This window comes from Bactrocera dorsalis, chromosome 4 (assembly GCF_023373825.1).
Source record: "Bactrocera dorsalis isolate Fly_Bdor chromosome 4, ASM2337382v1, whole genome shotgun sequence".
Lineage (NCBI taxonomy): Eukaryota > Metazoa > Arthropoda > Insecta > Diptera > Tephritidae > Bactrocera > Bactrocera dorsalis.
Genome location: NC_064306.1, coordinates 40,306,756 through 40,410,310, shown reverse-complemented (window position 1 = coordinate 40,410,310; position 103,555 = coordinate 40,306,756). Strand labels below are relative to the sequence as shown.

The following is a 103,555-nucleotide window of genomic DNA, read 5'->3' as shown; positions in this document are numbered from 1 at the left end:
CGAGAACTTTTTTCCTTACTGCTGCGATAAATATCAAGGAGATAAGTGTAAACACTGTAAGTGGTACTTAAAATGTGCAACATGCTAGAACATTCTTTGCCATAGTGCAGTGCTTGCATGCTTGCGTTGTATGGTGTAGTAATGAATACTTATTGCCCACGAAGGGGGGTATTATGAAGTTGCCGTCTAGATGGAAACAGATTATCGCACGAAACGGCGCACGTTTGAACGAAATCTGATCACTGTAACACTTTTTATAAAGCATTGAATAAAGCATTGCGTTGTATGGTGTAGTAATATATAGTCATTGCCCACGAAGCAATCAAAGTTGCTCTAAGGGTATCTTGGAGTGTTTTACTTACATATGAAATGCTAGAGGCTTTAGCATACAGGAACTTTGACTACGGTACTCTAACCCAGTCTAGAACGACCAACATTTTATGGCCTAAGATTAATACAATTTTCGAAATTGGGGCAGAGCTAAGTTCTGGTGAAATAAAACATTTTATACTTTCATTTTTTAATTTCGCTCAACACTTTAAATCAATACAGTTAAAACAAAAATTATTTTCTCTGAATTTTATAGAGATATCTCGCAGATTAACCTATTTTTTTCAATGAAAATCCCACTACAATGACACACAATGTATTGGGCTGTGTGGAAAGGTGTCTTCCGTTTTCAAACTTTTTAGGCAAGAAATTAGAGTTTCATTTGATATATGTATAACTATACTTCAAAGAGAAGGAACTTTTCCGTGATATCTCTACTGTGAAATTTAATGGATGTTTCTGTGGCAAGTTCCAACATAATGAGTTTAACGAAATAGAATGTTATTGTAATCCCATTTCAGCCATTTTCGCACAACAGGAAGAGGTGCTAAAAAGATTTGTTGCCAGCTAGTTTAGCTACCTACCTACCTAACTGTACTGGTTGGTTAGATGTCCATAATTGTATAATTTTAGAAGCACAAACGTTCTTCTTTACTACGATTCCCTGTAATAAATAAGAGTTTAGTATATTAATTTGTTGCTTAGTTCCAACACTGTACTGGTTTTCTATCAACACCATTTTTTGAGTATAGCAATGATCCAATTCCGCCCATCTGCTATACCAACCTCCTCAGAGCACGTTTATCTCTATTAGTTTAACGAGTTCTAAAAACCCGTTAGATGAGACTATTTTACTCTGTTATGAATGAATAAACGACATCTAATTGTACATTCATACATGAATTTGTATTTGATACCATTGAACACTGCTGAGTTTAAACCTACTGACATAGCTTTACTCTCAGAGTGACGAAAATTCTTATTTGTGTTGCACATAGCATACTATGTGAACGAATGGAATTCCTGTAGAAATAAATATTCAAGAGGTATTCGATAAATGACTGCGTATACAAGTATGAATGCATTTTTATTTTCGGTACAGCATTCTTTACAAATATTTTTGTTGGAAAAATATGGGAGTTTTTGCAATATTATTGTTTGAAAGTTCGTGGAATCTATGTTGACTTAAATAACTTAAAAATTTTACGTAAAAATACTTTTTAAATATTTTAGTTAACAGATATCTTGCATTTACGTATAGACTTTATTTTTACACTCATTCATCAAAGTGACTTATTGTATATATTTATATAGCCATCGGATCAAAAAATTCGCAGAAATGATAAGGAATTCCGGTACGAAACTTTTTAATTTTAGCTCTGACTTTGGGGAGTATTCTCGCTAATAGAACGACTTTATATTCATACTTAAGCAAATTAAGTATATATACTGTTATATGCAATAGTAATGAGTTCAAAGTTTATTTCTTTAATTTTTTGATTAACCAATAATTAAGTAATTTAAAAGTAGTTGGGCATAGGAATTGTCACGCAGAAACAGTCTCACGCTCATGCGACCCTTGGATTGCAGAAGTCACGACAAATTTATACTTGTATGCTTAATGCGTGACACAGATAAAGTGTGTATGTATTTATTTACCAATTAAAGAAAGTCTGTATGTTGAAAAATTATGTAGTACCACTTAAACTAATTAGTTCAATTCGGTTTTACGAACTTCATTTGTTTTATTTAGTGCTTTAATACATTTGGGCGTAAGTTAAGGTTGGTTGAAGAACTTGAGCTGCGCTCAGCAAATTTACGCAACAAAAGAAACATAGTTATGGAAGACGCAGACAATTTCCATTACAATAAAAAATAATAAATAAAACTAAAATAAAAACTCTTCTGTTGTATTTAGATGTATATTTTTACTTATTTGGTTTAATATTCGCCAATGAGAAGATCGAACTCCTGTAAGAGTAATTTATTCAAATCACATATCAATCTTGTAGAATTATTTGTTTATTTTCTACTTAGTTTATTGATTTACGACATACTAATATGTGTGTATATTTGTATACATCGAAATGACTTATATGGCAGACTAGTGCAGAAAATTATAAAAAAGAGAAAGAAAACAGAAAGAGAGAAATATTAAAATAATTTACGGACGATCTGAAGTTGTGAAAAGAGAATAAAGGGCGTGGTTGAAGGGTTAAAACGGTTTAAATCGATTTCAGTTATGAAAAGAGTGGAGAGACTGTTTTCAAATATGAATCGAGGAGGAGAGGAGATCATTTTATCGCAATCGCAGGGGCTATTTCCAATTCCATTCATGCGAAAGGGCTAAAAGTCATCCAACATTTTTCCTTCAACTTGTCCGACCTTTGTAAGGCTCAGATTTAAACATCTCGGCAGTCTATAGTCGAGTTTTAGGCACCCTTCTATAATATCAGTATTAGGATAGACAACTTAAACTAACCTAAGTAATATTATACAAATATGTAATCAATATACTTTTAGCAAAAACTTTTATCGTCTGTTAAGATTTTAACCTATAGTCCCAAATGTTATAGTATAATCAGAGCACACATAAGTTTCAATGAGTAGTTTAAATGAACATAAAAAAATCAGAACATAATATGTACACGAACTTGTAATCATCACTATATGGTACTATTGTCCAACATCTTTTAACGGTGGCGGCAAGCGAGTGAAGAATTTGTGAAATTAAAGAAAATGCAATGAAATTCTGAATGCCTGCAAATTCATTGAATACATGCATAAACGTAAATATGTAAATACTCTTGGACATTTTCAACGACTACCAGTATATCTGCGATCCACGTACTTTTAGTATACCTTTTATTATCTCTCGCTTGCATTATTATCCAGCAGTTGATGGCAATTTTTATTATGCAAATTTATAGCATTCCCATTTTAACCAATATTTATTCATCGCCGTTAAATGAAAGAATTGTATATGCTGAAGAGTTATGAATATCAGATGCATTCACATCTTGAATTAAAATTAATTTACTCACATGGAACTTTATCAATCGTTATGCTTCAGCTTTTGCGAAGGTATGACTCATGGTTTATTACAAATTGAGTAATTTTTAGTATTGTTTACACCTTTTTTTAATTTTTTGCACGCATAATGTTCTTACTCTGTACGAATGCGAGAAGCTAATATAATATTCCTCCGAACTATTTTCAGAATCAAGGGACTAATTTATTTACTTAGCTATTGTAACTGATCATATGATACATCACATTTCAAAGAGTTAAAGTAGTATAGTATATGAAATTTATAAATATTTGGTATGTAGAAAATATTTGAAAAGGAATATAGCATTAGAATGAAACAACTACAATATGACACCACTCAGTTATTCAATTACTACTGCTTTTAAAAAACAAAATAAACGGTTTCAGAAAAAAGTTTCCTGCATTATTTTTTAAAGTTTGTATGTTGTCTGTGCAATGAGCCATAACTTCCAAAATAATTGGAACAATATTTTTGGCACAACACCATGAAGATGGAAATAATATTAGGTTCAAAAAACTTTTTTAGTTGGATAGTGATATAAAACAATTTTTTTTTTAAAGATCTGTGGAGCAATTTTGCGCCATTTGCATTAAGGAAATTTTTAAAAAAATCGAAAAAAATCATAAATATTCCAAAATATTTGCAAAAAGGTGTTTTGAAAATTCCAGTAATTCTTTTAATTTTACAAAAAAATGTTTAAATTTATTTTTGAGTGGCAGCCAGTTTTTTTTTTCTTTTTTTGTTTTGCAGCTTCTTGCGATAGCGACATTCGTACTAATTAATAATCTATCATTGTTTTATTTTTCAATTGACCACAAGGGTTGAAATCATGGCTACGAGGATATGGTATATTTTATCAATTGCCAAACACGGTCGAAATTTGGGTTTCTATCCCCTTAAATGACGACTTAAACAATGGTTCCATTTTAGTAATACACATTGCATGTTCCAGCTAACATACCCAAATCACTACGCTGCTTTAAATGTTATTAAGTCCATAGGATTTTGAGATGGATTCAAGTCTTACAGGTATCTACGAAACATTTTTTTAGCCTTGGACTCATTACCGAGCTGCACTGCATCTTCCTTCCTTTGAGACCGGTTGTGAAAAATATTACCCAAGAGAAGTCTTTAGCCCTCCAATTAACATTAAAAACCGCAAATGTTTGGAAAAACTCGGCCAAACTACGACCAAACGTTTACAGACATACATATGTATGTACGCATGTGTGTTTTTCTTTTTTTCTCCTAAAAAGTGTGAATTAAAGAAAAAGCAGCAAATATTTTTAAGGCAATAAAAAAATAAAACCACGTACATACACATATTGTCGTACCCAATGTTTCTTATGATGACCTTGAACAGACACCTGTTGCTATCAGTGTGGGATAATGCGCAACCGTCAACATTTACATATGTATGTTTGTATATATGTATGCATACAATAGCCAAATTATATATATAGTTTGGAGAGGAAAAGTAAATAAAACTGTTTACTGGCTACCATTCAAATATGTAACAACAAAAATTAGTTGCATAACATAAAATAAAATGCAATGAAAAAAATCATAATTTCCTATATATAACAACCATACATATAACATGGTGAAAATCTTGAGGATTCTACTCAATGTTGATGCAATTTCCACCCCCTTAATTATTTAAAACTCAAAATAAAATTTATCTTGACTCAACTTTGAGCGACAACCATTATCTCTCTCCCAAACAATGAGTATATCTCGTTTTCCCCTCAATACACAGTGGTGAGTTTCATAGTTGAGTTATTGAGCAGTGAATGTAGCGCTCGCTGGAGTTCTTGTCTTCTTCGTTGCGCTGGTGGTGAATAGAATTCGTTGTGCTGTGCTGTGCGAAACACATGTGCTGTCGGAAGTCACGCTCGCCGACGGTTTAATTGTGGACTTTTTTCAATTTTTCGTTCGGTGTGTTGTGAAAATGCAAGATGTTAAGAGTGCACAAATGGAAATATAAATATTAAATAAGTGGAAGGTGTTTTAAATCGAAGAGTATCAACGAAAACCCAAAAATTAAAACCTCTCGACAATTGGTATCTAATAAAAATGTTTTGATGAGTGTTCCCAAATGCTTGGATTATAAGCAGCAGCAATTAAATTGTAAACGAAATGTGTGTTTAAGTGTGTGTGTGTGACTTCTTATAAAAAGTCGACGTTTTTATAACAAATGTGAAATGAAAATAAAATATAAAGCTGTGAAAATTTTATACATATGCATATAAATCAAGTTCTGGTGCATACATTCCATAATTAAAGGCCGTAAATGAGGAAAAGGGCTTGAGAATTCCAAATTAAATAAAAAGTGTACTACTGCCCATTCCAGTATTGGTTTGTGTTTGTATCTGTGTGAATACGATGCAGCTGTGTGAATAATTCAGTGGTTATTGTTGTTGCCGTTCTTGTGAATTTGGTGAGTCGCGCGCGCACACACACAGCCAACACAAAGCCGACGCGCCGCACTTACATATGCGCTTGCTTGCTTACCTGAGCGCAGTCGCTGCCAAGTGTGTGTGTGCCTGTGAGTAATATTCGTTTACGTGCGGGGAAATGCCGTTCCAGCGCAAGCAGGCAGGTGTGCCATGCGCGATGTTGTTGTTGTGAGTGTCGACGAAAACCAGTTGTTAGTTGCACCGTCGGCAACTCTCAACATTGCGCCGTGTGTTTGTGCAACGAGTTTTCGATCACCGATCTCTAAAAATTGCGAAAACGCTCACTCGCGCTCTCTAAACGACTAACAGCATTGCCAGTTTTAATACAAATTAAAGCAACGAAGTGGTGTGTGTGAAAAAAAAATACAAAAAATAAAGTAAACAAGTATTGGCTGCCGTTTGTGAAAATAAGAAATTTGAAATAATCAAAAATACACAAGTTAAATGCCTTTCCAGCCTAACATATTTGTTTTGTGATCTGAATCCAAAATGTAAAAGAATTGCAATAATCCCTTTCCCAAGTTCACTACACCTTCACCTCTGCCATACTGCTAAGTGCAGCAACAACAACAACAATACTAATAGCAATCAACGTTTGCAGTTCGATAAATTCAAACAAACGCGAAACCAAGAAGTAAACAGCCATGGAGGAATGCGAGCGACGTTTAGAAAAATCCAATCCAGTGCTTTTCCACAACAACAAAAACTACACGACATATAGTCGCTGTAAAGTGCCATCTAAATTGAATTTATGTATTATAAGCGGTGTCTGGCTGTTGCTCAGCCTCATTGGCAGCTGCTATTGTTCAGGTATGTGTGTGTGTGTGTTTTGTTAGTGAAGTCGCAAGTGTTTGTTGGATATTAAACTGGTATATTTTTGTCAAATGCCGGTCTAACAATGCACAATGTCTGCTTTTGGTTACGACGACGGCATTACTCTAATGACAAGCAATTTATAAGGCATGCACTGACCTATGACAAAACTATTTTTGTTTTGGGTGGAAGCGTGTCCATAAAATAATTCAAGTTTTGTTACACATGTAAAGATGACGGTAATAATATCGCCAAATGCTTAAATCCAATAATTATGGAAAAATTCACGTTTCGTGTGAAGTTAAAAGTGTCTATATTTAGTCATGAGTGCGTGCCTAAAAGCAAATTGAACATTAATGAATAATTGAGCTGTGGGTATGGTTACAAATGTGAATGATGCATACTTACCATAAGATATCCCATTCCCCTTCTTCGTCCAGTAATATAACGTTCAAACTCTTCCCTTTATTAAGCTTAATTAGTGTTCGGACAACGAAACTTGACAGAAAATTAGTTCGGATGTTTCAGTAAAACCTTCGAACTAATAGAACTATATGACAGCAGATTCTATAGCGTTTAACTCGAATGATCATTTTGAAAAGCTTCGACGATATCAAATAAAAAAGAATTGATGATGTTCACATAAATCTTTTTGATATTTGCTTTTCCTACAAAACTGTTCCTAGAAAGTTCGGTAAAACCCCCTAACCAGACCAACAAGTTAATGAGGAAAAGACTTTCAGCTCAGATTAGAGTATAGTAATATATAGCAGCACCGCATACATAATTTATAACATAGCTGAGCTCTTTAATTCATGCTCAGTTCTTTCGATTTCTTGTAGTGACAAGTAATCCAGAACAGTAAAAGTATATGAGTAAATTGAAAGAGAAAATTGTTTTGTCGTTTTCTGTTCAATCGCAGTTCGCAAAGAAAATTTTTACAACTGCCATACAAACTAACTTATCAAACTGAAATCCTTGGATAGAAAACTTTTTTTATTTAACAAGTTGTATTCAAGAAATTTAACATATATTAGTACTCAAGTCATCGCTACAATCTTAGTACATATTTTTCAAATCGAACCACTATACGACAATAAGCTAAATGTCATTTTTATTGAACTGCGGTCGCCGCGAATCAGACAAAAGTGTTTCCAATTATGTATTTATATATGCATACACGCCATTACATTTATTAAAGATTCGCACATATACATAAATTATATCAACTGCACTTATCGAAAGTAATTTCTTTTCCATCACTGAAGCAAAAAAAAAATTAATCGATATTTGTTTCTGTAATATATGTACTTTCATATAAATATGAAACTCACATAACAACAATAAGCAAGTAATATAGTAAGGGGAAGGCAGAGAAAACCATAGTTGATATTGCATAATAATAATAATATTGATAACTATCATAATGTCCGCGAGAGCTCAATTAGTATTGAAAGCAAAATGCGTGTGGAATATCTACTCCCGTTAACGTAGCATTAAATAAACATTCAATAGATATTTTCGATTCGCCATTTCCCTGCTCGTTTCTGCTCTCTAATAAAAAAATACATGTAAAGCAACAAAAAAGTTAAAGTTTAAGTAAGACGTTGGCGCAGGGTTACATCACAAGCGTTGGTCACTTGAGCATTTGACATAGGTTGTTCTGTTCGCGTCTCTCCATAACGATCACACGCGGTTTAGCTCACAATACGAATAAAATACATGGAATTCAGAACGATTAACATCATTTTTCATAAGTCTGCAGGAGAACGAAAAAACTACTCATATTGAAACAATATTGCAATATCGGTTATAACTTTGTGATATCAGACTCCTTAATCATAATCAACTATATTTCGATAATTTTTGTGATACGTTGTACAAATTTAGAAGAATAGTAAATAAAAAAAAAGTAAAAAAAAAATTTCGCTTTTAATACCAGTTTTTGCTTCACAGTGCAAGGCCATAGCTATTGAATAATTGATCGAGATTATATCAAAACTATGTTTTATTGGTTTCGTTTTCCAAATAAGGCTACCGCTTTAGAACTAATTTTCAAGTTGACTAGTAATAAAGGAAACTAAACAAAACTGCTGCCACTTCCGACAGTTTTCACTCCAGTAATTATACTAAGCACACTAATATTAAGCAATTAACTAGTTCGGTTCCTGCGAGACAGGATAATTTTTCTCTACCGAACTACTCTTATATAATATTTGAAAAATGACAATATATTGATACATACATACATTCCTTTAACTCCGGTTGGGCATAATTTTTATACCCTGAACAGGGTATATTAAGTTTGTCACGAAGTTTGTAACACCCAGAAGGAAGCGTCGGAGACCCTATAAAGTATATATATAAATGATCAGTATGTTGAGCTGAGTCGATTTAGCCATGTCCGTCTGTCTGTATATATACGAACTAGTCCCTCAGTTTTTAAGATATCGTTTTGAAATTTTGCAAACGTCATTTTCTCTTCAAGAAGCTGCTCATTTGTCGGAACTGCCGATATCGGACCACTATAACATATAGCTGCCATACAAACTGAACGATCGGAATCAAGTTCTTGTATGGAAAACTTTTGCATTTGACAAGATATATTCACGAAATTTGGTATAGATTATTTTCTAAGGCAATAATGTAATCTCCGAAGAAATTGTTCAGATCGGCTTACTATAGCATATAGCTGCCATACAAACTGAACGATCGGAAAAAAGTTCTTGTATGGAAAACTTTTGCATTTGACAATGTATCTTCACAAAAGTTGGCATAGATTATTTTCTAGGGCAAAAAAGTAATCTCCGAAAAAATTTTTCAGATCGGATTACTATAGCATATAGCTTCCACGTAAACTGAACACATAGTTACTAAAAGATGTGCACCTGTGAAGGGTATATTAGCTTCGGTGCAGCCGAAGTTAACGTTTTTTCTTGTTTTTTTTTTGTTTTCGCGTATCAAATTCCTTAATAATTACAAAATACATATTTTTAATGATTATAAATTCGATTAAATTTGTCATAAATTTGGCATTCTCTCATATTTTTATCTGTATACGTATGAATACTACCTATTTTTGGTAAAATTGCAACATAGATATGTCTGCTATGTTAAGCATCTTAACATGTACTTTCTTCAAAAGAAAGTTAAAAAGGATAATTGATCCAACCTGAAAATGCCCCCCATCCACAAATTACAATCGGCGAAATTCGGTGTGGCACACGGTGTTGCATTCGGTTTGCAGTTGATGTTGATGTTTACCAACAGTACGCCTTTGACTCATTTATTCGACCACCTCCGGCAAATTAGCTGATTTTCCCACCTCAATGCACTTAACGCCGCCACTAGCAACATTGCTAGTACTACAAGTATAAATACACACATGTATTAACAAATCTAACATTATACAGCTGTTTGTTCCCTTCAGCCAAATTAGCAAACACCAAACTCGCATACCACTAATCCTCAAATGAAATGCATTTTGTAGGTTAAAAATAATTTAATAAAACTAGAATATTCTGAAATCCATTGAAGGCTTATACCGAACTCAATTGTATTTGTATGTATTTCTGAAAATTTGGTTAAATTTGTAAAAGTAGATAATGCGCTTGCGTGGAAAAATATTGTTCATAAATGCCAAAATCTGCGCATTAGCACAATAATTTTCATTTTAGCATTAGTAAAACTACAATGCAAATATTCTATCCAGCACCGAAATTCGTGCTTTTGTTGTCATTTGCTAATTTTAGAGCAATCCTGCTTAAAATTTTGCGGATTACTTATTGTTGAAACGGGTTAAATTGTAATAATATGCATTTATTAATATAAATAAATATGTTTGTACACTTTCGAAATCTATATCTATATTTCTATAAATATTGCACAGAAATTAGTTGCTTTAGGAGCAGTGAAATATAAATATTATATTGAAAGTTTAATGTTCTGGGTTGAAATATTTTTGATAATCTTTTATAATCAAAGGATATTTTGAATGCAAAAATTTTTCAAACCCACAAAAATTTCGTAAGCGTTTTAAATACTGTTAGCGGCTGATAATCACAAAAAGTTAGGTTCATACTTCTTTAACACCTTGACATAACTTTTATATTTTATTAATTGCAATTAAAAAGAGAAATGTATTTCAAAATTTAACTGGCAATACTTAATAAACATTCAAAATTTTAAGAATGATATATTTATACAAATTTTCTCCTATTAATAATAATAAATAATGATTCACTGTATTCTACACAGTTTAAGTGATATCCAGACATGAGTATATTGAAAAACTTATTCATAATTGATTTAGAAGAACTTATGAATGTCTTTGATGCTAAGACAATAGAAAAGGTTTAATTTGATTTCTAATATGCTTTATTCGAAAGTTTTTGAGTATTCAAGAGATTTTGTATATTGTATTTTGAAATTGTATACCAAAATTCCGAAATATCTGAAGTTTTACTTAAAGCAACCCGCAACAGTGCACAGTCAGGTTTTATCGAAAAAAAGTACTCTATTATGTTGAATCATTTATTGCAAAAAAATATATATATATTTGATGAAATAATTAAACTAGTCATTGGAGATGATTTTTTTTAATTTAACAAAAAAATTTATTGGTAAGTAATGACTCCCTTTTTTCTTTCTTTCAAAAAGTCACGAAATAATGATAAGAAATTTTATTTTTCATTGCACGTAGGAAGGGAAAATTTAGTATTTTAAAGCAAGTCATTGCAACAATTTATTTTTTACGGAAACAGACATGTATTGTTTCCTTCTTGGGGATTATACGAAGTATTTATACCCTGAACAGGGTATACTAAGTTTGGCACGTAGTTTGTAAAACCCAGAAGAAACGTCGATCAACTTATAAATTTATACATACAATATATAATTATTAACAGTTTCTTTGTATGGAAAGCTTATTTGACGAGAAATTGACATGAGCTTTTGCCTATTACATATGTGCAATCTCAGAAGAAATTGTTCAGATCGGATAACTATAGCATAGAGCTGCTATACAAACTGAACGGCCGGTATAAAGTGATTGTATGGCAAACCTTTTCATTTAACTACATATTTTCAACAAATGTTACATGGGCTTTTTCTCTGATAATGGTTCAATCTCCGGAAAAATTGTTCAGATCGGATCACTATAGCATACAATAGCACTATAGCACAATATAGCATCTGCCATACAAGTTTATCGATCAAAATCACATTGATCATCGATGAATCACCTTGTATGGAAAACTATTCTATTTGAAAAATTATCTTATCGAATTCTAGAATGGATTAATTAACCCAGACAATCTTCTATTGTAGTATTTAAATTTGACCGCTATAACATATACTAGCTCTTATTCAAACTGACCGACCAAAATAGAGATAAATATGAAAAATCTTTTTTCCCTTGTTAAGGCGCTATACCAGTGTGACGCATGTGTGACGATTTTCGTAATTTTTTTTTAAGAAAAAGTACGCAAGTGAACTTCTTTGAAAAAATGTTGAAAAATAACGGAGTTATGGGCTGTCTTCGGAGGGGCTAAAAAAAAAAGAGAATCAATTGCTGGCATGATTCCGGTCGAATGAGTAGCTGAAACAAAAAATTCAAAATGTTTATTAAACTTAAATATATTTTCTATACAATGAACTACGATCTTGGAAAAATATCAAAAATTAAGCAAATGGCGTAATTTTGAAAAAAAAAGTTTTTTACGAAAAAAATTGTCGTTTTTTACGAAAAAATTGTCGTTCTTTAATGCCAAATTGACAATTTTCAACCAATCAAAAAGATCGTAGTTCACTTTATGGCAAATATATTCAAAAATACTCAGTTTTAATTTGAAGTCGAGCGGTCGATTTCTCGTTTAGTTATGATGTCAGCAATTTTGAAAAAATGTCGTTTCGAGAAAAAGGCGTTTAAAGTTTCACTTATATATGTTTGCACCTCCGAGCGGTCGCTCTTTAGAACGCTGCCATCCAAAAACTATTCAAGATCCTCACAGGATATTTATGGAAATATAAGTTATCGAAAAAGCAAATTAACACTGGTATAGCCCCTTAAGTAACCTCAATTTGACTTGAATATTGTTTATGTCAAATTAGTCGCGAACTATAAGACTATTTCTGTTAGAAGGAAACTGTTGGCTATTTAGTTATGCATATAGTTGCTAAAAAATCACCTGTAAAGGGTATTATAGTTTCGGCACAACCGAAGTTAGCGTTTCTTCTTGTTTTGTATGGATTTGTGCAATGGCTGCTTTGCACATTTCACTTCCATCAGGAAAAATTTAACAAACTTTTACCACATATTAACAAAGCAACAATTTTGAAATTGTCACGCAAACTTGCCTCACACTACTTCACTCCAGCAGAGTTTGCGCACGAAAATTAATTGAAGGCTCTAACTACTTAACAGACAACGCTTTGGCGTATCTTCAAATGGTAGTTCCTGGTGTGAATGATGGCTCCGGTTGCTTTGTACTCTGTTGTATTGTTATGTCGCAGAGACGGTTTTGTCATCTAAGTAAGCATACATGCCTTCAAAACACTTTTCCACTTGTTTATTTTCTTACAAGCACTATTATTCAAAATCGCGCTAACAAACTATTTTTTGGTTACATATTTTTACCAATGAGAAGTAAAAATAACAGATATGTAACAAAGTACATACAAATTCGTAAGCATACATATGTACATATATTCCTAGTTCTTCACGAACTTCGTACCTAAACCTTCTTCACTTTAATATGTACCTGAAACCAAACCTTAACCAAACATAGCATAACTCCAATTGCTGACTGTGCGAAGCAGTAACGACTACTGACAACCGGCGCCCATTTGCATTTGAATTTCATGCGGTCAGCAACCATTTCTCGCAGCTACTCAACATGGCCAGGTGCACGATTGGCACATCTGTTTCTTACTACGAATATTACACGCTCAAACGTCAAGTAAACGTTATCGTAGTACACAAAGAAACTACAAGCATGCACTGTGAAAGACATATGTATCTAGGTGTATGTGTATGTGTTAAAGACTCGTAGAATTGACGAAGGACAGTGCAACCAATTGCGCCTTCAGGTATTTCCGGTAGTTTTTTGTCTGGTGAATAACTTATGAAGGTATGATATTTTCCATTTTTTGAGCACACAGGGAATAGTGACATAAATACGAAATTCGGGTAGATCTGAAGAAATTTTGAAGTGGAGATTTTCGACGCACCGATCAAGTTACCAAGTTCTTCAAAAATTTAGCAAGAAATTATACTTTTTTTATTATTTCTGGAGAAATTTCACCTGCCCTTTTATCACAAATGAATAAATTTCATTTTTCATTTCTAACAGTATAATTTGTCATTATAATATTATCAAATAAAGTCCCAGTATTAAAAATATCAACTTTTTAATTAATTTTATATAAATATTTGTATCTAAGTAACGGGTGATTTTTTTGAGGTTAGGATTTTCATGCATTAGTATTTGACAGATCACGTGGGATTTCAGACATGGTGTCAAAGAGAAAGATGCTCAGTATGCTTTGACATTTCATCATGAATAGACTTACTAACGAGCAACGCTTGCAAATCATTGAATTTTATTACCAAAATCAGTGTTCGGTTCGAAATGTGTTTATCGACAAATTTTGTTCAGCGATGAGGCTCATTTCTGGTTGAATGGCTACGTAAATAAGCAAAATTGCCGCATTTGGGGTGAAGAGCAACCAGAAGCCGTTCAAGAACTGCCCATGCATCCCGAAAAATGCACTGTTTGGTGTGGTTTGTACGCTGGTGGAATCATTGGACCGTATTTTTTCAAAGATGCTGTTGGACGCAACGTTACGGTGAATGGCGATCGCTATCGTTCGATGCTAACAAACTTTTTGTTGCCAAAAATGGAAGAACTGAACTTGGTTGACATGTGGTTTCAACAAGATGGCGCTACATGCCCCACACAGCTCGCGATTCTATGGCCATTTTGAGGGAAAACTTCGGACAACAATTCATCTCAAGAAATGGACCCGTAAGTTGGCCACCAAGATCATGCGATTTAACGCCTTTAGACTATTTTTTGTGGGGCTACGTCAAGTCTAAAGTCTACAGAAATAAGCCAGCAACTATTCCAGCTTTGGAAGACAACATTTCCGAAGAAATTCGGGCTATTCCGGCCGAAATGCTCGAAAAAGTTGCCCAAAATTGGACTTTCCGAATGGACCACCTAAGACGCAGCCGCGGTCAACATTTAAATGAAATTATCTTCAAAAAGTAAATGTCATGAACCAATCTAACGTTTCAAATAAAGAACCGAGAAGGCGGAGATGTGTGCCGATACCTTGTTATGCTTTACTTCTTAAAGACTACCATTTTTATTGTCTGGATATTGCATATGGTTTACATGAACGCATAGTTGCTTTCCTTTTGCGGTATTTTACTATACCTGGTATTACCGTACTGGCATAACCGCGTACTTCAGCTTTATGTTTCGTCACATTTTCATATGCCATTTGTAGTCGGATATACGAAAGAGAAGAAAAGGCAAAAGATTAAAACAACTTTCAACGACGTGACCTACCAGTGGGCATATTTGCACTGCTATAATAAAACTGGAGGGCAGTCAGAATTTCAGCCATAATACTCTCGCACCTTAACAGGTTTTATGCTGCGCATCTGACTTTTGTTGCCTAATAAACTACTACCACTACAAGCTAGCAATTTTAAAGAACACATAACAGTTCATACGAGTAACGCACCATTGCAATGGTTACAAATGATACGAGTATTGTCGTGAAGCTAATTTGACTTTGTTTTGCATCTTAACTGAGCCCGTGCAGTTCATATATGTATGTATTTGCTCAACTCAACATGCTCATGCCATTATCCTGCTCTGCACTGTAAAATTGCTAGCTGTCACACTAATTCGCCCGTATAATGACTTTTTGCTTCTACTTTCGGCCTTCTTCATTAAGTTACCGTTAATGCTAAATGTCGTGACAGCTGAAAATTATTTGCAAAGCTTTATTCGACAGTTAGCCTTTGCTCTGTTGTTGCTTTTTTATTTAATAATTAATTTATCACTTTATATTCAATAAAGCTAAATATATTTCAAAATGGATTCAATGTTACTTGTCACAGTGTTACCTGTTGAATTAAGCAAAAGCACGTCACCGTTACATATTTGTAATATTGAAAAGAGTACCCGTATAGGATAGATTATATCCGTTTTAAGTCACATGGAGTGAGTCTGTTGAAATTTTAGCTTTTATTGTTGTGATTAGAATAAATGAGCAGAATTTACCAATATATAAAGGCAAAGCCTGAAGATTATTTAAACTGCTTTATATTCACTACCTGCATCGTATAACGTTTCAAGGAAAAATGTTAATCATTAAGTAATATGTTATTTTAACAGATGCATATTCTAATAGTTTTTATTATCAGGCAAGATAATTTACACTTTCTTATAATTGTTGTCTAACAACGTTTTTAATATCAAATAATTATTTTAATAAGTAAAATGACCTAATTACACAGCAGATGTTCTCAGCACCTTACTATCCCGCCTATTCCACGTATATACGTTCCCTCAACTTCGTAAATAAAGACCGTCTGCTCAATCCTCCGGCACAAATAAATTCAAAGTTTAATATAAATAATAGATAAGAATTGAATACTGTTCCAGTCATGAATATACATATCGTCACCTGAAATGCAAAATAACGTAACAACATTTTCGGAAAATTACAGTGGCATGAATGAAACACGAATTAAATGGAACATGAGTGAAAAAAATTTTAATATTGGTTAAAACTGGTTTATATCTGGGCGCAGAACCTAAAAATGTTGAACATATGTAATATTATGTAATTTGAAAGGGAAGCATTATCAATATAATACATATAATGTTGACTTCTAAAGGTATATACGTATGGTATATATGATATTTAAGCAGCGCAAACAACTATCTATTTGGCCCTCCATTTTATCAGAAACATAGAAATCTACTTAAACTCATATATGGTCTAACCGTTATCAATAGAAATTGAGCAATAGACAAAATAGTTGTTCCATATACTCATATATATTTCTACATAGGCACATACTTTTTGTATGCTCATTCCAGTATATATATGGTATTTATGCGCGATTATGTCAGACACAAATAATATAAATTATTAACCGATGTTGCAAGCAAAATATTTCGCACTTGTTAAGTTAAAGTTGTAACAACTCAAAATTTCCAGATTTTAGTTTTTTGCAAGAAAATAATGTGCAGTGGTCATCTCTACCCACTGTAAAAATCGTTCAGTGATTGCCTAGTTTTTTCGTTAAAAAAAACCGTTATGACTCTCTCTTGTTTTCAGAATGACTCCTTTCGACTCAACTAGAGAGTGACATTTTTAGTTGTCTCCAAGTGTTTTATCAAATTGGTTCGTTAGTGTATCACATAAAGTGTAACATTTTGAATTGTGCCTATTTACAATATATAACGGTTTGTTTAATAAAACACGTTGTTATTTCGGTTTATCACTGTTTAGTTTCATTAGGTAGTTTATTCTACTGTGTTATATCGTATTGTTTCCATTATGATGATAAATTCGTTACTGTGGTTCATATTGATAAAATAAAGTTTAAATAAATAATGTTTACTTAGTGTGTGCTACATTGGGTAGTTATAAATGCCACAATGTAAAAGATGAGTTAGAAAACAAACATGATTGTTGTTTGATTCATTGCACAAAATTACTATCATGAAATCAAAACTATATAAATTTAATCCTCGCAGGTTATTTTATGAAATACTTAATATTGTTGTTGCTGTTTCAATGACATGACGTGCCTAAACTTAGAACACTATGCCACTTTAATGGCTTCAAATGAAACAACAAATATAAGCGATGATAGTACTTCAGATCCATTTAGCGGCAGTTCAGAGTACAATTTTTATCCGTCTGAAGTTACTGGCGAGTAGTTCTTCCGAAATTGAGTCACAGGAAACAGTTGTTAAAAAAGATGTTTTAGATACAAATCCCAAAACAAAAAGCAGAACCTGCAAAAACGTTTAAGAAACACTGGACTCTCGTACACATCACAATCTTCTTCCAAAAAAATAATAAAAAAAAGAAAATTACAACCGCTGCCGTGTGAGGAAAAGTGTCGCTTCCATTGCAAGGAGAAAATATCAGAATCCTCACGTACTGAAATCTTCAATAAATATTGGTCAACTGGTGACTTACAGAGGCAAAGGGAGTTTTATAGCTAAAATCTTCGCAGATTAAATAACGCCTTTTTCTTGGAAATAGACTCAACGCAAATTAGAGTATGCAAGACCTTTTTCAAAGCAAACTCTTGATATTAATAACAGAGTTATAGATACAGTCATAAAAAAAAAAGGCGAACAAGGATTTGTAGAGATTGACCTTCGTGGGAAGCATAAGAACCACCGACTGTAAGCACTGAAATTAAGAACAGTATAAGGGGAATTTATTAATAATATACCAAAAGTCGAATCGCATTACTTACGCGCTCAAACAACACGCCAGTTCATTGAAAGCGGTAAAAGTATTGGAGATCTATACATGGACTATAAAGAATTGCGAGAATCTGATTAATTTAACTCCTGGAAGTAGAACTATGTTTTACATGATATTCAACAAGATTTTAATATTTCATTTTTTAAGCCAAAAAAAGATCAATGTGATCTTTGCCAATCGTTTTTAAATTCAGACGAAAATGAAAGAAATGATCTGAACGAAATTTACACTTTACATCTAGAAGAAAAGGAATTATGCAGAAAAGAAAAAGATCTGGACAAACAAAAATGCAATGTAGCTGTATACGATCTACAGGCAGTTCTTTCATTACCAAAAGGATTTTCCTCAAGCTTCTATTATAAAGTAAAATAAATTGCTACAATTTTACAATCAGTGACTTAAAGCGAAAGTTGTAGATTGCTTTTTTTTGGGCCGAAACCGAAGGAAAGCGTGGTTCAAATGAAATAGGAACATGCGTACTTTTATATATTAAAATCTTGTACAAAATTCAGTTAATGTTCAAGATTTAGACTTAATATTTCTACTCTGACAACTGCTGTGGACAACAAAAAAATAAATATATAGTTTCAATGTATTATTATGCGGTTCAGAAATACAATTTACGAAGCATTACACATAAATATTTAATTCAGGGCCACTCTCAAAAAATGAAGGAGATAATGTACATAGTGTAATAGAAAGACAAATAAAAGACATTTAGGTAGCAAAACCGATATATACACCAGATCAATATACTACGTTAATAGCAACCGCCAAAAAGACTGGTCAACCATACACAGTTCACGAATTATCGCATAATGAATTTACGACTTGAAGTTTACTACTAAGAAGAATGGGGTCAAAATTTTTTTCGAAATGAGGCCAACCACAAAGTTAATTGGCATAACATTAAAGTTCTACGCGTGGATAAGGACAATATTGACTCTTTTTTATATATAAACGTCGTATAAGGACACAGAGTTTCTAAAAGTCAATGTACAAAAAAACAACTTAAAGTCTACTGAATATTGGAATAGCTACAAGTAAGTTGTATTTCATTACAATAATAGACAAATATTATTGTTTAGCTTTATGCATGTCTTTTCTTTTATACCCTGGTAATTGTTATAATTTTTCATTTGATGATTAACCCTTTTTCGTTCTGAATACATAACTAATTTTTGTCAATTTTTAATTATTTCAGCCTACGCTCTATTTATTTGGAAAATTTGCCTTTATCAGAAGTTAAAAAACGAGATATAGGAGACCCTGGTCAAAAAAAACATTATTCCAAAGAGTTTTTATGAGGACATACTATAAAAACTTAATAGACACTTAATTTAAGTTTAATTCATTGATAATTTTTTTTAATAAGCAATAAGTTTTGTTTCGAAATTACTGACTATGAATAAATATTAATTATTTTTATTTAACATTAATAAATTGGCATTCCTGTTATTTTATAAATCATATTTATCAATTCCAGTGAGAATTTTCAGTTAAACAGAGACAACTCAAAATAAATACCACTATGTATATAAAAAAATTTCAGGAAAAGAGTAACAACTCAAAAATTCGTTATTTTCGTGCAAATACTAAACAAATAAAAATGAAAACAAACGGTTATATTATTTTTAATGATATTTCGTGCAATTACATTGTTTTTTCTATCTATTCTATTATTAATATTTACGGAAACAGTTTTTCGTCTCTACTGAAAATGTTCAAATTTTGAGTTGTTACACTTTAACTTAACAAGTGCGATTTGTCAACTTAGTCATATTTGACGCACTATATTGTGACTTAAGTAGAAGATAGTAGTTCGTAGTAAAAACAAAATGTAGATGATTACATATTTTAAATAATATAAAAGTAACTGGGATTCTAGATAGATTTTATTAAAAAAATTATTCGTACTCGTACATGTTGCTTTATTATTTCAAACAATTTGAGGATAAGGTGTTCTTTTAGAAATCTTCCAATTAAAGCACGATAGACTGCAATACATATTATGGTCGCTTTCATTTATATAGATCAATAATTCTATCTGCCCATAAAGCTCACAAAGTCACTGTATGACTTTTGAGTAGAAATCGGAATCAGTGGTAATCTCGTTTCGATCTATTCACCGATTCATTATGAAATGGCAAACCAAACTGAGTATAAACAGTAACAGCTGCCCAACTTCGAAAAAGTATTACCGCTGCCAAAACTACACGTCTTAAAAAACACATGTTAGTAATCCAAGCTCTGCTGATTTTTTAGACGTAGTAAAATGGACGTCTTTGATGTACTTTTATACAATGTAAAAAGTCAGGCAACCTGTTGGAACATTAGTAGACAAGATTTTCTAGAAATCAACGGAAGTATACATGACTTCAAGGATCAGCATTATTTTTGACATTTTAAACCAATTATATCACTCTCAAAATGAAATATTCAGCTGGACCAAATGCTCAATCAAACGGGCAGTACGTATGCGCAATAATGTTATGATTCCTTCATAGTGAGGAAACTAGATTTGTTGCGATAAAAAAGTTGCTGTAACCCATTATTTTAGTGTTCTATAAATTGCTAGAATTTATTTTGTGTTTGACGCGTCTTTTAAAGATAATTTTTTTGACAAGAGAGCAGATTAGAGCAGAGAAATGGTGAATCGAAGACAGCTATCATTATTATGACACGCTAAATATATTTATATACCATTTATATCTTAAGAATTGTTCAATACCACCAAACAAATATTATTGAATGTATTTAAATATAAGAACTCAATTAATGACGTTACACTAAGCATTTAATTGTACATATACGTATACATATGATGTATATCATTAATTCTTTGGAATATGTTGATAACTCTAATCGCCAGTAACAGCTGTGATATTTACTCATAACTGACATGAAAACAAAATAAGCATATGGAGCAGTATAATTACAGCAACTGGTTCAATTGGTGTAAAGATAATATTTTTTTTTTTTTTATAGCTATATACACAATTGTATTATAATAATTATTTATGTATTTTGTGACCCTCTCACGCCTAGTTATTGCATAATTGTCAAAGGATTTGATAAACAACAGTGATGTATGTAGACAATTAATTTGTCGCAAATCCCATTTGCTTAAAACCTTAACTGCGGTTTCGATTTGCCACATTTAACAAATTTTCTTTCACTTCATTACAAATGTTCGAGCAAATATTTACATTAATAATTTAATTCCACAAATGCAAATACAATATATTATATTTTACATATTATACATATATGTTTGTTTATATTCCCGCATGTAAAATCGTATATTTTATATGTTTTCTCTACAAAGTATTGCTAGGCAATAAAATATTTTGTGGTTTCTATTGTTCATTTCGTATGTTATTTAGCTTATGAATTAATTAGTTCGCAAGCGTTTTCAGGCAATTTATGCTCTGTGGCACTAATGGTTTTTATTCTCACGAAGAGGACAGTATTCTATGCTGCATTGCCCACTAGGAATGACAGCGAAATTTCACTAATTAGTAGATACTTTGAAATATGATATCACTTTTATCGTCGAGTAACCTTCAACCCTCGTTGTTATGATTCGAAAATCAGTTAATTAGGTCTATGAATGATTGCTGAAATAAGGTATTATTTACTTAAAGATTACGACATACTATATAGTAAAAGTATTTATACCATATGTACGTAGAATTTTCTAAATATAGCATTAAAATATGAAGAGGGTACGACTTTGACAGTTTTTTGAAAGATTATCACACAACGAGCTACCACCTCACCACCTCTATGATTTATTGGCTCGTATTAGTTGCTAATTGCTAATTAATGGGGCCTCTAAAGATATCATAATAGTGATAGTTAAATTCATACCATCACTAAAGAAATCAGAGTTCGGGATAAATTATATTTTTTGTTTGCGTGAATGCGAATCCGAAAATAATATGTAAGTAATGCCGTTTTTTTGTAATTATAATTTCAGTCATACTATATACTTGAAAGTGAGTTTGCTCTGACCTATGCCATATCGGGTTTAATATTTTGTACGAATTTCTCCTTTTACTGCAATTATTACGAACGCTTATAAGTTGATTTTAGTTTGGGCAACCACCATTATCATAATTGGAGTGTTTTATTCAAGAGTATCTGCGGTTGTTGAAAAGCGCATTGCATAATTTGCTCATTGCTTTGTAGTTTTGCACATAATTAGTTTGCCCCTTGCTTTCTCCTCCTTTTTAACATTTATTATGTACAAATCACTTATTACTTCTTTTAAGCTTTTGTGCTCTTCTCAATTGTAGCGCAATTATGAAGGAAATTCCATAGTTCCAATTGTAAACATAAAATTATTTTGACTGAAAATAAGTCGAGGCAATTAATGTTAATATTTCATCGCTTCCACAAAGTCAATGTACATATATTTCAAGATACACATACATACATATGTACATACATGAGTAAAAAACGAGCATTATTGATATTTCCAAACGTTAAATCTCCTCTGACACTTGCGCAATCGAATGTTGAGATTCTACGAGGATTGCATTATTGCCGTGGAAAATAACCCATACGCTAAGCACTTACTATTAACCACTTTTGCCTAAATTTATTTTTCTCTCAATTCGTAGTTTAAAGAAATACGTTTAAAAAAAAATCCAAATAAATTTAAAATGGTCTATCATAATGGCTTACAAATTTTTTATGGTGCCATATCAACTGACATTGCTTTAGTTTTCTTATCTATTTTATAACGAATATATCATTCCATTCATATTCTTCCTTTATAGTCGAATTATGGCACATGTCGAGAAATGCGATTGAATTGCAGTATTTTTTATTTGTCACACTTTTTTTATTAGATAGTCAAGTCAAATTAAAGATTATACAATACCTCAACAGCCGCTTTCATTGCAATTGAAATCAACAATGAACCGCGTTTGTTATTTGACGGTGATCATAGTTCTTTATGAATATCATTATTTCCGTAGGAGACACATTTTATTATTTATGCCGTTTGGGTAAAGGCCCGTGACTACATCGTTTCAGAACGAAATGGATACGTTGTTAATAATTGAACAAAGTTAAAGTATACAAGTGAAGGAAAAATGATATAATAGAAACCACTCGTATTGAAACAAAATGTGTGTTTTGGTTATAAATAACATTTTAATATTTTAGCGGAAGCTTAAAAGTTTATGATACATATATGCAATTTGGCTTAAAGGATTCGCTAATGAGTTCGACCATAATATACATTCAATTGGAAACGCTATAGAGCCATAATTAATTACTTTGAATTAGAGTATGTTGATTTGGACGACTTTCGGTTCCAATACATCTCACGAGACATTATATTTATTGAAGAAAACTTCCGGAGAGTGCATTATCCCGCGTCATGGGACATTGGCATGGCCTCCAAGATGATGCGACTCAACTCCGCTGGACTCTTTTTTGTGGGGTTGTGAAGTCTATCCAGATTAGCCTGAGGCAATTAGATGCTTGGAAGAGAATATTCGGCGAGTTATTGCTCGCATACGGCTCCAATTGCTGCAAAAATTGGTCCTCTCGGCAAAATGTATTCCAGCGATCAGTACCAAATCCTTATCTTTATAATAAATCGAAATTCTTTGCCATAACATTAAATTTTATTCGTTTTATTTCTTCTTGAACACATGTCTAAAACGACACCCTTTGCATATAGATACGTACAATCAACAGCCTAGAGAAAATACCATAACAAAACCCAGACACAACACTAAAATTCATTGAATATCATTGAAATCAATTTATTTAAATGAAACTTTAAAGAAAAGTTGAACAAACTACAAAATTAAAACTATACATTTCTACAAATCTACAATTCCCTTTGTGAAACGTAAAATAGCAACGCAGCAATTCCAAAGCTATTGAAGATCAATGAATGGGAATAACTATTCAATAACAACATACAAGTATAATAGTATACATACTTGTATAACAAAAGTTTTGTGAATATGTATCTGCATCTGCGTTCAATCAGTTATTCAGCACTGCTTTCCACCGATTAGCTATCACGATAGCTTTGATTTCCTCACACAAACTTAAACAATAAGCAGAAAAAAGAAGCACAAAGCATTGAAGTAAGCTCCCATGTGCAGCTTAGTAACGTCGCTAACTATTAGATAACCAGTGCTTGGCCATCACCTAAAAGAATGACGACATGGCCAATAAATGAGTCCGCATCGCATACATATATACATGGGAAGGAAAGAGTGGAAACAGAAATAACAGAAAAAGTGCGTTCGTACCTATGTTTGTGAAAATGTCTGAAAGATCATGATGACGCTCCCGCCACTCGTTGTTTATTCGATTTTAACAAGGCAGAAGAAAAAGCACGGAAAATGAGGAAAATTGTAGAAAAGAACTGGAAAATAAAAAAGAGTTTGAACTGCGTTTAGCAGACATTTTGCTTTGACCGCTAATGCTTTGGACAGTGGCCGTAGTAAACACTAACAGAGATGAAAATAAAAAGAAGCGTTTTAGAATTTTAGAAAATTAATACTTCAAGTCAATGTATTTAAAGAATATTTATGTTTAGTATTCAGGATATTTAATATATAGCATTACAATTAAAAAAATCATTTTATGACTGATGTATGTATGTCATGTGTGTTAAGTCGTTTTCTGACTATTATAAATTATCAGTCCAGAAATTCATATAAGAATCCAGTTGCTATTTCGATCAGAGTACTTTCTTATACCAGTAATAAAACAGACACAATGCTCACTATACACCATAATTTCGTGTCTTGTAATTATAAAATGTTTTTATTTTTATTTGCCGCTCCTTTTTCTGCATTGTTTCATGTTTAATCGTATTTCTTTTCTATTTTATTTCACATTTGTTATTGTTTACCATTTAAGGGCGCTTCTCTTTAGTTACATTCTTCGCTTGCTACTTGTTTCTCTGTTACCATTTAAATTGTCTCCATACTTGTTTCCACCTAGTTCATGGGTTGTTGTTAGTTTGCTTTTCTCAAAAATACACCGTGTTATCGTCGTCGACTATGAGAATCCCAGAATTGCTTGAAGACAAGTTGCATACACAGAGCGTTCGCTGCTGTTGTTTAAGCTGTCATCAACATAAGAAAACGTATTTATATTTTACATACATATAGTAAATATAAATGTTTAGGTCTAAGTCGCGCCGTCTGAATCGGCTGTGTAATAAAAAGCTAAAAAGTTCCGGCATTATTTTTGCCAAGTTTATTTTAGCCCATTTTTGTTGCGATCGTTTGCCCTTTTCTGATTTACAACTTGTTTCTACTTTTATATTTAAAATTACTGTGAACATTTCATTTTCTCATAGTAAAAATTGTATTCCCACGCTAGAGAAGAAAATGCTAAATAGTCATAAGTAAAATACCTATTTAATTTTTAATTGGGTTGTAATTATATAGCAAGTTATTTCTACGTTTAAGATTTTTATAGTGAAAATTAACAAACCTTTTCACATCATACGTATTTATAATTCTTAGTTATTACAATTTTAATTGAATTAAATTTTTGTTATCTTTAAATATTTCCACTTTTGATGTTTATATTTTCGCAACTTGCTGCACAAAGTACAAAAGTTTTTTCAACTAACGAAAATATATAATTTAGATTATCGGTATGCAGAGACATGTTAACTTCCGGATAGCTTTGTTCGTCTGTTAGCAGCACTGGAGATATGTTTCACAGGTGTATTTTTATAAAATAAAAGAATATAAAAAGGTCTGTATCTTGATTTTGATCGGAGAGTTTGTAAAGCTGCATGCTATAGTGATCCAATCTTATTTCAATGATTGTAGCGTTGACTTTGTCTATGCCGAGTTTCGAAAAGATAACTCGTTACTTAAAAAAGTTGTACATAAAAAATGGCTGGTATATCCTAAAGTTGTCCGATATTCCCGGTTCCGACAACTAATTAGCTTTTTTGGAAGAAAAAGATGTGTACAATTTCTGATTGATGTCTCAAAACCAGAGCGAGTGTACTTTATCGGATCATTTATACTTTATGGAGTCCCCGACGTTTCATTCTGAGTATTAGTTCTGGTATACAAATTGATGTATCTGGAGCGGAATCCATAAAGTTCAATAACAAATAATATAAAAGAAATTCGGCACAGGTTTTCTATGTAGAAAGATATAAATGTTTTAAAAAGTAGACGTGATTCCACCACTTTTAAATTTGAGAGTAGGTGAAATTAGGGCACAACCACGTCTATCTAAAAATAAACCCGTGGCTTTGAACTTGTAACGAGCGATCATTGTGAGAGTATAAAGTGTTAAGTTACACCCAAACTCAGCATTATCTAACTTGGCTGTTTAGATATTGATATGGTAAAACCCTCTGAGATTTCATTGGTTTACCAACCTAATATTTCAAAACTAACTTCCTATTAAGTTTATTATGAAGAAAATTCTGATAATAAACTTGTAATTTTTGTCAGCGATTTGATATTATTTAAAATATATGTTTGGCTGTTTTTACTGATTCCTGAACCTTTTGTATATTTTTCTTTTAAGTACTGTTCAGATGATTTACTCCAGAAAACCGTCGCCAAACTCAAATTTAGCAGAGGAGATCACAAGTGTGTTTTTTTTCTTTTTCATAAGTACATATATATTAGTCGATTGTACCCGACATATCACTTTTTGTTTAAATTTAAATACAAATCCATAAATATGTATATATGCATGTAAATATTTAATTTCAGAAATGTGTGTGTCTTTTTGCTTAGTTAAATAAATCACAGTGCCTATTCATATCAGCTCGTATTAGATTACACTTTCAAGTGGATTATGCAAACTCTAGAAAGACGGTCTGCAGTCCCGTACTACGATTACACGCATACACATTTTTAAATGTGAGAATTATATGCACATATGTATGTATTAGTATCCCAAACACTTGAATTAGGTAAGTGGAGCCGTTACAAGTGCCTTGTATTTTGTTTAAGTCAAAATAAATCAAAATACGTACTTGTATCTAGGCAAATTCACCAGAGAAAATATCAAAATTCACGCAAAGTGATTCCTGTTAAATAGATGTCTTGGCGGTAGTATTTCATTGTATTCGATATCCGTGCATTATTGTATAAATTAAAAATAAAATTTGGCAATTTTAGTAAAAAAGTACTGCTTATACCTACTACATATAATAGAATATAATTGGAGACATTATTATGTTGAAAATTGGCATTAGGCTGGACCGACAATCAACAATCATGGTGCTCTAACTAACCAAAACTCTAATATATTTAGAGTGAGTTGGCTTGGTTAAAAGTTTACCCTTCCATATAAAAAGTCTTTCATTAAAATATATTTTTTTTTACTTCCTCGGTACAAATAGATTAATGATTTGAGCATTTTTGGCAATTAATTTCATATTGTTCAATTTGAGTACCAATAATGAGATCAAAAGGAGACATTTTTGCGTCTCAATTTTAACTATTTCAGTATTTTTTTCATTTTTGCTCTTTCATAAGTTTAAAATATTATCCTTTCCTCATATACTATATCACTTATCAAAAATAACAATAAACATTGACTAATATATTATCATTTTTTCTTTCTTTGCAGGTTTGTTTAACTATATCTATGTACGTTTATACACAAAAGATATGTACTCTCATATGGGAATCAAGAGCAATTGTTCCAGCCACTTTATGGTCTTCCGGGATGACTTCCACGCTTTTAATTTCACATTCATAAACAAAAGAGCAGACTCTTCAAACAGTAGACATACATAAAAAATTCAAGGGAGTGGAGAAGTATGTTTAAAGAAAGTAAACTCTGCACTCTGGGTTGTGGGAAATTGCTTTTGTATAGCAAAGCGATGTCTCGACGTTGACAGGTGAACTGAAATAAGCTTCATATGAGCACATCCGATATGCACTGGGTTAGCGTGGAGGCACTTACTTTTTGTAATTAGTGCATTTTATTCAACTCAAGCTCTGTTATACTCTGTGAGAATTTTTTATAAAAAGAAAATCTTGGTGGAGTTGTTAGCTAAAAAACAGAAAAGCATTCTGTACTAGTATGTGCTGAGATTTTTCAAATTCTAAAAAAGGTATGTGAGAGCACTAGAGGTTAACTAGAATATGTGCTGGTGCGTTAATATAAGTGCTCAAAGGCACAAAAAATAGCTTTAAATGCAACGACATAACATTGCATTTCATTACTTCTTATGACAAAAGCCGCAAAGTAAGAATACAGTTGGTGTTTTTATTTATCTTATAGCAGACATAGTGGAAGCATTGAATAAAAGCGACTACATAAGTCATTGTCATTACCATCGCCTAGGGCAACTGAATGTGCTATCCAGCAAGAGATTTTGCAGTCGGTTATACACATAAGCCGCAGTAACTGGCTACAATGTGGTGATTGCTCTTACCTGCTAAGCTTCTGCCAGTTTTGAATAACTTGTACGATATTCTAACATTTTCGGATCGCAATTTTGCATATTCATATACAAGTAATATAATGCATTTCATTAATAACCTAAGGAGAACTTCTTAAGATTTGTCAACGATTATCTAAAATCTTGCGGAAATTCAGATTTTGCAAAATCTTATCGATTTCTAATTTCATTGAGAAGACAAACGAACTTGCAGAGCATTATTTAGATCGGTAGTACGTATATTTAAAACTAGTGAGAGGCAATATCCGTTGATTATTCCTCTAAATTAAAGAGGACACCTGTTTTGAAGTTCAGAAAAAATCAAAGCGGAATCGATTTAGCCATATCCGTCTGTATATGAACTAGTCGCTTAATTTTCGAGATTTCGCTATGAAATTTTGGATATGCTTTCTCTCCTAAAAGCCGCATATTTGATGGAACCCCATACAACTGAACGAGCAAAATAAAGACCTTGGATCGAAAACTTCTTTATTTGACAAGAAATTTTGATGAATTTTGACATGGATTAAATCAATCATAGCATTCCTTTTTTAATTTCCAAAAATATTCTTTTCTTGGGCTGTCGCACAAAGTGTGGCTTCCTCATCTTCACATTCAACCATTATTTGCAAAGAATTTTATTTATTGTTTTAGATGACTTACGAATTATTTTATTATTTTTGGTATTTAAAATAAGAACAGACAATAAATATTACAAATAGACCACTTTGTTCTTTTTCATTAATTCCAACTGTCTCATCAACGTCGCTGTCATTTCCGTCTTCATGCTCAATTAAGTGCGCAAACGTCGATGACTCCAAAAGGGACGATCAAACTACTTTTTATCTCGATGTCTCGTCTTGAGTGCATCCTCTTTCGCGTTTGCATGTATCGCACAAAAACGACAAATTAGTTCAACAGGTCTAGTTACAATTTTTTAAACATTTATCAACGCTGCATGGTGGTTCAAGTTGTCTTCTGGCTCACTGGCTTACTGGTTAAACCCCACATTCGCAGATATTCGAATATATCTGCGTTTGTGGCCATTATTTTGCATAATATGTTGCGTGCTTGCACATTCATCACTCTTGCTTGATAGCAAGTAGCATTGACGGCAAACGAGGTTGACTAATTGTGAAATTTCCGAAAGTCAAGTGCAAACAGCAATGAAACTTCAGCCAAGTCACAAATTACGAAGACAGTTGCTTCTACGAAAGAGTTGAGGTATGCTGTGAATTCGAAAATTAATGAGAGGCGTTAAGAGTTGGAAAGTACAGGTACAATGATTAAATGTTGAAAGCTTAGCGTTTCTATGTTCCATCATCATCCTGCTATTTTTGAATGCAATGCACTCCACATCAGTGGTTTTATATATAAAAAAATTGCTGGAGCTCATTTCCAAAGCTAAAACAAAAACAAAAACAACAGAAAATGTTAACTTCAGTTTCGAAGCTATAACACCCTTCACATCTGCATTTTTATAGTACAAATGGGTATGCAAGTTGTCTTTATATCTAATTCAAAACTCACACTGATAGGGTTACAAAAAATTGTTTACTATTTGAAGTTTTTCACTTGTCTCCCAACTTAAACCATAGAACTTCTAATGAACCAAAGATGTACTGTCGGTTTGTTGACCGTAAAATCTACTAAATACTTAAAAGCTCATAACCAAAAGAATGCGGAAATATTTGCTGCGTCAGCAACAAGTCGTGTTGCAACGCCTAAGCAGAATGCTAAGCGACGCACCAGTCCCAGGAACAACTGCCGCTGCAGTCAACAAAATAAAAATTCTTAAACATCGATTAAATCATAGGCACATACATAGTTGCAACCACAAATGTATAAATGCAATGAGCAGCAATCGTCCATTTAATTTCTGGCCACCAGCACAATTACAATAGCTGCAGCCGGAAAGCATAGAATTTCATTAAACAACGACGCTATTCCTTCTTTCTTTAATTTTCCATTCGCTTTTGCGTTGCGCTTCGTGTAGACTTGCTAGACAAGTTTCTGCCTACCTCTAATTGCTGAAGCCAACCAGCGGTTTCGTTGCATTTGATGGCGATTTAAAATGCCGCAGAACACATAACTCATGTTGTGTTTTCCCCTATTCTCCTGTTTTCTTTATCTGAGTTTACACACGGAAATTTTTGTTGACAGTGCCGGGAAATTCTCTTTGAATGTTGTCCGGTGACTTCAGTCCGACAACTTGAGTTCTCTGCATTCCGTTTTATATCACATTCTCAAATTCTTTTTATTTTTAGATATTTCTATTATATAATATATATTTTATATTGTATGCTTACAGAAAGTATATGATAAAATTCAAAATTTCTTGTCGCTCCATTACCAACGAACTACTAGTTTGAGCAACAAAGGTTTTCGCGTGTGAACGCAGTCTTTCTTTCACAATATTCTTGGTCTTTCCTTTTCAAACGAATTCATATTCTTACCACAAACTCGTATCATGCAGATTGTGTGTTGGGTCGTGACTGCTAATATGTAGTTCAAGAGTTGAAGTCGTGGTAGAGTCAATATTTGAAATTGCATGAAATCGTGTTTTAGAGACGAATTTTCACTATTCAAGAAATACCATACTAAGGTGTATATTTTTGAAATATTTACTATGAATATAATTATTGGACTGCAATTTGTACTAAAATTAAACTCTTGTGGCGAACTTCGCAGATTAAAAATAATTCTCACAACGCAATAATATATTGATCGGTTGCACTTGCTATTACATGTCGCGAGGCCATAAATTGCAGTCCATAAAACCATAAATATTAATGAACAGCCAACGAAGTAAACAAATTAAATTCTTGGGAGATTTGGGGAGTCCACCTTTTAACCACAACACACAGAAACAATTGTTTATCAAACCTCTAGGGTGCGCTGATTGCTTTGAGGCAACAGCTGAATCTGCAGAAACAAAAGAAAGAAGGTTGTAATTAAAAACAATAAAATGAGTAAATGTGTATAGATAGTGAAGGCACGCGAGATAATCACCATTGGACACCTGATGTGACCTCAGTGCTTGCTTGCTGCTCAAACAATGGCTAAAAAGTGCAACAGGCAACGTGCAACGACGGTCATAAGAAACTAACAATCCAATGTATCAGTGTGTTTGCCAGATTTTTAAGGAAAAACCAGCTTGAAAGTCCGTTTACAGACATGTGCTCACATATATAAAAATATTTATGTGTGTTCACCTCAAAGGGCTGTCCGTCACTGAGCGCAGTAACTGGCCAACGAGTTAAACCTGTTTTTTAGAAGTATATTTCGGAATGTGCAGCATTTTCTGTTTCCACCATTCGCATTTCCTCTGCTCCATACGTTTTCCCCAATTACATTTTTCATTAATTTTGCTGCGACTCTCCGTACTGTTAAATTTCTTAGCTTCTTGCGCATTCGTTAAGCTCTTTTTCAGTACCACTCAGTGCTGTTGACTCATTGCGATTGGTGGTTTGTCGTTAGCGTGTCCCTTCATGGAAGTATTTTGTGTGTAGTTTACAGCATTGGCATGCAGTGGCGTTAAACCGATTATTTTTATATGCTTGCAACATGTTGCTACTGAGTGGAATCCACTCTCCATATAACGGTACTGTTAAAAACTACTAAAAGCGCAATGAATCAATAACTAAATACAACAAAGGTATAAAATTTTACCTTCGAGATAGTATATAAGAACTTTAAAAGAGCCGGGGTAAAAACTGGGCTATGGGCGTGGTACCGCCCCCTGTTAGGTTGAACCACATATCTCGAGACCTTCCCAACCTATTTCAACTAAATTCGGAAGTATTATTCTTATCTCACAGGGCAAAAACACATTTTTTAGTGTGTGGTATTGGCAGAAATAGATAAAATCGGGTCACAACGAGAGATTTGTAATTTTAAGAACAAATCCGATAAAATTCATGTCGTACTCGTTTGCTCCGCAAAAAGTCGATGATACCGTTGTTAACAGGCAACATAAATGAAGTATTTCTTAAAAACATAAAGAACATTTTCGGTTATACATCTACAGACACAGATGTTATTTGGCTTTGCTGACCCAAAACAATGTCTGGAGTCTTACATCCATATATTTTATTTACGTTTAAACAAATATGTACATACATTGTTCCAAAGAAATACTGACTTTACTTTTATTGTTGCTGTTCTCACTAACACTTATAACGGGTGATTTTTTTGAGGTTAGGATTTTCATGCATTAGTATTTGACAGATCACGTGGGATTTCAGACATGGTGTCAAAGAGAAAGATGCTCAGTATGCTTTGACATTTCATCATGAATAGACTTACTAACGAGCAACGCTTGCAAATCATTGAATTTTATTACCAAAATCAGTGTTCGGTTCGAAATGTGTTTATCGACAAATTTTGTTCAGCGATGAGGCTCATTTCTGGTTGAATGGCTACGTAAATAAGCAAAATTGCCGCATTTGGGGTGAAGAGCAACCAGAAGCCGTTCAAGAACTGCCCATGCATCCCGAAAAATGCACTGTTTGGTGTGGTTTGTACGCTGGTGGAATCATTGGACCGTATTTTTTCAAAGATGCTGTTGGACGCAACGTTACGGTGAATGGCGATCGCTATCGTTCGATGCTAACAAACTTTTTGTTGCCAAAAATGGAAGAACTGAACTTGGTTGACATGTGGTTTCAACAAGATGGCGCTACATGCCACACAGCTCGCGATTCTATGGCCATTTTGAGGGAAAACTTCGGACAACAATTCATCTCAAGAAATGGACCCGTAAGTTGGCCACCAAGATCATGCGATTTAACGCCTTTAGACTATTTTTTGTGGGGCTACGTCAAGTCTAAAGTCTACAGAAATAAGCCAGCAACTATTCCAGCTTTGGAAGACAACATTTCCGAAGAAATTCGGGCTATTCCGGCCGAAATGCTCGAAAAAGTTGCCCAAAATTGGACTTTCCGAATGGACCACCTAAGACGCAGCCGCGGTCAACATTTAAATGAAATTATCTTCAAAAAGTAAATGTCATGAACCAATCTAACGTTTCAAATAAAGAACCGATGAGATTTTGCAAATTTTATGCGTTTTTTTTAAAAAAAAAGTTATCAAGCTCTTAAAAAATCACCCTTTACAAGAAGATCGAAACAAATCGCTTTTGTTTACTGACCAAACTACCGACAAGAAAAAGTGTGCCAAAAGCAATACAGAAAACACACAAACATTCTCATGGATTCTGACACACACAGCAAAAAAGCTTTTAAAACATCGTAAGTGTATTCGTATGTTTGCAATCAACGACCTGCAATCGCCGCATTGGAACTACTGCAGCATCCAGTTGTTGCGCTTTTCACTGCACTCTGGCGCTCGCTGCTGTGTAACCCGCATCTCTGCCTCTTCGGTTGCTATTGTTATACATACATACATATGTATGTTCTTTTAGAGCTGCCTAGGCTGCGGAACAAATTTGCCCGCACATTTGTTTGAGGTCATTCAAAGTGCTTTGGCATTTTTTAAGCATAAAAAGTCAGTCAGTTGATTTGTGTTGTGCAGTGTTTCCGATATGTTGCTCATTCGATTTAGGCATTGTTGTGGTTTTGTGTACTATACATATATGGATATATATTAATGTATATACCAAAGAAGAGTTTATTTTCGTTAAAATGTGGGTGAGTGCACTTAAAACCCTTTTTTATATTTGGTAAATAGTAAAAAAGCAAATGTACGAGTACAAAACAATTTTTTAAGTCAAAATTATTAGAAAATATATTTGGTATACCGAATAACACTTACTTGTTTTTAAATGTGGCTTAAAGAAATATTCCATAAATCTTTCCAGAACAGGAAATAATAAGTTCGCCAGGAAACGTTGAAGCCCCTATAAAGTATGTAAATAAATGATCAGTGTGGCAAGCAGAATCGACTTAGACATGTCTTTTGCAGTGGTTCAACGTCCAGCACCATCCAGCTATTCTTCACTTCTGTGAAAAAGGGATTAAAACCCAGATTTTAACCTTACTGCTCTGGACTACAGTTTGTGGTCAGAGGTGGAGAACATGACCTGTAAAATACCCTACAGAAATTTAAAGACTTTCAAAAACCTTTAATTCGAGCATTTTTGGAGGACTTGTGTGAAAGCAAAAGGTGACCGTTTCGAATAAAATTTTTTAGAACAAGTTTTAAAAAATTCATTATTAAATAAAATTAACCTTATTAAAGAATACATATCGTCACATGAAATGCAAAATAACGTAACAACATTTTCAGAAATTTACAGTGGCATGAATGAAACACGAAATAAAATCGAACCTGAGTGAAACAAAATATTAACATTGGTTTAGACTGGTTTATATATGACCGCAGAACCACAAAATGTTGAACATATGTAATATTATGTATATAATTTGAAGTAGTGAAGCGTAATCAATAAGATACTCAATTTCGATTTTTTTGATGATACGTTATTTTGCATTTCAGGTGACGATATATTTTTAAGTAAACCTAAAATTGTAACAGAACTTATGGCAGGATGAGAACTAGTTCCTCAGTTTTTTAGATCTTGATCTGAAGGTTTTTAAACGTTTGTTTGTTAGAATCGACGTTTGTTTTATCGAACGACTATAGCATATAGTGACAGCACAATAGATCTAAGATCGCGGTATATTCCTCATTTATCAATCTAATAGCACGTTGTCGTTTCTTCATCGAGTAGAACTGTCTACTGCGGCGTAGCTTCCTTCTCCTTTTATGAATTCGAAAAAATAGTGCAGCACTTGCGTTATCAGAAAGTGTTCATCTTAATTGAAAGGCTTTGTTCATTTGGGTTGTGGTGATCTTTTTTTTTTTTTGAGAATGCACATACTTACGAACATCATACGTACAGGCACGTATCTAAAATATGCATATTCCAAGAAGACAAAGCTAGTCTGTGTAATTGTAGTAATTGTTTCTTCCATTTTAATTAACTGAACGCATGTAACACTCGTTTAGTAGCACAATTACCGCTATGTCTGCTTTTAGCTAGGAAAATGTGTGACAAATGCTACGAACTGCACACCGTTCATGACAGTTAACAGTACCATACGAGTAGTGGGAGTGCTGCAGCATGTGAGATAAGAATTCAACTATGATAATAATTACACCAACATAACTAAGAAAAGCACGAATACAAATAATATGTGCCAGGCTTGTGAATAATTACAAATTATGTGAACGAATTTACAATATGATAATCCATGCGGAATTTTGTGAAGATATCTTGTCAAAGTTTTTCGTGGATTAACTTCTGAAAATACTAACTTTTTAACATTCAACTTGTATACATATATATGCTATTATAATCCGATAATGGCGGTTCTAACAAATTAACAGCTTCTTGGGGAGAAAAAGAAGCGTACTATTTTTAAAGCGATATCTCAAAAATTTAAAGACTGGTTCACGTATATACAGACAGATAGATGAACATCGTGATGAAACTAGTTGCACATGGTCCTTGGCAAAAAAATTAGGCGGAGTTCGTAGATGTCGTAATCGAATTACTGCCACGCCCATAACACGTCATTAACCGAAAACTTATAAAGTTTTTAAAGGTGGTTTGAATCGAGTCAATACTACCATGAGCCCCATAGACCTAATATTTTCGACTTTATATGGTATATATTGGCCAATACGTATATGTAAGTTATCTCAATGAAAATGAAAGAGCGTGTTTTTCGACAGTAGACCATTGTGCCAAGAATAAATAAAATTGATCGAAAACTTAACCTATCCACCATATAACTAGTATCAGTATTTTTCGAACATCCGGCTGACTTTACTCCATATGATTGGTGATTACATGTAAGGTGCCTTAATGAAACCCAGGAAACATTTTTAAATATGTGTGATATGTTAATTGTGTTTGTTCCTGCAAAAATACAAACAGTCGGATCAATACAGAAGGAGTTTCTCGGACAGTTATTCTTGTAACAGTATAAAATGTTCGCTTCCACCCGAACTTAGCCCTTCCTTACTTGTTATAAATTATGAACATTTATTTGCATAAGTCATGGCGAAAGTCGGAAGGCAAATTTTACAAAATGTGAGTAATCGCAGCTAATCTTACCATTGCGCATCCATTTTGCTTTGACTGAAGACAAAAGTATACGCGCGCTTGTAATCACAAACAGGTTTGTCATCCGATGCTCAGATGCTTATGTATACAAGCCGTTAAAATGACATCACACCAAAGATGTGACAACGCATTCCGTTGGAATGTATAAAACAATATCAAATTGTGTCACTAGCTGACAAAGAGGCCGCAACGACGATTAACGAAAGTGTTATAAAGGTGAAGGTGGGGAGGATGGTCTACAATCTAATTTACAAAAGTCAGAAGCAAAACTGAGCAGTGTGCTCCAAACAGTCGGCTGATGGGCATTTCATTCTGAGGGCAACCTCAGTGACCGCGATTAAAGTTCAAGCTGACTCAACAGCTACGGTCACTCCAGAGGCAAGAGGTTTGCTGAAATGCGTGTGGCAAGTTCGTAATGTTGCTAATATTTCAACTTGCAACAACTAGAAGAACAATAGAATAACTGTGGTCAACTAATTATATATGCACAAAAGATACGTGTGTTTATAAGTATGTGCTCTTCACATGAAGTCATATATTATACCAGAATTTCAGATGAACCATGTAAGGCAGAGAATGGTCATGTATCACTTGAGCAATTCTTATCGCTTTGCCTGAACTTTCTCTTGAACTAAGAAGACTTGAGTAGAAATGTATATAGTAACATAGTTGCAGTAGATGTATATATTCCTTAATATTTTATATTTTTCCATAAACATTTCAACAAACATACATGGACAGCAAATTGTCTTTAATTGCTGACTCTTTCATTTCTGACTGTATTCTTTCTGTAACTCCAAGTTTTTATAGCGATAAATTAGTTGATGCAGCAGTTGCAGGCACATCACTGCCCTCATCAATTGATCCCAACAAATATATTTTTCATCAAGTAAAGTACTAAATTATGATGACTGCAACCAGCATTGCGCGCTGCATTATGATTGGATAGAATTGCAACAGTCTGTATATGTATTATTATTATACCCTGAACAGAGATATACAGTTTGCCACGAAGTGTGGAACACCCAGAAGGAAACGTTGGAAACACTCTATATGTAAAATGTACATGTATATAAATAATCAGTGTGATGATCCAGGTTTAATCATGCCTGTCTGTCTCTATATGGTATGCGCGAACTTGCGTTTTCTTCTCAAGAAGCTACTGACTTGTTAGAACCGCCGTTAAAATAATACACACTACACCATACAAGGAATTTTTGCAGATCAAAGTACTGAACGTTCAGACTCGTGTTCCTGTATGGAAAATTCTTTATTTGTGAAGGGTATTCTAACTTAGGTACAATCAAAGTTAAAGTTTTTTTCTTGTTTCTACCATTTTGAAGTATGGGTTCAAAATTAATTGATGTATTAAAAAATTAAATTCCAAAATAATCGTTAGCCATCTAAAATGCAAAATAATGATACATCACGAATCATAAGTATATAGAAGAAGGAAAAATAAAATGCATATAAAAGGAAACTACGCATTCATTACTTGAATTTTTTATGACTTGATTATTCCTGACGGAAAAAGCTTAAAAGTTTATATATTAATGTAATGATGTACGCAATCATAATCAGTAAAAAACTCAATTGTGACAGTTAGTTGACGATATATTTCTTGTGACTTCCTTATAACCTTCCTTTCAAACTCTTCGGCGGCTTCATCAATATTGAATCCCTTTTCGACACTTCTGAGTTTAATTAGAGAAGCAATTAAGTGGTAATTAATACGTTGAAAATACAGTGTATGTTTCTAGCGAGACCATAAATTAGAGCAATTAAACATTTCTAATAATTTGTGCTTCTAAACTTAAAGTGAGGGGACTCAAACAATCAAATAGACTATGGTAACGAAATAAAATGACAGAAAGTGTCGGAAAGAGGTTAAATATTATATGATTTGATAGAATTAACACATTCTCTCTCTTATATTTAATTTACTATATAAATTTTTATGTTTCTCTTTCGTTCTAAAAGTCAGACATATGTAATTAATAGAGGGTTAATAAAGAGGAGGCAACTATTGTCAGATTTCAAATTCTATCATCGACTATTATTCTAACTTACAACAGGTTTTCTACATCAATCAATGTTTTGTTAAAAATAATTTACGGTGTAAACAACCATACCTGAGACGTACTACTATCCAAACAATAAGTGTGAATGAACTGGCAAGCAATGTAAACAAACAAATTTATCTCGTTTTCATCCTTTTGTATTCTCGCTAGTTCTGTCTGCTTTATTTATGTTCATGTCTACAACTTTAACTTTGAAGAGAAGCGCTTAAAAGTCCAAAATGTCTGCCACATTTTTGGTATTTTCCATGAGCTTGTACACCAGCGTAGATCGGAGTAAACTTTGCACTGGTAGGTATGGTTGTTTAGAACAGTGTGCGTTGAAAAACGTAAACAAACAAGTTTTCTTGTTGATTTCTATTTCTCTCATTTTCATTTTACGAAATCAATGACAAAGTATATAGGGAGTACATATGTACGTTTATTTGTTTTCAAAAAAATTTTGTAACTTCAAATTTCTTTATTGATAACTTTTTGTGTAATAACCACAAACGGTAGAGAAATATTGCTTTTATTGTTGTAAAAACTTGTTCAATTATAAATGTTCTGATGTAAGCTTTTAATGTTGAAGAATTTCGTGGAAATAGAAGAGTCCTCACTTCAAAACAATCATGGATTTGAGGTACTTCAGCTAGAACTTCAAAAACATCCTTTTATAAAATAAATATTTTCAACTGAATTACATATGTATTTAAGGATTCCGATCTTTTTCAAGATATTGGACCGACTTAAGAAAAATAATATACGCCCTTACTACGAAAAATGTGATGTTTTCAGCAAGGTCCATTTGGAAGTTCGAAGGAAAACATTTCATGTTTTGAATTTAACTTTTTCTAAGCGTTTTTTATGACTCAATTTATCAATTAACAGTAACAACATGGATAATTCGTATTAAAACTATTGAAACTTTTTCACATTATTTATTTCCTTTTGTAATTATTTAGACATTGCAGCTCATTTGCAAATTTGTTTTAATTAAGTGGTTGCAATAAAACGAACTTTTCATATACAAAAAAATAAACTGTGTCAATATACGGTAGATCGTCACAATTTTGTAATAAAATCACTGGTATATCGTAGTATTAAAATCCATTAGAGAAATTAGCGATACTCAGAAAATATCAACATTACATCAACGACTACTTGTTAACAGCCAATTACGGACATCTATGACTGCAATGAGGGCCATCGTTAGCGTTGTAAATTTTATGACCAAACATCAGTAATTAGGCTCATCGTTAAAATGAAAATCGATATGACAGCTTTGAATTTTATTGGAAAATTCTAACACTTGAATTTTAATTGTTTTTAATGTATGTAGGGACAGAATTTCAGGATTATATGGTTGGACAATACTATGTAGTATAACCTTAATTAGTTGATAATATACATAGTACCTTTTGTACATTTGTATTTTTGTGTAATCTCCACAGCTGGTAACAATCAGCACTTTGATTAATTGACTGTGAAAATAGAAAATCAATAGCACATACCCACATTTTTTATTTAATTTCGAAATGTTGAACATCCACATATACTACATTATGCTTGAAGTTATAAATATATATGTATGTAAAGTACACATAGACATGTAACACATGTTGTTCACATAAAGGCAATGAACGCACGCTAATAAGATTGCTATAGAAGGAAGCCAAAAAACTATTTGGGCATACTATAAATATATGTAAGAATAAGCCTGTGTAATATAAATGCAGCACTTGAACTTTGTTCTTCAGTTTTCCGAATTTAACTTTCTTTCAATTTGTTGCTTGTACAGTCTTAACTGTTTTAATCTATAAAAGAAAATGTTTAATAAAATGTCTTTAAGCGAAATAGTAAAACCAAAAAAATAACAAAAATTTTGAAAAATAACTACGTTCGATTGAACTTCTTTTGGGAAAGTCTATTCATTTACATAAATAACAAATTATTTATCTGTTTTTTTTTTTCTTATTTTATTTAATATAATAAATTTGAAAAAGAGCTGTTCGGAAAATATTCAACAAAATAGAAATACCAAACAGTTTAAATCCTCGAAACTCCGTAAATGAACGCATTATATACATATGTACTTGTATATAAATATAATAAAGAAAAAAACTACTTGGTTAGTTTTAGTACATCCACCCTTCATACTACATATGCCATATATCTATCTAAAATATATAACTCAAGTCTAAATAATTATTAAATCTGCTGACATAATTAAAGCCTCACGATAAGCTCATCAAAATACTGGCAGATCATTCTCTGAAGACGTGTTCGTCTAGCTGAGCCTTTTTTTTCAAATATTCATAACTTCTATATTTCAAGTTCTTTATGAATATTCTCGTTTCTCATGTGCCACGGCACACCTATTAGGTCCGGAAGCGTTTTTGATTGAAATCGCTGTATTTTATGGATACTAGTTGCACAGACAGAGCCTCATACATACATATTTATATTCCACACATCCATATTGGCTTTATGACTGGATTGTACAGAAGTATTTAATGGTCCCAGTATAGGTGTGGTCCCAATAACCAATTTAGGTTGGCGGTATTAAGTTTAAACTCGTTGGAATGTCTGCGGTAAGTAAGACATTTAGTGGTTTCATAGTGCTGCCATGAGGAACTGTAGCTATACTCCTCTGAGATGAATTCCTTCACTGTAAAATGCCTGTTAGTAACGTATGATGTGAACAACTAATAAAAGTTTGCCAAATACCCAATGTGTGCACTTTAATACCCTTGACTGACTTTTTACCGCAAATATCAGTAAATATGTAAAATAGGCATAGATTCGAGATATCTGTATTAAGACTGAGGGAAATTTTAGTTTTACTTTGGCACAATCAGTTAGCGAACCACATGAGAACCATACCATTTAAAAATATTTTTCTAACATTAATTTCTCTAACATTAAATTCTTAAAACGTTCCGTTATGAAAAAGATATGTAAAAATAATGGCCCAATTCTCTTAAAAACTTTTAACAAAGCAACAACAACTTTTTCTGAGTTCAGCGAAGAGTAGGTGAAAATGTTCGGCAGCTCATCTTAAGCATTTTTAGACATGTTCTTACAAAGAACAAATGAATGTTCCTTATTCAGAAATCAATCTGCTGTATTGCCATTAAAGTAGTGAATAATTTGGTCTGCAGCCTAGTTCTCCCCTTGAATTTTGTAGTACACCTCAAAGAAGTAATATAATTTATTACTTAGGTATGTTTAGGCAGTACATCAAAGATATGTTGCAAAATGTGCTGTGGTTGCATATAAAAAATCAAAGATTTTATAATGTAAACTACTGCAGTAAAGAAATAAAAGCGGAAAAGAACAACAAACAGAAGTGTATATGAGAAAAAAGGAGTACGCAGCATAAACCACATATGGAAATATGCCACTACATACCCGGTAGGGAAATGCATTGGTATGAAAATGGTTTATTTGTTGCATATTTAAGATCGTTAGCTGTTTGTTCGTGCTTTTTTTTCCAAAATAAGAATTTATCATTGCGATTGGCGCTTTTAGAATTTATTATGTTCAAAATAGTTTTGTTTTTGTTTCAAATTCTGTAATGTTTCCTTGGAACGCCGTCCATCTTCAGACTAGCATAAATTGATTTCAATTTAGTGAAGTTCGCCAGTCCCTGAATCCCCCTACCAGTTTTGTTTCCCTACAAGTACTTCTCTGAACATTGGGGGCATGCCTTTGCTGCACTAATATGGTATACGTAGTCTCCGTATAACCTAGCTTGAAACACAGAATTTTATTTATAGACTATTTTTGAAAGGCATTAACATCTGGTACTAGTGACCGCCACTAGTAACGAGACGGAAGAAAGAATTGCTTTTACAAGACAACTAAACAAACTAAGAAACATAACAAATGCAGATAAGCGCACGAGAACATAATTACGAGTAAATGGCGCAAAGTGAACAACATGTGTGTGTACATACTCGTATTAATGTAGACACCGCACCGAACACGGAGGAAGCCAAAAATAATATTTTTAGTGGAGCAAAACTGGAACCAATGTTTGGGTGAATCGCCGTATCTGCTTCAAAAGGCGACAGAAAGTGAAACATGTGAGCCAGAATCACAATGCTAATGCCTTCATAAGTGCACGTTTTCGAGTGGTAGGACCGTAGCTCATCAACAACCCCAGCGGGTGTTGTTTCCAACAACTGCTGCTGTTACCCAGCTTCCGCCTTGAGTAGCTAATGCATTACGGCACATTTTTTAGATTTCATTCACCATCTGTTTATTTATCATATTTTTATGGTTAATGAATTTTTCGGATATTACACATGCTGTGAGTGGAGTTGCCGAGATTTACAAAGCAAGATGTCTATTGCTATTAGTATCGTATTACTACTACTACTACTTAACGGAGTACTTCCTTAAGTAAATAAGTTGTACCTCAAAGTAATCAGATTTTTCATCGGAACTAATTTCGATTTCCTTAAACTGTACGCTTTAATACAAATTATATGAAACTATACTCGTATGTACCTATGAATATAAATTCTCGGAACCACGTCTTATAACGAGTTAACGATCAATTATTTGATAGCAACAAATGGTTGAAAAAGATGGTAATCTTTACCTTAAACATATAAAAGTATGACTAAACCAACAGGTGGCCCTACCCACATATTACAAGTTCATTCATACGTATTTAATAATTCGCTGCATGTTTTTTTCCATATAAGCAAATATTTAAAGTAGCCGCAAAAGATTTGTCATCGGAATGCAAAGTACCACCTCGTAAGTGTGTTCGAAAAATAACGGAAATTTTCGTTTTTTTTTTGTTAAGGGGGTATTCTACTCAAGAAATCAAATTTTTTGAATTTCATTTAAAAAAAAACAGTGATGGAGTGACAGGTGTAAAAAAAATGTCGCATCCTGGTGACAAAAAAAAAATCAAAAGAAATTCTTAATCAGTAATGCTATGCTAATGCTGTTATAGTCCCTACCTTAGGGAACACGAAAAATTTTTTTTTGAAAATGGCGACTGCCTGAAAATGAAAATCATTTTTTACTTTTCTTTTTGAAATTCCTGAATTTTTTTAAATATTAAAAACAAAGCATTAAGGATTATATAAAGATAAAGGATTATATAAAGAAGGTTCACACAAAATTTCAAGTAACTCGGTTGTATAGAACTTGAGATAATCCCGATACCGTGTGGAAAAAAGTAGTTTCGAGAAAAACGCGTTTAAAAAAGTGAGTCTACCTACCTACCGGGCTAGGTACTGCGTCACTAAAGTAACTGTAGCTCTTAAAATAATTTTAATTTTTAAAAATTCTTTGGAGGATATGTTCTTAAGGGTCTAAACTTTAAATATACGAAGAAAAAAAATCGAATTTTTCAAAATTCTAGAGTAGAATACCCCCTTAATGAAAATATTTATTCATTTATGTACATTAATGTTGTCGCCTTTAAATTGACCGCTTTCGATATAATGCACTTATTCCAGAACACTTCTCCAACTCCAACTCTAGTTTTGTTTAGTTTTTAGCTCGTTCAGAAAGTGTCATTTTTCTTGTAAAACGACGTCTTTTAAAGTTCTCTTTACTTTTGGAAATAGGAAAAGGTCTCACGGAGCCATGCCTGACTATTATGGAGACTGGATCATCCTTACAGTATGGTTTCTGGCCAAAAATCACGAACAATGTTTTTAACAAACGAAAGTCGTAAGACTCATAAAAACAAGTCTCACCTTAGCGGCTGCTAAAACAAAATAAGCGATGAATACAGTTGAAACTGTTGTCGTACTTTAGGTGCAGCATTTTCTGAACACACCTTGTATTAGTAGGAAGAATAAAATACAATGAAAACCTGATTATGAACTGTGTTAAGTCTTTCAAATACATTTTAATGAAACTGCCGAATTGTAGAAGATTCAAAGCAGGTTTGTGGGATATATGTAGCATTTCGAGCGACGCACGTTTTAGGATTTAAAATCTATTCCGAAGAGGGTATATGGGCACCGAGTACGATGAACCCAGAAAGCTCAAAAAGAAAGGTTGTTACAGATAAAACTATAAAAATCTCACTAAATCCTTTTTAATGCAGGTTTTGCAGGTGACACCCCATAGATATACAACTATATTGGTGCTTTTCATTTATGTATTCGATTTTAGTTGTTCAAGTTATGAAGTTCTTTCTACGACCTTATTTAATCCATACATTTGAATTGAGATTAAGTCAAATACCCGTCACCACAAAAGATACTTTCATTTGTATAGTATATGATAAACAAATGAGCTGACTGCCAGATGCCTACCAATGGCGCTACTTTAGTCCAAGGTTGTGTTTGCGGCAGTGTCTCCTTTTTTAACTACATGGTATAACATATAGCGAAGCCAATTAAAATAAAAGTAGCCGACAGAGGATTTCGTGTCGACGAAAGAGACACGGGCTAATACTGCAACTATTATATGGGAAACTTACTTATGCATATACTTATTCGACGTCTCAGAATAAAGTGAAATAAAAACGAATTTAAATTCTTGGCACGAAAAGTAAGAAGCATACATGGTTGGAAATGCAGTCAAAGAGACATGGAGGAGCATACAAAGTGGCCATCAGCAACAATGAGGGGCATAGGGAACATAGCAGACTGTCTGCAGATTGAAGGCGACAAGAAATGCAAAGGTCAAAAATCTTCGTCGTTAAGTATTATTGATTTTCGAGAAATACTTGGTTGTTTATACTATACATATGTATGTATGACTAGAGTATCTTCATTAAAAGTTAATTTCCAGCAGATACATGTTTGAGTTCTGTGTACATATATGTATTCTTTATAATAAATAACTGTGTAATATCTTCTATAATAACTGCTAAATTGCATTTAAATACTTTAAACACCATTTTACTATATCCACATTTTGCTTACTTCTTACCATGGCGTCGTGTAACTATCTGTCCGCATTGCGCATATGAAATTATTCTTTTGCTGCGTGTTGCATTTTGATTGTAAAGGTTTAAGGTAAATGATGGCGTGAACACCTTTCATAAATCATGTGTGGTGGGGCCTTCGTTTTGTTTATGAATGTAAATGTGGGCATTTGTAGTTGATTTTTGAATGCTAAAGATCCTGTTTGTCAGGCACAAAACAAGTGTGTGGTTTCCATACAAGTGATTTCTTAAATGATAGTGTATATGTGTAAAAAGGCTTTTTGTAGTCTTTGCGCAATTAAGTACTCAGTCAAGGACAAATTTTTGATGATGACAGCGTTGATTTTAATCTTTTAGTTAAATATATGCACTTTGCATGAGAGAAGCATACATAGTTTCATCTTTCAAAATGAATATCCTACAATTCATATACATTTATTTAAGATCTAGTAAAAATAAATGCATTCATTTTTGAATAAAGTGGAAAATGGTGAAATATGTATGCACTTTTCAGAGTGGGGCCGTAGAGAAGCAGCTCGCTACCAATCTAACCAAACATATAGATCGTCAATCCTGGTTTGGTCACCGTTTGCGCTGCCTCACCGTATTTCAACCACAACCTTTCATCACCAGTAACTCAGAAACAGATCAATTGTATAGGGATTTAGCAACGATTTTCAGATGAAAATTCTTTTCACTCCTTGACTCGTGTGGTACACATCACGTTCGCTTTTCGCAGAAAAACTAAAAATATGTCTTTTTGCTGGTGTCTATCTTTGATGCATACTCAACACTAAAGGAAATACTGAGTCAAGTGGATACAAAAATGGTTAAGACGTATTCTTTAAAGCCTTAAGAAGGTATATTAAGACTTCCAAAAACTCTAAAAATTTTCACACGTCCTATTCTCTCTGAGAAGCTATTCATTTGTCGATATTGTTGATACCAGACCACTGTAGTATATTGCTACTAAACAAGCTGGCCGATCAAAATCACTCTTTTATGGACATTTTTTTACTTAAGTAATTATCTTCACGAAATTCGGCATATTTTCTTCTGTCTTGGTAACGCTTCAATCTTCAGATCAGGCAACAAATTCACCCATCAAAATCAACATATGGATTTTTTGTGAACTCTCTAATGTTATAAAAAAAATGCACCTTTGACGGGTATTATAAAACTAGTGGATTTTTAGAACCTTTATGATTTATGGTAATTTTGTGCATCTATTATTTTTCCATTCCGCAAATATTAAAAATTTTTGCATTGTGGCACTCAAAAAGTTTGATGTGTCAAATATTCAAAAACTTTCCTACAACTTTGTCGTAACTGACAACTGCATACATACTATATGCATACCGTCAAATGAAACGTGGGCACGTTAAAAAGCCAGTTATCAACCAACAGCTGCAAAAATACGTTGCGGTATTTCATCGCACTTCTGGAGATGAGCTGGAAGTGACTAATTCACTCACAGCAATGAAAGTCTAAAAGCTAAACTGTAACTTTAGAATATTTATGCCAGCATTCCTAGAAGCGATTTTATTTCATAATTTGAACTAAATGCCTACACAGCATTAAACTTAAATATATCAGTTCCTTCGAATTATACAAAACAGTTTTCAAAATATTTCTCTCTTTTGAATATATCGAAAAAAATGTTAGTTCTTGGCTTGTGGCTGAAAAGTGTTGAGGAACCACAAAACTAACCATAGCAATCATCAACCCCCAGACAACCAAAAAACTAATAGGTGGTGGTTACACATCAATTATTTTTATTATTCCTTGATTGTTTCCGTTGTTTAATAATTTTTTATTGAGTTTCTTATTTCCTTACTAACGAGAAGGTTCGGTAAAAGCCATTAGCCAATCAAGGAAAATATTTCGGTATATTGTGTATTTACTGGAGTAGATAAATCCTGAGTTAACATGGTGGAGCCGGGGTGGAAAATTCTTTATGTACATATGCGGTAAATTAATTTCAGGATACTGTAAAGCACCCTAAAAAAACTATAACAACTGTTACCATAGCAAATGGAGCACTGTCGTTGTTGATAGAATTGCGTTTCGTATTTGATTAAACTTGCTTGTAGAGGATAATACGAGTACAAATTATTCTATAATTTTTATGTCACTCACAGCTATGGTATATCAATAATCATATCAAAAAATATGTTTGTCAATTGGACCCATCGATCCTCTTATTTTACTGCATTAAACAACTTTTTATATCAGTGAGTTAAATTAGTGGTAGATGCTCTCGAGGATCTTGAGATCTAAGAACTCGCTGAAAATATATGTATATGTATATACTTTTATATACTATATATATATACTTTTCACTCTTCAAACCTCTCAAAAAAACTTGAAAAACTCTGCTAATTATATATTGATGTTTTTTTATACACTTATGTACAAATATATTATAGTCCACTATTAATGAGTAAGAGACAATAAATAATTCTATATATTTACATTAATGAGTTTGTTAAAACCACAAAATAATGTTAAATGTTTCCCTAAAGGCGCAAGAATACGAGTATTATGTGGTTTTCAATTGTGACACATTTTGTGGTATCCAGACGAACAGGGTGTGCCTATAATCCTCTTAAGTTGGCATTTAATGCTCACATATTCCTCGCCGCAGTGAAAGTCTCCCCAATTTCATTACATTTAAGAAAAATATGCCGTCTGTTGCAATAATGATAAAGCGTGCTCGCACGTTATTTAATGTCCAAAACACTGCATTTGCCTTTTACTTGCATACCTGCAATAGGTTCAAACAAATAACCCTGTAAGAAAAGAAAAATTGTTTAATAAATTTGTTTTTCATAATATTCGACTTTTCCTAAAAACCCTAATAATAGAGCTTTTGTTTTACCTTATGTTCCTTCACCGTTTTTATAAATATAAATTTATGAATTTTAAAGTAGCTGTGAATTATGCTAGTTTCCTATGATACATACATTACATACATATATGTCAATACTAATATACATATATTGGCATTTTATTATCTATTTTTGCCCCTCTAAAGGTCTCTAATGTACCAAAATACCGCAGTATAGAATTTAAAGCAGGATATACTATGTATTTCTTAAAGGGATCCCGTGTGTGCCACGTGTGTGAATTTATAGCTAAATAAATTCACTTGTCAAATCTTGAGTTTAAATTGCAGTTAATGATGTTCTCCATCCCAAAAGTATTAGTGAACATATTTTATATAAATCTCATAAAATTAAGCGTGCTCACGTTTTATATGCGTATTCGCATAATCTCATCTTATTATGGACCGACGTTTGCAACAGTACTTTAAAACCACATATTGTGATCTTGCAACTGGTGGAAAGCATTTCACAATCTACTATGACTATCTTCTTATTTGAGAGATATTCTTAAAATTGAGGGTGCTTCTTAAGCGTATCTAGTATATTAAGAAAGGGAATAATAAGGGACTGTGAGACAATCTATAGAGTGGAATCTCCATCTATTTTTATGGTAAGACTATGCTGTTTATCTTCGCTATCCTTACATTAGTGTTAATTCAGTCTGGATTATGTTGAAAAATAAATTAAATATATATACCTACATATATATGGACTTTGGGGTGGGTCACGAAACACGTATGTTTTTCTCGCTTGGTGCTCACAAAAAGGTTTGTAGACACTTCTGTGAAAGACTCGCCATGTTTACAAGAAAACAGAAGGAAATCATTTTTAGGGCTTTAAATTTTCTAAAACCTATGAAACGAAATTTTTTTCAAGAACTTGTAAGCGAGATCAAATTCTTTTATCTGATAATAAGAAAAATAGAAACTTGTTAAGCGGAAAATCTTTCCGTTACAACTACTCATACTTCGGGAGCCTTTCTTAGAGGTGTCTATCAACCAATTTTTCAGAGAACCTAATGAAAAAAGCTTACGTTTTTTGACCCAACCTAATGTATATTTGTAAAAGCATGAAATACTTTGGCTTAGTTCATCCTAGAACCGCTATGTTTCTGAGAGCTATCACAGTTAACGTGGATAAAGAAAATACATGTTCTATGACGATATACTATATACATATAAGCGCTCAATATGCGTGGTGCACTTAAATCTTAACGACGTTGTTAACTGCTTCGAGTCTGCAAAACTTACAAGAAAGGACTCTTCAGCCCCGCCTGCTTGACCAGAGCTAAGCTACCATTACTAGTGCTGTCGCAAAAGCCTTTTAGCCCAAACTGCATAGTTTTAGGCATCCGAACTGCCGAATCGACTCTCCACGGAATTCGTGTACACTCTCAGCTTCGGCTGCAATATTTTTTTTCACTCGCGCTGGACTGGTCTATTTGGTCGAATTTGGTATAATGAATGCTGGGCCTCAAGATGGATGATGGTGGTGCCATTAGTACGATCGGATCACTCGTTAAGTGTAAAAAAATCTCACAAAAAATGTTCATCGTTTGTTAGAAAAAATAACGGATGTAATACCATGTATGTATATATTTTAAAAGTATATGTACATACCTTATCTGTGCCACTTCCATTACGATAAGTTACTCTCAGCTTAAGCGATTGGTGTATTTGAAACAGGCTATGCATATAAATATACATACTTTTTTCGAACATCTCAGAGGAATCTTACTCATTAAAGCAAAATGAAGTAAAGAGATTGCAACAAATAGAGCAGTACGAAAGGGGCCGATACTGCTCCATTTGTTACAAACTCGTAATCTTAATTCCCATCTTAGGGGAACAAACATAATGTAAGATAATACAAGCATTAAATGGGAAACGTGTGCAGCTGATGCTTTTGTCTTAAGAACATTTTTTTTTGCTGCACTAGAATTTAGTTTTTTCCTCCACTTCTTACGATACTCTTGCGTGTTCTGCAAGAATGGTGTCACTGTGCGTGACACTTCACAGTTGATTGCACGTTGTTTACCTCAGTTGCATTATTTAAAACTACCAAGCACCTAAGCCTTTTATAATATGTATAAATTACAAGGTGCTCCAATCGGTAGTGGCGGATGTGTGTATATAGTCTTTACTACATTCTTGTTTTGAGGCGCTGACGACTGTTTAGACAATTTATATATAATATTTGTAGTTATAAAAAGCGTAACCACTATAGTTGCTGTTTTGGTTCTACTTATCGATATACCCTTTCTCATATACATATATGCATACATATGTATATGTATGTTATCTCTGGTAGCTTGTGCGATGTTTAAACGCTGCCAGCTTTTTGCTCTGTGGTTACAAACGAGAAACAACTTTTTGTAACGTGCGGCGGCACGCATGCGTCACTTTCAACTTCGGTCGTCTCGTTTCTCACAGCAGCAGCCCTTGTGGTTTTGGATTAAGTTGCATACGAAGTTTTTAGCAATATTTTTTATACAATTATTTATAAATAATTTTATATATATTAAGAATTTGATTTATATTTTATATTTATTAATCATTTCATTTGATATCTGCAGCTTATTTCTTTTAATTCATAACGACAAACCGAAAAGTGCAACATTTCATATTATAAAATCAATTTAAAAAATCTAAATTTCATTACAGCTGGTTTCCAACAATGTCTTCAAAAATTACTAGTACCTTTTTCGACACCAAAAGTATTTCAAAAATTCTTTAATTAATTTTTACTTTTTTTTCTATGCTTACAGATGGCCCACAACTGCAGGCGCCACGCTTTACCACACAACCTTCGTCATCAGGTTCGATAGTGAGTGAAGGTCGCACAAAAATTCTACAGTGTCATGCCTTAGGTAAGTACAGCAAATTCTATTAACAAATGCTACGTTAAACCTTGTAAAACTTTTGGAAATGCTCTCAAACATAATGCTATTTACTTCAATATATCTCATGTCTCACCAACACTGAAAAAATGTGTTTTTGGGGTTTGAAAATAACTTCGTTCTATTTCTCATGGACAACGAAAGCTTACATTAAGTCATTAATGGCTGGTCGAATGAGCAGCCATTTAAGTGACCGAAATCCTCTCGACTGAACCAACACTTAATGAAAATTTGGCACCGAAATGGTCCGTTAAAAGAGCTACTAGTCTACTTATTGTCACACAATGTAAAGTGATAGTCACTGTAGCTTATTCATCTTATTGCTTTACTGTTGCTTTGCAACTGAGTGCTTAAGAATGAACCCCCTAACCATATTCGCAAGCAGCATTATTTTTTTTGCTCTTTGGATAATGTGAAAAAATAATAACCTTTTATGAGGCTTCCTGTAACTGCTCAATACATGTTACCTTTTCTTCTCCATTTAATGCTTCCCTTCTTCACGGAATGCTGAGTTCGCAGTGGCCACCCACATTTCTTTGTGAAAGCTTCTTAGTCATTTACCGTCTTATTCTTTATGGTTATACGTTGCACCCTTTTTGTCATTCGATATCCATTTTTGATTACTTTCGTTGCTTGCATTGCACACAGTATTGAGCAAAACAATAGAACGTATTTTGATGTTATTATATATAATATGTAGATCTCCTTTAGTCATTAAACATTTAATGTAATATGTAATTATACATGTATGGAAAATAAATATCCCAACAAAAACTTTATAGAAAAATTAAAACTGTGCAAATAGAAATGAGAAAAATTAAAAATTATTTTTCAAAAGTAAAATATGCAAAAAGCTTCTGTACATATTTTATAAACAACTTCCTACGAAAATTTTTGTAATCGGTTAAAACCACGTCCAACATACTCTAATGCAAATAAAATGATAAAAAATATAATTTTCGAACTAAAATAGTTTTCACTGATCTTTCCGATATTCCAATGTTACCAGTAAGATCTTTGACTGTTAATCGTCGATTCTCAAGTACCAATTCCTTTATTTCATTGACGTACTAATTATTAGTTGATGTTGATAACCGTCCTGGACGTCGTTCGTCGTTTGTTATCGCACTTCTTCAAGTCGCAGCTTAATCGTTATAGGAAGCAGCTGAATCGTTCTTGGAATTGAAATATCGGAAAGATCAGTGAAAACTATTTTGGCTTGAAAAATATATTTTTATTATTTTATTTGCATTATTTTTTATTTAATTTTTTTTCTAAAAATGATGTTGCATTAGCGTCTGTAAAACAATGCTTTCCGACTACTAGGATGTCATGAAACATATTACTGCTGGCGCTGAGTCTTGAGTCTATACAAACGACCCGGAAACTGACGACCAGTCGTTCGAATATCGTGGCAAGGTTGAGCCGAAGCCGAAAAAACTCGTCAAAGCAAGTGAAAAATCAAGGATATGTTGACAGTTTTCTTCGATTATGGTGCACTCCGAATTCCTTCCGACCTGCCAAACTGTCACCTATTTGAGTGTCATGCGTCGTTTGCGCGTAACTATTCGTAAAAAAAGGCCGGAATTACGGCCCAATAGCTCTTGGGTTTTGCATCACAATAATACACCGTCGCATACTGCATTGATTCTTTCTGAGTTTTTTGACAAACTTTCAACCAGTATCGTGACGCAACCACCGTATTAACCTGATTTAATTCCGTGTTGCTTCTGGCTAGTCCGCAAACTCAAACGACCGTTCCGGGGAAGCCGGTTTGAGTCAATTGAAGAGATTTAACGTAAATTGCTACGCGCATTGAAGACTATTCTGGAAATTTTCTTTAACAACTGTTTCGAGGATTGGAAAAAACGTTGGCATAATTATATTGGGGCCTAAGAGGACTACTTTAAGGGGACAATATAGATTTCGAAGAAGAAATTTAATATTGGGGACACCTCTTCACAACCGGAAATATTTCACCGCCTTTGAAACGTTGCGGAAGTATACAATTTTTGGTTACACACAAATTCAGCCTTTCCTTACTTATTTAAAGTACAATATGATACTATTTCATAAATACCATTTTGAGTAAGCAGATGTCATATATGAACATTTCGGTATTTTTTAATCTTCTTCTTTTGCGTCATAATTCTAAGAGGATTACGAAATTGCTACTTAACTAAAACCTTTGCACTGTTTTTACAATAATAACCCACGGCTAGCAAAGATTAGTCTGGTAGGCTAATGAGCCACACATAATCCAGTTTAAGTCCTTTTCGATTTCAAATAGAGTGCTGTTATATAGTACATAAAGAGAGTAGTCTTCCTTTAGCATGCCGGCCCTTGACGCTAATTTCAACAGACTATGTGGCCTTACTAATGATACCTGTTTTAGTGTCTCACACCAAATGCTTGATGCGTTGCCTGGCCAGTACAGGACAAGTGCATAAGAAAGGCTCAATTGTTTTCCTGTAGCCTTATCCTTGACATTTTCTGCAGCCTTCTCCGATCTGTCAGCTATATTCTTCAGACGTGTGCCGCTACCAGACCGTGGCCGGTGCGAATTCCAAAAACCAGTGGAAAGTTTGTCGTTAAAAAGCCGAACAATTATTCCAGCATTACAAAAGAATGAACTGCACCTTCACTTACAACAAAATATTTCCCAATATATTAAAAGATACCCAAACCTAAGCATTTATACGTTGTATAAGTAGTATTCACCATAACATGCTGCTGCTGCTTTATGCAATACGGGGATGTTATGTTCCATAAATTCTTTGTTCGGTTTGACAATACAAGCCGAAACTAAAACAAAAGTAAACGGGCAATATTTTTTACTTATCTCAAATTTATCCCAAATTTTCAATAAAAGCAAGCAGTAATAAAGCGGAAGTGATGCATCCTCACCAAAAATAGATACAATAACAATATTTGTCAGTACAGTAGTACTGTTCGTAATACTTGCTTCTTACGATACATCAATGTCAGAAGACAAAACAAGTGAGAAGTTTTACAAAAACAATCGCTTTTATTTATATCCAAATTGTAGTTTTGACAATTTTAAAGGAATGATTATCTTTGATATATTCTTACTTTGCACAACGTCAATCGTAAAACCCATCGCATAATAAAATTTGCAAAATTAAAATCCTCATGTGATGTATTGAAGATAAAACGCTTTTTCAACCACCGAAAAAGGAACTGTAATCTTGCCATTTTTCTGCTTGTTATATTTGAAGCAGTTGTAAACTACACACAAACTTTTACTGAAGTTGAAGAACTTGAAAAACTCTGCAAATTGTATAGATAATGTCTAGTGCGAACTATTGGCGGCAGTTCAAAACTTTTTCTGTAGTTTGCAGAGAGTTCTACTTTTGTGGCACAATGCTCAAATTTATACGACATTAAAATAGATAACGTTGCTACATTTGTCTTATATAAATGTTAAATAAAAATCATTTACGATATTTAGAAACAAATTAGAATATTCGCCAAACCAAACCAAATATCACAGCCGCCTAGTGATGCGAATGGTATGAGTGATAAGAAGTATAGAGAAAAAGTCACAACGATTACATCATTACATATGTATAACTACATACATATATTTTTTAGATATTATGTTATTTTTATTCTCACCCCACGTCAAAGCGTAGTTAAATATTTGCAATGCACTCGAACACATTTGTCACATCGCAGACCTTTTTACCGCCAGTTACCACAACCCAACAAAGTCAAGTGCTTTGATCATACCTATGTTGACATTTGGTAAAGAAAGAATGTTTGCACAGGAACACACACATGCCCTTTCATAAGTGTTGTATATACATATATACATAGTAGTATATATTTATATATGTATATCGCATATGTGGATATAGAGATGTATACTCGTTTATGTAACTTCTGTTCCAAGACCAGCCGTTGTAATAGTTAAAAGTCCCAGCGCTGCTTTGAAATGTGACACATTCTATTATACCATATATGTACATATAATTAAAAGTAATAACCTGTAAACTCGAGTTATGGACTCTGAACTCGAATTGTATACGGTCATAGTACATATAACATTTCCATTCAACAACTTAATTCCGATCGTCCAGTTTGGTTGGCAGCTACATGCTATAGTAGTTCGATATCGGCGGCTCCGACATATGAGCAGTTTCTTTGGGAGAAAAGAACATATACAAAATGGCATATCGATATCTCAATGTTTGAGAGAGTTCGCGTATATACAAATTGAGGGACGGACGGACATGGCTAAATCAATCTCCGACGCTACCTTCTGGGTATTACAAACTTAGATATTCATGCATTCACTGATTGGAAAATCTACAGCGTACATATAAAATATGCAGAAAAGTTGATATCAGTCCTAGCTTTGTTGGCAAAATTAAATTCTAGTATACATTGGTTCCATCTGTGGTCATACGACGAAGTCTTCCATCTCTCGGACAGCAATTTTTTTTAATTTTTGTCCTTCAAAACTTGACGTTTACCTCTACTTTGTCCAAAAATGTGTTTCCATCGAGCATTTCCTTGAACTCAGGGTACAGGAAAAAGCCCCTGTAGTCCAATTCCAGGTAATACTATGGATACGATATATATTCGAAGTTCAATTCGAACAATTTTGGCATCGTTTTCATTAATTTTTGGTACGATTCATTGTCTCTACAGTGTCTATCAATGGGTATGACGTAATTTGACAGGCCGTGGCGACCATGTTTATAAGTGTATTCGTTCAGGTTTGCCATTTCAAACAAAATTGTCGCCATTGGGGTGAATAATATTCTCGTGTGGTTCAGGAAATGTAATTCGAACCCAAAAATTGACATTTCGGTGCGGATTATTGTATGGTGGCATCATGGGGCCCTATTTCATTCGAAATACACCAAGAAATGTCGTTACCATCAATAGTGAGCGTTGATACACGATGTTGACCGAATGACTGAACCTTTTGAAGATTAAAATATTGGAAGAAGACTATTCCAAGCACATTTCGAAATATAGACCCAATAAATTTGCAATCAACTCGGTCTACTATTAATTTAACTCCAAGAATGAAATGATCGAGCCTTACGAAATACGTTCTTGGTAAAATCAGAAAGTTCTCTTGTGTGTTTTTTTTTTCTGCAGTGAACACTTTCCCAATTGTAGCCTGTCCTAAAAACTATAACAAGCCGAAACGTCCAGCGCGAGAATGAGGAGGAAAAGCAAAAATAACAAAAACCAGTTTCTTAATAAGATATTTATTATAGTCACTTTATCACATTTGCTCTTCAGCCTGTGCTGGGCGTACAAGCTGCATTCCACAAACTAAAGTTGCCACAAACTCTTACAGCATGACACTAACCAAGTATTCTTCACTATCCAAAGAAAGGGTTGTGCTCGTCGCACATTTATATAAGGTAGACAAAGAGTGAACTACACGCAAACGCTGTTATTTTTATGGCAAACATAGTCTGCTGTTGCATGTTGCACGTATCAAGTATCATTTAAAGCATTTGTCAGTAACTCAATGAAAATTGCCGCAGCAGCAGTGACGTCAACTACTTTCGCAATGGAGATGGCATAACGTTGGACAAGCGAAACGTTTAGCAGCTGAAGCAGGCAAGTGCTGCGCATAACACGAACATGAAAAGGTAACAGCAGCAGTCATATACCTACAAGTGCCTTATCCTTAGTCGTAGCTGCAACAGCTATGCATTGAGGTGAAATTAAGGCGAAGTGCAAACTTTTTCAGCTTATTTGGGATTAATGCGGTCATAGATGGAAGTATGTTGGGAATTTAGCAGGAAGACTGCGACGGAAACTTATGCAACAGCTGAGCGCCTAATGCACTGACTTTTAAGAATCCCATTGAAAATTGTATTCGCCTGGAATGAAAAGGAATGGAAAATAGTTGGAAAAAGGAATGTGAAAAATAACGTTATGCACAAAAGCTAAACGAACGCTTAAGTAAAAAAGTTGTGAAAATCACCAGGATGATAGCGCACATAAAAGCAATCAAGTGGTGAGCAGCAACTGGCACGATGCAGCAGCAGCGAATGGTTGCATACCGTAGCTGATATTTTATTCATGTCTTCATTAGGCAACTACAATGTGCGACGAGTTTAGTATAGAAGGAAATTCGTCTACGCGCCAAATACCCTCTACCTTTCTCACCTGATCTTACATATGCACAGCTATTCAGGTGATACATAGTTGCAACTGGCCACAGTTGCCGCCGCCATCTACAATGCAATCTGTAGTAGTGAATAGTAGTAGAGTCTTTTGTGTTAAAAGCCGGAAAGTATATCGCAAAATATGCAGTAATTTGTATTTAAACTGAATACAAAGAATATATTCACTCGTGTGATGAAGAAGAAAGTAGAACGGCTGAAGAGAATGTTAACGAACTACGACGTCAATACTTCGTAAGATGCGTTAATGATAGAGAATTTTCAAAAACTTTATTTAATATATTTATTCTGAGTATTTGATTTGAACTTAATGCATAATAAAATAATTTAAATATTCGTTAAAATTTTAGAACTTGAAGCGATTATACTATATACATATATACTATACAAAAACGTTAGGTAAAGGATAGATGGCTGATCCCTCAGAAGAAATCGGAGAAATCACACTGTTCAATCAGTCTTTTCTGCAGCCAAATGAATGTATCACAAATCTGCTAAGATGTTTTATGTCTATTTTTGCTATACCAGCTGGATTTCATAGTGTATGAGGCCCGAGATGTTTTTGTCTTGTTCTGGCAAACGCAGGATATTCGAGGAGAGAATAAGAAAGATGTTCAACCTTACTGCTTGAATCCCGATGGATCAGTGTTCAGTTAAAACTCGTATAAGCATTGAAAGGAAAACTTTGTTAAGAGCAAAGAACTCCCTATGCCTCTTCCGATTTACCCCAGGCCAGAATGACCAGGTGACTACACAGCATGTGATAGTTGACCAGCACTTGCTAAGCTGGTCTGAAGTCCAGCGGTCAAATAGCAATGCACAAGAAGCCAATGGAGCTCCTACCTGTTCCTTTTCTGCAGTTATTGAGACTGAAGTCCTTGTCCTAGCAAACTCATCAACCTTATAGGTTCCTGCAATATCGCTGTGGCCAAGCTTCCAAACCAATCTAATCCTAAAGTGACTTGACGCTAGAGATAAGATTTCTTAGCCTTGATCAGAGTGATGAAAAATGTAGTAAATTTATATTTTTTATGATAAAGTTATCATGAAAACCACTTTTATCCAAACCCATATAGTAGTCATGTGTTTATAAATAAACTTTACTTGAACGATTATGAATTCTAAGAACACACTGTTCAATGTACCCTAAGAATATATCTTTCTGAGAATATGTTTGAGACAACTAAGCATTATTGGAAGCTATAACTAACTGAGTGATACTTCTACCACCTGATCAAGAACATATGAGCCACAATCAACCCTATTAGCTCTACACTGAAAACCTAATCCGCACCATACGTTGGTATATATTAGTATGAGGCGGAGATATGGTTTATGGTATTCTCGAACAAGTACCGTATTAAACCCTTGGAACATGTGCAACAGGCCTGCTTCCTATCGATTAAGCGGTCAATGAAAAAGCCCTCAACAAGAGCTCTGGAAGTTATCCTCGACATCCGGCCAATACAAATACAAGTGAAAAATGAGGCAGTGTTTACCGCCGGCTGGCCAGTAGAGTCAGACTCTTCAGAACCAATTGTTCTTTGATCGACAGTTGCAACGGGGAAATCTACATATTACTGGCGAATGAAAGGATGAAACAGTGACAGGATCGGGCTTGTTCTGTGGAAACCAAAACTAAATCAGTATTTTATTTATTATTATCTTCTGTTCTAACCAGCCAGTCCATAACCTTCCTAGTGTACATATAACCAAGCGACAATTATGGTTATCTTTAGCGCCAATTCCAAGTCTCATTGAGTTAGGGCTTCAGTTCTTGGATCACTAGCAACACAAGGTATACCACAAAATTACTTTGAGGTAGCGTTAAAAAGCTTTTCTTCTTCTTCTTCTTCTTAATTGGCGTAGACACTGCTTACGCGATTATAGCCGAAGTTTTCATTGGGTGCTTTTTTTTACATGGCGGGTCCCAAGCCTAGCGCACAAGCCTAAGTAGGGGAAAAGCTTTTACTACTACACAAAAGGAAGCTTAGTAATATTGTAGGGGTCATCACAGGGCACTTACCCTTAAGATCCCACCTTCAGAAAATAGAATTAGTAGATTAGTTGTAATGCAGCTCGCGCGAAGGATGATGAGACGCTGAATTATCTATGCGAATGTCCAACTTTCAACCGGATGAGACGGGACATATTCCACGGTCAAATGCCCCTACTTAAAAGACATTAATCTGAAGAGGAAAATAATGATAATTTTTAACACATCCCCTGAGTTGCTAGATAAAGCTTAATTGGTGACCGCCCGGAAGCTCAGTGTCAGTCAGTCAGTATTTTCAACCAAGCAAACAAATAATAAAATGTCTTATAATACCTGTGTATGTATAAGAGTTCATCATTTCTACATAAACTAACCACTCCAATGCTATTTTTAATAAATGCTCGGAAGTTGGTCTTCCTTTAAGCATTTGATTAAGTAATGCAAGACTTAATTTTTTCCTTTTATGACATACTCGTACAGATATTCAATCCAACTTTTTCACTTTTTTATTATATTATTATTCACTATTTTTATTATTGTGTTCTTATTTTATTTATTTTTATTTTATTTTCAGGCTACCCACAACCCACTTATCGTTGGTTAAAAGATGGCATACCAATCACCGATTTCTCTTCCAGTCAGTATTATCGTTTGCAAAAAACTCGACGAGAAGATGCTGGCAGCTATCAGTGCATAGCGAAAAACGATGCTGGCTCGATATTTAGTGAAAAAATCGACATCGAAGTCGCATGTAAATATTTAAAAAATGATAAATTTTACTGTTCTTTCAAATTTTTATTCTAAAAAAAAATACAAACAATTGATTCTGAATATAATAAGAAATTTTATTTGTAAATTGGGTTCCAGTATTAATTTTCGATAAATTGTCGAATAATGCCTTCTAAACCAAAGTTGGAAATACAATTTTCATAATTTCACACGAATTAATATAATTGAGTTAAAATTTCTAATGTTCACTTAACGGTCAAAATGTTCAAATATTCGATGTTAACAGTAATTAGTTGATTTTTTTAACCTATTCTACATTGGTTTCCCTCTTTTTTTCACCTTTTAGATATGGGCATTTTCGAGAACACCACACTGGGACATCTTACGGTGACGTCAGGGCATCCAGCTATTTTCGATTTGCCACCCATCGAATCGCAACCTCCACCACTAGTGATGTGGCAAACAGTGGACGGCCCATTGAACTATGACATCAAATATGCCGAGACCAAATCCAATCAACTAATTATACTCAGCGCCGATGAGAATGATCGAAAGGCGTATCGCGCGCGTGCCATAAACACGCAGTTGGATAAGGAGGAGAACAGCGCATTTATACAACTAAATGTAAGCGGCGATCCGTATATTGAAGTAGCACCTGAAATCGTTGTTCACCCGCAAGATATGAAAGTGAAACGCGGCGAACAGGTGGCAGTCTTGGAATGCATTGCCAATGCGCGACCATTGCATGAATTGGAGACGCTGTGGTTGAAGGACGGCATACCTATTGAGAATGCGGGAGTTCCGCATACTTTAAATGATCCGTGGAATCGTTCGCTGTCACTGCTTTCGGCTAATTTAACACATTCCGGCGAGTACACTTGTCAAGTGCGACTACGTAGCGGTGGCTATGATACTGTCACTGTCAACGCCAAAGTAGAGGTGCTGGAGCCACCTACTTTCTTCACACAAATGCGCACTGAGACGTTTGGTGAATTCGGTGCATTGGTTACTCTGCCCTGTGACGTCGTTGGCGATCCGATGCCTGTGGTGAAATGGTACAAGAATGCGGAACCTGTCGACACGAATGATGGAAAGTAAGTATGAGAAACTCGAGTGTACATTATATGGTACGAGTAAGGGAACAGAGTAGCTGGCCTTATGTACACACCTGTAGATAGTGGAGCAGCCATTTTTGTATGCGCTTAATTGCTTTTTCAGATACTCCCTGCTGGAAGATAATTCATTGAGCATCAAAAAACTTACTCTGAAGGATTCAGCAATGTTTCAATGTCTAGCCAGCAACGAGGCGGGCGAGAAAAGCGCCTACACGTGGCTGCGTGTTAAATGTAAGTAAACTCTTTGGCAAATTTTACTTAACATACTAGTACTGTGATATTGTAACTCTGTTTATATATACAATATTTAAAAATGGCGCAAAAATATACATACACAACTTATATACACAGTATTACCTACATATGTATATAAATATGTACGGTTTCTAATTTAAATGCTTTCAATGCCTATTCATTCATATTGCGAATTTCTTTCTTATACTCTCTTTTCTCTCTCATTAACATCATGCATCTGTGAAAACACACAAAATATATTCTAAATATGCTTGCTTATTACTAAATGCCCGAACGTAACAAACGAAATGAATGGAATGGTAAAAATGTTAGCTTCAATGCAAAATCATGTTAAAGGATTGTCTGTCACAGAAGGCCTAACTACATCCACTTTTACTACTAATCTGACGCATTATGCTTTGCGCTTGCCTACAGCTAACAATAGTCGGCTGAATGCAAATCCATTGCATTTTGTTGAAAAGCATAAATCGTCATCATCGTCACGTGGGTATATAGGTACGCTGCTGCAGCGCTTCAAGCGTTTGGCACAACCTCGTATCCTAAGTGTACGGGCATCGTCATCGCATTCTGGCATGGGTACTGGCTATCGGCGCAAGGATCTTCGCTTTGGTATGGGCGCTAAGTGCTATTATTTATTTCGCCTCGTGCACACACATAAATTTATTACCTTCATTCATCCGCACGCACCATTTTATATAGTAGTTTCATTTTATATTGCAATTTTGTTGGTATTTTTTATGTTTGCACGTATTTCATGCACATTATTATTGGATTTGTAGTTGTGTGGCATTTTAATTGCCACGTTGCATGCACAATAAAGAATAATGCCGCAAACACACGAGTATTGTTGCACAGCTACCACACATTTATTTGAAGTATTTAAAACCTTAACACACTTTTACAAATTTTATTGCTTTTTAATGCGATGGTGTTTATGAGAAATCAATATTTCTGGCCGCATTTAAAAATAACACTAATTTTCATATAAGTAGAGTATTGTGGCAACGCAGTGTCCTAGTTAGCAAAGTTATTTGAGGTTTTTTAAAAAGTTTTAAATTTAATTTATTTTTTAATGGAATGTAAATCTTCAGTGTGTTAGCATTTGAATGTGACGCAAAGGTAAAATTTTGGAAATCTTTAAGGTACATAAATTCAAAATTCATATTCACATAAAAATATTTAATATCGGCTAAAAATATATTTTCTTTGGCTAACCACTAAACCAAACTTTAGTTCCCGTTCTAAGTTGAATAAAAACAAAAAAAGGTTAACTTCCGTTTCATCGCAGTTAGAATACCCTTCACAAATAAAAAAAAGCTCCCATATAAGAATTTGATTTTGATCGGCCAGTTTGTATGGCAGCTACATATGTATATGCTATAGTGGTTCGGCGCAAACAATTTGTTCGGAGATTGTAACATTCACTTGGAAAATAAACCAAGCCAAAATAAGAAAAAGAATTGGGATCGGCTCAGTTAGTATGACAGCTACATGCTATAGTAACCGATCGGTTTTCAACTAGTCAAGCTAATGATTTATATACATATTTATTCAATAGGGACCTTCTGGATGGTACAAACTTCATGGCTAGCTTAGTATACCTTGTTCATACCCTATTCAGGGTATAAATATCTTCATAGAATGTCCTAAATAACATCGAACCGAAAAACTCAAGAACAGTGCTTCAGTAGACCGATGCCGCCTGCACCATAATATGATATGATTTAACAGTCATAGTGTAATCCCGCGGGAAGCTGGCTGTTAGCTGGCTCTATAAAAGAAAAGCATGCACCGTGCCTGGTCAGTGCTTAGTTGACGGTCGCACCGTGATGTGATGTTATTTAACAGTCATAATGTAATCTCGCGGGAAGCTGGCTGTTAGCTGGCTCTATAAAAGAAAAGCAGGAACGGTGCCTGGCCAGTGCTTAGTTGACGCTCGCATCGCGATGTGATGTGACTCAACAGTCATAATGTAATCTCGCGGTAAGCTGGCTGTTAGCTGGCTCTATAAAAGAAAAGCATGCACCGTGCATGGTCAGTGCTTAGTTGACGGTCGCACCGTGATGTGATGTTATTTAACAGTCATAATGTAATCTCGCGGGAAGCTGGCTGTTAGTTCTATAAAAGAAAAGCATGCACCGTGCCTGGTCAGTGCTTAGTTGACGCTCGCATCGCGATGTGATGTGACTCAACAGTCATAATGTAATCTCGCGGGAAGCTGGCTGTTAGCTGGCTCTATAAAAGAAATGTAGGAACGGTGCCTGGCCAGTGCTTAGTTGACGGTCGCACCGTGATGTCATTTAACGCGATGTGATGTAATTTAACAGTCATAATGTAATCCCGCGGGAAGCTGGCTGTTAGCTGGCTCTATAAAAAAGTGTAGGAACGGTGCCTGGTCACTGCTTAGTTAACGCGCGCACCGTGATGTCATGTTATTTAACATTATGAAATGTGATCTCCTCAATAATGTACAAAAAATTCGAATAAAAGTACTCAATCCATATGTAAGAAATAAATTCACAAAAAAAGTCATTTTTTTCACCATGGAAACCTTAACCATCCCCTTGAAGAGTTTTTATAGTTTTTCAAGTATTAATGGTTTTTTGTTTCTAAATAAATTTATATATCTAAGTCATTTTAACTTCACATATAAGAAAAAGAATTCGTGCTTTGCCCCAGTGTATAATTTCTGAGTCACACGATCGTCTTATAATTACCAAAGTTTTCCACAAATGGCTGCTTCTCTAACAAATTAATATGTCATGTGTCAACATTAAAACACATTAAACACACTCACACATTTTAATATTTAATGGGCTAATCAGTTATGAAAATGCCTCGCACAACCCTCATGAGCGCACGTGCTAACGAATGCTCCTTGCAAACATTGTTACAAAGCTATTTTGTTTTCTGAATGTCACTTAAGACACTTTGACTTCCTCACAATATCAGCATTGCTGTTTTTACTCACTGCGTTGGTAGCACTTGGCAAGCCATGGCGTATACGTATCGAACGAAATACGTTCGCATGCAAACATGTGGGGGAATGTATAAGGAATACATTTGTACCCAAGGCAAAAGATTTATTATAAAAATCAAGCAACACGACACGTGAGATTATAAATTTAACATTGTTAAGGTGAAGTTAAAGTAAAACTTTAATGCAGTCGAAGTACGAATGTTATCAGTGAAATTTTGCAACAATTATTTAAAATAAAACAAAAATTTTATTTAACATACTTTGTTAAAGAAAAGTTACTTTCGATTATTTTTCGTAAGTCTTCATCTTCAAAATTGTTGTTAGGAGGTGTTTGAAATATCAAAATGAAATATTCAAGAATTTTTAAGTTATTAAATTAGAATATTTCTGCGGCCATGCTCATCTGGAATAATTTTATTATTTTTATTTTATTTAACTGGTTTTATTTTAGACTTTTTCATTGTCATCATTTTGCAAAATATTTGACCTAGAATTTTAAATATTTGCAAGAAAATTATATTACACAAAACTTTCAGTCTTGCTATAAAGTTGGCGTACTCGTAAAATATTTATTTTCAATTTCCATCAGAACTTGTGTTATGTGTGTCTAACGTGTTGTGTGTGCCACTTTATTTGTTTGGAAATAACCTTGAAACAGTTATTCCGCATTGCCGACGAGAAAGCAGTAAATCACTTAAAGAAATATTTTCTGTGACTTTATTTGTTCTGCGTCTGCATTTGTCAGTTTCACTGTTTTTGTGAATGCATTTCGTAAGCTCCACTTTAAAGACATATAAAATAACTATAAAGCAAATAAATTTTTTTATTAAGAAATGAATTAAAAGTAAATATTTGAAAAGATCACATAGATTTTATTTTAAAATTAAAAAGTGCTTTTGATTAAAAACGTGCGTAATGTTTTACTTGCATAATAAATATAGGGTAGTCGAAAAAGTCTTTTCGTATTTTATTAATAGATGTCGTTGCAGTCGTATATCTCCAGTACTACCAATCACATTGTGTTATATCATATAGTGTTGGAAAGGTGAGATTTGAAGCTTCATTTAACCAAAAAAGTTAAATTCGGGGAAGTTGAAAAAAAGGTAAAGCTGCTCAAAAATTAGTGAAAATAATGAAGAAATTCGCCATATTTTGAAAATTTTTTATAAAAAAGAGAAAAATGCCACGCAGCCCACCAATGAAATTTATGAAGCTTGCAGAGACGATGCTGTCAGTTCGTGTAGCACAACAATGAACCGTACTGGAAATTTCGAAATTTCAATTTAAACTCATGAAAGCTTTACACTGATGAGTAAAGTCTCTAGCAGAAAAATGACAAAAAGTGATCGACCAAAATGGAACATGTTTGTTTATTTATTTATTACTACATATAAAAATAAAAACAATAAGTTGAAGTTTGATTAGAAATGCGAAAAGACTTTTTCGACTACTATAGTTTCCTAGTATTGTAATATTTATTTCGAAACCTGCATTTTACTACATGGCATTTGTGTGCATAATCCTTAAGAATGAATATGAAAATAATTTACATAGTAATTTTACTATTCTATTCTATATATCTTACTCTCTATTCGCATGAAATCGCGTATTTAGTTTTCTACTTTTTGAGTAAAATTGAATTCAATTACTAAATCAATAGAAGCAAAGTTTCGCCAAACTAGAACTTCCTATCATAAAAACCGACAACAAAAACCACGCGCAACATTGCATTCGCTTCAACTCAAGTGTAAAGCACAGTGCAAACTCTATTTTGAAATCTTATAAATAATTTTGCAAAATTTTCAACCTAAAATGATTTTAATCGCACTTCATGAAGCACTTGCCGCTTTTTACCATGCTAACCATTACTATCTGTTCATTCGCTATACAACCGCTGATGCATGGAGAATTTCCCAACCTGTTACTAGTACGAAGTCTGAAGCAATTATTTACATAAGCACGTCTACACTTTTACTCACGATTCAATTCGATTTCATTTGCACAAGCGTTGGCTGCGAAATTAAATTAGGCGGACGAGTGAGCAGTTGCAAAATGTGAGCAAGCACCACCGACGCATTTGCTTGACTGCACTTAAGCTATTGAATTCAAAACACTTAGAAGGCTGAAGTTTCATTTCAAGTGCTAATTAAATATTCGCCAAGTTTTCCTCCATTATTTGCGATAATGTCTGTTGATTCCTTTATTTTCTTGAAATGCTCTTTGCCACTGTTGTGTTGTTTATTTGTGGAAGTCTAAATTCATTACGGTACTAATTTAGTGAAAGCACGCAGACAAATGGCGAAATAACTGCAATCAAGTAAGGCGATTACTTAAGAGAGTTTCCTCAAACCCTCAAACTCAAGCAAAGCAGTTAGTTCAAAGGCGTATATTAGGGACTATAATTATATATTTAAGTATATATTTAATACTAATTGAGTTCTATTAGAGGAGGAGGGTAATGCGATTTACATTTACTTGAGCATTTTATTGCAAATAAGCAACATTTATTAGTCAGCCTGAGTATGCGATAAGAATAAGCAATCAACAATTAAAATAAAATAATTGAATGCGAAAAGGATAATTAATTGTTGTCATAAATTATTCCGTGTAAAACATAACTTATAACTTTTTTTTTATTTTTTTTTTTTTTTTGTTAGAAATCTGTAATAAAACACAAGAACACAAGTAAGGTTAGATTGCTGATCAAAATATCGCACGTGTAGTCCTTTTTGATGGCATAGAAAAGAAGAACTCCTGTGTTTGAACTATAAATTGGCAAAATGCTTAGTATATAGCAAATACAAACTTGCAAAAGCGTTTAATTTCCGCTCCCGCTAACTCGGTGGGATGTCTGAAGGTATACGTACCCAAGTGTTTAAGTCTTAACCTCCCAAACGCGTGACGGTCATGAAGGAAGTGTTCAATTTTTTCCCACCTCACCTTCTTTAATACAGTTTCTTCAGATGACCTTTGGTAGGGTTCCCAGCTATCTATATCCAATAGGGTAATGGACCGTTTAAAGCCCCATTACCAAGGAGAGGCTAGTCTTACTGAGGGCAGAGAGATCACTTGATCTTTTGCCATCGATCTTGGGCCAAAAGGCTTTTTGCAACAGCGCATGTACTGATTGTGCCCCAGCGCTGACCAAGCTTCTGTAAAGCCCAGCTATTTAGGACCACCGATTCGCTCCCATTCTACCGATAGCGACTCTAGTGTGGCATTTCTTGCCAGCTTATCAGCTCTAATGTTTCCTGCGATTCCGCTTTGGCCTGGCATCCATACAGTCTTATCACAAAGACATTCGATTCTATTGATAGCGAGGTTAAGCATTTTTCGACCAGCCCTGAATGCAATGTAAACGAGTTCAAGGCTAGTATCGCCGCTCTGCTACCTGAGTGGATTAACTTAAAGTTAAGTTTCCTATTTCTTTTCCTTTCCTTGTATACTTATTTTCGTTAAAATATCAAGCACATTTACCACCATTAACGGAATAAAGTCAAGTGGAAAATAGGGAATCATTGCGGCTAGAGCAAAGAAGCAATTTTACATTTATCATGAAACCAATAATTTTATTAAAATAATTGAAATCATCCATATATTATGTTTCCACGGAGGTTGTCGTAGTCCATATCTGGGGGCTAAAAAAAACGTCTTCCTCTTTCTTTATTGGCGTAGACACCGTTTACGCGTGTCTTCATCGTTCTTTCTTTTCACTGTTTGGCGCCAATATTCCAAGTTCAGTCATGTAGCCAGGTCCTTCTCCCCCAGGTGCTTCCAATGGAGTGAAGGTCTTCGCTTTCTCTCTGCTTCCCCTGGCGGCTACTGCGTCGAATACTCTCAGAGTTTTAGTAGTTGCCAATCCGCAAAGAACCATCAATCTTCCTCAGAACCTTTCTCGCGAAAACTCGTAACTCATCATATATTGTCATCGTCCATACCTCCGCACCAAAAACCAGGACGGGAATAATGAGTGATATATAGAATTTGGTCTTTATTCATCGAAAGAGGACTTTACATGTTCAATTGTTGTTCGAAGTACCACCAGGTGACAGCTAGATAACATAATGCCAATTTTGAACATAAGAAATTTTGTCCTAACATTTTTGATGCCAACGAATACAACAAAAGCTTGATATACATTACCGGCATATCCATATAACGCGACAAGGTGCTTTGAGTCATGAAAATGGCCATTGTGTCGTGGCCAACCAGCTAGGAAGTGCCGTAAAATGTGAACTTCTCTGAATGACCACACGACAAAGTTGAATAAACTATTTAGCAAAAACAAAATACGAACAGTGCAAGTACAGTGTTAAATTCGATGTAAATGTCAGTTCGAACGTAAACATTAAATGAGTCCTTTGCGAGTAAACATGTTTGGACACAATAAATAAAGTTAATACCACCCATAAACAGACTACGTAGCCATAAATTGAAATTGCTTCATACAGTGGCAATGAAATTAGCACAACTTTTGAGAGAATTTTAGAAGTTAAATTTTCTTTTATACCTAATTTATAAAATACAACAATGGGCTCGAAATCGAATCGGTAATATGGATAAAGTACAATTTAGTTTTTTATAATAGTCTTTCAAAATTCCTCGTTATCATTATTCCAACAAATTCTAACAACTGTTTCTGTACATTAGATTACAACAGCTTGAACTAGACTTTGGAAACTTACGGGGTTTTCAATAGGAACGCTTTAAAACTAGACCGATAGAGACAGCAAACGACGCCATATTTTTTTATCGCTCTTTTGACATTCCTCTTCAGAATGGGCAAACCTCATGGAAATATATACGATCCAACAACGAGTCGAAATTATTGAAATTTACTACAAATAAAAATTCGCATTCACTGTGCACCACTGTATATTACGAAGGGTCAATTTGAAGGGGGCCAAAAAGCAGAAAATCGTATAAATGGAAAATGTTTTACGGGTCATTCTGAACAAATTTTCCTAAGCAACTAGGGGTGTACAACCGGTTTCCAGCGAACGATTTTTGAGGCGAAGTTTAGCTTTTGGGGATTATAAAAATCCCATTTGGCTGAAAACCGTCTTAGTTGCATATTTTCTTAGAAGTGCTTCAGAATGATTCGTAGAACATTTTCAATTAGCAATTTTGTCGAAAAAAAAACTCTACCCGCTCTACTGTATATGACTACTTTGTGCTTGCAGTTGACCGGGTGTACTCTTATCGCAGCCGTCAATTGCTGCAATACACCAGTGAAGCATAAAATTCTAGTCAATTTGTTGTTATACGCTGTTTGCTTTTGTATTACCTTAGTGGTATGCATACCATATTTATTTGCAGCGGTGCCACCATGCCATACATATATACTATGATTAATGCGAAGTACCACGTACTATCCTTGAGGAAATTAAATGCAAAACCGCCGGTGACCTGCATGTCATGGGTGTAGTTTTACTGGGAATATTGTATGTGCATGTGGGCGGGCAAGCGTTTAAAAGCCAATGCCCATTTGATGTGTGTTATAGAGAACGCACGTTGGGCCTTAACTTCAAATACTCTCCAATATCCACCGCCAACCACTAATAACAAAAAATCAACCATTTTACGTAGAGCCGTCAAACGACATAACAAAAGCCATTCATCTACCAACGACACGTTTTCCAACCTGGAAAATAACTCTCACAGCGAGATTAATTTGCATCGACCACGACTCGCAATCAGGCAAAGGACTAAAAATTAAAAGCATGCAATTTTGCTTTGCACGAGCATGTCCGCGCTGTACCGCTAAGGTCCATCGGACAGAAGGCGCGCTTCGCCGACTTTACACCGGCATGCTATAAAGCAATTGTTATACCTCTTGTCCAGTTGATCAGCGACTCTGTTGACTGCTTGACTGCTCGTATACGTGGATGGACAAAATAATTTAGGTCATTCGATTGGCGTGGTCCACTGATGTTCACTTTGGCGCAATAATTAAATTGCAATGGGCCATCCACGGTGAGTGATAAAAAAAAAAAGTTGAACAACAATGGTAGTAACTGCATTTGAATAATGTCAAAGCATAATTAACTTAGTAAACTGTCACAACAACTAACTGAGGAAGAGTTTATTACGCAGTAAACAATTATTCAGCGCAAGAGAGTTTAAATGAACGTGTAATAATTCATTTCGATAATAATTTACATACTTTTTCCACTCAATTTGCGTGGTATTATTAAAATCGATTAAACATTATAATAATCATAATCCCAAATCATTCATCTTCGGATTCTTCTTATTCTTCTTTATTGGCGTAGGCACCGCTTACGCGGTTGTAGGCGTGTTTTCAACAGCGCGCCAGTCGTTCTTCTTTTTCGCTGTTTGACGCCACTTGGAAATTCCTCGAGTAGCCAGGTCCTTCTCCACCCGAGCTTTTCAACGGAGTGGAGCTCTTCCTCTTTCTTTGCTTCTCCCGGCGGGTACTGGGTCGAATATTCCCAGAGTTGGAGCGTTTGCTTTCATTTCGATGACATGACCTAGCCAGTGTAGCCGCTATCTCTTAATTCGTTGAACTATGTTAATGTGGTCGTATATCTTATACAGCTCATCGTTCCACCGACTCCGGTATTTATCGTTGCCAATGCGCAAAGGATCATGAATCTTCCGCAAAACCTTTCTCTCGAAAGCTCCTAACCTTGACTCATCAGATGCTGCCATTGTCTATGCCTCTGCATCATTTAACAGGACGGGGATGATGAGTGACTTGTTGAGTTTGGCCTTTGTTCGTCGAGGCATGGCTTTACTTCTCAATTGCCTACTCAGTCCAAAGTAGCACGTTGTTACTGGTATTAATGGTGATCTCAAGATAAGCGAAATTATCTACGTATTGAAAATTATGACTGTGAATAGTGACGTGGGAGCCAAGTCGCGAGAGCGACGACTGCTCGTTTGATGACAGGAGATAGTTCACCTTGCCCTCGTTCACTAGCAGACTCATTTGTATCGTTTCCGTATCTAGTCTGAAGAAAGCAGAACTAACAGTCGAGAGGCCGAATTTTCGACCACTTCTTACAGTATTAAAGCCGAATATTATCTTCCAAGGCATCAATCATCTCAAGCTAATCTGCGTAGACAAGTGACTTCAGATAACTCCACTAAAATAGTCCAGCGGTCACAGGCCCTCGACGGGAGGTAATGCGCTCACTAAAAGTTTCCTTAAATACATTAATTGTGTCGTTAAGTACCAAAAGGTCGTTCACCTTAACATCCCCCATACGGGCATAATTCACATTAATCGTGGCCTTATATCGTTCTCGATTGCCTGTAACATTGTGGTCGGTTTCCGTATAAAAAACAGCCTTTGTCAAAATTATTTGTAATTTTTTTCTATGAACGAACTAGAACATTTCTGCGCGAACTACATAAATTAGCACTTCCCCATAGTTCCTTTATTCATCATTTAGAGCTAATTTTTCGCCCACTTTTGATGTATAGTATGTAACTATAATCAAAAGTCTCAATACGTATATGTATCGAAGCAAATAAAATTCAAAAGTAAGAAGACTTTTGTAGATAAATTTAAGTTCTTAAATTATAAAATTGCTAAACTATATTTAAACTGCAGTAAAGCAAGATGAGTATTTGTAGAAGTATTCTGGGAAGGGAAGACTTTTTCTTTTATATTGCTTTAACAGTCTTAATATTTTTACAACATTAAACTGCGGCTGCAGCTGTAAACAATGTGTATACATAAATCGTTGGTTATAGCAATTGAATGCCTGATATTTTGTGCGAGGAATGATTGCGCACGAACGCAAAAGTATTGACCTCTCCATAATAGAAAGTAAGTGCAAAGAAATTTGTTTGTTTGAGAAAATGTGAGCTGCTCACTTTATTACTTCGCGAGCCATTTTATTGCTGATGTTCGATAAGTAGCAACCCGGCAACCAATTACACCATAAACTCGGTATGTCCTGCGAGTCATCGATAACTATTCTTCTCTTAACAAGTTTATTAATGTCACGTTTTTTCACTCGCATCCATAATGTACAATACACTTCGTTGTTGTTGTTGTTGTTATTTCTGTTGCAGCCACAATATAAATTTAATGTCGCCTTTTGCTTATAATGTACTATATAAGGCAAGAGTGCAAACTTTTCTCTGTTGTTTTCGTGTGAAATTTTCATTTGTTATTGTCGCTCTGCTTGCAAGCATTATGGCTGCCGGCATTGCATTGTGCTTGTACACATTTATTGGCACGGAAACAAACGAGTAGGAAAAACGAAATGCAATATATTCAGGTGCTCATTAAGGACATGTAAAGTGGTTAATGTGTACACACTTGCACGCATTTCATTTCCCCTTTTGCAACTCCACATATGACATACTAGGTATATCAGTCAATTTGTGTGATCGTTCGTCGACCTGCCATGACCTGTCCGCTGATTGCTGCATTTCTGAATAACCGTAATCAGGAAATTTTTAACAACTGAAATGTGTAAATTTTTACACAATATTGTATGTGTATATATTTATGTACGCACAAAAATACATATTTGCAAAGTAGCGTTAAATAGCTCGTTATGTCAGCTGCCCTAGTTACGACTCCGTAGATTTCCTTATCCTTTACAGTTGTCGTGCATGATTCATTATGTACGTATATATACATATATATATTTCTTTTGGCAGCATTGTTACAATGTATTCTTTTAAATTAATTTCATTCTGGCACCCCTTAAGGAAAGGTGTATAATTTGCAGGTGTATGCAGTACGTCATCAGCTTTGCCAACTGAAGCGAAAGCTAGTTATTATTTAAATGAAAGGCGACTTTTTTGTCGCTTCCTTTTCTTTAGTATGAACCATACAATGTGTGTTTGCATTTGCTACTTCAATTTAATTATTTCATTCTTCTTTGAATTCAGTACGGTTAACGATAAATGTTAGGAATAGTTCACAAAGCGCAATTTATTTCTTAAAAGTATTTTTTTTACTCATTTTGATATTCTATTTTACTTGTTACACTGTAATAACCGAGGTAACAAGAAAGCGAAACAAATGGGTCTGGTAGTGAACGAGAGAAACACGAAATATCTCTTGTCATCAAGTAAACATTCGTCGTACTCGCCACTAGGCTCGCACGTCTCTGTTGACAGTCGTAACTTTGAAGTCGTAGATAATTTTGTATATCTTGGAACCAGCATTAACAGCAACAACAATGTCAGCCTCGAAATCCAGCGCAGAATAACTCTTGCCAACAGGTGGTACTTCGGACTGAGCAGACAATTGAGAAGTAAAATCCTCTCTCGATAAACAAAAATCAAACTCTATAAGTCACTCATTATTCTCGTTCTGCTATGTGGTGAATAGGCATGAACAATGACAACATCTGATGAGTACACGTTATGAGTTGGTATTGCAACGCCATAACTAAGCAAGGAATTAAGATACAAAACTAGAATTTGGTACAGGGGATCGCAGTAGTGACGGACACCTGAGAGCTAAAACTCATTGGTTTAATATACATATCTTCCAAACCGCTGAGTCTTTCCTTCTTCCTACACTCTGAAAACAGGTAAAATCAGGTAGTAACCACGCCGACTCCGAAGTGCGTGGCATTAAATTTTACAATCAGGATGGTAGGTAAAGACTTTATAGGGGCAGTCGTGAAAATTGTACAATAGACGTGGCATGGCACCGCCCACTTTTAGATGAAATGCTATATCTCAGGATGTGATGTGTGACGTGATACAAACATTCCTTTAATATACTGTAAAAATGGACGTAATCGTAACAACCACCCTACTTCCAATATAACTTTTAAGTTCCAACTGATTCTTCCACTTTATATACAAATCAAAGATCGATGACGTTATTAGAACAAACAAATAACAAATGCACAAATACTTTCCTTGAGGTATTTCATCTTACGCCCAAAATTTTCGAAATCGGATTAAAACTTAAGCCTAAAATTGATAAACTCGAGTCAACACTTCCCTTATTTAGTACCCGATATAAATATTTTCAAACTTGACTTTACCGCATTTATAGGTCAATCTTTGATGTTTCTTAATGAAAGTCAGAAAGCCTCTATATCTAGTAGTTATATATGTCGTAACACGAAAACTGAATAAAATCGGAATATATATTTTTACCAATTTTACCAAGAATTTCACTTCCTTTTGACTTTATACGACTTTATATCAATATCATCGGCATACGCCAGCAGCTGTACACTCTTATAAAAGATTGTACCTGCTCGATTCAGTTCTGCAGCTCTAATAACTCCAGCAGCAGATTGAATATAATTTAATTAGCTCGAATAAAATTGAGATCTCCCAATCTTTGTTTGATGTTTTTCTCATAAACCTCATATATTAAATTTAGTCCCTTTGATTGAGTTTATATCACATACATATACATATATCTCATTTCTGGCAATAAGGTTGCAAAATGTAGTAAAGAAACTAAGGGTGTCTATAATATAAGTTTATATTATACCAAAATTTAATGGTTTCGCTTTTTTCGAATAACAGATATTGAATTGGTTGAATATAAAGGTTTGAAATACATTTAAGTATTTCCGTGCCGTTGATCTTTCCATTTAAATATGGTTTCAAGTTAAGAACTCAAAGAAAAAAAGTTGTAGAACCTTCTTCTTTATATAATAAAAGAAAACTTTAAGAAATTCTAAATTTAAAATATGTATTAAACTATTTCATATACTATGCATGTACGAGTATACGTTTCCTAAGTTTACACCCAGATTTTTCACGGTTCAAAGCCATTAAAGTAAAGTTCTTAACGGCTGTTGCCTTAACTCCATTATAGCACGAATGTGTTTTTATTTACGAAATTAGTGGCACTAAGTGTGCCTAGAAATTCACAAAAAGGAGGACTGCAAAATAAATCCTTGTTGCCCGCAATTAAGCAATATACATAAGTATGTAGTGGTGCATGCATGTTTTATATGCAAATACTGCTATCGGCACCAGCAGTCAACTGCTCACTTTACTCAAATATTTCAAAATTTTATTTATGCATGTTGAAGCAAATAATATACGTACACAGCTAAAAACGCCAACATCAACCCAGTCCACCAAATATTTTTATTATACAAACGCAAAATTTCCGCAGTCACGCCAAAATTTTAATACTTCAACGCCATTTGCTCTGTAGCAAAAATATGCCGTGCAAATATACATACATTCATATACAATATGTGAATATTTTATTTTAAATATAAAATATAGCAGTGCCAATATAAATCTATACCTGTGCACCACAAGTAAGGGAAGGTTATGAACGACCGCATCTGTGCATGAATTTGGCTTTCAATTTTGTTGGAATTAGAGTCATCAGAAATTTTAAAGATATCTTTGTTGATATTCAATATTTCTTATTTTAATCTTTTCTTTTGGAAAACTAAAACTCATAATTTTTTTATCAAGAGAAGGCTTCGGACCGATTTTATTCTCTCATGGCACCAAATCACAATGTAGAATAAATTTTCGATATCTTTATTTAATTATCGATTGCAAAGTCAAATGAATTTATACAGAGCCTCAACAAAAGAACTTAGGATTGACGCCTCGAAAGGTTAGGCTGAGTGTCTGGTGGGATTAGAAGGGAATCATCCACTATTAGCTGCTCCAGCTTGGTCGAACGATTGATTCTACATTTTAATGTCAACAACTGATGTGAATGAAGCAAGCAATCGAAAAAAACGTCCAGAACTGATCAATATAAAGAGCTGGGTTTTCCATCAGGACAACGCTAGACCACACACATCTTTGATGACTCGGCAAAAACTGGGAAAGCTTGGCTGGGAAGTTTTGATGCATCCACCATATAGCCCTGACCTTGCACCATCGGACTACCATTTGTTTCGGTCAATGCAGAACTCTCTTAATGAAGTAAAGTTGGCTTGAGGAGCCTATGAATATTACTTGTCGCAGTTCTTCGCCGAGAAACCAGAAATGCCAAAAAGTGGGCGAAAAATTAAATATAAAAAAACAAGTTGAAGTTTGATTAGAAATACGAAAATACTTTTTCGACTACCAGATATTAGATTAACAAAACTATTATACTATTTACGGCATGTTGCGATAGTATGAGAATGCATACAAACTAACATAGCAACCACATATATATGTATATATAGTATTACTGCATTTTCATATATTAAATACACCAAGCATATGCTCACTTTATCCTTTTGACTATTTAACTAACATATTTATATTTTTACTAACATAGTATATCACAGGTCACATGTAGGTGAGTTTAGGGTCAAAGTAAACCTTACAACGTGGCATGTAGGCATAACACAAGCACTCTGAACAATTTTATTTGCACTTACACCTTTTTAGCTCGCCTAGCTGGTCAAAGTTCGTAAATGAATAATTGGCTAGGCACTGACCCTTTGGTAGCCCCTCTAGTTAGCCAGTTGGCAGCGACATAAACCACTTGATTGTACACTCCTTACATACACCCACTTTTAGCGTACACACTACATAAGTGCACGGTTAAGATTTTTTTATGCTCTGGCCTGTACTCCACTTAAACACTATTTACTCATATTTTTCGCTTAAAACTATTTTTCCTTTTTTACGCTCATGTTACTTTGTGTCGTTCTCAACTTGCGTTTTTCTTTTTTTTTTGTTTTGCTTTTTTTTATTAGCTCGACTTTTGACTTTATTTTTTTGTGCATTTTTTTCTTTTTAATAGCCTCGGCGCCGGTGATGGAGAAAGCACCGCAAAATGTAACCGCATTGGATGGCAAGGACGCAACCATTTGGTGCCGAGCAGTTGGTGCACCAAATCCCAACATCACATGGATTTACAACGGTAAGTCGATGGCAGCTGAGAATGCGATTACACAATTATACGCATCCATAAGCCTTTATGTATGGTTATTTGTAGTAGATGTGTTTATACGTATGTAAGTATGAACGAAGACCGAATATAACACTGAGGTAACACGCAACCACACGCGCATAAAAGTATCTCAGCACTTAGGTTAATAACTCGGAAGAAGGCATGTACGCAATATTTTTTTGGGAAATACATGTATGTTCCCAATAGGAATTTTTGATACGCATTTCAAAATGTTCATATATCTAAGATATATCCTTCGCTAAGGCTCCGCCCCGGCATCGACCGATACTTGGCTAACATTTTTCACCTTGTCCTGTCTAAAAAGTGGCTCACTGGATTAGGAACTCACTTAAATGGAGAGCTCTAGATAGGAAAACAAAAGTTTTGCGGTCCTAGCAGCTTCCCACTATTAGCCGATATCGAAATATTATACTCCAGATGAAGACTATATCGAAAATTAAAACAATTTTTTCATTACAAAACGTTCTTTCTCTGATAGACCAAAGAAGCCCATATGCATGGTATTAGAGTGCTTTATTTCCGTTTGGGTACATATGTTTTTATATACATAAATTTCGTTGGAAGTTAAATGTTATTTCATCTATTGAAGTGAAGTGTCGAAAGTTTTCAGAACTTTTGCTGCTAGCATTAGAAGTGCAACACTCAGACGCTCATTAGACGAAAATGTCTATCTTCACATGAATAAACAAAGTTTGGTGGTATTTCACGCCACATACCGACATATACACATGTATGGGTGCTACCATGGTTCTTTTAAAAGCTTCATGTTTTTGGTCAGAGATAGGCAAGACCAACTTTTCCATTAGAAAAGTGGAAGATGAAAAAAAAACATGTAAATGAAAACGTAAAAAGTTGGTATCATTGAAAGCAACATATGCGTATTTTTATAATTAACTGGTCTTTGTACAATATACAGTCATTTGCTTCACCTCATCAGTCAAGAAAACCTGCTGAAAAGCATACATCACAAAAAAACAAATGTTCTGTGCTAAATGTTTACAATTAGTAAAAGAAGAGAAAACGTGAGAGCTTTTATTGGAATTTTCTATGTCAAAATCCCTTGCTAATTAAAGAATTAAGTATTTTTTTGTTTCGTAAGCAAGGTGTTTCTAAGGTGTGTTCTACATATAAATAACCGAATACATATTTAAATCAAACATTTTTCAGCATTGAAAATATACAAAATTCAACCTCTTTCAAAAGCACCCAACTTCATGACAGAAGAAGATGTTACAGTTACAACCATTTCCAAATGTTCCATTTTTATGAAGAGACATACGAATTAATGAAAAAAGTTTGTAGTGATGAATATATGAATTGTACTCAAGTTTATTATTGAGTTACACAATTTAAAAATGATCGTGAGGATTTAAGCTTGCCCAGAAACTAGTAGTAGCGATGAACTGATGAAAAAACTCCATGAAATTATTGATATCGATCCAAATATTAGTACCAGAATGTTGTCCGAAAACAGCCTTTTTTCAACAACTTTTTTCTTATATAAAAATAGAAATATTTTATTAGAATTTTATGTTGTTACAAACAGACCTATTAACAAACAAATTCTGAAATTTTCGGAAAAAATATTTTAAACTCGGACATTGTGACGACATTTCCTTGATCCCTCAGAGAAAAGACGCGCCCGCGTTGGCAAAATAACTCCTTACAGTATCATCTAAACTGAAAAAATACGTGTTTTAGTTAAAATCTTAACTTAGAACTTGGACGAAGGAGAAGAAACCGACTATTGCATTTTTGGCAGACATTTTTATAAAAAAAAATTAAAATTTCGCCACAATTGTTTTTCAAATAGTTCTAATCGAAAAAAATCCTTCGTCCAAGTCTTTAAGAATTGTACCTCAAAGACCTGTGTAAAATTTCATGAAAATCGGTTGAGTAGTTCTCGAGAAATCTTGCCAACCGATTTCAAAAACACAGTTTCGAGAAAAATGCGGTTAAAGACGTCGAACTTAGCCTAGCTAGCCCCGAGCGCACAAGTTCTCAGGGCTGTATCCCCGAAACTATTACTCGGAATAACTCGAAAGTTTAGGGCAATATTCTAGACGTATTTTAGAATTTAATAAGACAATAAAAAATATATATTTTTTTAAAACCCGTAAACTCATGTAACCCCATAAATGACGTAAAACAAAAAACTTAACTTCGGTTGCACATAGCTAGAATACCCTTCGCAAATAAAAAGGGTTTCCATACAGGAACTTTATTTTGATCTATCGGTTTAAATGGCAGCTATTTGATATAGTAATCCGATCTGAAAAATATATTCGGATATTTTAACGTAAAATTGGGTTACCATGCCAAACCTTTGTCAAATAAAAAAGTTGTTCCTACAAGAACTTGACTTTGATGGAACAAATTGTGTGACAGCTATAGACTGTAGATTTCCGATATCGGAGGCTTCGATAAATAAACAGCTTCTTCGAAAGAAAAAGATGTGTGCAAGATTCAAGAATGATATCTTACAAACTGAGCGAGTAGTTCGTCTATATACAGACAAACGGACATGGCTAAATCCACTCAGTTCGTGATGCTGTTACAAGCTTCGTGGCAATGTCTTCAGAGAAAAGAAATCTATCCATGCGCTGATTGATCATTCCAAACGTGGCATTGAGGGGTTATATACAGTTAGAAGACCGAAAAAAGCGAATTTTCCAAATTTTTTATGAACAAACTTTTAAATTTATTGAACCAAAAATTTGTACAGATATGAACTGTATTTTAAGACTTAATATTATTAAAAATATTTATTTGGAAAGTAACTAAAGCTGATCTCCGGGAGCTCCTCTTAAAAAGACGTTTTGAGGTGTACACTGTATCTCTGAACTGGATCCTTTGAAATTAAAAAGCCGAACAGACTTCGCTAAAGTAATATTAAATATACTAATCAATCGAAGGAATGTACAAAATAAAATTTTTTGACAAAATGGCGCTTTCTCAAAAAAAAATGTTGACCAAAATTTCGGCCTTAAATTGTTTATAAAAAAAATTTATCGGTGAAAAAGTTTTCGACTAATTACTCAACAATATACTTAAGATACTCGTGTTAAATTTTGAGACTAATCATTTTAGCCGTTTTCCAGTAAATTTTCTGACTTTGAGAACACCATTTGAAAAAAAAAACGCAATATACATGTGTTCGAAAATATTCACCTGAACGATTTGAAATTTTCTCTGTGTATTCTTAAATATATTTATATAATATTAAGAAAATTAAATAAAAAAATCGATTTTTTGAAAATTCTTACTGTATATGTGTAACCCCTTGAGTCTAATGCCTATGGAACCTATTTTGAATAGTTGATAACTTTTTGAGATAATATTATGTTTATTTTATTCTATATAAAAAAATTTCGCTTATTTTTAAGGCACACCTATATTTTTAGATATAATTCAACTAATTTTTAAAATCTAAAATTTGCCTTTATTTAGAATTATACTTACTTTTTGATACCATAAACAATTACCATTAAAATCTATTAAAATATTTAAGAGAGCGCGTGAAAATTAAATTGTTATATCCTTTTCAACGCCTTTGCCATTTAATTTAATTGCTCTGCGTATATACATATATACTAATTGTGTGGCGAGTCATAAATTGTTGCACGTGGCAATGTGCGAGCATCATGCGAATTACGCTGTTGTTATAAACGTCTACAGCGAAAATAATTGTACATATTTCAAAAACATAATTATTTAATAACGCACGCTTGAATTTTAATGTGTACTAATGCTAATGAAATGTTTGTTTTTGTTTTTGTTTTCCTTTTCTAATTTTATGTACCCATGCGACTAACTACAACAAACCAACCAAACCAAACCAACCAACTGACCATTTAAAATGCTAAAACACCGTTATTGCCGCTAACAACCAACTACGTTCACAATCAAAATGTGGCAACGTGTACTTTAAAATGCTAAAATGTGCTGCTAAAATCCTTTTTACCGCAAAACCAACGCATTAATTTCGCCCACACAAACGAAAACATAAAACCAAAAACCACAATAACACCAACAATTGCCTGCACATCCAAACTAAACTTGCTCACAATACCTGCTGTCCGTGTCGCCTCGGTGTCTGCTAAAATGTACGCATCCCGCTCGTCCTGCACGTCCTGCTGACACAACGGCGGTGCTCGCACACATTTCGACGGTCGTGTGTATGTCGGGTGTTTGGCAAAATGGTAACCACTGCAAAAAATAACGGTTATAATGACACAATTCCACGCTTCCCGCTGCACTTCTTCATCCGCCGTCCAAACCGTATCATTCGCATTTTGAATATTAAATTCGTTCGTGAAATCGTGATTATGATCATCATGGTTTCCCGTGCATCTGCCGCCCCTCGAGTGCTGTTTAATTGGGTTTTGATATGTTGAAACGTATGCGTTGGGCTGCTGGTGCGCTGGCGTGTTCGCGATATTTTGACTATGGCATGCGGCAACAACAATAACAAACACTGGAAAATATTTTTAACCGGAAATGCGCCATTTGTGTTGTTTGCACTTCATCCGACGCCTGCAATAAACGTTCATCACGTGCATCATATTATTTACCTCAACGTTGCATGTTATACGCATTTCATCTGTGTTGGACAATAACAAAAATCGTAATGATAACAACAGAAACACAACTTGTTGAAATATCCAGTCGCATACAAATACTCGAATCAGGTGATTTATTAATGTCAAATGTGCGCGAAACGGACGCTGGCCTCTATACGTGTGTGCGCTCGAATGAGGCGGGCACCGTCAATGGTGAGGCCTATCTCAGCGTTTTAGGTAAGTCTAACATGTGTATATTTGCTTGTTGTAGTTATTGCTTTTATAATTGCCTTTCTCTGTGGTGTGACATCAGCATGCGCGCAAATTGCAAATTATTTGGATATGCGTTGTACGAGTATTTGTGCGCTTAAATTGGCTATAACCTATTAAGCTAATCCTGTAACCATAACATGCATTCAGCCAATAATTTTTTATGTTTTGGCTGGTATTCAAATAAATTGGCGTACTCTGTACCAGCAACGAGTGGACCGATTGAATATTATAATATAAATTTTTTAGAATATTTAAATGCATCGTAAATAGAACTCAGAACTCTTAGAACTATATCTCAAAATAATAACCTGTACGCGATAAAATATATACTGAATATCCACAAAGCATAATAAGTAAGGAAGGTCTAAGTTCGGGTGTAACGGAACATTTTAGACTCTCGCAATTTAGAAACCTCACAGATTGGCTAACATAAATCGTGATAATAAGGTACATAGTAAAGTCAAGCGTATGTTTAAAAATCCGAGCAATAAGTATGTGGAGACTAAGGGAAGTATTACCCTAATTTTATCAATTTATTTTTATTATAAAGGGATTTTTTTCTGATTTTCATTAAGAGTTCTTATATATTGAACAATAATTGCGGAACAAAATCAAGTTCGAAAATTTCTATACAGGACATGTGGAGGCTAAGGGAAGTATTAACACTATTTTACACATTTGTGCCATCACAAAAATATTCTTCCCAAAAGTCAAATCTAGATTCCACAGATGAACCGATATGTTCGGTAAAAAATATGCACTACGGTTCACATATTTGGTGTGTAGGTTCTTGAAAAGTTAGAGTCCAATTTCGACAATTTTTGGGCGTTAGATGAAATACATTGAAGGTAATCTATGGGCAAAGGTATTTTCTGATTAAATTCAGTTTGATTTGATTACTTTTAAGAGATCGTCTCAGTATGACCCTGCGAAAAATCACTGAATTTCGCGATTTTTTTTTTGTCCAAATTGGAACTAGATATCTTCAAAACTCTTCCTTTACGAGTGGAAACCGTTATGAAAAACACCATTGTGAGAACAAGCCTTTGAGGATTGAAGTCGCTATGTTCCCCACTATCTTGCTTTTCTATTAGAAACGCTGTAGCGGCCGTAATAATTTGAATTTTGATTTCAAAATTTGAAAGGATATTTACTACAGTGTATACTATCCGATAATGCAACAAAAAAAATCGACTTTTCGAAAATTGCTCACTGAGACGATCCCGACGATCCCTTAAGTGAAGAAAATCAGTTTGGATTTAAAAATGTGTTATATCATACGTTTCTAATAAGAATATTTAGGTAACCTCACGCACCGAATTTTGCTAAAAACGATCAAGTAGGAGATATAGAGATATAAAATTTCACCTTAAGATGGACGGCTCCACGCCTATTGTCCAATTTTTTACTTGCTTCTATACCATCTTGGCTATGAAATTGAATGCTTGTGTCGCATTTATTCAGTGAATTATCGTACTTTTAGCAGTTTTCAACATAACTGCTACATGGAAAGTAGGCGTGGTTATTATCTTATATTATCTAGCCTGTTTCGAGACTATAAAAAGTGCCCATAACTCGTTAGAAATCCAAAATAATGAGTAATTTTACTGCAACCACATCATTTATTTTATAAAAGTGCTCGATAGCTATATACCTGCACACAGGTTAAATGAATTATGAGTTCGGCCTTGAGGGACGAAACTAAACATATTGAGCAAGCCACGGCTGTTCGAAAAGGAGTAAAATGTCCCTTAGCTCCCTCTTCTTGTAACTGCACAATAATCAAGAAGCAACTAGATGCCCTCTGCTATTAATATGCAGTAATTAGTTGGTCTGTGCCTTAAGTTGTCTCTGGGAATGATAACCTTTGTAGGCTGTAAAGATCTCCTTTCACCTTTACTTCTTTCCGAAGATCTTCTTTGATGATATGTGGAACTGCGGTTCCCTCTACTCGGTAGCAGTCACTTCCTTTACCAGATGCCTAGCCAACCATTATAAAAACTAAAAACTCCTTCATATTCAAAACCATAAATTTTTACTTAAAAAAATCAACAACAAAAGAAAACTACCATAAAAAGTCGAACTAAATGTTCAAATTATTAAATTAATAAGTATTTCGTGTATAAGAATCAATTTTAACTTTCGGTTTTCAAAAATATATATATTACATAAAGATATAAAACAAAAACTATACTCATACCCACATATATGTACATACTGCACTCTCTTTTATGTTCTGATAAATGTACGCGAAAGTAGATATCTATTTCACTAACGTTATTGCTTCTGCCATCTACTCCAAATACTGCCTTCGATGCCACTTGCCAGACAGGCGGCAAATCAAATTTGCACAAACTCTATTAAAATTTCATAACATCAAGCCATTGGCAAAATTCCTTCTGCATGCTCCCTATTTGAAAAACGCAAATACTCGTAGCACCAGAAATACTTCAACTTATCTCCAGTGCAATATGTTCCAACAAGAACCTGTAGAATTACGCTCCTTCCGCCTTTAGCAATATAACTACACTACCCACATTCAAATCACTGCGCCTACAGCGATAGTTGGAAAATGCATAGCAAAATATAGATGTATATATGTATATGTATATATATAAGCGTTTCACGTTATCCGTAGTTTGCTAACTCGCAGCGTTCAACGTAGAAAGACAATCAAATAACCTAAACTCCGCTTTTATGAAAAATGGCGCATAGCGGATAACTCTGACAGTTACTGGAATGTGTTTTGGAGGCACAACAAACAGGAAAATGCCATGAGTTGCAATTCAATTTCCTCCCAACAGCAACCGTTTTTGCGTTTACTATACAGTTTACGCGCGCGCAAAAAAAGCTTACAAAACTTTTCTAATACTTATTTCTTTCTTTTTTCCATTTCTCTTTTTTTATGTTTATTGGACACTACACTTTTGTTTGCGCACAGTTCGTACGCAAATCATTCAGCCTCCGGTTGACACCACCGTACTGCTGGGCCTCAATGCGACACTGCAATGTAAAGTCTCTAGTGATCCAACAGTGCCATATAATGTCGACTGGTATCGTGAAGGTCATCCGACTGCCATCAGTAACTCACAACGAATCGGCGTTCAATCGGACGGCACACTCGAAATACAAGCGGTGCGAGCCTCCGATGTGGGCGCATATCAATGTGTGGTGACCTCGCCAGGCGGCAATGAGACTCGTTCGGCGCGTTTAAGTGTCATCGAATTACCGTTTCCACCGAGTAATGTGAAAGTAGCGCGTCTCGATGCGCCCAACCAACGGACTATCAACATTTCATGGACGCCGGGCTTTGATGGTAACAGTCCGATACTGAAGTTCATAGTGCAGCGGCGGGAAGTTTCCGAACTAGGTAAGTGTGTAAACTTATAAAAACTAAGCTTATTATATATATGTATATAACTAAAAAAATTTAATATACATTTATATGTATGTATATAGTATTAAGTATTGGGGTTGCAAGCAAGGTGTTGGATTAATTCATGCAAGCATACACATACATATGTTATGTGTATACATTTGTGTGTTTTTAGCCGATTTCATATTTATGAAATCTGTAAATAATTATTTTTCCGTTTCCGTTTTTATAATTTTCGCAAATATTTGAGGACAAATAAGTGATGCAGATATGTATGTATATTCAAACTACATACATACATATGTATATTGATATAACATTTTTCATTATAATTCGAACGCGAAAGCTCAATAATAAAAGAAAAATACTAAAAAAGTATATTTTTGCCTGAGTAATCTTGCTGTCATTAAATTTATTTAATATTAAGCTTACCTTGTCAAAACTAATACGCCGCCATGTTAGATAAACAGTAGGCGACAGTTTCGCCACCGAATTCCGACATCGATATTCGGTTTCAAGCATAAAACATAGCCACAAATCAAATTGCAAAAAACTTGTTAAAAGGATGCAGGGTCAGGTTTCACATGTCTACCATACAAAAATATATCAACAAAGACTCAAAATATCTATTATCCGCAGAATTATAATGATAGTCCGTTACTAAATCACAACAAAGTGTAAGAATACCCTAGTAAAATAGCATAATAGTGATGGAAATTTTTGCATTTGCAATTACGAGTATATTTCCTAATCAAAACCTAAACCAGTCAAAAAGCATCAGAACTATTCCATTTTTTTGGAAGTTGGTTCGGAAGTTGGTTCGGAAAGAATATATAATTATATAATGCTCTCCCTAAGGATCTAGTTATTTGTAACAAAAGTTAAATCAGAGGTGCTCCTGGGTATATAAATCGAACTAAATAGTAATTACAAGAAGATTTATCAATTAGTTTATAACTAATTGATTTTATTTCATTAAATATTTAAGATCATATACATGCTTACATACATAAGAGGAATGCACAACATATTGCATCATATTTTCATTTAGATATGCTCACATTAATTCATAAACAAATATTATTTTTAAAGCATAAATGTGGTAATCAAAAACGAAATATTTTTACTTTACTTAATACGGATTTATGTTGTTTTTATAAATATATGTTTTAAGTGAGCGACAAAAGAATACAATGAAGATCAAATTTGACCCGGACTGGTCCTTTAAGCTGCGGTAGCATGCATATTCAATATATATTTTTATTCTCATGTTATTTTGAAATTTGATCGACATATTCCGCATAAAGTCTGCTAAATTAACGAAAACTTATATATTGTTTATAGGAACTTGTGAAACTCTTACACTATGCTAATATGATATTTTAAATTCTTTTATAAGGCAGATAAAGGCTAGGAATCTTATTTATTTTAGCTATCATATCATAATATTATTCTTCTTCTTTATTGGCGTAGACACCGCTTACGCGCCGAATAGGCTGTTTTGCTCTTTTCATTGGAGGTGTTCCAAGCTAAGCGCAGAACCCTGGGAAGGTATTGTCCGCCTTCTCCTACTATTACCAAAAAGAAATGCTGTTAGAGTTTCATTGAGATGTCACACTGATTTACCGATATACTATATATGTTGTTTGAAATGAATGTTTGAAAATCTTTATATTAGTTATATAGGGGTTAGGGAGATTGTTAACCCCATTTTACCCACTTTTGACATAAAAGCACATTATTATTATCAGAAGACTCTGTTTTACAGATTGTCCGATGTTGGCGGTAGAAAGTCGGTCATAATACGTGTCATGTAGATTTTAAGATCCATATATTCTGGTTATGGTCCGATTTCGATAATTTTCTGACGGAATACAGCACTCCAGATATCCAACAAAGTTTATCGTATGGATCGAGTAGACCCTGAGGTATAGGATTTCATCAAAAGATGGACGGTATCACTCCCATTTTCCAAGTTTTACACTTATCCCTATGAGGCCTTTAAGCGCAGTCTTGCAATTGTTTGCTTTTGCAAAACAAATCTCCGTAGACTGCCGAAGAACATTTATGTCAAGTTTCATTTATGTCATTTTTACTCAAGTTTTGTTAAAGCTGGCACGGAATGACTTACTTAGGCATTTACCCAAAATCCACCTTGTCTCGTCATCCTTTTACATACTTGTATATCTATCTCAATTACTTTTAGGTGTTATAAAGCACAATTAAGTGAACAAAACCAATGTACTCTGACTTAAACTTAAAACTTCAAGTGAGCATTTTGCAAAAATTAATTTCCTTTATTCCTTTGTTAAAAATAGAAAAAGTGCCGTAAGAGAATTGAGGTCAACATAAGTATATAATTTTTCATGTATCAAAACCTAAACATACAAACATACATACTCACATAATACAATCACAAATTGTGTTGAAAATATGAAATTACTTCCATCATATGCCCCAAATTTTCGTTCTTGGTTTCGAGACTGAAAATGAAAAATAAAATGGATTCCAATTAAAAACTGATTTAACGCAATGCCACACATATGTACTTGCCCTAAAAGTTCGTGTAAAGTAGTAAACAGAGCATTTTACAAATGTTGTTCTGAAAGAAAAATTTCATTTCACCACAATTGGTGATTTGGTACTTGATTTTCGTTAGAATTTTTTGAAAACACTCGTACATATTTAAGTATGTGTGACAGCAACCAACCAACAAGTGCAGTATGCATTTCTACTTGTATAGAACACCAAAACCAGAAATATACAAAAATTTTCACAAATCAAAATTTCGTTTTTTCTTTCTTCTCTTTCTTTTTTGCACAAACAAAATATTATGTATTTACACTGAACACTCACACGCATACTCTGGCACGTCTACTCACGCCAACATACTAAAACTCATATTCTAAAATCAACAACAAAATCAACTCTGGGTGTAAACTGAACTATTGACTACGCGCGTCTGGCTAAACATGATTTTCTACATAAATATGTCTGCTATATACCATATTTACAAATATCCTATTTACTCCTTTCCTTCCCCTTACTTGCCATAAATATATTAACTTTAAATTTGTTTTCATTTACAACTCAAATACGAATTTTTGCAATCGTTTTCGAACCAATACCATTTTTTTTTGCCCAATTACAATATTTGGTTTATATTTCCATATATATTTTTAAAATTTTACTGTGGTGATTGGTTTGATTTAAATTTTTATGTAATTTTTTATTATTTCTTCTCTAAAAACTGCACTAATACGTTTCGATATACACACCGCTATCGTTTCAATTACTTTTTTTTCAACCTTATTTCTTCTCTTATATGTTATCCTTTACCTTCCTGCTCTATATAACTATTTTCTTTTCTCCCAAACCTCACATTTTATCTCTCACTCTATCTCGTCTTCGAATCATTAACAATCACAGAAAAATTCGTAGGTCCAGTTCCAGAACCTTTACTCAACTGGGTGACGGAACTGAGCAACGTCTCGGCGGATCAACGTTGGACTCTATTGAAGAACCTCAAGGCAGCTACTGTATATCAATTTCGTGTGAGTGCCGTGAATCGTGTCGGCGAGGGCTCTCCATCAGAGCCTAGTAATATAGTGGAATTGCCACAGGAAGGTAAGTGATTAAAAAAATATATGTCTAAATATAGAAATTTAGTTCAAAAATTATGTAATCAAGTATAAACATCATTTTAAGTTTATTGATTTTCATTATTTATTTTTTACACTTTTAATTAAATTCACTTCTCGAAATAGTTACATGTAATTCTTAAAATGTTGCACATTAGCTGAGCTATTTCAAAAATCAAAAAAAAAAATATTTCAAGACTTTTATTAAGGGGTTACATGTGTTCATTCGAGTGAAAAACAGCCTTTTTTCAAAAATTTTTTTCTCATATAAAAAATTAAATCTTAAAGAGATCTTACGAGAAATATGCGTTTAAAGTCGGCACACTTAGCTTAGCTAGCCTCGAGCGCACAAGTTCTCAGAGCTGTATCTCCGAAACTATTTCTCGGATCAACTTAAAAATTTAAGACAATATTCTATAGGTGTTGTAGAATTTATAATAGTAAAAAAATCGTTTTTTTTAACCCATAAACCTATGTAACCCCTTAAATATATTAAAAACAATATTATATTATAATTGTTAAATCGCTCACTGTATAGGGTCTGAATTTGTCGTCTACATTAACTTATTTTTCTTCGAATCCAATGTATATACATTTGTCGATAGTTTTCGAATATATCCCATTTATTATGAATAATTAAGTCTGTTAAAAACGAAAACGAAACGAATAGTTGTAATGTAAGAAAAATTTCCACCTTGAAAGAAGAAAGCTTTTTGAGTCAACACCATCTATGTAGGCCGAAGGATAGACATAAAAAAATGTACACAAATTGGCACCACCAAAATCTTCTTCTGCACGTCTTGGTGGCACTTTTTCAAATCTGGCCAGTGTAAAAAAACATTGAAGACACAGTCAAATCATGATAGCATTTAATGGAACCACAATCCTCTGTGCTTATTAGTATCGGTTAAGGGGTCCTGGTGGTCTAGAACTATCAAAAACATCGATTTTTTGAAAATTCTAGACCAGCGGGACTCATTAATGAATCTGATTCGAAGATTATAAAGCGAAAAAATCGGTTATTTAGTTAGTAATGATTTAACTAAGAACTTGAGAACATATCCTTTTATTAACAACCAAGATAGAAAATCCGTAATACAAAGCTATAGAAAGAAAATAGTTTGGGGCCAGACAAAGCCTGTAAATACAACAAAATTTCTTGAAGAGAGTTAATTTCTTGCCTTAAAGCTTTTTGAAAATCCCAACGACAATTCGAAATAACACGTGTAATAATTTTGAAAGTCGGTACATAACCGGTTTTACAATAGGTTAAATAACACTTTAGGTATTGTAATTTTCCATGTATTCAATTGTTATATGTATAATAGCAATTCAGAATTCTAGTGAGCTTATATATAGAGACACCGTAGACACCTCGGCGCACTTAAGCTTTATCTCAATTAATATTATAAAAGATTAGAAACGGGTTGATTTTGAGTATTTATGTTGTTGCTTATTACTTAATCATAATTATTATTCTAAATACTTTTTGCGTAATGTTCTTGAAATTTTTTTGATATTTAATTTGAAAAACGTTAAAATTTGTTTATAAACAAAGCCAACACAAATGTATTAACGCTATTGTATCCCTCTTTGTCGTTATGCGCCTAAAATATTCCGGCTGTGTAAAATAATTTGTAGAATTACCGCTTCACCGAGGTACATACATATTTCAAGTGCAAATATTATACCAAAATTACTAGCAGAAACTTGCTAATCTTGTACATATATATTTCCCCTACCCCTTTAGCACCTTCTGGCCCGCCTGTTGGCTTTGTCGGTTCGGCTCGCTCAATGTCAGAAATAATTACCCAATGGCAGCCACCACTAGAAGAGCATCGTAATGGACAGATACTTGGTTACATATTACGTTACCGACTATACGGCTACAACAATGTACCCTGGACTTATCAGAATATAACCAATGAAGCACAACGCACTTTCCTGATACAGGAACTTATTACTTGGAAGGATTACATCGTGCAAATTGCCGCGTACAATAATATGGGTGTTGGTGCGTATACAGAGGGTGCCAAGATCAAGACGAAGGAAGGCGTACCGGAAGCGCCGCCTACATTTGTCAAAGTCAGTGCGATTAATTCGACTTCAATACGCGTACACTGGACACCACCAAATCCACAACAAATTAATGGCATTAACCAAGGCTATAAATTACAAGCCTGGCGTACTGAAATTATCGATAGCGAACCGCGCGATATTGAGGAGCGTATGATTACGGTGCCGCCAAGTTTACTCGATCCATTAGCTGAACAAACAGCAATAATGACCGGTTTGGAGAAGTTCACTGAGTACAATATTACCGTGTTGTGTTTCACAGATCCCGGTGATGGTGTTAGCAGCTATAAAATACCCGTGAAGACATTGGAAGATGTACCCGACGAGATAATGGCATTACACTTTGACGATGTATCGGATCGTTCAGTGAAGGTACTGTGGTCACCACCAAGAAACACAAACGGCATTCTTACAGGCTACAGTGTACGATATCAAGTGAAGGATCGCCCTGATACACTTAAGGCTGTCAATCTAACTGCCGAAGATACCGAACTCACAGTCACACAACTGCAAGCCACAACACATTATTGGTTTGAAATACGTGCGTGGACAAAGGTTGGCGCTGGACCAGCCAAAACAGCAACTATACAATCGGGCGTGGAACCGGTTTTGCCACATCCACCAACTAATTTGGCTCTTTCGAATATTGAAGCGTTCTCCGTTGTACTCCAATTTACACCAGGCTTTGATGGTAATTCGTCTATCACCAAATGGAAAGTGGAGGCACAAACTGCACGCAATATGACTTGGTTTGTAGTTTGTGAAATCTCTGATCCCGACGCAGAAACTCTCACTGTTACGGGACTCATGCCTTTTACGCAGTATCGTTTAAGGCTTAGTGCTACAAATGTGGTGGGCACATCGCAACCATCGGAATCTACTAAAGATTTCCAAACAATACAAGCGCGACCGATGCATCCACCTTTCAATGTAACTGTACGTGCCATGAGTGCAACACAATTACGTGTGCGTTGGATTCCTTTGCAGCAAACCGAGTGGTTCGGAAATCCTCGCGGCTATAATATAACTTACAGGCAGCTGGAGAGCGATACGCGGGTGCCGGCAAAAAGCGTAATGATCGAGGATCATACTGCGAATTCACATGTGTTGGAGGGGCTGGAAGAGTGGACGGTTTACGATGTGGTGATGAGCGCTTGTAACGACGTTGGATGTTCAAAGTGAGTTATATTTATTAAAATTGTTGTACATATTTTTATAAGATAATGTAAAATATATATTTGTATATAATATGTTTATATTTAATATTTATTATTTTCGACTCAGGCACAGTACTGTAGCTACTGAGCGTACACGCGAAGCTGTACCATCATATGGACCACTTGACGTACAGGCTAACGCCACTTCTTCCACAACCATTGTCGTACGCTGGGGTGAAGTGCCGAAACAACATCGCAATGGACAAATTGATGGCTTTAAAGTATTCTACGCAGCTACGAACCGTGGTGGTCAAGTATTACATAAAACTATATCCAACAATGCCTCTTTCACCACTACGCTTACTGAACTGAAAAAATTTGTCGTCTATCACATACAAGTACTCGCTTTTACACGTCTCGGAGATGGTGCCTTGAGTACACCACCAGTGCGTGTGCAAACTTTTGAAGATACTCCCGGGGCGCCATCAAACGTTAGTTTTCCTGACGTGTCCTTTTCGACTGCACGCATTATATGGGATGTGCCTGATGATCCAAATGGAGAGATACTTGCATATCAAGTTACATATTCTCTTAATGGGAGCGCCAACTTAAATTATAGTCGTGAATTTCCACCATCGGATCGTACATATAGAGCAACACAGCTACTCGCCGAACGATATTACATATTTAGCGTGACAGCACAAACTCGTTTGGGTTGGGGTAAAACCGCTTCGGCACTTGTCTATACAACGAATAATCGCGAACGACCTCAACCGCCTTCGATGCCACAAATTTCACGGAGTCAAGTACAGGCCCATCAAATAACATTCAGTTGGACACCTGGACGTGATGGCTTTGCGCCGCTACGTTACTACACCGTACAAATGCGTGAAAATGATGGTCCTTGGTCGCTCCTACCAGAACGTGTCGATCCAGCGCTCACTTCTTACACGGCTACAAACTTGAAACCATATACCACTTACCAATTCCGCATACAAGCCACCAACGATTTGGGGCCATCCGCTTTCAGCCGAGAGAGCATAGTTGTGCGCACATTACCAGCAGCACCATCCTCAGGCATAGGTGGTCTTAAAGTAGTGCCTATTACAACCACATCAGTGCGCGTACAGTGGAATGCTTTGGAGACCGCAATGTGGAATGGCGATGCAGCCACCGGTGGATACCGCATTTTGTACCAACAATTGGCAGACTTTCCAACAGCGTTACAAGCTACTCCTAAGACGGATGTTATGGGCATTAATGTGAATAACGTGGTACTCTCAGATCTGCAACAGGATCGTAATTACGAAATTGTTGTGTTGCCATTCAATTCACAAGGTCCCGGGCCGGCATCACCCCCAGTTGCTGTATACGTTGGTGAAGCTGTGCCGACCGGTGAGCCACGTGCCGTGGATGCTGCACCCATTTCAAGTACAGAAGTGCGTTTGCGCTGGAAACCGCCAAAGCAAAGCATGCAAAATGGTGATCTTTTAGGTTACAAAATATTCTATCTAGTTATTGATTCACCACAAAAACTGGAAGAGGGACGTAAATGGGAAGAAGAGATTGAAGTGGTATCAGCAACAGCGACTTCGCATAGTTTAGTGTTCTTAGATAAATTCACAGAATATCGTATTCAACTACTGGCCTTCAATCCGGCTGGTGACGGACCGCGCTCGGCGCCAATTACTGTTAAAACCTTACAAGGGCTCCCGAGTGCGCCACTCAACTTACGTTTTGAAGAGATTACAATGCAAAGCTTAAAAGTGTCTTGGGATCCACCACGGTTTCCTAATGGTGAAATACTAGGCTATCTAGTTACCTATGAGACCACTGAGGAGAACGAAAGTAGGTTTTTAAAAATTTAAATAAAAAAATTCTTACACTAATACTTTGAAATATTTTTTACAGAATTCAGCAAACAAGTAAAGCAAAAAGTTTCCGGCACATCCTTAAAAGTACAAAATCTTGAAGAGGAGGTCACTTACACCTTTACAGTGCGTGCACAAACAATCGAATATGGTCCGGCTATTAGCGAAAATGTCACCACTGGTCCACAGGAGGGTTCACCGGTGGCGCCACGGGATTTGATCCTGACGAAGACATTGAGTAGCGTAGAAATGCATTGGATTAACGGACCATCAGGGCGTGGCCCAATACTAGGTTATTACATAGAAGCGAAAAAACGAGGTAAGCGGATTTTTATTCGATATCAGAATATTTAAACTTTTTTACAAACTAGTGCAATCGAATTATTTTATTGCGAACTATTTGATAGCGATATAAGAAAAGTCATTTGGTGAAAGGAGTAAATATTATATAAAATAATTATACTTTAAAGTTCGCTTATGAAATATTTTTCTATAAAAAAAAAAGAAACACTCTTCGAGTCATCGAAAGAGGGTATATTTACGTAGGTTTATAATTTGACATGGGGTATCCAATATTATGTAATTCGACTTTAAAGTCCTAATGATGATTTATATTGTGACATTCACTGTGTGGCTTGTGGCGCCGTCTTGTTGGAACTACATATTGTCCAAGGCCATATCATCCCATTCCGGCCAAAAATATTCGGTTATCATTGAGCGGTAGCGATTCTCATTCACAGTACCTTGCCGGTCTTGATCATCAAGGAAGAAATACGGCCAAATGACGCCACCGGCCTATAAACTACACTCCACCGAAATTTTTTCGGGATGCAATGGAGACTCATGGAGTACGTGTATTGCTGCCTAACCAATAACGCATATTTAGCTTATTGACGGAGCCATTTAGCCAGAAATGAGCCTCACCGCTGAAGATGATTTTTCGATGAAAATTCGAATCATTTTCAAATTGTGCTCAGTCCAATTCACGAACATACAACGATTCTGTTGGTCAATCGACTTCAGTTCTTTGATCTTGTATGGATGTAGGCCAAGATCTTTTCACAAAATTCGCCAAACGAAGTCACAGAGATGCCCAACGCTTGAGGACGACGTGTGAGAGACTAATTTGGGTTTCCCCAAATTGATGCACTAGTAGCAGCAATATTCTCGATACTGCGGGCACTTCTTTGTCTTACTGGCACGGGAACATTTTTTACTGTGCCTGTGGATTCAAATTTTTCCACTAGACGCTCAATTGTTGATCTGACAGGACGATTATGAGGACCATAAATTGGACGTAGCGCTCTTTAAGTTTAGGCCACTTACTCCAGATTTCGGTAGTAAATTTTAGTAATTTCGACCCGTTGTTGAATTGTATATCTTCCCATGATGAAATGGCATTTACTGTCCCTATCGGTCTATTTTTTGCAGGGTCCCTATGAAAAAGCCCAGCATATGCTATAGTGATCCAACCTGTTTGTTCGGAGGTTGTGCCGCTGCCTTAGACAATAATCCATGCCAAATTTTGTGAAGATATTTTGTCAAAAAAATTATCCATGAAGAACATGATTTTGATCTATACAATTTATTTGGATATTATAGCGTTCCTTTGGACAATAATACTCCGTGCAACGTTTCGGCGATTCCGACAAATTAGTAGCTTCTTGTAGAAAAAAGAAAGTGTCCAAAATTTCAGATCCATAATTGAGGCGTTAGTCTCTTCAGGGTATAAAAACTAACAAGATAAGCGTAAATCCCAAGTATTTTCTAGCAATAGCTACTCTAGCTGGTATAAAAGTAAACTATGTATTATTCCATAATAAACTTGATATAAAACATTTGCTAAGCTCACACTTTATATATTTATTTATGTATATATTTATGGACATATTTTTGGTGAATTGGTTTTAATTTTGTAAGTTTAATCTCTTCGTCTCTTTGCTCTCTTACTCCTTTCAATCCTAACAAAAAAAAAACAATACAAAATGCTTAAGTAGAAAGAGGAGAACCATCTTTTATTTGTAAGTATTTGCGTGAGTGCAAAATGTCATGACTAAATTTATATATAACAAGTCACTAACAAAGGCACACCCACAAATGTATTATATTATATACACAATTAAATAGTTGTTTTATTTTGCGCAAAATTTAAATTAAAAAATAAAAATTCTATATTTTTGTGTATCATTTATTTCCATTGTGTATCTATTGACTTCCAGCTTCAGCTGCTTTTAAGCGCATAGTTGCTAAAACTCTGCTTCCGGCGAAGTTAATCTCAAAATCTCTTTTTTTCTTTCTGAAACTAAAAATTATTATTATACATAATATCGTATAATATTTATTTACATTGAAATACCAGCTTGAACGGACTGAATCTATAAATAAAGTTAGCTACTCAAAACAGATATAATATTAATGGCTGATTTTAACCAAATAATGCTAAAGTATTCTGCTAATTTTTGCAATTTAAAAGCTACATATATTTTCAGGAAAAATTTTAATTTTTATTAGTTATTAATTTAATTTATCTAATACATGTATATTATTAATGTAGTGGGTCACAAAATAATCCCATTAAACTAAAAACAATTATTTTTTTCTCCACAGACGACTCCCGTTGGGAGACAATCGAACAGACAAACAGCGGCACTATACAAGATTTCACAGTCAGCTATCAAATTTTATTACCATCAACTGCTTACACATTCCGTGTGATTGCTTACAATCGCTATGGTATTTCATTCCCCGCCTATTCTAAGGATTCGATTTTGACGCCATCGAAGCTGCATTTGGAATATGGTTATCTGCAGCACAAACCATTTTACCGACAAACTTGGTTTATGGTTTCGCTAGCAGCCACTTCAATTGTCATCATTATTATGGTCATTGCTGTGCTATGCGTGAAAAGCAAAAGTTACAAATATAAACGTGAGTTTGTTTTATTGTTTAAAATAATTTAAACAAATTTTTGTTTCGTCACATAAATGAGCACATTTACTATACATATATATGTGTGTTTTTTATCACACTTCAATTACAGAAGAAGCACAGAAAACCCTCGAAGAGTCCATGGCAATGTCTATTGATGAACGACAGGAACTAGCGCTTGAATTATATCGCTCACGGCATGGTGTCGGTACTGGCACGCTTAACAGTGTTGGTACCTTGAATCGTGGTGCATTAGGAACTCTTGGCAAAAAATCTTCTAATCGGCCGCCGACAAGTTTGCAATTAGGCAAAAGTCCGCCGCGTCCATCTCCAGCATCTGTCGCATATCATAGCGATGAAGAGAGTTTGAAGTGTTACGATGAGAACCCGGATGATAGCAGTGTTACAGAGAAGCCATCAGAGGTGAGCTCCTCTGAAGCATCACAGGTAAAAATTACACCAAAGTTAAGGGTATTATTTGATTAATTCATAAGTATTTAGATGTCATGTGAATTTTTGGAAGCCAATTTCTTTTTTTTTCGAATATTAACAACATGATGAGAGACATTATTTATAAGTTGAAAGAGACTTATTCATTATGGCTATTAAACTCTCTGAAAGTGCAGGGCGAGATAAATTTTAAATATGGAGAGATTAACTAAATTTCACTGTTAATGCTATTGTGTATGTTATGTTCCGTTATGTCCGATTATTTGTTTAGTGTTAATCTTAAGCAAGAAATACAAAACGATTAATCAGTTTGATTACTTTTCTGTTTCACGTAATTATTCATCACACAGTTCAGATTCAATGGGAGCCTAAAAACTGAATTCTATATACATATAAGTATAACTATAAATCATAATATAAAAAAAAACATAATTTGTTATTGCAAACATTAATATCCCGCAAAACGCTTAAAATGTTCAGTTAGCTTTCACTTGCCCAATACATAGGGCTCACTTGAAATATCCATTCAACTAAACTTTCTTCATGTCTATTTATTTTTCAAGCTGAGATTGATAAATCCTCTGGAAGTCAGATAAGTATGTATATACGTGGCTTAGATTATTATAGCTGTGACAAAGCTGAATGCCTTATAAATAACATATATATAACGGTTGAATGAGAATGTGTTACTGATTATTCATTTAAAAATTGTGTTCAGAAAAAATGAGACAGTTTCAATTGATTCATCCTAATGCAAGATAACTTACATACATACATCAGTATCGAATATTAAATTTAATTATATTTATACATTTTTTTTACCAATTTTTAAATGCTTTTATTTTTAATTTGGTCTTTGCACTTCCGCACTTAACTATATTGTGTATTATTGCAGCACTCCGAGAGTGAGAACGAGAGCGTGCGCTCCGATCCGCACTCGTTCGTCAATCACTATGCCAACGTGAACGATTCGCTACGACAATCGTGGAAGAAACAGAAACCAGTGCGCAACTATTCCAGCTATACCGACTCAGAACCGGAAGGCAGTGCTGTTATGAGTCTGAATGGTGGTCAAATTATTGTGAATAATATGGCCAGATCGAGGGCACCGCTGCCTGGTTTCTCCTCCTTTGTTTGACAATCAACGGAGTTTTAACTTAAGCATTAAATATTTAGTAATATAGTAAAAACTAGTAGAAGTAACTAACAACAGAAACATGTATCAATTCACAGGAACAGAAATTTATGCGCAATTGAACTGACTAGTATGTTAACATTTAACAGTGTCCGGAAAGCTGTTATTTTCATCGGACTAGATTTTTAGTTTTAATTTTATTGAATTAATTACTTGTTTGTTAATTAATATTTTGCAGATTTAGATTATTGACTGTATATGTTAAGCTATATTTTTTTTTTTTGTAAAACTATGTTATATAAGGCTCTTAATATCGATGTGCTTGTGCGTACAAATAAAATAATAGAACTATAAATACGTTAGTTCCGCCGATATAAATATTTTACGACATACCATACATTATTCACTTATAAAAATGCTGTTACTCCTATGCATAGTAATGTGACACATACATACATATAAGCTGTATTTGAACACCTACACACCGGTGCATGCAAATCCATAATTCTATAATTCAGCAAAATAGCAACTGTAAATTGTGATAAGTTTAATTTTGCATTTTAATCTAATATTAATGTTAAAAAGTAAATTAAAAAAAGTGAAGGTTAGACAAGGTTTCTATGCTACTATATTTTCAATTAAATGTTTCGGTAATTGAGTGGCATGAATATTTTTCAGTTGTTGGCAATAAAAAGTACATTTTTACATTACATACATACATATGTATATATAAAAGTATTGAATTGAAGCAGTCCCTTATTTTCGTCCTTTACCAAACTATATACAACATTGCGTATACTTTACTAATTCACTAAATTAAGCGCCTGTCTAAAACGTTTATAAATATGTTTGGTAAGACTTTGACATAAGTAAAGATCAACTCAATTAAAATAAGTCTGTATTAATTCCTTTTTCGTTAGTACTGAATAAGGTTTTTCAAACATTTTTGATTCATTATATAAAGTTCTACGCCACTTATGTATTAGAACTGTGTGTGGACTGGCAAATACATTTCTTTCTGGCATTGCTGAAATACGAGTATAAAAGAATACTTAAGACTCATATAAGAAATAATCGGCTAGATAAACATTTGACTATTCTTTTTTACTTCTTCTTTTTTAATAGTTATTGTCAGACTGTGGAACAGAGTTTTATAAATAAATGATACCATTTTCTTTGGTATGAAAATTTTTAAGCAAATTTAAATTTTACACAGCATCAATATAAAACCGAAAATGTTGACATTTCAATACAAAAATATAAACAAACGACAAAATTTATGCCAAAAATTAAATCCTTTGTTATAACAATAATATATAATTAGTATATTCTGATTTTATTATAAATCAATGATAAATGTATCTAAATATTCTGTAAACTGTAGCTATTCATGCCTCTCAATACCGGTCTTCAAATTATAGTTTAGACTTAGTTATAAATATTTTAAATTTCAGCCTTTTTATATATATTTATTTTTTTACATTTTATTTATATTTGTATATATACAATAAAATACTAAGTTGAATTTTTTATTAGCATTTAGCTTAACATAATTTTAATGGACTGTAATCTCATTAGTTGTACAACTAATTGAAAGTAAGAACTGTAAATATTTTAAAAATATATTTTTACGAGCATTTTTCATTTAAACTAGCTAGGTATTTCAATTTCACACAAACTCGTATCGCTTTCATGTGGTTAACACGTCCTTATTCCCTACAAGTGCATTGATGTCATTAATATGATATAAGTTTTTAAATATTTTATCCGTAATTTTATTAAATTGCTTTGCAACAAATAATTGTATGTATTTCACACGAATTCGTAATTGTTAATCTTCTGCAAAACCCTTTAAACCTCTTTGTCCACTCCAGAATACACTTACACGTAAACACACATTGACAGAATTTTATCTGCAATCATAGTATGTCTCATGTGTAACAAAAGATTAATGATTTAAAAATCAATAACTGCAACTAATGTTAATTGAAATTAAATGGGTACTATTGCATTGCAAAATAGCAAATAAAATTAACAATAAATGCAAGTAGGCGTACATACTACATTTTCATGAAATTAGTATATATAAAAAATGTATATATTAAAATTGATCCTGTAGCACCACAGTGCACATAATTACAAATAACAATATTATATATTTTTTAAACATTTGAAAAAGTAGGAGTACAAATAACTCAAAAATATTTGGAGTTGCCTTTAAAATTGTAATTAAAAAGAACTTTAAATCAATTTGAACAAAATTTTGAAAAAATTAAGAGCAATATCTAAGTATTTGCATTTGTGTACATCTACGTATTTCCTAAGCATATAATTAATGTCACATTTCAATGGACTGATTAATATTATTACACACTAATTTTTGTAAAGTACATATAAAAGTTGTGAATTTACAAATTAATTTCGCTCAATCTATTTTTATATAATGAAATGATTTTTGACGTACTTTTTATACACTGCCTCCTTTTGATATGCATACGACATTCAAATGAAATTAAAAAACTTACATTTCATATACAGTTAAGCACTATTTATTTTTAACTCGGTAGTGAGATGCGCTGATCTTAAATATTAACATAGGTAGAGTAGGTCAAATTGAATAGTCAATTAAGTTCGTTAAGTGAGATTGAATAATTGAAAGAAAAAACAAAATAAACGCAGAAATAAGAACAACAATCATTCAATATTAATTAAAGTAATTTTAAATAAAAAAAAACGCACGAAATTGCACTGATTTGTCGACTCCAATATTGTATGCATGTATGGTCCTTATATAATAAGTTAGTAATAAGAGATTTATAGGTTAAGCGCAGTTAAAATGCGATAAAAGTATTAAATTGTACTTGAAATAAAAAATTAAAATAAATTCGAAGAAAAAATACATAAAAAGATGTTTACTTCAATTAATTTGACAACGATTAAGGTATACACTTCTTATATTGATATCGAAATACATAACAAATATAATTAAAAAAAAATATATATTTAATATAGGTTTTTGCTGAATACCAGTTCACTGTATTCCACTTAAACATTGGCTTTTCGATAGATGTTTGTTTTTGCTGTGAAATAGCTCAAAAACAAATTTTGAAAAAGTGAACGTGGATCCGCCCTCCAATAAGTTTAATGTACATACATATCTCCTAAACCACTTATGCTACAATTAGCAAATTCGCTCAGAACAAATATTATAAGAACTCCTACCGACAGTGTGAAAATGGATGAAATTGGAAGAGAACCCCTCTAACTCAAATATAACGGTACTTTAAAAAACTACTAGAAGTGCAATAAATCAATACCAAATACAGCAGAGACATTTAATTTTACCGCCGAGATGGTATGAGAGAGCCTTATGGGAGCCGATGTGAAAATCGGGCGATGGGCGTGCCACCACCCACTTTTTGGGGAAATCACATATCTCGACAAAAATTAGCACGTGGCATTCTTCTCATATTTCTATGTCACAATGTGAAAATGGGCGACAACAATCACGCCTACTTCGCATTTCTTCTTTCACTTTCCTGTATACGAATCAAGAATCAATCAATATAACGGGATAAAACTTTACACGATTAATGCTTTTAGTGTATGACACCTTTTCACCAAAAATTATTCAAATCGAACAAAAATCTTATCAAGCCCCTAAGTACCGAATATGTGGCCCTAGTACCTGTAGTTGACTTTTGATCGAAAATAGCCGTCAATGTGTGAGATATTTATATAAATTAGATTCAGGGATAATCCCTCTCTGACAATGGTGTGTCTGTATGTTAAAAATAGGAAGAATCGTTAGGTTAGCTCCCATATACCTAACATAAAGATTTTCGAATTTCCCGGTGACTTTGTAGCGCATATATCGGGCCAATATGTGAGTTATCTCAATGAAAATCCGAGAGAGGGGGTTTAAATAGATAAATTTGCACGAATACTTGACCTAGCCCCTATATATCTAGTATCGGGATTTTCAAACAGCCGGCTGACTTTACTCGGTATTTATGATTGGTTTTTTAGTATGTGGTATGTTAATAGTATACGGTATTGGGAAAAATAGATAAAAAAAGATATATATGGGGTATTCCATACCAAAACGACCACTTTTGAATTTAGATTTTGCTGAAACTTATCCATCCTTTTCTACCCTTTGAAAAACATTTTTGAGAATTTTTTCAACATTTTTTGTCCAACTTCAAAAAGTTATGAATTTTGCTATTTTTTGCTAAAAAAATGGCTTTTTTATATTCAAATAGCCATAACTTTTGCAGAAATTGACTTTTGGGGACCATTTTTTTTAAATTTTTTTTTTGAATGAACTTTTCGAAAAAATGCTCGAAAAAAATTTAACACGATCAATTATATAAAATAATATTTTTTTTTTAATTTTTTTTAAAATTTTTTTCATTTTTTAAATATAAAAAAATATAAAAAAAAAATCGGCCCACTCCGAGATTAGCAGGGATATGGAATACCGATGTCTCAGACAAGGCGACT

At 34.2% G+C, this 103,555-nt stretch overlaps 1 protein-coding gene across 16 annotated transcripts; it reads left to right on the top strand.

The window, feature by feature from the left end:
- The first annotated feature begins 5,212 nt into the window (after window positions 1–5,212).
- Window positions 5,213–101,945, top strand: LOC105233318 (protein sidekick). Of its 16 annotated transcripts, XM_049455458.1 has the most exons (19): window positions 5,213–6,651; window positions 51,336–51,437; window positions 60,220–60,396; window positions 60,721–61,468; window positions 61,593–61,720; window positions 62,057–62,353; window positions 77,410–77,529; window positions 82,224–82,379; window positions 85,357–85,785; window positions 89,221–89,418; window positions 91,074–91,091; window positions 91,183–92,686; window positions 92,793–94,513; window positions 94,577–94,855; window positions 96,531–96,557; window positions 97,144–97,464; window positions 97,577–97,911; window positions 98,478–98,510; window positions 98,810–98,950. In XM_049455458.1, the coding sequence occupies exons 1-18, from the start codon at window positions 6,486–6,488 to the stop codon at window positions 98,508–98,510; spliced, it is 6,759 nt and encodes a 2,252-aa protein (XP_049311415.1). In that variant the 5' UTR covers window positions 5,213–6,485; the 3' UTR covers window positions 98,810–98,950. The 16 variants fall into 16 exon arrangements, with proteins under 16 accessions (XP_049311415.1, XP_049311407.1, XP_049311406.1 ...); XM_049455450.1 differs by lacking the exon at window positions 98,478–98,510 and having other exon boundaries at window positions 89,233–89,418; window positions 98,810–101,945; XM_049455449.1 differs by lacking the exon at window positions 98,478–98,510 and having other exon boundaries at window positions 96,534–96,557; window positions 98,810–101,945.
- Window positions 101,946–103,555: the final 1,610 nt, after the last annotated feature.

Bases quoted from the DNA above. Each gene is read 5' to 3' on its own strand.
- LOC105233318 (XM_049455448.1), top strand. From the start codon at position 6,486: ATGGAGGAATGCGAGCGACGTTTAGAAAAATCCAATCCAGTGCTTTTC. The intron at 77,530-82,223 runs GTAAGTCGATGG...TGATAACAACAG, and splicing joins CATCACATGGATTTACAACG to AAACACAACTTGTTGAAATA. The intron at 96,558-97,143 runs GTAAGTATTTGC...TTTTCTCCACAG, and splicing joins AGGAGAACCATCTTTTATTT to ACGACTCCCGTTGGGAGACA.